This window comes from Vicugna pacos, chromosome 3, assembly GCF_048564905.1.
Source record: "Vicugna pacos chromosome 3, VicPac4, whole genome shotgun sequence".
Lineage (NCBI taxonomy): Eukaryota > Metazoa > Chordata > Mammalia > Artiodactyla > Camelidae > Vicugna > Vicugna pacos.
The window spans coordinates 86,247,879-86,392,057 of record NC_132989.1 but is presented as its reverse complement, the minus strand read 5'-3'; the positions used below and the strand labels follow the sequence as shown (position 1 = coordinate 86,392,057).

At 35.3% G+C, this 144,179-nt stretch overlaps 2 protein-coding genes across 5 annotated transcripts in view; both read left to right on the top strand.

Moving 5' to 3' along the window:
- Window positions 1–1,781, top strand: part of FST (follistatin) — a 5,603-nt gene extending 3,822 nt beyond the window's left edge. Inside the window, exons 5-6 of one of the 3 annotated variants that reach the window (XM_015240723.3) lie at window positions 623–850; window positions 1,599–1,781. In XM_015240723.3, coding sequence (XP_015096209.1) covers window positions 623–850; window positions 1,599–1,681 — 311 coding nt within the window. In that variant the 3' untranslated portion in view covers window positions 1,682–1,781. Of the gene's footprint in view, window positions 1–619; window positions 851–1,317 lie in introns of all 3 variants that reach the window. The other 2 variants (XM_006205985.4, XM_006205984.3) reach the window with 2 other exon arrangements.
- A 42,875-nt stretch (window positions 1,782–44,656) lies between these two features.
- Window positions 44,657–142,973, top strand: NDUFS4 (NADH:ubiquinone oxidoreductase subunit S4). Of its 2 annotated transcripts, XM_031676117.2 has the most exons (6): window positions 44,657–44,804; window positions 85,119–85,197; window positions 113,149–113,321; window positions 125,019–125,092; window positions 128,174–128,204; window positions 142,755–142,973. In XM_031676117.2, exons 1-5 carry the CDS (start codon window positions 44,707–44,709, stop codon window positions 128,200–128,202), a joined length of 453 nt encoding a protein of 150 aa, XP_031531977.1. In that variant the 5' UTR covers window positions 44,657–44,706; the 3' UTR covers window positions 128,203–128,204; window positions 142,755–142,973. The 2 variants fall into 2 exon arrangements, with proteins under 2 accessions (XP_031531977.1, XP_006206048.1); XM_006205986.4 differs by lacking the exon at window positions 128,174–128,204.
- The last annotated feature ends 1,206 nt before the right edge of the window (window positions 142,974–144,179 follow it).

Genomic DNA, 144,179 nt, shown 5'->3' with positions numbered 1-144,179 from the left:
AAATGCTACTTCTAGTGTTAAAACTGTGAGGTTAACCTATAAATAGGCCCAAAGCCTCCCTAAACACATAGCTTCACCAAAGGGAGAAATACTCTCCAGTTTGGGTAAACTGTCATGACCACAGCATTCCTGAAGAAAACCATTGTCTTCCGGAAGCATTGGCATATATATTCAAATACCAGCAAGAAATGGGAAACAATTTCCCTTCTTAGAAAACTTAGAACTCAATTTTACACATTTTTTAAGTGCTAGACTTGCTGGAAGCAAGAAATAATTACTTAACAGTTCCTAAAATGTGTTATCAGATTCTGATAACTGATGGAATTCTTTTTTTTTTTTAAAGAACCCCCTTGTGGGAAATCAAATACACATTTAAGTCAAGAATACGGTGAAATCCTGTTCCAAAAAAAATACTACAGTATTTTCATACACTAATATAATAGGTAGGAAATGGGGGTTGGGGGGTTGGTTTCAGTTTTATTGTAAAGCATTTTTTGCACAGTATCTCCATTAGTGAGAGATAAGCTGTATGTTATATGTTGACATGCATTGACAGGAGACTAGAGAAAGGGGGCAAGGAGGAAATGGATTTACTCATCACAGGTATATTATATCCTAGAAGCAAAGTCCTGTGAAGATATCCAGTGCACTGGTGGAAAAAAGTGTTTATGGGATTTCAAAGTTGGCAGAGGCCGGTGTTCCCTCTGCGATGAGCTGTGCCCTGAGAGCAAGTCTGAGGAGCCTGTCTGTGCCAGTGACAATGCCACCTACGCCAGCGAGTGTGCCATGAAGGAGGCGGCCTGCTCCTCAGGTGTGCTGCTGGAAGTTAAGCACTCTGGATCTTGTAACTGTAAGTGCGATTTCTAACCTTGCCACAATTTAAGGCTTTCCTAGGCAAGCCCTAGGGAATGGAGACGTAAGAAGCACTAAAAACTCCCCATATAAGCCCATTTCTGTTTCAGTTAGGTAGCTGATAAGTTTTACCAGCAATTCAGCAATTCAGCAATTCACGGAGAAAGTCCCTGGAATGTCTCCGGGCTTTTAGGACTTGCTTAATGATCATCAATGGGGTTGCATCTAAAAACCTGTTTCCAGTCATTTGCCCATAATTTCTTTTGCTTTAGTAGTGTGCTTTGCTGTTTGCTTTATTAACACTTGAATCTAAACTAACTGCTTCAAAGTATGTTTTTTTTTTCTTTTCCAAAGACAGCTTTGTCACACGTGGGCTGCTGCTTTTTGCAGTTGCCTCTACTAACTGAATTAAGGACCCAAAGCAGTTATACCTAGAACACAAGAGCGCTTTTTATCTAATTTCAGGAATCTGCCTGTAAAACCTGAGCCATTGATTCTTCAGAACTTTCTGCAGTTTTTGACTTCATAGATAATGTTTTTTTTAAAAAAAAAATTTAAACTTATTGCATAACAGCAGATGCCAAAAACAAACCAAAAAAAAAAAAAAACCATCTTACTGCAAGTCACATAAAAATGCAACGCTGTAATATGGCTGTTTCAGAGGGCTTTGAAAACATACACTGAGCTGCTTCTGCGCTGTTGTTGTCCATATTTAAACAGCAGCTCCCCTGTATTCCCCCATCTAGCCATTTCGGAAGACACCGAGGAAGAGGAGGAAGATGAAGACCAGGACTACAGCTTTCCTATATCTTCCATTCTAGAGTGGTAAACCCTCCACCAATGTTAAGTGTTGACATAGCCTTTGGGCAAAAAAAAAAAAAAAAAAAAAAAAAAGAAGGAAAGAAAAGAAAAAAAAAGAAAAAGAAAAATATATTGTCCATACTGTAAATAAGTGTATGCTTATTTATTTGGGGGGGAAAACTATACATAAAGGACCTTTGTCCTAATGCTCTCTCCCAGGCCACCTTGTTACTCATTGGACCCGGAGAGGCGGTCATTGTGAGGTCTACTGGATGAGGCCCGTAGTTGAGACTTGTAGACATTTATTTATACTGTGTCATGTTTTATAATTTATACATAAAATGTCTGGTTGACTGTACACCTTGTTTTTGAAGAAATTTATTCGTGAAAGGAAGAGCAGTTATTTATTGTGAGGTCTCTTGCTTGTAAAGTAAAAGCTTTTTTTTTCCTTGTAAACCATTTAAGTCCATTCCTTACTATCCACTCACTCATCCATCTCCCTTCATTTCACTGTTGTTAGGCTCCTTTCCACTTTAGCAAACTGGCATGTCAGTTTCTGTCATGTTTATTTATTGGATTCTCTGCTGCCTGTTGTGTACATACATGATCCCTCGGGTTTTGTTTACAAGGAATCTTGACTGACCAAAAGGCATTATAACTCTGACTCAGAGAGAAGGTACAGAGGATACATCTTTGAGGAAACTCCTACTTCAGTTCTCTTGTTTTGATGAAGACATTTGTGAGAGAGAGGGGGTGATAGGATCGTTAGGTTTCTAATTACTGTACTTTTAAGACTTTACAGATCCAAAGAAATTGAGTGATATGGGTGTCAAGAGCCTGAAGGGGAATCCTACACATTCAGCCTTTTCTTAGGTGTTTCCTTTAAGCTAGTCTGCTGTACCTTTTAAGTTAGTTCTCTTCACCCAATGTGTCATGAAAAGTTATATCAAAGCTTTATCAGTTCAAGTTTCTTGCTTTTCATAATACTTTTTTCTGATGCAATTTTATATTTTCAAACATGGCAAGTTAAATATAAATTCATTTAAATATATAGTTTTGTACTTTTCTACCATGTAAATGTGCAATGTATATAAAAGTTATAATGTGTATTTGTAAATAAATGATGAGTGAAAAAATAAAAAAATTTTAAAAAGCCAATGGTCTCAATTGCTGCTGCAAAGAAGTTATTTGGGCTTTTGAGTAAAAATGTATATGATACATTTGCTGAGAAATAGAGTTGTCACTGAAATTAAATGGCCAGGGCAGCCAGAGCTCCAAAGCAAGGTAAATTACAGGTCATCTCAGTGGAGCTCAAAAGATAAAGGGACCTAAGGTCCAGTAACTCCTTTGTAGGAGTGATGGCAGACCTACCACTAAGCAAGGGAGAGGGGGGCTACAGATGTTCCTCCTGCAGTGTACCAAGCCTAAAGTTTCCTCTTTAAAAACACTGTCCTCTTAGCTAGCCTTGTTCCAAACTCATCTCCATAGCCAGAGGCACCCTTTATCTTTCCTGATCTAAATAAAGTGGATCTTAGATCTTTAAAAGACAAAGCACATTACAAGGAACAGTGAAAATAGACTAATCTATGACAACATATTCTAGAAATCAGAATATCAGCTACAGAAATAAAGGCCGTATAGTGTTGGAATTCTAGGGGGGCTTGGTGAGCAAAGGATGGGGCAGGGGTGGGTTTCCACAAAGAAGTCCACATCACATGGAGATCAATGACACCCTCAAGGTAAGACGTGGCAATATATCGCGGTTTCCACTAGACAGCCAGGTCACTCACACTATTAGAGCCTCAGATTGGCATTTGCCACATCAGTTGTCCCTGTAATACACTAATATGCAGTGACACATAACTAGATAATCTCAAGTTTCCAACTCACTGTGTGCTAATTCATTGGCTAAGTATTAAAAATACCACGTGCAAGTTGTGAAGTGAGGATTAGGATTGTGGGAGCGAATAAGCAAAGAATAATCAATATTGCCAACATTTGCTAAACAAATATGTTCTTTCAAAGACTGTGGCCCAAGTTCTTTTAAAATGTTTATCCCTTTTGTGAAAACCTAATATAAATAATTATTTTAAATGATTATAGGAGAATGTTGGCTGTCAAATGTGGTCACCAAATGAGAAATTTGGTGGAGGCAGAGGGGCCTCTTGGGTGGGCAGAGTTTGTATAATGATTAGGAGCCTGTAGGGTTTTGTTAGCCCTCAGCCCCGGGTTCCCAGAGAAAGGGGAAAGGGAGGTGCAGAAGACAAACAGGCTGCCGTTAACCACGGGAAGACAAGGATTATAACCTCTATGGTGCCCAGGAGCTGCTGGCTTGCCACTAAGGATGGGCTCTGGGAAGAGGAAAGAATGGGCAGATAAGGTTTCATATCCCATCCTGGAATTGATATGTTACCTTTTTCTTGGATGCTACAGATGCTTTAAAATTACCATTGATGATCAGAGTAAAAACGCCAAATTTAACAGGCACTAATATGTATCCTGGCAAAGGAGTGTGACAAAATAAACAGCTTGCCTTTTAAACAATATCTGGATTATTTATTTAAAAATTCTATTTTATGTTTGTCAGCATCAATCATTCCTCTCAAACACTAGAAAGTATCTCATTTTTCTTCTTGGAGTTTCCAACTTTTCCAGTAATCCTTCATTAGGCTAATTAGTACCAAAAAATAGAAATCTCTTTTAAAATTAAAATTAGATTAATACCATTAGGCTACTGTTAGAATTTTAGCTATGACTCAAAAGATTCTAATTCACTTAGGCGTATAATGTAATTAATAGAAACAGTTGCTAGTAACTAGTTTTAATTAGTATGATTACATTCTAATCATCATTAGGAATTGCAAAATATCAAGTAATAAAGAGAAACCTATCAGATGTCTAATTTTCATCAGATATCCACTTCAATTAAGATTTTTATATGTTCCATAGGTATGGTTCTTAGTATATAGCAAAAACAAAATCTGCCATAATTGGAATCATTCTCAAACAATGTAGCTCAGTACGGTACCAGACCTTAAACTGTACCCAAGGAGGAAAGTGCTATATATAACATTATTAAGCCAATTGACAAAACTGTACTACTGTTCATAGATTAAAGTATCAATGTCAAATTTACTGAAATTAATTAATGTACTATACATTCAAGAGACTATTCCTATACTTAGGAAAGACACACTGAAGTATTTAGGGGAAAGGACCAAAATGTACGTAATTTACCCTTAAATGATTTAGCAAGAAAAAATATGAATTCAGAGAGCATACAAATGATAAAAGAAGCAGAGTAAAATGTTTATTAACAGTAAGTAAATTTGAGTAAAAGTATATGGGTATCTTTAATACTAACTTTATTTTTGCAACTTTTCTGTGTTTGAAATTATAGCCAAATAAAAAGTTTAAAAGTTGAAAAAGTCATTCTCAAGGATATGTGCACAGTGGACTGCTTCTCCCAATCTCTAGGAAAGCAACTGAAATAGAGTCATTTACCAAATCATTTTGTTGGAGGGAGGGTATAGCTCAGTGGCAGAGTGTGCTCAACATGCAGGAGGTCCTGGTTCAATCCCCAGTACCTCCATTAAAATAAATTAATTAATTAAAACCTAATTACTCCCCCCATAAAAAGTGATTTATAAAAAAAATTTTTAAATCATTTTGAATGACCGAAAGACTGGAAAGTAATTCCAGTGATTTTACGAAGGCTAAAAATCAAAATTTGCAACGAGAGAATTTCTGACATCTAAACCTTACCTAAACTGAGAAAAATAGATTTTTTCTTTTCTATAATCATCCTAAAATTGAGAATGATTAATAGCTTTGTGAAAACACTTCAAACACCCGAAACCCCAGTTCTCCCCACTACTTGCTATGTATTATTTGGACAAGGAATTTAACCCCTTTGTGCCTTAATTTCCCCATGTTTGTAATCAGGATAATGAAACTGTCTCCCTGAAAATGATGTTCTGGGGATTAAAAGAAATAAGATGTATAAAGTGCTTGGATCAGTGCTTGGGGTATAAAGAAACAGTCAGTAAATAAGTATCCTCTAGGATTATAATAATTGCTATTAATTAAAGGAAATAAACCTGGAATTGTGATTCATTAACCAAATTCTACCTTGAAGATTTAATGAATGAGGAATGGCACCAATCAAGACCAGAAGCACAAGTGTAAACATTTGTTTTAAATGGAAGGTATATATAATTTTAAAGTATCTAGCCATGTTAATATTTAACAAAACATCAAAAAGTTCTAGGTGCTATAGCAAAAGTTCACAGTCCAAATACCAGGTTTAGCTACATTATTTTCCATGGAAATTTAGAAAAAATTTCATCACCCGCCCACCTTTCCAAAGCCACAATATATGCCTTTTGTCTTTTTATTCACACAGTCAACACAGTCCCTGGTAGTAAACTAAATTAAACCCATCTTCTTTAATTTTGATATAATTTCCTACAAGAGGACTATAGATTCCTAAAGATAGTAATAAACTATTTCCAAACTATCAAAAATCCCAATGTAAATTGTACAATTACCAGATTTAAAAAGATAATATATGATTTAATCAACAAACTCATATATTAAAAAACATTTTTCAAAACCTGAGTCCTAAGACAGACACATTTCTGTTCTTCCCATTCCACTTTCCATTCAGATCAGCAATCACTCTTCAGCCAAAAGTTGTCATGTAAATAGACTCCAGGCATGCCTGCCCTGAGTATTCAGCAGACCTGCCCAGACATGTCCAAATCCCAGCTTCTGCTTAGCTGGACTCTCCCCATGAGTACTGATGGTCCCTGGGTTTTGCCATCCTTGGACCTCAGACATCTTGGCTGGTACCATCAAGATTCCTGTGGCTGAGTCCTTAGACAACTTGAAAACATATTCTCTGGATTACACCAAATGTAGTCCTGGCAGAGCTGTAATTTGTCATTTTTCTATTTTAAGAATATGGCCCAGGAACCAACTGGTACGGTTGGGAGCCAGATATATTCCCACCAAAAGTCTTTTGTATTAATTCCCTAACAACTCAGATCTCTCTTTTCTCAAGAATTTGAGGCAAGCAAGAAATTAGAGACAAAGTTACAATTCTGGTGAGACAGAGAGGGCTGTGTATCTATTCTAGTTCCAAGAGATCTTGATAGATCTCTATCTTTTCTAGCATCAAAAAAAAAAGTGTTGGGGTGATTTCACGGTCATGATGCTTCCCATAAACAGTGGTTGCAGTGAAAGACCAAGGCAAAGGTCAGTCTCTATAGTTTCCTGAGATTGCTGTGGGCTTACTGGCTAATGATAGCAGAGGAACTGGATTACTCAAAAGGCTAACAATACCTGAAACTCCTAAGGTAGAGACTTCTGTAGGATCAGTGCCCCAGGGAAAGTTATCAAAATAGATCTAGAGCAATTTATTTATTAAGTATGTGGAACCAGGACCCAGACAATAAAATTCCCAAATTGAAACAGTGCTGCTTAAAGCGCTGGTGCCTGGACCAGCAGCATCAGCATTACCTGGGAGCTTGCTGGAAATACAATGTTAGAATGTTACCAGGAAAAGGAAAATAAGAATTACTTCGGTTCTTAGTTCCCTGAAAAAAGATTTTTGATGAGAGACAGAAAGTGTGATATAAGCAAGATTTTCATTAGTGAAGTAAAAAAATAGTGAAAGATAGTACACTCCTGAGAATTGGGAGTGGGCCAATCCAAGAGAGGAAAAATGGTGCCGTTCCTTTGTTTTTCCTATTTTTATATCCTGGTTTCATGATTGATTGATTGATTGACACTCAGGTTCCCTGCTCTCTGGTTGATTGACAGCTCAGGTTTCTTGTGCTCTGGTTAATTGACAGCTCAGGTTCCTTGTGTTCTGGATTGTTCCTTTCCCTTTCTGCTCCCCCTGCCCAGTGCTCATTTCTATCTAAAGTATCTAACAAGAATACTACCCCAGAATCACTGAACAAAATTCACTTGGGGTCAAGATCTATGGCTTAACAAGCTTTCCAGGTGATTCTTATGCATGCTAAAATTTGAGAACTGCTGCCTAGAACCATTTCAAGTTCTGAGTGAGCCCTGGCTACCTGATGTTCCAAAAGTAGCCAGAATACCCATGCATGGGTCTCTGATAAGGCTACAGAGAAGCCATGTTCACCCTGTTCCCCTAGCCTGACATGGCCAGGATTCCTACACATAACTAGCCTTATTTGTAGGAGTGCACCTGCTGGTGGTAAAAGCACTTGGCCATAAACATCACAGGGCACATACTTTCTAAGAATTTTCTCAGCCTTCACCATCTTAAAGGAGATCTTCTTCCCAATGAGACTTAAGTTGGGCTGGCTAGGAGTTGTAGACTTGCCTCTACCATTCCTTCCAGCCATAGGCGGTGGTTTTATCAAGTGGTAAGTTTGTCAAGAAGAGACATGAATTTTGAATGGAGTTGCAACATTCTAACTGTGGTCCTCCCTTAAGTTCACATTTGGTCCACTTCCCTTCCTTGGCACTTGCCTACTTCTCCCAGGAGTTTTACATCATCTTAGAGTAGCATTTTAGCTTCATTCATGGGTCAGGAAGCCAAAACTGCTTCTCATCTGATCCACATCTTCTAAGAACATGGAGGTCTAAGCAACCAGATGGAATAGACATATTCTAAACAATAACAAGTGACATCCTCCTAAGGTTGCATCCAGAAGCAACAACATCCCAAGGTGCATGGCCTGAACCAAGGGTAGACAGGCCTCTCTCTCAATTTTTTAACATTCTAGCCCTCCAGACCTCATGTCATTTCCTACCTCAATCTCCTCAATGATTCTCTCACCAGATCCTTGGTTCAGTTTATTTCCACACAACCTCTGACCAAAATCCTAACCATCGATGAAATCCACCTTCTCCACACATATACCCATGCTGCTGAGCAAGGATGAAATCCTCAAAAAGTTCCACTGAGTGACCTTACACAAGTATGGTATCTAATCTCAACCGGGTTCTTTAAGAGCACATCTCTCTTTTCCCATCTCTCCCTCTCTGGCACTTTCAAACCCTCACCACCTTCCTCAAGCAGCATATCCACTTCCACTCCCCTCCCTCTCAGTGAACTTTCTCTCGTCTACTTAGCTAGAAAATTCTGCTACCAGGAAAGAATTCTGTCAGCTTCCTCCACTGCCAGCATTACCATGAGTTTGCCCAAGTCCATACCATTTCTAATAACCTTCCCTCCACTCTCTGAGAATCTCATTTTCCAGTTGTGTTTTCATAGCTATGGTACCCCCTCCCATCTCTTCTAGAAATTCACTCTATTAGCAGAGCTTTCCCTCCATCATTTTAAATTTCTCCCTCTAAGGTGGTTTTTATTAATCTGAGCCTGTAAATATGCTTTATAAAAAGTTGTATAAATAAGGATAGAATAATTGCAATAATATAATTAGTAAAGTTTGCCTCATTCAAGATACCCACACACAAATGCTTCAGCCTTGGCTAGCTCTTTAAAAAAAAAAGAAAAGAAAAGTCTTCTTATGTCTCCCTCTAGATACAACCTGTGGAATAATCTGTACTCAGCCTCCACTATCTCACCTCCCATTCATTCCTCAACCCTCTATAACGTGGACTTTTCTCTTATTATTCATCCAAAGAGATTTGACACAGATTAGCAATGATGTTCAAGCTCTCAATACAATAGACACAGTGGACATTACTCTGTTCTTATCTAATGAATCACTCTTTAACTTGTACACTGTCAATCAGATTCTGTTCTTTTCAATTCTCCTGGCTTTTGTATTCCCACTGCCTGTTATCTCACCATTTTTATGGGACTTCTTTATGTGCTGTGTACTACTTCTCACCAGTTAAAGTAGGAATTAAAAGCTGGCAATCGATGGACTGTATCCAGTTTATATTTTACTTGATCACATAAACCTATAAAATTATTTCGAATTAGTTAAAAATATTCTCAAATTAGGAAATTTCACCCCAAATCTGAATTTCTACTTTCTCTTGACAAATCTGAAAAACAGATATGACAAGGCCCAAATCCCATAAAGGCACAATCATCAGGAGCCACTCTCTCCTTTATATGGGGTATTCACTCCCTAGCTTACTGCATCAGGAGTATTTTCTCAGAAGCACTCAAGAACCGGGAAGTGGTTCACAATCTACTACCAGTCAAACGCTCCACCCAATAAAATGGCAGCCTCCAAACACTCTATGCTGTTCCAATGCAATTCAGAGGAACATGGGGAGGGCAGGGAAACAGAACAGAGAGCAACAAAATCAGGCAAACAGAGATAAGCAATTTCTTAAATCATGAACAGCAGTCAGCATTTGGCAGAATGTTTTGCAAATGAAAGCCTTTTGACCTCCAGCCTCTAGTGGACCAGTGCAGGAACTCGTCCTTACAAATATATGACTGAGGAGCCTGAACTCAACCTCCAGCAAAGACTGGTAGAAAACTAGGAATTCTCTGAAATTAGCAAAAATCTTATATAGGAAAGCCAGCTCGGTGCTGATGGCATGGGACAGAGATCTAGGTGACAAAAGAAAAAAGATCAGATCGAGATAAACATTTCCCTTCACTGATATTCCAGGGCCAAGGGAATGAATACAGACTAAAGTAACATTTTGAAAGTTGTTTGATTTATTGATTTTTTTATCTGTTTAAAATTCTCCTAAAGTGTTTTACATTTTATGGGCCAAGATTTCACCTCAACAGAAATCCAAGGGTGTCATTTATTCATACTTTATGACAGCAGTTTAAGGATCAACTATACTTTTTTTAAAAATCTTAAATGTGACCTCAGTATTAAATTCATACAAAATTTCAATAGTCAATTAATTAGAAAGAAAACAAATCTGTATAACAAATCAATGTAAAATTCAGAATTTGTCTGAGAAATATTGTACCTTTAAAAATTTGCCAAGATGCCCAGAATAGACAAATCTATAGAGACAGAAAGATTATTGGTTGTCCAGGGCTAGGGGGATGGGAGAGAAATGGGGGGCTGACTGCTAATGGGTATGGGAATTTTCTTTGAAGGGATGAATACATTCTCAAAATGATTGTGAAGATGATTCACAACTCTGTGAATATAAACACTATTGAACTGCACATTTTAAATAAATGAATTTTATGGTATATGAATTTTATCTCAGGGAAGCTGGTTTTTTAACAGAATTTCCAAGATAATTTAAGTAGAAGAATTTCATAGTTTTACTTACTTTTAAAATTGTTTTAGTTTAACAAAAATCAATTTATAAAAGACACACATTATTAGATTTTAACACATTCTACTGTGTACTCATATTTACCCTAGATTTCTATGCCCTAAAATATCAGTTTTGATGGTGGTAAATGTAAACCAAGGATTGAAATTATAGCTCTAGAAAATTTAGTCATTTTAGCTTCAATAGGAATCTTTTCATGAATTAAAAATACACCATACTTTCATCCCAGTTTCATTACCACGGAGACGGTAAAATAAGGAGTCAGAATTCTTTGGAATAAAAGGCTTAATCTACTAATATAAATTTCTTTTAACATTACTAAAATAATTCTCAGAGTAGGTAAATGATAAAAATCCCAGTCATCTCAAATCCTAATTTTCACTGAAAACGTTTATCATAAAATTAAAAGAACAGCAATAACCAAATTTATATAAAAACTTTACCCAAAGAGAGAATAATTTTTGGTCCCACCTGGCTATTAACATAGTCAATCTTAAGGCAATTAATTATGTCAGCACATGTTTTTATTGGTGTGCTGCCAATTTCTATTAGCACAGAAGTTAATTTTTTTTCCCTTTTGGGTGTAAAGTGATGCTGGAAAAGAGAATTATTAATGTAGTACAGTTTAATCTGTAGTAATATTTTTGTTTTGCTTGTTATGCTTCATCTTGGAAATGAAAAGTTTGTAACTTTTTTGGGCAAATATATTTAAACACACTCATTCTTTCTAATTAGAGCAAATGATTCCTTCTTTAAGAAAAATTTTTAGTCCTCAAATAAATATACTTTGTTTTCCACTTCAAAACTCGGTAAAAAATTAGACCCTACCATCTGAATGCTAATTTTCTTTAATTAAATTACATTTTCACACATTACAGTTTTAAAATTGCAGCTTTCCCTTTCAAAATGCAGAAGGAAAGAGTTAACTATATCTTTTCTCCTTAACATGATCTTTTGTAAAACCCTCCAATTTTACTCAGATTATTATTCTTTAGTTAAAGTTGAATATGCACTTTTTCTTTTTTTAGATTTTAATCTGATCATTCAATTCCTCTAGGTGGGAAACTTGAGAATTTATGCAAGCACTTTGTTGTTTATCTAGAATATTAACTACATATCTCAAAATATGATAAGCAACATACTATGGCAATGATGCATATGTCATGAACAGATATCCAGAGAGAATCTTTCCTTAAAACTCTGCTTCCACAGGGCTCCCATAATCACCCAGAGCTAGTTGCGATTTGGAAAAACCAAGGTTACTAATAGCTTACCGGTCAGAGACACACGTACACATTTTGCTCCATCTTGGAATTTACCCAGGGGATTTTAATGCAGGAAAAGCTGAGTGTGCTGATTATTCTGTTTGCATTTCCACTCCCATTCATGCTCCATCCTTCTCTCTCCTGCTCTTTCCCTTCCAAGGCTGAGCGCTGCAGAATGTGTTTCTCATGCCCCCATGGGGGCTGGTCTCCCTCTAGGTTTGGCCAGGGCACTGAGAAGAGAGCAGAGGCCAGGGGCAGAGAGATGTGGGGTACTGCTACCCTGCTCCCTCCCTGTTTCAACACCAGCTCTCTGCCAATAGCTGCTTCCCCATACGATTGTCCAGGAGAAGCAGGGCAGCCCTATCTACACATTTCCACTTCTCTTTGACTCCAGAAACTTTATTTCCTGCCCTTGTCCCTTCTTCTCTGGGGAAAGCAAGGTCTTCCTATTGTTGCTTGTCTAGGAGCCATTGCTTGCTTACTCCCTACACCTGCCCACACCACTGTGAGGAGTCCTGTCGTGAATGAAGATTTAGACACACCCTGGAAGATCAGTTCTCTCTTCTTGCCTGAACTTTTGACTGACACACGAGTCATCTACACTTCCTATTCAGATCTGATTTTTGGTTGATCAATCCTTATTTCATATAGGAAAAGGGAGGAAGAAAAAACTCAGGGAGAGAATAGTTCCTCTACCAGTCCCAGATATGATGCTTCTTAATTTGATCTACCTCATTTTCTAAAATTAAAAACCCCTGTTTTTGCTAACACTGCTTCTAAACTTTGGATCCTTACTGAAAACACCTGCATGTGTGCTTTTTTCTTTTTTATATCTAATTTAGTGAATACAGCAGTTTCACACTCTCAAATTGGGAACAGGCAGCAAAGACAGGCAGCTTTCACTGAAAACCAAAACAGAGGTTTCCTGAGTTATGTTTGCATACTGCAGTTTTAGGGCAACCTGTTCCACCACCCTTTGTTCAGATTTGTCTCCAGGACCGTGGCACCAATCTGCTTGAAAGCACAAGTTTTTCAACTGTGTTTTTGATAATGAGTCTGCTATAAGCACTGCTTTATTTTCTTGCACAACTGAGGAGAAAAGTCTAGACTCAGAATCTGCTACATTTTTGAATTAACAAGAGAGCTTATCGTATTTATATAGAGAATAAATATAATAAGACCAGTAAGATCACAGTCAGTGTGTTAATTATCACAAGTAGGCAAATAAATTCAAATTTCTAAGACAAACATATTTATTATTTTAAGTGAATAAATGTAACTTTGTATAACACATATTCTAACAGATCCAGTTTCTAAAACATGCTTTGAGATTAACATAACTTTAAGTTTATAGGTTATAATTGTTAACTAAAAATCCTTCATATTTAGAAGCTGCATATCATAGAGGACTTCCTCATAAATGTTAATGGACATAAGAAAACATAATGGTGTTTAAAAGAGACAAAATTTATACAAATTTAAAGTGGAAGAGCTTTGCTCCTCCTCCCACCCTAGGCTGAGAGTTATTTGTATATCATGTTCTTAAAATCACTTACACACTTTTTTTTTAAAGGCATGTTTTATTTGAATAAGAAATGCATATACATGTTATGAAATCAAAAGGGAACAAAAGGATGGTTAGGGAAAAGAATATTTCCCTCCTACCTCAATACCCTCATCACCAAATTCCCCTCTTCTGAAGCAATAATGGTACCAGATTCCTGTATATTTTTTGGAAATATTCAGTGCATAAATAAACATGTACCTGTACTTTTGTTTTGCATAAATGTTACCATAATAGAAATTTTATTGTGTTTGCTTTGTCTGCTTTTTATACCTTATAACTTATAAATTGTTTCATATTGGTTTAGAGCAGGCTCATTAAAAAAAAAAAAAAGGGAAAGTGTTAAACTGCATTGGTGTACCACAACTTAGTTTATTTTTTAAGATCTTTCTTGCTTTGGGTGCCCTGTACTAGCTCCTCATCAATCCTTTACTTCTCCCTCATCTTTTATTTTCAGTTCTTTTTTTTTTTTTGGTTTATTTGTTTGTTTTCACTTATATAACAGGAAAGATAAAAACAATGTGATAATAACATAAGGATATATGAGGGTGAAGAGATAACTTGCTTCCACTGAGGATTTTTCAGTGGTGTGCTGGTAAGTGTGGTTTAACAATCAGTGTTGCAGAGATAAAAAGCCCTGAGTTTGTGGCATTTGCTGATTATCCTATCAGAGTCAATTTCAAGCTGCCAGTATGATGCCACTGAACCCAGAGTTGGGAAGAGATACACACCATTCTGTAATATGTGTACTGTATAGATATGAGATACTTTTAACCTCATCATCATGGACAATCATTAGGAAGTGATGAGTTTTAAAATACGGATTATTTTTGCTTTGGTATAATTTAATTAGTACACCTTATATACTTACATGGCTTAATTTTGAATAACAGCTTGTTAATTTTTAACAATTGGCTAACAAAATTCCTGAAAATGGTGTAATCAGCTGTCATGAGCTGGTATGAGCCAGCTCTAGCATACCTCTAATTGCGTTTCTCCTCATTGAACAGATACCCACATTAGCATATACCTAAAGATACCTTTTCTTGATTCAATAAGGTAACTCAGACTTAATATGTCCAAAACCAAATTCCTGATTACCACCCCATCCTCAAACCCTCTCCTCCAAGAGTCTTCTGTATTCGAGCGAACAGTGACTCTGTTCTGATTGCTCCAGTCAGAAGCCTTGAAGGCATCCTTGACACTTTTCTTTCATAAATGACATCTAATCTGTCCATAAATTCTATGGGCTCTACTTTCACAATATATCCAGGATCCAACCACTTCTCCACTGATACTAGCCTGGTCCCTCTTACATGTTAGCACAAGGTGTTGCCTAGCACATACTAGATACTAAACAAATGAAGATGTGACTGCAAGGAAGAATATTTTGAAAAAACATTAATCTCATTTTTATGTAGTTGAACTTTCCTTTGTCATTGTCCAATCCAAAATCTTCAATGGGTCCTTATTTTCCAGAAAACTATTTGCAATTTGTAAGCCACTGAGTTTGCACGGAGTCCACAAATCCATGTACACACCAAATATAATATGTCTGGTAAGATACAAACATCCATTCTTTTCTTATGTCTATAGATGCTTTGGTGATAAACAGAACACAAGTTTATTTTAAAATACCATGAAGGGGGAGGATATAGCTCAAGTGGTAGAGTGCATACTTAGCATGCAAAAGGAGCTGGGTTCAATCCCCAGTACCTCCTCTAAAAATAAATAAATAAATAAGCCTAGCTACCCCCCAATAAATAAATAATAATAATAAAATCTTTTAAATGCCATGAAATTTATAGTAAATTTTTTGTCATTATAGTTTTTCAGGAAAATCCAGAAAGTATGATTACAAAGGAATCTTTGTACTGGAAAAAAAAAAGAAAGAAAAAGCTGGCCTAGAGGAACAAATTCAGAATCAATTACATTTAATTTTAAAACTCACTAATTAAAATTGTGCTGGGTGATACCTATAGATCAAAGGAGTGTGCCTGGCTTTGTGAGTGATAACAACATGAAAAGGACATATCCTCGGTCCTGTGGAATTCTAATCTACTTGGGAGAGAGACAAAATTCAAAAGAATCCTACCAAGAGTTCCACTATGGAAAGTACACAAAGTGCTATGAGGCTATCTGGAAGAGAGAGTAACCCTCCCTGAAGGAAACAGACTTGCTATCAGAAGAGGCAGGGACATGCTGAGCCGAGCCTTCAAGTCTGGCTAGCTGCAAGGCAGAAGCGGGTCCCAGGCAAAAAGAAAGGCCTGAATTAAAGAACGGGTGTGAAAGTGAAGAGTGCACACAGAACCACTGTACAATGGTTTTTACGGCTAAAGGTATGTAGCTGAAACACATGGAGTAGCAGGATACACTAGAAAGATAAATCGCTGTCAAATTTCTGTGGGTTAGACTGATGACTTTGGTCTTTCTCCTGCAAGTGAAAAGCAGCCATCAAAGTTTTTCAGCTGTGTACAACAAACATCTATGAGTCCCTACCATGTAACTGGCAGTGCACTATATCTAGTACCAAATAATACAGATGCAACGGTCACCAAGTGAGATGAGACGGTGCCTACCTTCAGTCTTAGAGCAGGAGAATGATGTCACCTGATCTGTATTTTTGGAAGACAAATCTGTAGAAATGATTGACTGACTTCTTTGTTTTTCAATCATTTGTAAGAGGAAATTATTTTGGACAGATAAAATGTATTCACTATTAACAATTCCCTTCACCTGTATTTCCCTCCAACCCCTTTTGTAGGGAAGATAGAGTCAAATAAAGAGACTTCTCTTACGCACAGGGAGGAAGAGCAGGAGGATTGTTACAAGTTGAATTGTGTCCTCTGAAAATTAACATGTTGGCGTCCTATTCTCAGTACCTCAGACTGTGAGTTTATTTGGAAATAGGAACCCTGCAAATGTAATTAGATAAGACAAGGTCATTTAGGGTGGACCCTAATCCAGTATGACTGGTGCCCTTATAAAAAGGGAAATTTGGATGTAGATGTACACAGGGAGAATGACACGTGCAGGTAACAGCTGAGATCAGGGTAATGCTTCTACAAGCCAAGGAGTGCCAAAGATCTGGAGGCAAACTGCCAGAAGTCCTGTGAAGGAACCAGTCCTGCCCATACCTTCATCTTGGAGTGCTAGCTTCTAGAATTGTGAGACAATAAGTTTGTCCTTTAAACCACCCGGTTTGTGGTAATTTGCTATGGCTGTTCTAGCAAACTCACAAAAGGCTGCAAGCTAAAACTGTTCATTAGGAAACAAATAGAGAAAGATCCTTGTTGGCATGGTGAAATCAGAGTAGTGAAGCCAAGAGTCCATGAAACTGGACAGGCTTCTTAGGAAATGAAGGAAAAGACAACACACTAAAAAGGAACTTCGAAGGGAAGAATAAAAACGTCCCTTAGGAATTGTCAGAAATTGTAGAAAATTAAGCTAGACAGGTGAGCCCGGGTCAGATTATGTAGAAATTGTAGGATTTTAAATTTTACCTGAAGAGTAACTGGAAGCCATTGAAGGATTCAAGCAGGGCAAGGATATCATCAGAGTTTAACTTACAGAATTCTACCATCTACAGGACTGGGGAAGAGGGATTGGGGACGAGGGAAGAGGAAGAGGGGACAGGAGGGACATGAATAGATGGGAGGAGGCCAGTTCAAAGACCCTTGCTATGATCCCATTAAAGATGACTTAGCCTCAGGGAGGTAAATTCTGGGATCTGGCTTCAATACATGTCAAACCACTGTGGGCTGTGCTTTTGGTTATTTGAGGAAACCTTGTGTTTCTGCCTACATGGGAATTGCTGCTTCCCTGCAAGTCATGCTCTAAGATGCTAAAGAGACTTCTCAGTTGTTCCCTTTGGAGAAAGTAGAAACAAGGTAAATATATTAAAGAGTGAGATCGTCCTTGTAAATTCTCCTTATTCTCACTTGTGTTTTCTTTCCACATCTAAGTTGTGACTTACACCATTTTATTTTCATTGACTAGAGAGCACTGCTTTTAGACTCAGATCCCCTTGCCTTTGGCAAAGACCATCAATGTTCACTTATTGTTTATTATATGCTTACTGATATTCATTCTATTTGGCTTCTTTATCTTTTCAAGATTTGATTCTACATAAAACATTACTTAAAAAAAAACTTCAAAGCAATGACTGCTTTTTTACAAACAGAAGAATTTTTACTTAAAAAACTCTTAATGTTTACATTTATTCGAGTTTCTCTTCTCTGTGCTGATTCAAATGAAGGTCATAGTCACAGTTTTATCTAGACTATAAAAAAGGTTATAAAACAGCAACACTTTTAAGAGATACTTGTTATCTATTTGCCATATGGACATAACACGCTCCCTCAACCTCATATTTGACCCTACTCAATGTTTTAGTTGTCTGAGGGTATCAAAGAATCAATATTTTTTAAAAAAATCTCCTATTTTCTCAATACTTAAAAATGTATCTAATATTTCTAGGAACATGTGAAGAATGAGATACGGAAAAAAAGAGTATGCACTTTCCCCAAGACTAATTTTGGCAGCTTAAAAAAAAGAAGCATTTATTACAAAATATTATTTAGACTGAAAAGAAATCCAAACAAACCTTCAAGCCACCAGTCTGTACTTTAAACACCAAAACCAGCCAAGGACTTGAGATTTTACGCTTCCTTTGGTGTGAAGCTAAATATTATGAGATGTAATATTATGGGATGTATTGTACCTGACTCAAACCTTGAGTTCCACTTACATGGAATTTGAAAGAAGAAACTAAATTTGGTGTTTTATTTGCCATCACTCTAGGGGAAATTGCACCTACCAGCAAACCTCCCGTCACCTAAGAGAAGAGTAAGAAGTCTATTTCTCCATTCCATTATCGATATATTAGTATCTGCTAGATTCTCAACTCCCAAGTTTAGGAACAATGTCTGTCTTACTCATCACAGCTCACCTACCATTTAAGATAGTGTCTGGCACCTAATAACCTTTCATAGATATTTGTGAAACGAATATCTGCACTAAATTTTAACATAATCCGTCAGTATACAGATTTTTTGTACATAATTCTTTAATCCAAAAAAGTGCCATATTCCTGCCTAATCTTTTAACCCATATCATTCCCCATCACTGAACCCACATGAAGAAATTACTCACCTTTTAAATCACTCCTTGAAGCCTCTAAGTTCTAAATGTGTGGATCTATAGATAATCACAATTACTAAAGTGTCTATTTCTTGGACCACAGTCCTTTGAACTGAATTCTCCAGCTAAAATATTCAAGCCTTTCTGGTCAAAGAATTATTATTTCAGCACACACACAAAAACGAACAGTGTAAAGGTGATTTAAATGACAGGATACCAATAACAAAATTCTCAAGATAAGGTGACAATAAAAATACCATGTGCTTGATAAATTTTAAAGGGTGATGATTAAAAACAAATGATAAACTCAAGGTTTCATAAAGTCATCCAAAATCAGAACTGAGGCTATAAACTTACTTAGATATCTTTATTATCCTACAGTGTGCCAGAAGGACTCAAACGACTCCCCAGAGTACTAGAAGCATACTTCTTTGAGCACTGCTTTTAATAGCACTGATGTATTATAGTGCTGTTGTCTCTGAAGTATTTCATATTAAAACTTTGTGTGTGTGCATGCATGTGTGTGTGTATGTGTAAAAAACACATGGAATATTGCTTTAGTAGGTATTTTTCTCCTGATGGGTCAATTGTAATCAATCATCATATGCCCTACTTATTTTGCCTCCATTTGCGTGGGCATGCCAGTCTCTTTCTTTATTTGAGCATGATAAAAGTGAAGGCAAAAATGTTGGAGTGAGCCTTGATTTCATGTTTTGGTTAATAGCCTCAGCCCATGGTCATAGATAAAAGATGTGTACATTGTAAAACTGGAAGTGATCCAGTTGACTCATAATAAGAAAAATACCTACAGAGCCCTACTCATTTGGATGTTAAAATTCTTGAGGAAGAAGAGCACCTTTTAGGAACTAGTAGAAGAAATAAATGGCAAATAGCAGAGCCATTTACAGATGGTGATCATTTTTTTGTCCTCATTGTAACTAATAAGAAATGACCAACAGTTTTATGAACAGTGGTTGGAAGAATATAGTCCAAGAATATTTCTTGACTCTGGATATTTAAAGAGGGTAGAATCAAAATTGTCTCTGCAATGCCCAAAATGTAATTCTTTATCATTATCTGTTTGTAGTTAGCACTCCTTTTTCTGTAAATGCATCCCCGTGCTAACAGAGTATGAGTACATTAAAATGACTACATTTAGCTACTTTAATTTTCAAATTGAATCATCACAGACTATTAAGTTGATTCAATTTAAGCAATAAATATTAAGGATTAATCTCAAGCCCAGCACTTTGCTGAATGTATCAGGTATATAAAAGAAAGAAAAGTTTCTTCCTTTATTAAAGCATGAATTCACTGATAAGATGAGAAATTCACAAAGAAAACAACTAGAAAATAAACACAAAAGAGTATATAATTAGGAGTTAAGCCATTTAATATGAATCACATGATAAATTCTATTTAAATTGAACAAGTTCTGGCATGATTCACGGTGAGGATAGGACTTACACTGGTTGATGAACTGTGAATTGAATTAGGTATCAAAACTGAGAATGGAGGTGTTTTCGATAGAGAATACCAAAAGTGAAGGCAGAGAAGTGAGAGCCAGCCCGATGGGTACAACACAGCAGTGAAAACAGCTTAGAGAAGAGCTTTTCTAAATCTCTGCATTAGGGTTGTTTGAAATCAAGTTAGTGATGGAACTCCTGCCCCCAAGGAACCCCAGCCTCAATTATCATGACTTGCTTGTTATGACCACTGTCATGTAGTCTTGGCTTTAGGTTATAAGCACCTGGATGATTCAAGCAAAAATGCCTAAATACAATGAGATGAATAGTGACTTACTTTATCAATATGCTTAATGATGACTCAATTCCCACACAGTAAAAACAATTCTCCAAACTTTATAATATGGATTGAAATACACCCAGTATTACTTAGATGTGCAAAAATTTATACATTTCCTTATTTTAATCTCATCTTGTCCTTGAATCCCCATTGCCATTGATAATTGAAGAAAAATTTAGGGCTTAGTTAAAATTAACTGTTCCTTCCAGCTAAAATTCTCTTAATCAACCCATAATTTTAACTCCCTATCAAAGACATTTCTTAGTGCTAGAAAAGTCTCCTCTCCCTCCTCTTCCTTGCCAAGATTGTTTCCAAGTATTTATGTTGGTGGGAAGAAGGACCTTCAGTCGGCCTGCTATTGTCTTGATCTGTGCTGTCCAGTACAGTAGGCACCAGCCAGGTGTGGCAATTGAGCACTTGAAATGTGGCTGGGCCAAATTAAGATGTGCTGTAAATGTAAAATACACACTGGCTTCCAAAGCTTAGCACAAATATACATCTCTATATTTAACATCTCGTTAATATTTTTCTATTGATTACAAGTTGAAATGAAAATATTTTGGATGTATTGGGTTAAATAAATATGTTAACTATTAAAATTAGTTTCACCCTTTTTTAAAACCTTTTCAGTGTGGCTACTAGAAAATTTTAAATTACATATATAGCTTGCGTTGTACTTCTATTGAGCTGCACCACTCTGGGTCTTCTATCTCCAGTGCAGTGCAGCTAGTCTGTGTTTCCTCAGCAGTCGGCACTGACTGGCATCTGCTGAAGAGTGTCTGGTCCTGCATAACAATTACTATTGATGGCTACCATCCCCATCATGGGGACCATATTCCAGGTGTAAGTTCTTCGCCAACCCCAACTTTCTTTTCCCAGCCCAAGCCACTTTGATCTTTCAGTCTGTGATATTGTGATTTATAGAAAGAAATGTATATTTGGTCTTGGTCCTACTTTCAGCACAGAGCTCCTAAAACCCTTCAAATTGCATATAATGAGAGCAGATACAAGTGTCTCTTGTTATGTTAATGAGATGACTCTAGGAAAGCACCTAAGGGTGGGGCCGGTTCCCCAGAGAATCCACCAACTCCACCCTGTGATTAGAGGGTTGGAATTTCCAGTCCCACCCCCCTGATCTTCCGAGAGAGGATAGGGGCTGGAGGTTGAACCAATCAGCAATGACTGATGATTTGATCAACCATGCCTTTGTAATAAAGCCTCCATAAAAGCCCAAAAAGACAGGGTTTAAAAACTTCCTGAGTTGATGAAGATTTGGGAAGAGTGTTGGGCTCAGAGAGGGTATGGAAACTCCGAGCCATTTCCCCTTACCTTTCCCTATGCATCTCTTCCATCCAGTTGTTCCTGAGTTGTATCCTTTTATAATGAATGGGTAATCTAGTAAGTAAAATGCTTCTCTGAGTTCTGTGTGCTGCTCTAATAAATTAATTGAACCCAAGGAGGGAGTCATGGGAACCTCTGATTTACAGCCATTTGGTCAGAAGCACAGATGACAACTTAGACTTGGAATTGGCATCTGAAGTTAGGCAGAGGATGGGGGTGAGGGACAGTCTTGTAGAAAAGAACCCTTAACCTGTGGAATCTGACTGTATTTCAAGTAGATAGTGTCAGAATTGAGCTGAATTGTAGGATATCCAGCTGGGGTCTGGGAATTGCTTGCTCAATGGTGTGGGAAATTCCTTCAAACACACTTCACTGGAACTACGTGTAGGATGTGTACAGTCCTTGCAGCATCTCTGCTTCCTACCACTGAGTAGCATACGAAGGTCATGGGCTTTGAATAATACTGTATCCCAGACCCACAGCTCTGGAATACTCCCACTGCCCTTGCTGATTTACCATTCCAGAGCTCTGACAGAGATATGAGGCAGACTACAAGCCTGGATGTTCTCAGATTCCTGCTCAAGCTATCTGGGGTTACTGTTCTCTCCCCACTCCCTCCTTTGCCCAAGGTCCAGAATGATGGCTTGCCAAATTCCTATTCCGGGATTCAGTTATGCTTATCTTCTCTCCACTTGCAACCCTCCTAATCTGCCTTCTTTTCTCTTATCATATAAACTTTTCTCTTTCCTCTTCCTGTCTGAAAGCTCATTCCCATCTGTTCTGCATACTCTTTACATTATGGGTTACAGTAAAATTCTGTAATCTGAGTTCATAAGATTGGCTCTTGGTATTCAAAGGAGAGCATTTAGGAGACAGATTATAGAGCCAGTAGCTCTACTGGAACATACCACATCATCCCTAACATCGGGGACATAAATACATGATTTCCTGTTTTACCTGGGCTGTCAATAATTTGCTGAAATCCTGCAATTCCTATATAACAATTGCTTCTAGTCTTCACATAAACTATTTCATTTCTTCCTTTATTGTATGTTAAAAAGAGGCTGTATTTATAAATATTTTGTAAAATTACATGTATCACTTTAAAAATTCAAAAATAAAATTAAAAAATTCAAACAGCACAGAAAAATCCAAATAAGAAAAAAAAAGCAGCCAAAATACCAACAGCTAATGCTAACGGCTGCAAACAATTTTGTGACTCTCTTTTTAGATCCTGTAATTCCAGACTGTTGCCAAAAGATCGGTCCCCATCCCTGACGAGCCAAATTGCAACTCAGAGACAGGGTCTGAGAGCTTAGAAGAAAAGAGACAACTTTATTACTTTGCTGGGCAAAGGGGCTCACAGCAGGCTAGCGCCTTCAAAACCGTGAACCCACCTTGAGGATGGGGTAGGGTGGTTATATAGCCAGAGCTCAAACAATAAACAATCACCAGAATCATTTTCTTGTAAGACCTGGAGTGGTGTCATGATGCCTCCAGGCAGCTAACTCTATAGAGGCTAGCGGGTGTGCTTTTCCGATCTCTTTATCTCGTAAGCGCCCAAGGCGTGGTCTTCTTTGTATTTAGCCTGTTTTGTAAGGTTACAGTTTGCGATCTTTCTGGGGAACAACTCAGAAACCAAGTATGGCTATTACTTTTGGTTACTGGAATAAAGCAGAAACAGTAAAATTAATAGCTTTATTTTAACAACAGGCCTGGAGCTGTGAGTAGCAACCGGTCAGTCAGATCAGTTGACTGTTTCAAGAGTAAGCATAAAAATAAACAATCTGTTAGCCTAAATGTGGCCATTTTATTAGTTCTCCTTCAAGATTTCTATGCTTAGTAGTCATTTTTAAATAAATGAGATTGTTCTTTACGTGCTGTCTTTTTCACTGGTAGGATCTTGTGGGTATATTTTCACATGAATTTAGAAACATATGCTAATTTTAATGACCACAGAGTATTCCACCATAGGATCGTATCTTAATTTTTTTGTCCAGTATCATATTAGTGAATTGGGAGGGGGCAAAAATAAACAAAGCCAGAATGGACATCCTAACAGATACAACATTTTGCTTTTGTGCAATTACTCCTTGAAACTGTCGACTGAAATAAAGGCACAGCTTAAAAGTTGAGAGTTACATTTTATGTGGCGGGAGGACTCGAGCTGGGATGACAGCCTTTCAGATCGCTCTGAGGGACTGCTCCGAAGAGGTAGGGGAGGAGCTAGGATATACAGGAGCTTTACAAGAAAGACCAGGTAGTTGGAACAATAAAAGATGACTTGTTATCTAAAGAAAACCAGGCATCTCAAGTTAAAAAATTTAGTGCTATTCTATGTATGGGAGGAAGCAAACATTTGGGCTCATTGAATTCATTCCTTTGACAAGCACTTAGCTATCTAGGGCCAGTGTCTTGTCCTTTGTTATACTGTCCCCTCAGAGTGCACCATTGTGAGTGGCTGCAGAGGCTGGGCTGCAGGCTTGTCTTCACTGGGGAGTGGCAGCAGCCGCTGATGACTTGATGGTTTCAGCATTCTTTGTTTTCTAAAATGGTTTGCAGTATTTTTCGTTCACAGGATAAATTCTAAAACTGAGGCTGGTGGTCAAAAGCTATATACATTTTATATTTTGATACATTGTGTCAAAGTGCCTTATAGGGAAGTTGTATTTACTTATATGCCCACAGTAAATAAGAGGGTCTGGTTTCCTTCACTTCCTACAACAATGAGTCTTTTCAATATTTTACAACTTTATAGGTGTGGAAATTATATTTCTCAGTTGTTTTAGCTACGTGTCTGATTATTAATATAGATGAAAATATTTTTATATTTATTTACCAATGTGTTTCTTCATGTATCATTGGCCTGTTAAAACCTATCACTGATTTTTTTTCTACTGAATTATTATTTTTATAGATTTATTCATTTGTATGACTGTCAATTTTTTGACATGTGTTATGATTTTTTCCTAATTTTTTAGGCATCTTTCAGCTTGTTTATGTTATTCTTTGCCATAAAGATATTTTAAATTTTAATGTGGTTTCCAGTTTTTGTGATAATTTCCAAATAACAAAATATAAATATATACACTTATGTTTTCTTAAAGTTCTTTTACATTTAAATCATTGATCTATCTTTAAGTTTATAGGGATCTAAAAGTAAGGATTTAACTTATCTTCTCTAAATCATTAGCCAACTGTTAAAATATATTAGATAAATAATCCATCTTTTGTTCCACTGGTTTGAATATACCTTTACCATGTAATAAATGCCATGTATTAACTTGGTTCTATTTCTAGACTCACCAGCTTTTTCTATAAACCTATTGCTGAGCCAATAATACTGTTTTTCTTTTTTGGTAGCTTTATACTATATTTGAATATGTGATAAGTATATAATCCTCCAAGTTCACGCTTCTGCACTATGCTCTATGACCAAGAGGCTACTCTGTTAGGAACTACAACACAGATTCATTTGCTCTCTGGCTTCTAGTTGGGTTTAGCCAACTAAGTAAAGGAAAGGATAAGGAACAGTGAGGTCTAAGTATTCTCCCAGCTCCCCACTTGTGGGTCCATTTGAATGGCTGTGTCTCTCATTCTATCAAGAGTCCCTGCTTCTGAAAGCCAGCCTCTCCACTCAGCTTTCCAAGTCTCTGAGTTCCAGTAACTGTTCCCTCTTTTTCCCCACTTCCATTCTGGGAGTGGTAATAGTGCCTTGGGTCACCATTCCTGGGCTGTTGCCCTAAATCTTCCAATGCCCCTTATATGCTGCCCAAACCTTTTTCAACAGCCCCTCTGTTACCCTTTTCTTTCAATGTCTGTAACTGAGTGCGTCATCTATCCCTTGCTGATACAAATGGTAATAGTGAATACTTCTATCTAGTCCCGGCTTAGGTTGGAATGCTTCTAGTGTTTCCCCATTAATCCTTCTACACTCCAGCTACATCAAACATCTCTCTCTCCTGTCCACAGACACTCACTCTATCACCTCTTCTCTCCCTCTCAGCAGATGGTCTCACCTGCTACTACATCTGCCAACCCACAAGCACATCCTTTCTTCCTTCTCTCCTCTCACAATGGAAGAGTGATTTCTCCTTTTGCTCCTTTTGTCTCACCTTGATTCCTTTGGCCTTTAAGCTCAGGATTCCATCTTCTCCCTTTTCTGACAGGTCTAGGACTATCACCCTTTCTACTCACTCCAAGTTACCAGATTGAAACATTTCACGCTCATCCGTTCTTCAATTGAAGTCTCCGTTGGCTCCAGCTTCTAGTCTTGCTCTTCCTCTTCACCATTAAGAGTCTTGAACTTTACTGGGTATTTACTCCCAACTTCCTCTAATTTATAGAATTCCACGGAATATTCCCGTGCAAGGTCATAATGAAAGAAGTGGATAGAGTGAACAGTGCAAGAGGTTTATTTGGGAACAGCACCTGAGAAATACAAAAGGGGGAGAGAGCACAATTTGGGCATGGAAGGCCTTCAGATGATGATGCAAATCTGAAAAATTCTTGGTTAATCCAATAAGAAGTCCTGGGGCAAAAACTGGTCCTTAAAGGAGCCCTGTGCTGAATAGAAATGTCCTTAATTTACTCAGTGCCCTTGGCATGCTCCATCGTTGGCTGTGAGCTGTTCAGGAAGAGCTTGGCCTCAGTCTGAAAACTGAGGCAGATTTGGGAGGTGCTAAAAGCTGGAATCTGTCAGCTCAATGCAATTGATCACTCTGTCCTTAAAAATCAGTCTTCAGATTCCTCAAAAAACTAAAATATAGATTTACTATATGATCCAGCAATCCCACAGTTGAGCATATATCCAAAGGAAAATATAATTCAAAAAGACACATATACCTCAGTGTTCATGGCAGCACTATTTACAATAGTCAAGACATGGAAACAACCCAAATGTCCATTGACAGATGACTGGATAAAGATGATGTGGTGTATACACAAACACACATACACACACACACACACACACACAAATAGAATACTACTCAGCCATAAAAATGAATAAAATAATGCCATTTACAGCAATATGGATGAACCTGGAGATTGTCATTCTAAGTGAAGTAAGTCAGAAAGAGAAAGAAAAAACTATATGATATCGCTTATATGTAGAATCTAAAAAAAAAAAAAGACATCAATGAATTTATTTACAAAATAGAAACAGACTCGCAGACATAGAGAAGAAACTTACAGTTACCAGTGGGTAAAACTAGTGGGAAAGAATAAATTGGGAGTTCTAAATTTGTACCTCTTGGGGATTAATGGAAATGTTAGCTATCTTGATTGTGGTGGTGGTTTCATTGGTGTCTATGTCTATCAAAATTCATCAAATTGTACATTTGAAATATGTGTAGTTTACAGTACAGGAATCATACCATAATAAAGGTGTTTTAAAAAAAAAACAGTCTTTTCTGATTCTTCCCTGTTACTCTCTCAAATTCTTTTCAATCATATTTGAAGGATTCTCTTTCTCTGGCCATCCACTTATGTTGTTCCTCAGGGTTTGAGCCCAGGCCTTGTTTGTCTTGTATCCTGAACACTCCATCTAGAAAAGTCTCACACATGTCGATAGCTTCAAAATGCTGGTGACTTACAAATGCACGGTTGGCTGAGATCTCTGTCACTTGCATGTCTTGCAGGCACCTTAAGTCACCCTAACTGAATTCTTTACCTTTCCTCCAAACTTGCTTCTTCCCCTCCAGCATTTTCTATCTCAGTAAAGGGCACAGTCATCCACCCACCCCATTGTCCATTATCCTCATCTCCTTCTCCACAACCTTATGCAATCACTAAGCCTCGTCTTTTTAAACTTTAACCATCTCTTCAATCTGTTCTCTCCATCCTCACTCCACTATCTTATCTCAGGCTGGGGCATTTTTCTCTTCTAAATATCACAGCAGACTCCAAACTGGTTTCTCTCCTATCATCCAAACTTATTATTAAATAAATAAATAAAAATTGAAGTAGCCACATGTCTGGTGAGAGAAACGCAGGTTAAAGCAACATTGAAATAAAATGTTGGCCTGTTGTATTCGTTTCCTGCAGCTTCTATAACAAATCCCCACAACTTGGTGACTTAAAACAGTAGCAATTTATTCTCTCACAGTCCTGGAGGCCAGAAGTCTGAAATCAAGGTGTTAGCAGGGCCACATTCCCTCTGGAGACTTCAGGGAAAATCTGTCCCTTACCTCTTCCCTCTTGTGAGGACCGCTGGTGTGGCATCCTTGGGCTTGTGTCCACGCCACTCCCAACTCTGCCTCTGTCTTCACATGGTCTTCTTTTCTATGTGTCTGCATCAAAACTTCCTCTGCCACGCTCATAAAAATACACGTGATTACATTTAGCGCCCACCTAGATAACCCAGGATAAAATCTCTCAAAAGCTTTAACTTAATCACATCTTTTACTCACAGACTCTGAATATTAGGATGTAAATGTATCTGTTGGTGAGGCCACCATTCAGCCCCCTACACCCATCAAATTAGCAAGTCTTTAAATAGAATGAACACTTAATGCAAACAAGAGACAAAAAATAAGATGCATACATCTCCACAGATGGTGGGGCTATAAATTGGTACAACTCTGAAACAATGTGACAGTGTGAATTAAGACCATTAAAATATTCATAATCTTATCTAGTAATCTCACATCTAGGAAACTGTCTTAGACAAATATGTTTAAATATGGACAAACAGAAGATTAAAATTTATGTATGTATAAACCTTTATTATACATATGGAGAAAAGACTAGAAAAAAATGCATCAAATGCCTGTCATAGTTCTCTCTGGATGGTAACATGAGCATTCTTATTTAAACTTGTCTATGATTTTTAAATGTTTTGTGATGAGTGTATTACTTTAATAATCATTTAAGTCCATTTTCAAGTTTAATCATATGAAATTTGAATTACAGTTTAATTCACAAGGAAGGAATAAATGACTAGCCATAGAAGATTTGCGAATTACTTTCCAAAATATTTAAAAGCCTATTTGGCTATACCTCAGGAGTCAAAGCAAGAAAATAAAAAATGGATTCTGGAAATCAGACTTCTGAGATTTGGGATTATACACTCAAATGCGGCAGGGTTCATTTCTCTCTGGAAAAAATTAAAAGTAAGAGAGAGATGATGAAGCTGGTATGGCTGCTAGGACCACCTTGTTACGAGACTAAAGGGGACCCGAGAAGTCACTTTGCTCATTTTATCACCTAAAGGCAAGTAGCTGCTCTAGGGAAATCTAAAGGTCTCTCTTTTTCAAAAAGTGTTCTAGAAAGAGAAATCCAGTGTCTCCATTGGGCTTCCATGTTCTTAAATATATCAATTATATTTGACAAAGTTCTGCAAGTTAAGTAACTAGAAGAGAGAAGTGAGTCTAAGAATTTTCTTTTGGGAACAATTAAAGAAACAAAGGAGAGACTGTTCCTTTGATTCCTTGTTAAATCTAGCTACATACAACACAAAATTATTATATGATTTCTTAGTAAGAGTCTCCTGTATGAACTCTGGCTTAAGATCAAGGTACTGGTAACAAAATAATTATTAAGCAAAAGGCTATCTATATGCAAAATATCATGAAAAAAAATCCCCCCTCCAATAAAAAGATTTTTAATGTGCCAAATCCAGCTAGAAGTAATGAAACTACATGCATCATCAACTGAAGAAATCACTTAGTTCAACAAGGCAAGTGCCTTTTTTTTTTGTGAAATGTTATCACATACCGGTAAATGCAACCTGAAGGCACCAAGTAACCTTAAAATATAGTTAAAGAGACTTTCTTTAGCATGTGCTTTAGTAATTATTAACTTCATCTATTCAACACATTACTCAATAAAATCACCGAGAAGCAAGTGTCTTGCAGATCCCCTCTCAGGAAGCCTTAGAAGAAATGATGGCTTCCCCATTCAGGACACACAAAACATCTTAAGGATTAAGACAATTGTAGTCAAAGGACTCTCCTCTTCCATTATGTACAAAGATCCTTAAAGCCTTTAACCTCCTCAAGAGATTATGCAGAAAATGTGCATACAGTTTCCCCAGAGGAAATTCGGTTTGGGTGACTAACTCCATGAGAAGATGAAGCACAAAGAAAAGGACAAGAATAACCAAGAAAGACTTGCTGAAGTTGTGCAGTTATCCCGAGAATTAAGATCCAGTTAGGTGTATTCATTCTCAGGACAGTGGTTACAGTTCTGAAAGACATCTTTCAAAGGGAATGACTCTGTTATAAACAGGGAACTTATTTACAGAGGCTTGCTTTGCAAATAACCTGTTATTTGATGGAGTTGGTAAAGACAGGTTTTCAACTCATAAATACGTACAAGGCTGCCTTTTGCTTTCTTCGGTCAAAAAATTGTTAAATGACAGAAATAATCATTTTTATAGTAAACTTGAGAAAGTTTTGGTCTTAAGAGATTGGTGCAGAGATAAGAAATGAAGAATGGCCATAAGAATAATAGTTATGTTACTAGTCAAGCACTGCATGGAGAAATACTAGACAACTCTGAGAAATGATAATCTAGACATATTTATTGTCTGTGATATTTTTATTATTAAAAAGCAAGTAATAAAATGGCATATATGATATGTCCCTATTCATGTGGAATTGTGTATGTATATATGTAAGCATGTGTATATTTGTGTGTACATATAGAAAGATGTCTCTGTCATACAGTGAGCATTGAATACACATTTTGTTAAATCAGCAGGGTTAATCTCAGAATGGTAAGACCCAAGGTGAATTTTAGTTCTTTCTTTTTCTATATTGTTTTTTCCCCCAAACAAATATATTTAGAAGTAGACAAATACTTTCACTTTTTTTCAAAGGAAAAGAAAAAAAGAAAAGATAAACATTGTCAATTCCCTACATGTGACTCAGTGATGCAATATTATGGAAATACCATTCATCACTCAATTTGGATCACAACAGAGTTCATTCTTCTGTTCCATGTCTTCTCTAGTCCAAAGCCTTGGCTTTAGAACCCTGGGTTTTTCAGCGATAGAAGAATTTAATGAGGAAAACACATTGAAGATAATGGTGAATATGTGCATTACCATAAAGTTAGGGGGAGAAAAAAGATTGCATATTTTTGTGTGTTAATTCAGTGTTTTTCACCCTTTTCTACTTGAACACCCTAACTGTGGTAAGAAGAATTTGGAAGGCCTTCATAATCTAGAAATTTAATTAAAGTCATACATTTGATCTAAAAACTTATGAGAAGTTTGCATTGTATCCATAATACAGCTGTAATTTTAATACAAAATGAGGCTTTAAAAATGTATTGATCCTAGAGTAAAAATGATGCTTCAAGAAAAAGCTGGTCACATTTTTTCCAGTGGTTTTACCTGAGTGCCTGGTGGGCTGAGGGGTTGGGGCAGTAGAAAAGAAAGTCAGTCTAGAAAGTGCAAAGGGTGTAAAATCAGTATCACTGACAGACCAGTTTCTCTTGTGAAATAAGGCTCTGATTTTGCCCAAGGTGTCTCAGCACTCAATAGAAATCACAGAACTGGGAAAGAAAACAAGTGATGAGAATGTCAGAGAATGTATTGGATCAGACTGTTACTTTAAAAAATATTGTTCATTTAACCAATTCTCCTTAACATTCAAGTCCTAAAGACTAAAATAGTATTTTAAAAAGTAAAATATGGACTAGTAAGGTAAAGTGAGACATATTTACTAAGTACTCATTTCAGCACATCAAAAAATAAGGAGTAAAGCTGAAATAAAGTTTTTGCTTAAAAAGGTTTTATGTGTGTAATAATCTTATTAATATTCTATTGTTTCTTTGCTGCCTATGTTTTGTAAAACTTAAAATGTTTACAGATGCTTATTAGAAAATGAATAAGCCCCAGGTGTTCATAAATCACAATATCAAATTTAATTTTAAAATAAAGTGCTTTTTTCCTCCTCTTCCAGGACCACAAAGCAAAATTTATAATATGTACTTCTCCTCTGGATAATAATGTTATCCTTTAAAATGTGCAATTTTTCTCTCTTAAGAAAACTGTTCTGACAATCCTTGAAATTAAGAAAAGAAAAAGTTTTAATAAGTATTTAATAATTCCAAATTTATTTATCATTCTTCTTGTTTACAAAGGAAAAATATAATTACCCAGTGTATCTTAGTAAGAGAGAGGCATGAAGTAATAAAGATACCAACTGATGAAATGAAACTAAAACCATGTGAAAACTTGGCAAGAGGATCAGGATAACCAAATTACAATTTAACAATAAATCTTTTTCGAATTTTTGGTGACTGAGCAATCAAGAAAAATGAATTCTATATTGTTGTAAAGCAGTTACTGTTCAAAATTCTAAAATAATGTCTTTTTACAAGAGAATGTTGCTGGAGCTGACAAGGTCTGGGGAAGCTTTCCAGTGTTAAATGAAACTTTAAAAGGCTTCTTTTTCTTTTGCAATTATTCATTTCTTGAGTTCAGTGAAACGTGCTGGATCACAAAGAATGATCTTATTTTATTTTTCTTTCCTCCCTTAAACATAGTGTTGTAAAATGAAAATTATAGCAAAATGCTTACTTCTAACAAAAAGAGGCATTTTAAAAAGAATTACATTTAGTTTTTTACATTAAAAAGCAACTCAATGTAGTAAATTACTGTATCTGAATATCTTATTTTTGCACCACATTTAAAATATTGGATCCAGAAAAAGTAAATGCCGGTGCTTGATTCAAAGAGATATTTATCACATTCTCTAAACTGATGGGAAGAATACACAGACACAATAGGGATTACAAGTCTCTTTGATGAAGTCTCCCTGATTTGAACCTGTTTTTTCCTCTTTCACAGAACAAGAGATAATCTCCCTGAAATAAATATTTCCCCCTTTGAAAAATCATTCAAACAAACAATAATTGGGCAAAATAAGGTACGGAACACATAGTTAAGGTGGGAAATAATGCATAAATATAAACAGATAAAACACTAAGATTATATCTCTTCACCGTATTTTCAAAAGAAAAAAGGTAATGAGCAGACAACCACTTGTAATTTACGAGCTGAAGTCTTCCTTTGACAGACCACGGATCAATTAAATCCTCTTCAAATTAGTTTTGATGTGTTAATGTGTGAGTTCCCCACCTCCCCGAGTCTCCATGGACCATTACTGGGGTTTTATGCTGGCTTTCCACTGAATTGTTTCTAGTGTTTTGTTGCATGTCAATACGAGGTCATCTAAAGCTATGTAAATACAGAGAAAAATAACTCTAAAGCAGATTATTCCCTACTTTGCTTTATTTTCTCACACTATCTTCTGTCTTCTAGCTAAGAAAAGGTAGAAATATTTGCGTCTTGGCTAGTTTTTCTCTTTGATAGCTGTATTTGTAATCTTTAGTAATACTTAGACTATCAAAATACAGCAGGTGGCCGGATCCCAATCTCCGCAACCTGTTCAAAAACACTTAGATTCTCAAAGTTGTTAACCTTAACCTGTCACAGATACTTAACTCTAATATGGAGTGACTAACAGGTAAAGAAAGAATTTTTTATATTATGACTGGGTAATTCTTTTCACATATGATGGAATCCAAAACAATACCTCAGTTTTATCTGACAGGGAATTACTGTCACGTTTGCCTCCCCAATGCTTCCTGTTGGGGGTGAGTGGTCTATTCTTCAGCATGACAAAGTCTGATTTCTGAATGGCTGGTAGTGTCAAAGGGCCATTAGTATGCTAAGCCTTTTAGTGGCATGGGATAGCTCCATCCTGCGTTCCTCAATTGTTGCCATTGGGCCACGTGACTAACTGATGATTTCAAGGCAAGCTTTGGAATCTTGATGTCTTCCAGAAATTAATATTCCTTCTGGTAATATAATCTATTGACTCTTGTCCAATTCTTTAATGCCTGAATGGAGGAACAGTCTTAGTGAAACTCCCAAGCAATGAGAAAAAAGAGAAGACTCAGCAAACAAAATTGCTAGATTTCTCCCATGATTCGATTTTAAGAGTTTAAAAAGACAAGTGTAGTCTATAAACTGTCCACAGTTTTTATCATCTCTATTTTTAAGAATTCTACAAATAATGGTGGCAGAATTAGAAAGCAAGTTTTCGAAACTGAATTAACTATAAAAATGTTTACAGATCTGATTTTATTTTCTATGGTCAAATCTTTATTACCTGCACTGATATTTCTTTTGCATTTCTTAAAAAATTTGTTTCATGCTTACTGACTACCAGCACCCACAGATAATATAGTAGAATAAGCACAAAACAGTCATTTGAAAATTCAGGGAGTGGACTAGATGATTTCTGATTCTATACTGACTAGTTATTTATTTTATTATGTCATTCTTATTCTACAGTTAGCCTGCAAACCAATAAGGAAACTTAGTGAAATAGCACATTCAGCTCCAAAAAGATATGAAAGATGATACACTTTAGTATGTCAGTAGTTCCAAAGGAAGAGCTGAGCAGGGGAGACTAGATAACAAAACTGATCAGTTTCTCAGCCTTGCAGGAATGAAATCTACATAGTGCATGTTGTATGGTTAGAGGGTATTCCAAGAATATGAGCCACATACATATTCAAACAGAGAGAAAATACACCCCAAAGTCCAATGCACAGTGTTTTTCAGACTATTGATCTATACATTATCCATAAATTTGTCTTTATTCCTAAAGGATAAAAAACTGAAAACTGTGAATATCTTGCCACTTTGTAATCTGGTATAGCAGAAACTGCCTGGCTTTTCAAAAGCCTGTTTCTTTTTTTTTTCCTTATTCCCCCTTGGGGCAAACAGCTAGACGACACATCCTTGCCATCCTTGCAGTTAGGTGTAATTATTTGACTGTGCTTCAGCTGTAGGATGAATTTAGCTAATAGGATGTGATTCACTCCCAGGCATGGCCCATAAAATGATCTTTTATGCCATTTCTCTACTGCCAGCCTGACTCAGAACATGATGACTTTGACAACTTATGATGAAGAAGACAGACCCACAAGATAGAATCAGCCTCCATTCCAGAAACACTGCTTAGAGGAAAACTCCCCACCAGTCAAGAATACTTTCATTGGACTTTATGTGAGTGAGAAATAAATTTTTATTATTTTTTAAGCCATCGCACATTTCATATTGGAAGTAGAGTATGGCTGAAAATAACAACCTCACATTTGTGACATTGGTTAAGTGGTTGAGCATCAAGCAAGGAAGAAACTGATATTGGGGGCTGGAAAGACAGAGAATCATGATACCTAGAAGCAAAACACATGGTAAAACTGTCTCCAATGATAGCTTAAAGGAAGACCATGTAACCTCGGGGCCTCTAGAGCTAGTAGAAGTGACTGGGAAAAGTAAGGATAATTGCTTTCAGCAAGCTATCATAGAAACTGATGTCCTCAGAAAAGGATCACAATTTCCAAACAGAGAGGAAGGGATAAATTTAGTTCCTCGAAGGACTGGAAAAGTAGACTGCTTCTAAACCCTATGGAATAGGAAAAAAGACTGAAAAAAGAGATTTTGAGCAAAAAAGGGCTATAAAGCAACTATATATTCTAATTTGTTCACAATAGTCATACTTTATGCCTCTTAATTCTGCCTAAATATTAATAGTACTAATATGACCCATTCTGAGGCAAAAATCAGATAGCAGATGTGGTCTTTCAAGGCAAAGTCCAGGTGCCCTGAAGGTAGTTGGCTAGTCAGGAGAAAAAAAAAATGCATTGCATTGCAAGTTATCTATTGCTGTGTAACAATCCCAAACTTAGTAGATTAAAACATAATCATTTATCTACTCATGTTGCACAGTTGCAGAATAGGTCAGAGGGATATCTTATCTGTGCTCCACAAGGAATCAGCTTGGGTCACTCAGTAGCTGCATTTAACTGGAACACTGTTTATCATAAGAGGCAAGGAGACAAAAAAAAAAAAAAAAGCTTAAGAGTTAAGACAAAGAAAGACCTTTAGGTGTAGTTACTGACACATGGACCTGAGTAAAAAACACATCAGCCAGAAATCTACCATGATTTTGAAGGGATTGAGCTATCTAACACAATTAAAAGCACAAACTTGCATGTTGGAAGCAAGCAGTAAAAACGGGCAGTTCCCAAGAAGGGCACACTTTGGTTGTATCTGTGGACAGTATTAGACAAGGAAGTACCTCCCAGAGGGCAGGGTCTAGGAACCACAGAGAGCAATGGACAAGGGGCTTCCTATCAGGGAGAAGACTCAGGGTCTAATCAAGGTAAGGACCTTCACACTGCCTGCTCAATAGAATTTCAAAGCCGAGAAGAGTACTGATGGCTGTGTGTCTCTAATTCTTTCCCTTCCTGAGTAGGAGGGCTTATTGCAGTTATCTATCTTATTCTATCACTGTAATTCGAGCAGATACATTGATGGCAGTGGGGGACGTAAAACTAACCTTTTTAGTTCACATTGGTAGGCTACCCATTGGGACATCAATGTAAACTTCATCTGGTTGTGGTGTCTCATAGCTTTGATTTGTCTTCCTTGGGAAGGGAATGAGTGTTTTCTAAATGTAAGGAGAAAAGAGAAAAGATACCTGATGATCAGATGTGCAGACTGTGTTAGAGACCTTTCTGTGCTAACCAAAGCACACAGATATGCTCCTTATTTCCAGAATTCCCCTTGCAGTTAAGTGTGACTATGTGACTGAATTATGGCCAACGGAATGTGGATAGAAGTGATGTATGCCACTTCCAAGTCTAATCCATTAAAAACTTTCCACATCATCTGTGTTGTACCTTTTCTCATCTCCTTATTGAAGGCAAAGTTCTCCAAGGACCTTGGGAAGGGTAGAGCCTGGGTCCCTGGTCTGACTGGGAACACCTTATTTTACTGATATGTGAGAAATAAACTTTTACCATGATGATTTGCCACTGCAAATTTAGGGTTTATTTGTTACAGCAGGTAGGATTATTTTAACTATTATAAGAAAATTAAAAGTACCAGAGATAGGTGTTGCCTGATTTATAAATTACTATACAGTCAGTCTTATTTATGATCAATAAACCCAAATGTATTCATTGTCAACAAATATTTTTAAGTTTTTATGGTCTTTTATGAGTTCAGGAGAAAAATAAAGCCTATATCTCTTAGGAAAGGTTGAGATGTCTACCTGGGTCTTCAAAGGCATGGGGGTAGGCAGACATATCAGCCCATGAAGCACCACCACCCAGTCGAGCTGATTGGCAGGGGTGGAGATCCAACCAAGATGGACCAATCTGATTCTTTTCATAGGAAATTGGAATTGGGAAACTACTAAGTAGGAATTGAGCATAACTAAATCATTTTAATAATGGGATCCAAGGGCAAACTCCATAAACTTCTGTTGGTTAATGAATGAAAAAAATATATGATGTGATGTCCAAGATTTGTTTTAAAATACTCAAGGAAAAAAACGTTGAGTACTGCATATGTGTGTATGGGTTTTAATTTTTTTTTTTTAGTATGAGAATAGTATAATAACCCACATGTACTCATTAGCCAGCATCAACAATTATCAACATTTTTGCCACTCTTGGTTCTATGCACATGCGTGCGCGCACACGCACACGCACACACATACGTTTTTAAAGCATTATGTCTGTTGTATGCTTACAAATTTAGATTCTGGGATGATAGACTAGGCTTCATATCTTATTGCTGATTAAAGATTAAATGAAATACCTAAAGCACTTAGCATGTTATCCAGCACACAGTAGATAGGTAATATTTGCTTTTTAATTTTTAATAGTGCCATGGTAGAAATGTGTACAACATTTGGTGGTGGCACAAAGGAAAGACTGACAGATACCCTTTGTGGCATGGGGTAGGGGCCATATCAAATGAAAAAAGAAACTGTTAAGCTGGGTCTTGAAGGTCACATTAGACTTGTCTAAAAGTATAAGTTAGTGTAAAGAATATCCAAGTGAGGAAAGTCACAGTATTTTGGATACATACAAAGATACAGTGTGTATTTGTAATTTTTTGGTTGTCCAGCATGTAAGTCTCCTTTGTATGTTTGGGAAAATACCACTTTCTGAATATTGATGAGAGGTGGAGACTGCCTCTCACCAAAAAACCTGAAAATAACATACACCTTTTCTCAGCATCCTGTGCAGCTAGGATACGAACACATGACCCCGACCCAGGCATTCAGACACATTTGCCCTGGACTCTGGATAGGGAGTCATTAATACCAAGGGCCTAGGGTTGTGGAGAATCCATTATGGAGACAGGTGGCAGTAGTGATGGCAGTGCCATCCAATATTCACAGACAGCAGTGGCCATGGTCCCAGCAGTGGGATCTAGACTCCAGTGATACACAAGGCAGCTGTGCATCTGTATATTATGCAGCCAAACCAGAGTCCTCATTGGGCTAGCTTCTGTGGCATGCTTTGGCTTTGGTCCTCTTTCTGCCTTACTTCCTGTGCTATTGCCACTTATTAATTGAGCTTAGTTCTTCAGACCTCCTATGATTCTATTTGCTAGCCAAGACATTTTAAACAATTTCTTTTTCTAAAGTCACAGTAGGTTTCTGTTGCCTACGACTAGGAATCCTGATAAACAAGTAAGCAGAGCAGGGTAAGAGGAACTGGCAGTATGTGGAATATGTGGGGCTTGGGATCTTGCAGTTTTTGATGGGTGGTATGCTGAAATTTCGCCAGTGTCTCTTGGATTCCTTCCTTGACTTCCCATTTCATAAGGAGCAACATCTCTCAGGTTCTCGAGACTTTGAGCTTCTAGGTATGTTCAGCTAATGGGAGGCACTAACAGACTGGAGAGCAAGTTGGGTACTTACCTGCATCTCCTGTCCAGCTTGTCAGGGTGGTGATCTCTGGTACTTTTTCCATCATTCCATTTCAGTTCCTGTTGCATTATCTCTCCCTCTCTGGTCCTAGCTCCTGCTCAGCCTCCCCGGCTGTGGTTTCAGAGCCCACGGATCATCCCAGCTTTGGGGTTCTGGCAACGCTACTTACTACTCCCTGTGGTGCTTAGCCCTGGGGGTGACAGCAGCTCCGGCTGATTCTGATATGTGAGTTGCCTCATGATCTCCCTTATTTGGCCCCTCAGCAATTCCATCACCTGTGTAAACAATTCCCTGAATTAAATTTCCTCTGTTTGAAATAGTGGTTTCTGTTTTCCTGGCAGGACATTGACTGATATGTATGTCAAGGAAAGCCTCATTGAAAGGTGACATTTGATCAAAGACTTAACAGAGAGGGAGTTAGCCATGTTGATATGTGGGGGGAAGTGTACTCCAGGCAGAAGCAGCAATCAATGCAAAGGCCATACGGTGAGAAAACGCCTGGCATGTTGAAGAAAACAGCAGAGTGAGGAAGGAGAGAATAATAGCAGGTGAGATAAGAGAGATAGTAGCACCCGATCACCTTTGATGGAGGGTTTTGATCAACAGGGTGACATGAATTGCCTTTTATTTTGAAAGGACCACTGTGGGAACTGTGTAAATAATGTACTGTAGTGGGTAAGGACAAACAAAGGAAGTCATGCTCAAAGACTCTAGCAGCATTCTAGGCAAGAGATGATGGTAGCATGGACCTGTGAGCTAGCAATAGAGGAGTGAGAAGTGGTCATATATTATAGTTATACTTTGGAGGTAGAATCAGAGGAATTTATTGGGGTCAGAGAGAAAGAGAGGAGTGAAGGAGGACTCTAATGATGTTGTGAATGTCTAACTAGAGCTATACAAAGTGGCCAAAAGTCTTTAGGCATGGTGGAGAGAAGTTACCTGCATGTGCTTCTCTAATAGCTGCACAATTTTTTTTAATGCTTTTCTGGACCTCTTCTAATGTTAATGGTTGAAAGTCATTAAATCAGTTTTTGGAGACTGGTTTTAGGTCTTTGACTGTTGTTGAATCTCATGTATAGGGACTTTGTGGTCACTCTTGTAGTATGGAATCATTTTTTAAAGATATTCCAAGATGTTTCAGAACTAGTGTTTCAAAGAGAGAGAAGGGAGTTAAGGATAACTCCAAAGATTTTAGCTTGAACAACTGAAAGGATAAACTGGCTGTTAGTTAGATGGGGAAGGCTGTAATTGGAGAGATTTAGGGGAGATCAGGAATTCAGTTTTGGACATTTTAAGTTGGTGATTTCTATTAAATATCCAAGTAAGAAAATCAAGTAAACAAGTAGAAATACAAATCTTTAATTCATGATAAAAGACTAAGCTGGAGATAACGGTTTGGGAGCTACTGGTAAATAGATGACATTTAAAAGCCTTTGGACTGAATGAGGCTGTCAGAGGAGAAGAAAAGATGACCAAGGATTGAGTTCTAGAACACTCTGACATTAATGAGTTTGGTACAGAAGGAGGAACTGGGAACTGGAGCCTGAGAAGAAGCATATAAATGAAGTGGGAGGAAAACCAGGAGAGTATGGTGTCCTGGAAACCAAGTGAAGCAAATATATTGAGGACTGAGTAATCAACTGTGTCAAATGACATAAAGCCTGAGAATTGATTATTGGCTTTAGTAACATGGAGGATACTGGGTTTTTTTATTCACTGAAATTTCTCAGAGAAGTAGGAAAATTACCAGAAGTGAGGATAAGAGAAGAGGTAACGGGTTTGAGGAGAGAGAACAAAGTGTGAAAGAGTGAATGGATAAGAGTATATGAATACAGAATACAGGAAAGTTTAATATGATTGGCAAGTAGCATTAAGCGCTAACTTGAGGTTTGTGTTAAATTGAGACAAATCAGTATAATTTGGTCCTTTTCCCAGTTGTGTTCGGCTGCATATGTGCAGGTGCAAGATAGAAAGACAGCTGGATTTAACTTATGTGGCAGTTTTGCTGAGTACAAGAAAGTGAGAGGGGGCAAGAAAATGATCAAAATCATTGGCCATGGTATTTCATCTGTATAAGCAGGGAGAGCTGTCATCAAGGGAGTGAAGAACAGGGAGATGGTGGTAGGATAAATGGATCCACAGTTCTCATGGAATCAGAGGATGGTTGGAGTATCCAGGCTCCTTCCACCTCATTATTTGCTCATCACAGGGCTCTTGTCTTCATGGTCTGAGTCTTCACATTGGCTTCTAGGTTGCATGATGATAGAAGAGATAAAGAAAAATGTGGGGAGCAGGGCAAGGAGGTACAACTGCTATCTATGTTTAAAGGAGGTTTCCCAGATGTTGTCACATGGTATTTTTTTTACATTTCATTGGTCAGAACTTATTACATGGTTATTCCTAGCATTAGAGAGTCTGAAAAATAAAGTCTTTATTCTAGAGATCAATAAATAATGGCTTCTATTACTAAGGACAAAGAGGAGAAAGTACATTGGGTTAGGCAATTACTATATTTTTTTGCTTTCTATTTTACAGAAAATAATGATGTGTTTTATAGTTGATGACATCTTATACTGGAATAGAGATGTCAGTATTTCTGCCAAGACAGAGAATACTAAATAGGAGGGAAAGATTTGCTTTGGGTAAGAGAAAAGGAAGACTATAATAAGTTTGGTTTTCTACATGTTAAATTTGAAAATGACCTATAAGCAGTTGAAGTTTTAGGATTGGAATCCCAGACTGTGATGGGGCATGCAATCAAATTTATGTGGGAAAATTCCTTCAGTTTTTAGGAATTTTGATTGTACCCTTTGTTTTCCAAAAATAATTTCAAGTGGTATTTCTTCACTATAGGTAGAAACTACTTCATTTGTTGCCAAAGACTCAGCAACCCTGCCAGATGTCATAATAATTTTATAAGATGATAAGGTATTAATTCAAGGTTTTCAACTAAATCAGCAGTGAAAAATAAGATATGATTTAAAATATTTGTTTGTAGCCAATAAGTGATACTGGAATTTTTTTCATGTGTATAGCAATTGCATGTGAAACTTCTGATAGAAATGTCTGGTTTTAATTTATCTTCTGGATGCTTTATTGAAGACCCATGTGCAAGGGGAAAAAATTAAAACCAGACAACTTCAGATCCACTGTAAATTTCACATGCCATCAGAAAGACTAAACTAAATGTTTCTTTTGGCCACCATGCTTGAAATGCAAGCAAAAAGTAAAATCAATTCACATTTTAATACTCCTATTTGAAATAATAAAATGCTATTTGGACCTAGACATCTATTAAGCCTTATGGTAGAAACTATAGTTGGGGTACAATTATAAAAAGAATAAATGTACACAGCAAATTATTTGTGTTCCACTTTTAGGCCTATATGATGTATTTGAAATGTGAGAAACAAGGAAATGAAAGGGCTTATTAAAAATTTTTTTTGAATGTAAGCCTAGTAAAAGGTAGATTTATGGTTTCAGGCCTCTTGCCAGAAATACTGGGCCCCTACCCCCAACTTCCCACCAAGGTCTTCAGGAAATGGCATTTGATCAAAGATGAAATATTAGAAGCCAATAAGATCTGTATACCTGAGATAAAGAGCACATTAAAAGTAATTTGTACAAGCTTTTTGAAAGCAAAAATAACAAGAGGAAAAGGCCCTTCCTGCCCCTTTATTTTTGACATTTTAAAAGTTCTTATTAGCTTCATTCATTCATTCCTTCATGTGTTCAACACATTTTTTGGGGTCCTACTATGTGTTAGGAACCAGGCTAGTGGTTCTGGTGAAATGATCAACAAAAACAGATATGATCCCTCTCCTCAGAGAACTTAACTTTACTGCAGTATGGGAGGTGCTCTGGAAGAGAAAGATATGGTGCTAGGTGGGGCTATAAAAAGAGGAGTTGACATGTCAGGGAAGTTAGAGAAGTAATCCTGTGTAAGAGCATCAGTAAAAATGTTTTTGGCTGCAGGATATCTAACAAATGGCAGTGTAAACAATCAAGCCACTTGTTATTTCATATAACAAGAAGTCTGGAGGTATTTTGATCAGAGTTGACTCAGAAGCTCAACAATGTCATTAAAGCCGTAGGCTCTTTCCCTCTCTGCTCTTCCATCCTTTCTTGTTGACTAGGTTCTTGTTTGTCTCTGCATGCTGAGGAGATGCCATAGCTCTAGGCTTAATGTCCTCGTGCAACTGCATCCAAAGTCAGAGAGAGAGACATTTCCCCTTGAGTGTCTCTTTTTTCAAAAGCCTTTTTTCCCAGAAGGGATGTCAGATCCCTTTGGCCTCGGGCATGTCCATGTAGTAGCTGCAAGCTGATGGGAAAGTGAATATGAATATACAACATTTTTTTAGTCTCTGTAGGAGGAGTCAGATTCTGTGCTCAAAGAAGGCAATGGTGGGAAATGCCTGTGAGACATCTACAGTTTCTATCACAGGGAGTGACTCTTGGGCTGTGATGTGAAGGGCAAAGAGAATGACTAGAGAAGAGGCAGGAAGAGCACCCTAGTAGGTGACTGAGAAAGGCTCCGTGGCAGGACAGAAAGTCAGTCGGTGGGCCAGAGAGGAAGGAAGGTGACAGACTACCTGGAGCCTGTCAGATCAGGTTAAGGAATTTTTGTCTTCGTCCTGAGGACAATGGTAAGCCCACTGGAGGGATTTATAAGGTGACATGACCATGTGCTCGTTTCCAGAGTGGATATAAACTGAATACCAGAATGATTGTGTTAACCCAATAGGGGCCATTGCCGATCTCCAGGTACAAGGGAGAGTAAAATTATAGTTTACTAATTATTGTAAGTTAAGTAAAAATATCTTCATTTGATCAGTTGCAGAGTTAGAATAATTGTTCCTGGAAGCATTACTGTGAAGGTAAGAAAATTCTCTCTGAGACATCTCTTCCTTTTCTGTGCATTTCTTCTTTCCCTGGATGTGGCTTTCTATTTGGTGCTAGATGCTAGGTGCTACGGTGCTGAAGCCCTTTCTTTTCCCTTTTCCTTGAGTGTCAAGTTTTCTTTTAATTGGCCATAATGCAGAACAAGTCATTCCCCATCCTCCTGTTAATCCTATTCTTTTAATAAAGGTTATTGTTTTCACTTGCTTGATTTTAAAAGCAGTAATGTTCTAAGCATTTTTAAAAAGCCTCTTAAAAAACAAACCCCAGAAACTAACTTGCTTTTTATTTTATGATCCACAGTTAATCATCATTGGAAACGTCAGTAACCCACAATGCAAACATATTTCCAACACTTGCCTCAGAAGATAATTTTTGTTTTATATGTATGGTGTCTATGGATTATGATCACACACTCAGGATTTACTGGGAAAAGAGTGATATAAAATAATATGTTTCATTAGTTTTTCATATAAATACACACGTCAAAAAAAAATAATCCTTCGCCAGGCCATGTGTCCAGACTTTTCATTTGGAAAATATGATGATTACAACTATCAACTACAGAACATCAAACTGAACACAGCCATTTCCTGAGGGCTTACAAACTCAATCTGGCAACACTTTGGAAAAGTACTACTTCAGGTTCTCATGAACCCAACGAGCCCTCTGGCTCTTCCAGTGGGCTCAACTCTAAATATTCTGAGTCCTTTGAAAAAATTATGAGTTGCAGGTGTTTAAATTTTCAAGCATTTTTGTTTGGTCTCTTTATTAACCAGTAAATAACCAGTCCTAACAATAAACAAGGATTATACTTTGTGAGGGCGATTTTTACACTTAATGAATGTCTGCATTTTTCTTCCACCCATTTTCCTTTTTATCTCTTTCAACCAAACCTTTCTTCTCTTTTCTAAACTCCAGAATTTAACAAAACACCAAACAAGAATAAATTAACCCCCAAATCCTCAGTCCGTTGTATCGCGGTGCCACAGGCTTGAAAACGAAGGAAGTTTGTCCCTTGCGGAGATCCGTCCTGGAGTTTGCCTGCAGCAAGATGGCGGCGGTCTCAATGTCAGCGGCGCTGAGGCAAGCGTTGTTGGGGAGAAGGGCAGCAGCTGCAGCTGCCATTTCCGTTTCCAAGGTTCCGACCAGGTAAAAGGATTGTGAGGCTTCTTCCTCACGCTCTCGGGTCTGTCCACTTTTGCAGAGGTCTCTGCTGGCTCGGTCCCGGAGAAGGCCTCAGGGAAAACGTCCTCTGCTGACCCTTTCCTCGGGAGAGGGCGGGCGGATTTGGGACGAGCTTCGATCAAGGGGCGCTCGGCCAGGCGAGTTGGGGCGTGAATGCGGGGAGGGGGTAGGAGGACCTTTGGTGTCTTGGAAACTTTCGGACCGCTGCTGTGGGAGAGGGTCTGTGGGAGCGGATTGTCTCCGGAGCTGCGAGCCGAGTCCTGGCCCCCAGAGAATGGGCGGAGTTTCACTCGTTTTTCTCCCCACTTTCCGCACCTCTCCATTTTCCACCTGTTTGCCCATCACCCCAGTCCTTACTAAAGGGTAAACTCACTCTCTGCCTTCCACGGCTTTAAGTGGTATTGCTTGGGTTTCCGAACAGAAAGATTGTTTTATCAGGCTGCTTGGTAGGAAAACTTGGTTGGAATTCAATGTTAATAGAGGTATCCTGCTTGTAATATTGGCAGGTAATGTTTAAAAGGCTGATGATGGTCATGCTGCGAGGTTTCCCATCAAGAATTTCATTAATGCCTCACAGTAATTCAAAGATTGTTGTTCATTGTTTTTCCTTGAAGCATTTTCGTGATGGTGATTTCTTTTTCGACTGCATTACTTAATTATCCATTTCCTTATTTTTCCGAATTTTCCTGACTTTCAAAAATTGTACTAACACAAAAGCATGAGCGCTCGCGCGCACCCCCCCACGATTTTTATCTGCGAAGAATTATTTTGTTTCATTGTTATTTTCACAACTTGTTAGTATAAATATAAATCTGAGTTTATGTTGAGTGTCTTATGCATGAGTGCTTAGAATAGTAATGGAAAGACTGAGTAGATGTGAAGGAGGTAGGAAGAATGGGAGTCGTTAAAAGTTGAAAAGAGAATCTAGTGAAATGGTAACTAACTTAGTGTTATATTAAATATAAATGGAATACAGACAGTTAGAAAGAGTGTTAATTAGAAAGGATTTTGGGAGGTGTTTTATTAAAGTTTTGAATAGTGGATGATGGGTGGGAAAGACATCCTGAGTAGGGTCAGTGGCTTATGAAAAGTCTTGAAGGCAATAGTAGATATCTCTATCTCTATCATTATCTCTATATCTATATCTATCTGTCTATATATATATATGTAAGAGAGTCGTTGAAAAATAAGAATGCTAAGATTGGGGAAAGGTAAAGAAGAAGTTTGTTGTTAACTCTTCTACATATGGGTAACTTAAAGAATGGAAAGTACTTCTCAAAGATAAGATACTCCACTGGTTTATTTAGGTCTCAAATAGAGGTGACCCAGGTTAGTTTTTGTTCTAGACCCGATGGAGATTAATTTTGCATTGTCAAGTAATAATGTACTCGCAGTAGCTATAGAACTGAAAACAAATTTGAAGGGTCCACTGGTGCACGGCTAATCAAAACGTGGCTGTATAAGTCACAGCCATTTTGTTAGCAGCTTATAGCAGTTGATGTTAAGATAGTTAGGTTTTGGAAACTTTGATGGTAATTAGTACTTATCGAGATTTAAAGAGTTTCTGCTTGCAAATGTGTTGGAAGAGATTTGAAAATAAAATAAAATTTTAAATCATGTAAGATGACCTTTTCATATTTTAAAAAACTTAAAAGCCAAGGAAAAGTCAAATGACACATTTACTTGCTTTCTATACCATTTTTTTTACCCAAAGAGCTTACGTGGTTTATCTCACCTTGAGGGAAATTTATGGCACTGGTCTCTTACATGTAATTTACTTTTCATCCTTAAGCACTCTCTTTACATTATGATTTGAGAATAATGAGGATCTGAAAAGGTAGAGTGTGGAAAGAGAACCAATTATTGGGAAAATCTACATCAAAAATTCATTTTATTGTATTGCTTAGAGAATAATTTGCAAATGATGTGAGATTTCAGATCACCTGAGTGAAATGAGGGGGGAATGGAGAATCAGTAAGGCCCTTGGTAAGAAAGGGAGTAGCAAGCAAATATAAACACTGAAGAAAAGAAACTCTCAGCAGAAGGAAAGAAGCAGTTAACTGCTACATTAACTTATATGAACTTAACTGCAGTGTATCAGTAAAAAACAAAAGAGTAAGCCAAAGAACCCAACAACATGTACACACAAGAAAGAGAGAAAAAGTAATTTAAACAATATAGTTGATTCAGCTGATCTCGTTTCTGAGCTCCTGCTTTAAAGTCTGTTTCCATGTGCTGCTTATTTCCCTGGGCTGAAGGAGAGCTGGGAAAACCCTGGATCTATGGCCTACATTTATCCCTTACTTTCCCAAGGGATTGTCCAGAGTAAGTTTAACTATTTAGGACATTAATCTACAAGCCAGATAAAATGGCACTCTGTTTCAAAGTAGCAATGCTTAGGACTCAGGAATTTTTTTTTTTTCCTTTAACCTATTCATGTATATTTATCTCACCTGGACCTGTTTCATCACTTCTCAGTTGGAGTGAGTCTTGTGTTTACCACAAACATAGCTCCTTACGGGTGTTAATTAACGACTGTTGGGGACTAAGTGTATGGGACCTTTTTGTGAGGCCTATTTTGTGCTCCAGTCTCTGGCTGTAGTCTGTTGATCTATTTCCTTTTTCAGCATCACGGTAAGCCAGTAGGAAATTATGAGTTGGCAGGGGCCTTCAGTGAAAGAGAGGTCCTAAGTTTGAGGGAGTTCTGTGTATATTACACCTTGCTGAGAAACTGTCTCAGCCCAAATTTGAGAAGCATTTAGGACATTTAGAACCAGTAGGTTGGCTTCTACTTCAGATAAGCTGTATAAACAAATTCCTGTCTGAAGGGCGCTACTTTTTGCACTCTTTGGAACATATTAAAGCCAGGTTTTGTGACCTTGCAGTGTTTCTACTGTGTCGTCTAATAGGTTTCATTGTTTTGCTTATTTTCCTCGTTAAAAAATACTTAAAATTAGTTGGTCTGTTTTCATCAGTAGTAGACATCTTTGTTTAATTCCTCTTAGGAGATTTAAATATTTTAATACTAGTAAATATTAGAATAGTGTCCAGCACATAGTAAACCTTACTACGTATTAAACTAAATAACATGCTAGTTTTATTATTGGTTTGAATAGACCTGAATATTTTCCTTTTCTTTAATCTTGTTGATGGATGTTGTGGTAGATGGTATTATTATTTACAATATTCATTTCCATTCCCTGTGACACGATTATACTTCATTGCCCCATTGGCCAAGTGACTTTTTTTGACCAATGAAATGTTAACCAGAAACGCTATGCCATGTCAGGCAGAAGCTTCAACAGCTGTCTCATGTTTGGCCATGTCATTTTTCCCTCTGCTGTCCTGGGTAGGGTCTTTTCTTTCAGCCGAGATCCTGAAATGAAGATAACATGGAGCAAAGCAGAAGCTGATTCTCGTAGGTCATATAAAACATAAAATGACTGAAATAAACTTTGTTATAAGCCATAGAGAGATGTTTGGATTGTTGGCTGCCTTGACATACTGACTCTTTTACACACACACACACACACACACACGCGCGCGCGCGCGCGCAAATGAGCAGGTTTTGGCGCATGCCCTGATGTATCTATCATTAAGGAGGTCACAGGCTTTTGTAGGGCTGGAAAAAATTTTAATTTACTTTGGTATACTTCATAGAACCTAGTGTAATGGCTCACACATAACTGGTAAGTGCTTATCACTTAGATGAATAAATACATAGAGATTTGTGATTGTGAGGAAAAGCAGGAAGCCATAGACAGTATTTCTGTTAATAGCTTCATCAATGAAAACCAAGTGGGCACTAACCTACATAAATGTGAATATGAAATATATAGCACACACTCTAATTATTTGCAGTGATCCAAGGTTAGGATATTCACCTAAAACTCTGTTAACTTCTGTATTGAAATTGTCTTATAGATTTTTTTTTTTGGTACTCATGCATTTCTTTGACAAGCGTCCTGATACCTCTTTTGTATTCAAATTTAAAAAAACTAGTGGAAATGAATTTATTTGAGAAAGGATATTTGTGGAACATGAGAACTCTTTTGGAATAACAGTAGCTAACTGTGATTATTAGAGTTGCTGACTGCAAACTACTTTACATGAAGTTTTTACAAGTTAATAATACATGGAGGGGGAAGGGTGTAGCTGAGTGGTAGAGTGCATCCTTAGCATGCCTAATGTCTTGGGTTCAGTCCCCAGTACCTCCATCAAAATAAGTAAATAAACCTAATTACCCCCCCCCACAAATTAAATTTAAAAAAGTAATAATACATGGAACTTCTTGAAGACAGATGGGGCAACTTGGTTCCTGAATTACACGTTAGAGATCTCTGAGTGTGAGGTGAACACAGAATAACACCATTTCAAATGGGTAAGCTTCTAAAATATATCCTTTGATGGAATCAGTTGTTTTTGGTGTTTATTCTGAGCACAAATTAAAATAGCAGCTAACATTTATTTCTCACTTACTGTGTATTAGCCACTGTGCCAAGGACTTTACCTTCCTTTCCCCAGTTCTCACAATACTATGAACTCAGCTGTTTTTTATTCTTATTTTTCAGATGCGGCAACATTTTTAAGTTTACTAGGAAATAGTCTGATTTAGCAGTTTAAAGCAATACGTTGACTTTTGCAGAAAGAAATAATTTGCCTAATAATAGTAAATTAAAAGCTCAGTGTCTTCTGTTTTCCTTTTAGCAATGTATGTTTCTTCATTGAAAGACTATTTGATGCTCTCTACTTTCACTCCACTGTTCCTTTTATACAGTGAGAGTGTCCAACTGAGAACTTAGGTTTTTTGTTTGTTTGTTTGTGGCAAGGATTTTTTTTCACTAAATTTTGTAATTATTTTTGATGAGAGACTTTCTTTGGGTGACTTACTATACTTTCTTACCCTTTTAAACAAAATACCTGTATGAAACAAATTATACTGAATGTATTTTTCTTTTTCCTTACTGCAGTGATCATTAGGAAAAAGTCACTGCATTCTACTGCCTTAAAAAACTGTCAAGTGTCTGTTTATGCTTTCTGAGTTCTTGTGTCACTTTTTAATAGTGTTTCTGTATCCTACCTTGACTGGTCTGCTTCCCTTTAGCAGTTCCACTACTCCTTTTCATTTGTTATAGATTTGAATACCAAGTGAGTAAACCTGTTAGAATTTTGTGTAAAATAAAGTAGGCTTAATGAAGCTCTGCTGATGGCTGAAATTTACTTTGCTGTAATTAAAGTCTTAAACATACATGAGCTCTTATTATAACTTTTCTTTAGTTTGCAGTGTTCAAAGACCCTGATGGAACCTTTGCAGTGGCTGCATTCTTCACAACAGTTCCACCTAAATATTTGGATATTTTAGCAAACTATTTTAAGTCTTTTGTTCTTTAAGTTATGGTAGGAGGAATCAGAATTACTGTTTCAAATTCTCTTTCTGTTTGTTGCCGAGTATTTTAATAGGTGAATACAATCTTAGTTTCTTTAGAACTAATTAGTTTCTCAAATGTGACCTTTTATTCTTGCCTTTACTCACTAGGCTTTATTTTTCCTTTGTAGGATCATGCTCCAGTTCAATGCTTTTAAACCCTTGCTATGGATCAAAATCACCTGTTGTGTGCATAAATAAATCAGATGCCTTGCTTGGCCCCAATATATGTTGGTTCAGCGAGTTTAGGTTGAGACCTAGAGCTATGGTGATTCTGAAGGGAAGTTAGGGCTGAAAACTATTGTTTTTGTTTTTTAAAATAGTTTCCATACTATGTCTTGAAGGACTTGAAAATGCATTTTCCTCAGGTGGAGGAGATTTCTAGAAACAAGCAAAAATGATTCGATTTTCCTAATCTAAGTTGAGTTTTATGTTTTCCATCCACGTGCTGTATAGAGGCTTTTTCTTGAAGAAACTTTCCTTTGAGGCAAAGCAGGCATTTTGATAATTTTGGAGAAAGCAGGCCATGTTACTCGCTCTCCAGAGACTCTTGTTCTTCCTTTTGGAAGGGCTCAGGTTTAATACAGCGCAGCTGTTGAACTCTGCCCTTCAAAGTTTTAAGAAGAAAGTGTTTTATCCTTTAAAATGGAAATGCCTTGTTTTAGGGAGGTGGTCTTTGGCTGGATATAGTTCTCTAAGAAAGCTTTTCTAGAGTTCTTTTGTTCCAGTGATTTCTTAGAATTGTTTCAGATGTTGAGAGTGTTGTCTCTGAGACTAAAGACCTGGCTGCTTTTGTAACAATGTTTTGCTTTATCCTTAACAAAGCTAGATGAAGAGTTCATTTCTTTGTGTTTTCTAGGACTCAAAAATACGTTCTTTTCTTTATTCAGCCACTCTATATGTAAGTAAATGGTCCTTGAATAGGGTTTACTAGACAAAAGATCCTGTTCTAGATGACTGTTCAGCAACCCATATGCTTCTCCTAAAAATGTCAGTCTGCCTTGATGAGCTTTTAAGTGAATACAGATGTTTTGGCTCTTTTGAGGACTACCATCCTTTGTGTGGAAAGAGTACTTCTTTTTCATGAAATTTCTTCAACGTACTACAGAAGTTTGTATGAAATTTGTATTCATAAACTTTTGCCTTTTAAGTCTAATGAAATTAGATTTAATTTGACATTAGTAATTTGAATTTAATTTTAATATCCTTGGTATAAATGAGATTTGGAGAAATAGGGCTTAATACGGCTTTTGTTAAGATTTTATATGTATTTAGTCTTTTTAAAATTTGGAACCTAGAGTGTTTTTTAATATTTCTTTTGTGCAATGAAAGGTGGTACTTTGGCAGGAAGGGCCACCTTTTTAGATATTCAGTGTCTTCTGCTTTGGTAGTTTAACTCTAGAAGTTATAGTTCATAGATTCATATAATATTTGAGGTAGAAGAAACTCTTGAATCTTCCTGTCCCACCCTTTGTTTAATGCAAGAATCTCCAGAACTTCTTTCTTGATTATCTAGCAGTTGAGGAATATATCATGAATTTTTGGTAGCCTAGAAAACCCTCTACACTTTCAGACTCAATGGTAAATCAAGTTTCACTTTAATACTATATGAAAAAATTCTAACCCCCATGCACATGTCAGCCTTTGGAAAATTAAAGACATTTGTCATCAGTCATTCTCTCTCTGAGTCTGTGTTCGAGGCTTAACATGTCTAGTTTGTTTACCCTTAATTAATGACCAGATCTTTCTAATGTTTTACTCTTGGTACTCCTTAGGACGTATTTCATTTTGCCAGTATCTTTCTTTGAACAATATAGTGTACTTTTAACTAAATAAGATGATTAGAAGTGATAGTTTAGTGAATTGAAATTGAATTAAAGGGTTGAGTCTAGTTGGATTTGACATTTTTAATTTTTAAAATTAGAAAGAAAAATCCACTATTTTACTTTTGGTGAACAGTGTTTAGAATTTTAACATATGTACAGATTTATATAACCACCACAATAATCAGGGTACAGAATACCAAAAGACTCCCTCTGTACTGCTATTATCTCTGGCAACAAGTTATCTTTTCTTCATCTCCATAGTTTTGTAATTTTAAGATTGTAATATAAATGGAACTACCTTGTAAAGATTGGTTTCTTTAACTCAGCTTAATGCCTCTGAGATTCTTCCAAGTTGTGTCAATAGTTCATTGTTTTTATTGCTAAGTATTATTCCATTGTGTGAATGTACATAGTTTATTTATCCATTTACCCCTTGAAGGCCATTTGAATTATTTCTAGTTTTTGATAATTACAGAGCCACTGTAAACGTTTGTGTACAGGATTTTGCGTGAACGTGATTTCATTTCTTCAGAGTAGATACCTGGGAGGAAGATTCCTGGGCCATAGGTATTGTATGTTTAACTTTATAAGATCCTACAAAACTGTTTTCCAGAGTAGTTATACCAGTTTGCTTTTCCACCATCAATGTATGGAAATTTAGTTGTTCTGCATCCTCATTAACATTGATATTATCAGTATTTTAAAATTTAGCCATTTTAATTGGTGTATAATGATAATTCATTGTGTTTTTTAATAACAACTTTATTGAGATAAAATTACCATATAAATCACTCATGTAAAATGTACAATTTGATGGTTTTTAGTATATTCACAGAGTTGAGCAGCCATCCACAGTCAATTTTAAGATATTTTCATTACTCCAAAAAGAAATCCTGTGCCCATTATCTGTCACTTCTGTTTCTCCCTTCCCCCTGCCCTCAACAACCATGAATCTACTTTCTGTTCATTAGATTTGCCTATTCTGGACCTTTCATACAAAGAGAAACATATGTGATCTTTTGTGACTGTCTTAATGTTTTGAAAGTTTATGCAGGTTGTAGCATATATCAGTACTTTGTTCCTTTTTAATTGATAAGTAATATTCTATTGAATGGCCATGTCACACTTTATTTATCCATAAGCTGGTGGACATTGGGGCTATTTCCACCTTTTGGCTATGATGAATAATGTTCTATGAACATTTGTGTATAAGTTTCTGTGTGACACAGGTTTTCACTCTTTTGGGTGTATGCCGAGGAGTTGAATTGCTGGATTAATGTGTATAGCCATTTGAGTAACTGCCAGACTCTTTTTCCAAAGTGGCTATACCATTTTACATTCCCACCAGCAGTGAATGAGGGCTCCAGTGTCCTCATAACCTTGTCAACACTTGTTTTTGTTTTTAATTAATTAATTAATTTTTATGGAAGTATAGTTGATTTATAATGTATCAGTTTCAGGCATATAGGAAAGTGATTCAGTTATATATATATATATATATATATTCTTTTTAAAATTATTTTCCATTATAGGTTATTACAAGATATTAAGTATAGTTCCTGTGCTATACAGTAGGTCCTTGTTTATTACCAGTTTTATATATAGTAGTGTGTATATGTTAATCCCAAACTTGCAATTTATCCCTCCTCCCTTTTCCCTGTTGGTAACATAAGTCTGTTTTCTACGTCTGTGAGTCTGTTTCTGTTTTGTAAGTTGTATCATTTTTTTTAGATTCCACGTGTAAGCAATATCACATATTTGTGTTTCTCTGTCTGACAGTATGATAATTTCTCAGTCCATCCATTTGCTGCAAATGGCATTATTTCATTCTTTTTTGTATTCCATTACACACACACACACATCATCATCATCTTTATCCATTCATCTCTCAGTGGACATTTACGTTGTTTCCATGTCTTGGCTATTGTAAATAGTTCTACTTTGAACATTGGTGTGCATGTATCTTTTCATATTAAAGTTTTCTCTTGATATACGCCCCAGGTGGGATTGCTGGATCATATGGTAACCTTGCTTTTAGTTTTTAAAGGAATCTCCATACTGTTCTTCATAGTGACTGCACCAATTTAACATTCCCACCAACAGTGTAGGAGGGTTGCTTTTTCTCTACACCTTTCCCAACATTTATTATTTGTAGACTTTTTGATAATGCCAACAGTTATTACCATCTTATTATAACCTAGTGAATATGAAGTGGTATCTGGATGGTTTTGATTTGTATTTCCATCATTGGAAATTGCATTTCCACTCGTGGTTTTAATGTGTGTGTCTCTAATGGCTGATGATACTGAATTTTGGTGAAGTATCTGTTATGTCTTTTGCCCGTTTTTAAATTGGGTTGTTTATTTTCTTATTGTTGAGCTTTGAGAATTCTTAAAATATTCTGTGTACAAGTCCTTTGTCAGATATGTGGTTTGCAAATATTTTCTCTTCATCTGTAGCTTTTCATTCGTTTAACAGTATCTTTCAGAGAGTAAAAGTTCTTTATGTTGATGAAATCCAGCTTACTAGTTTTTTCTCTTATGGGTTGTCTTTTTTTTTTTTGGTCATATCTAAGAACTCTTCGCCTAACTCCAGGGCATAAAGAATTTTTTCTTATATTTTCTTCTTGAAGTTTTGAAATATTTTAAATTCAGATCTATGATCCATTTTGAGTGAATTTTTATATAAAGTGTGAGATTTAAGTTGAGGGTTTTTTTTGCATATGAATGTACATTTGTTCCAACACCATTTATTGTAAACATTATCCTTTTATCATTGAATTGCTCTTGCACCTTTGTCAGTAATCAGTTGGCTGTATTTGTCTGAGTCTGTTTCTTTGATCTAAAGCCCTTTGCCAATACCACACAGTCTTGATTACTGTAGCTTTATAGCTAGTGTTGTAATCGAGTAGATGTGATTTTTCCAATTTTGTTCTTTTTTTCCAAATTATTTTAGCTATTCTAGTTTCTTTGCTTTTCCATCTAAATTTTAGAATCAGTTTATCTATATCTCTGAAAAATCCAGCTAGGATTTTGATTGGTATTGCTTTAAAATCTGTAGATTAATTTGAGGAGAGTTGTCACTTTTACCATGTTGAGCCTTCCAATCTGAAAACATGGTATGTCTCTTCATTTACCTATTGATTTCTTTCATCAGTGTTTCAGAGTTTTGAATGTACAGATCCCATATATGTTTTGTTAGATTTATGCCTATGTATCTCAATTTTGGGGAGCTATGGTAAATAGAATTGTTTTTAAAATTTCTGTTTCTAATTGTACATTACTGTATATGGAAATAGGATTGATTTTTGTGTGCTGACTTTGTATTCTGCAACTTTGCTTAATTCACTTGTTAGTTCTATCTGTATTTTGCAGATTCTTGAGGATTTTTTAAGTAGGTAATTATGTAGTCTATGTGAATAGAGACAATTTATACCTTCTGTCCAGTCTCTACACCTTTTGTTTCTTTTTGATTTCCAGGAGGATGTTAAATAAGGGTGGTAACAGTAGACAGTCTTGCCATTTACCAATCCTAAGGGAAAGCTTTCAGTTTTTCACCATTAAATATAATGTTAGCTAAAGGTTTTTTTTTTTTTTTTTTAATAGAAATGACTTTTATCAGATTGAGGAAGTTTTCTTTTACTTTTGGATTGCTTATATTTTATCATGAATGGATATTATATTTTGTCTAATGCCTTTTCTGCATCAATTGATTCATTACGATTTTTCTTCTTTAGACTGTCAATATGGTGAATTATATTGATTTTTTTTCAAATACTGAACCAGCTTTGTGTTCTCAGCATAAACTCCACTTGGTTGTGTTCTTTAATTCTTTTTATATATTGCAGATGTTTTCGTTCACTAATATTTTGTTGAGGATTTTTGCTTCTATGTTTATGAAAGATATTGGTGTAGTTTTCTTTTTTGTTCTGTTTTTTTTGTTTGTTTGTTTAGATTTGGTTTCGGTATAATCCTGGACTCATAAAATGAGCTGGGAAGCATTTTTTTGTCTTCTGTTTTCTTTTGAATTGCTTAGTTCCATCTCACAAATTTTGGTATGTTGTATTTTATTTTCATTTGGTTCAAAATATTTTATTTCCATCAAGACTTCCTTTTTGATGCATGGATTATTTAGAGATGTTTTAATTTCCAAGAATTTAGAGATTTTGCTCTCATTTTTCTGTTTCTGATTTCTAGTTTAATTACTTTTGTGTTCTAAAATTCTAGTTTCCTGGTTTTCCCTTTTCAGTTTCCATCCAGAAACTTGTAGCTCTTGTTACCTGCTTTGTAGTGCAGTTCTACAATTGCACTTGCATCAGGGGCTAAGGGACAGGAGGACAGAGAGAGGAAAAAACTAAATCAGTAGGTGTTGGTCTTACCTTCTTAGAATCACAGCTTCAGTGAAAGAGAAGGGTTCTTTCCCTCAGAGTTTTTGGCTCTTCCCTCAGAGCTTCCACATGGAAACCGTAGGATTGCCTACAGCTTGTTGAATGGTATATGAGAAGACAAAGGAAAGAAAAAAATGAGTGATTTACACACTTGACCATTTTTGTTAGTTCCCTTTCTAGCTTCTTGGGACAGAATGCTTCTCCTTGAGAAGTGTTCACTTCTAGGTTTCTAGCTGTGAGGTGTATATATTTCAGGCAGGGTATACTGGAGGGGGAAAATATGGTGAACTTGTCTCTGGTGGGGTGATACTTTGAATTCTGGTGATCTTCCCTGATCTGCTTGCTATTTACTTTTCAGTCTTCAAATAGCTTTTCCATGCATGTTGTCAAGTTTATGGTTGCATTCAGTGGGAGAGACAAGGGTAGAGTGTGCTTACTACATTTTACCAGGACCAGCCATCTTAGGATGAATTATTTTAAAAGCTCAATTCTAGTATTCCTCATATTTTAGTACATCTGAATAGATTTAAAAGATCTAAAAATGAACCAAAAAAGTTCTTTATACAATTAGATTCTAAACCATTGATTCTCAACTGTGGTGGGAGGAAGGGAGTTATTAATATACCAGAATCTTAGAAATGGGCTAAAGAAAGAGTTTCAAAGAAACTACATGTACCCTTAGGTGAAAATGATGGCATTTAATAAAAGATGGAAGTTTGTTCTCTGTGTATGTGGGCAGGAAAATACATTGAGTAACTGGTTTAGACCACCAAACAATAAACCTTAATTTCTTTGCTAGGGTGTAGGAGTCAGAGATTTATTTGAGTAACTGATGGAAATTTTTGTGACTTCTGTGTAGAGATATGTACACTCATATATGTAAAATCAGAGTTACATTTCTAGGGGATTCATGGATCCCAGGCTTTGTAGCCCTTCCATAGAGAGTATTGGGTGTTATACAATGTTTTGCTTTTATTAGCTCTTGTGTTAGACCTTTCTCAGTTACCAGTGACCGAAACCTAAAAACTCAAATGGTTAGCTTAGGCAAGAGGGGGGAATTGTTTTGTACTACCAAGCAATGGAAAGGGCAGGGGTTCTACTAACTGGTCTCAGGGATCAGAGCTAGAAAGTTACCAGACTCTCTCTCTAATTTGTCTCTGTCATTCTCTCAGTGACAGCTACTACTTCAGATTGTTTTTTTCCGATGTGATAGATGTCATAGCTGATGGAAGTTTTTTCAGGCTTATATTCTACAGTTTTCTCGTGAGGGAGGGACTGAAAGTCCCTTTCTTTGGTACCAAGTTTTAAAAATCTTGGGGGAATACTCAGGTAAGTCAGATTAAATAGACTAAGGGTTTACTATAATATAGTCATTGTTGTAATTTTACTTATCCTGCTGTATCATATGCCTATAGGTCATAGGAACCCTGAAAGTCAGGTTGTAATGGAAACTGGGCCCCTTGAACAAAAATGAAGGACCAGGAATAGTTTGACATTGATACTGAAATATCTTTAGGAAATAAATAATGTTTGTATGTACTGTATAGGCTGACCTCTTACCTTTTTCTTAATAAACTCTGGGACTTTGCTTGCTAAAGTTTGTTCACTTATTCAGTAAATATTTGTAATTTTTTTCTAGTCTCAAAGACTGCATTTCCACACTTTAGTAGGATGTATGTCCTTGAAACATCTGCTTTGAGGATGACTAGGTAGAAATATTCAAACAAAGACTAGATGATCATTTCTCAGGTCTTGTGGTAAAGTAGAATCTGAGACAAAGATGTGGGTATAGGTAGTTTATCTGAGAGTTTACCTAGGAACTAGAAGTGAGGAGCTATGGAGTGAGACAGGTAAGAAAGACCAAAAGTGTGATAATGAGATTGCTGTAGTGAACAGTAAGAGGCTCAGTTCCACCCGAACCTCCTGAGAAGCATACAGAATGCATTTCAGTATTATCCATTTGAAAGTTGGAACGCTTGAACATTTATCCATTGGTTCTCACTTCTCGTTGGTTGAAGGCGTTAGCTCTTCTGTACTTTGAGCTATACTTGGCATAATGGGTTCACTTTAGGTGTGATACTGGAGGATGACCCAAGTCTGAACTCCTGTAGCTGTGGCCGAAATGACAAATGGGTCGGGGGAGTGCAACGTGAGTACCAAAGGTAGTGGTTATAGCCTCCTTAAACTCAAGAGTCTCTAGCGGGGAGGTGTGGCTCAGTGTAGAGTGTGTGCTTAGCTTGCACGAGGTCCTGGGTTCAATTCCCAGCACCTCCATTAAAAAATAAGTAAAATGAAAATAAATCTAATTACCTCCTCTCACCAAAAATAAAAGTCTCTATAACCTGTTTCTTTTTTGGGGGGGTGCTAATAATAAGAATTCTAATAGTTTTAATTTGTTAACACTTAGGCACTGAGATGATTGCTTTATAAATGTCATTTCATTTTGTGAAATTGAATGACTTCATTTTAGATGGTCTGTTGATACAGTTTAATCTATTCCTAGGTTTGTAAGTAAGTCATTAGAATTTGCTTTCTTCACCTGCATTCTGAAGGACATGACAAAGAATCAGGAAACTGAGGTCTTACAACTCACTTAACTGCAAATAATAGAAGTTCTCTAGGGAAGAGGTGGTTTCTTCTATACAGTTCCATGTTTAAAGAAGTCTTGACAGCATAATATTCCCATACTGTGTACCAGGTAGTTGACCAGTGACTGTGTATAACATCCCAGCAAACAAAGATCAACCTACAGCGTTTTCTTTGATTTTGAGAATGTAGCAGATAAGGTAAGTGGCCAGTAACCTAGGTGATCTCATTCTCTGGGTAGGCATATATTTTCCCTTCACTGATGCTACCTAAATGATTCAGTGATAGTTATGAGAATTTTTTTCTACCCCTACCGTTTAGGCGCTTGCTCCTGTCCCACTGTCATCTCTGACTGATTACCATGGTGGTGGTCTTGCCATGCATCTTATTAATGTGTCTTAGCATTACCATTTTAGTGCATAGTTAGCATTGGGATGGATACAGTGTGCATGTGGGGTTATTTCACAAATTTCAGTTTCCTTTTCCTTTAGTTGAGACTTAAAACATTGATATTGTGCTGATGAACTTAATGGTTTAAGTGTATCTTAGTTACTGCTTGTAAGTGGCTCCTCTTTAGGGCTTTAGTTTTTATTTTGGTCCCAAATTTAACTTTTTGGCTTTGAGTTCAAACTGTTGGTGTGGCCAACTCCCTTAATAATCTCTTTACTAAGTGTCCTTGACTCTAGCTTTGAGGAAAATTGCTTTCCAGAGATTTTTCTATTAACTCCTGATATTAGTCATGCTGCCAGGCTATATTCTTAATCTTTTTCATATTTGAACTGCTCTACTGGATCCATTACCTGAGTCTAATACAGTACTTAGGAGCACATGTTTTAGAGTTAGCTCCACCTACATTTGAGCCTCAGCTCTGACACTTCTTAGCTTTGTGCCTGTTTTCTGTCCTGTAAAATGGACATCATAATCTGTTTCATAAAGTATATAAAATGCTTAGGGCAGTGCCTGGCATATGCTAAGGCCTAATAAGTTGTAATAACAAAATTATCATCCTTAACATCATCCTTATTCTTTCTTTTATGTCTTCTTTCTTTTCCTTTTTATTCCTTTCTCTCTTCTCTATCTTTTTTTTTCTTCTTTCATAAATCTTACCTAGATTCTAGTTCTTCTTCTTGGATTATCAGAACATCTTGGCAACATTTTGTCTATTTATTTACAGTATTTTATTCATGAGTATATAAAAGATTTATCTCCAGCTGGCTTTTTCCAGATTGTGACCTCCCATGCACTCCTCAGCTCAGTGCAGTCTATTTTTGGTATCCACCATTCCACTGAAATAGCTTTCATCAAGGTCAACAGTGAACCTGTTGTTAAATGAATAGACTCTTCTCAGTCCATATCTTACATGACCTTTGGAGTCCAAAAGGATGATTTTTTTTCGTTCTTGAAAGATTCTTACTTTTGCTTCTATTTTGGCTTTCTTCCTTAGTTCCCTTTGAATGCCCATCGTCTTTTACCTGTTCCTGGAACTGCCAGTGTTTCTCAGAGTAAAGAGTTTTATATAGCTCTTTACTCTTTTGAAAGTGTTTTACATTATGTAATATTTTATATATACATGAATATATGTAACATATATGTTAAGAAGCATAGTGGCAAAATGAATTCATGTGGACCCACCATGAAATTTAAGAACTAGAAAATTACCAGTACCTTTATTCTTTGCACATACTCTGTGGTAGGCTGAATAATATCCATTTGCCCTAAAATGTCCATGTCCTAATCCCTAGAACATGTGAATGTTACCTTAGATGACAGAAGTGACTTTATAGATACAATTAAATTGAGGATCTTGAGGTGGGAAATTATCCTGTTGGGCCTGATGTAATCACAGTGGTTCCCACAAGGACACAGGAGGTGTCAGAGAAGGAAATATCATCATGGAAGCAGAGACTAGAGTGATGTGACCATATATTAAGGAATACCAGCAGCCTATAAAAGCCAGAAAAGACTAAGAACAGATTCTCCCTTGGTGCTTCCAGAAGGAACCAGTCTTGCTGACACACTGGTCTTAGCCCTGTGAGACTCATTTTGGACTTCTGACCTCCAGAACTGTAATTTTTGTTGTTTTAATCCACCAACTTTATGGTAATTTGTTACAGCAGCAATAAGAAACTAATATACTCTTCCTGTATCTCATTGTTTACTGTGACTTCAGTTACCATCTATTTACACAAAAGCTTAAGTGTATATAGTTCATTTGCATCATACACACTTTCCACGCAAGAAAGTTGACCCATATACGTGGCAAATAAAAAAGAATAGAAAATGTGTTAAAAATAGTTAAAAATTCAGATTGAATCTCTCATTATTCTACTTAGTGATCATTTTGTACTCAACCAGAGAAACAGCAGTTTGTTCCAGTGCGAGAAAACTGGCTTGCTAAGAGATGGTATGTGGGTCTCTACTGTGCAGTGAAAGGGCTTCCTAAAGGATTTTGAAAGATAATTTTTACTACTTGCAGTTTTTACCTAACATACTGACTTTAGGACCTACTCTCCATGTAAGATATGACTCTGCATATTTTTCTTGAATTCTAGACCCTTAGAACTAACTACTTGGATTTTCCACAGGCATCTTAATCACAGCATATCTGAGATGATTTGATAACGATCATCTCCATCAGTCCACTTGTTCTCCCTCTTAGTTACTGTCACTGACACCCAGCCAGCTATCTAAGCCAGAAACTTATGTGTCATTCTTGTCTCCTGCCTCTCTTAGGCCTCTTATCAATATCATTCAGTCCTAGTATTCATTTTCCTAACTCTCATTCAATTTCCATCCTTATTGCAACTGTAGTTACTATCATCCTGTCTCCTAACTGGTCTCCATGTCATTGGTCTTAATTTGTTCTCCATGTTTCCTATAGGACAAAGTCCAAACTTCTCAACATGCAATAGAGTCCTTCATATTCCCTGCTCACATCTTCTGTTCATTCCTTCATGTTCATCCTCTTGTCAGTCCCCTTCTGGTCCAGTCTCCAACCACACACAAACTATATTTTAGTGATTCTGAACCACTTGCAATCCCTGACTGCTGGCACTCAGTGCGCTCTCAATCTCTCCTATACGATTAAATGTTCTGTCTCCCTAGATTGTTTTCTGCTTTCCCTTGTGTCCTTCCTGTCCCTACCCAACCTCAACACCTTTTGCTTTATTTAAGTCGTGTTCATCCTTCAGGTGGCACATTAACCATCACTTTCTCTAAGGAGCATTATTTGAATTCACAAGCTTGGGTTAAATACTTATCCTGTGTGGTCTCAGAGCCCTCTGTTCTTAACTCTTTCTAGTACTAATTATGCTTCATTGTGATTGCCTATTTCCTTGTGTGTGTTTCTCAGTGGGCATCAGTTCTTTGACGGCAAGAACTGTTTTCTTCACCTTTTTGCTTTCACAGCATAACACAGTACTTGGCATATAGTAGATACTCAGTAAATATCTGTGGACTCATTTGATTATGGAGCAGTATAGAAAATTTAAAATATTTCATAGCAGCATTTCCTTAAGCAGTATAGCATTTTAGATTTTTTTTTTGTTTTCCTTATTAAATAACTATTTGGGTTTTAAACGTAAGCATCATGAACAGTGATGTTACAGATTACTGGAAAATGATGACTTTTTTTCCCCATTTTATGATATGTCCTTTTTCCTTATATTGAATAATAGTATTGCATATTGCAGACTATAAGGCACTGTTTACTAAAATGTATAAGTGGGATTCTATCAGAAAGACAGATGTTTGTGTGAATTGGGTTTTCACTACGACTCCAAAGTTTTGCATCAAAGACAGAATGGAAAAGATGGAAATGTATTGCAAATTTAAATAATTGCCAATAGTAATTTCTTTCTATAATAACTAGCTGTGTAGTTATTATACTGTAGATTTTGAAATGGCTGAGTGCTCGATATACAGAAGGAACCCTGACTTTTTGAGACTGAGAATTACATTCTGCTGTTATATAGTCCATATTAACAAACCACATGATTTTACTTAGTTAAATTTGTTCAGTTCAATTTACTTTAGAAATAAAAGCAAATAAAAAACTGACATCTATTAGGATTTAAAGGATTTTGGAATATTGTAGATATTGTTAAATTTTAACATTTCATTTAATTTACTGGAAGGGAGTTGGGAGGAGGCAAAAAAATAAGCATTAGTGGGAAAGTAAGCATTTTTGGGAAAATAAAGAATTGATGATATTTCAACCAAAATTTAAACTACAGATTTTGTGGTACTATACCTAATTTAAAAATAAAGTGTGAACATGTTTGCCAAGACTGTAACACGCATAATAGGCACTAAATATGTGACTGAATCAAAGTAATACATTAAAACTTTTAAAAGTTTTCTTTTCAGTCCTCTGGCTCAATGAAAGCAAAAGTATCTGGACAGCACAGGCAACATTGTTAAGGAAGTTTTTCCTGACAATTCTGCCATATCCCACCACACCTCCACTCCCCTATATAGTTTTTCCTCCATACGTGGAAAAGCACCTCGATATACGTTTATAATAGAAAATACCACTAGCATTCAAAGCAGTGACACTGTCTTCCCCCCAATAAATCTTTAAATCCAGCTACTGGGTCTAGTATTGTGCATAAGACATAGTAGGTATTTGAACAGATGTTTGAGAATTGAGAATAGAAACTAGAATCTTGGTATACATTCTTGAGTATATACTGTCAACAGAGTTCAACTGGGCTTTCTGAGCATAGGTACACTATTTTGTAGTTGATGAGTATTAAGTCTTGCATGATTTTTCAAACTTCTCTTCAGAATATTTTATTATCTGGATATTTGTCAGCATAACCAAAACTACTTTAAAGTTAAAATCTCTTCATTATGTATAGCATAGTGATTATACCTAATATAAAACTATTGCACATTTGAAAGTTGCTAAGAGATGAAACTTAAAAGTTCTCATCATAAGAAAAAGAATTTAATTATTATGATGGATGTTAACTAGACTTATTTCTACTGATCATTTCACAGCATATGTAAATATCGAATCATATTGTACACCTGAAACTAATACAGTTTACTTCAATTAAAACATTGTTTAGGTGAATATTTTTAAAAGATGGAATGTTATTATGAAAAGTCAATGGAAAAAGTACTGGTTTCATGTCTCATATTCTTTATTGATTAATTTTGTGATTAAAATCAAATTGTGTGTACAATTCTGAAAATACTTATTTAAAAATCATAGACTTAGGCATTTAGTTAAGTAATTTAGGGAAGTCATTGAGAGTTCTAATTACTCTGCTCACGTCTAATAGTTTGCAGTTTTACTGCATTTGGATAAATTAATTTTCTTTCTTTATTAAAGTATAATTGACTTACAGTATTAGTTTCAGGTATACATAGTGATTCAGTTTTTTATACATTATAAAATGATTAGCATGATAAGTCTACTTACCTGTCATCATACAAAGTTATTACAATATTACTGACTGTACTCCCTAAACTGTATATTACATCCCTATGACATTTATTTTATAATTGGAAGTTTATACCTCTTAAATCTCCCTTACTTATTTTACTCATCCTCCCCACCCTCTCCCCACTGGAAACTGCCAGTTTGTTCCCTGTATCTGTGAATCTATTTCTATTTTGTTATGTTTGTTCTGTTTTTTAGATTCCATGTATAAGTGAAATCATGCAGTATTTGTCTTTCTCTGTCTGACTTATTTCACTAAGCATAATACCCTCTAGGTTCATCTGTATTGCCACAAAGGCAAACTTTCATTCTTATGGCTGAGTATTATTCCATTGTATATATATATGCCATGTATTCTTTATCCATTCATTTATGGATGGACACTTATTTTGCTTCCATATCTTGGCTATTGTAAATAATACTGCTGTGGCAAAGGGGTGTGTACATCTTTTTGAATTAGTGTTTCCATTTTCTTCAGAAAAAATACACAGGAGTAGAATTGCTGGATCATATGGTAGTTCAGTTTTTAATTTGGGCAGGGAGGGACCTCCATACTATTTTTCATAGTGACTGTACCAATTTACATTCCTACTAACAGTGCACAAAGGTTCTCTTTTCTCAACATCCTTCCCAATGCTTGTTATGTGTTATCTTTTGGATAATAGTTATTCTGACATTCTTTGAGGTGATATCTCATTGTGGTTTTGATGTACCTTTCCCTGATGATTAGTCACGTTGAGCATCTTTTCATGTGTCTTTTGGTCATCTGTGTATCTTTGGAAAAATGTCTATTCAGGTCATCTGCCTATTTTTCAGTTAGCTTGTTTGTTTGATGTTGAGTTGTATGAGTTCTTTGTATATTTTGGATATTAATCCCTTAACAGATATATTGTTAGCAAATATCTTCTCTCATTCAATGGGCTACGTTTTCATTTTGTTAATAGTATTGTTTGCTGTGCAAAACCTTTTTAGTTTGATATAATCCTATTTGTTTATTTTTGCTTTTGTTTCCCTTGCCCGAGAAGACATATCTGAAAAAATATGCTAAGACAGATGTCAAACAGCATACTGCCTGTGTTTTCTTCTAGGATTTTTTATGGTGTCTGGTCTTACATTTAAGTCTTTAATCCATTTTGAGTTTATGTTTGCACATGATGTGGGAAAGTTATCCATTTTGATTCTTTTGCATGTGGCTGTCCAGTTTACCCAACATGATTATTGAAAAAGCTATCTTTCCCCCAATGTATATGTTCTTGCCTCCTTTTTTTGGTAGAATAATTAACAACAAAAATCTGGGTTTATTTCTAGGCTGCCTTTCCTGTTCCACTGATCTATTTTAGTGCCAGTACCATAGTGTTTTGACTACTGTAGCATTACTATATAGTTTGAAATCAGGAATTATGATACCTCCAGATTTGTTCTTTCTCAAGATTGTTTTGGCCTTTTGGGGTCTTTTGTGTTTCTAGATGAATTTTAGAATTACTTGTTCTAGTTCTGTGAAAAATGCCATTGGTATTTTGATAGAGATTACATTGAGTTTGTAGATTGCCTTGGAAAGTATGGTCATTTTAACTATTAATTCTCCTAATCCATGAGCACTGTATATCTTTTCATTCATTTGTGTCATCTTCGGTTTCTTTCATCAGTGTCTTACAATTTTCCGAGTATAGGTCTTTTATCTCCTTGGTTAGATTTAATCCAAGGTATTTTATTCTTTTTGCCATGATTGTGAATGGGATTGTTTTAATTTTCTCTTTCTGATAGTTTGTTTTTAGTGTATAGAAACACAACATCACTATATATCAATTTTGTATCCTGCAACTTTACTGATTCATTTATTAGTTCTAAGACCTTTTTGGTGGCATTTTTAGGATTTTCTATTTATAGTGTCATGTTACCTGCAAAACAGTGTCAGTTTTACTTTTCCTTTCCAATTTTGATTCCTTTTATTTCTTTTCTTGCCTGATTGATGTGGCTAGGACTTTGAAACTATGTTGAATAAAAGTGGTGAGGCTGGGTATCCTTGTCTTGTTTCTGATCTTAGAGGAAATGCTTTCAAGTTTTCACTGTTTAGTGTGATATTGTCTGTAGGTTTGTCATATATGGCCTTTATTACTGTTGAGGTATGTTCCCTCTATAACCATTTTGTTGAGTTTTATCATAAATGGATGTTGAATTTTGTCAAATGCTTTGTCTGAAATTTTTCTTCTTCAGTTTATACCACACTGATTGATTTGCAGATACTGAGCCATTAGTATCTTCAGGATAAATCCCATTTTATTGTGGTGTATGATTCTTTTAATGTATCATTGAATTCTGTTTGCTAATATTTTGTTGAGGATTTTTTTCATCTGTTTCATCAGTGATTTTGGCCTGTAGTTTCCTTTTATCTTTTTAAGTTTTATTATCAAGGTGATGCTGGCCTCATAGAATGAGTTCAGGTGTATTCCTTCCTCTTCAATTTTTGGAATAGTTTGAGAAGGATAGGTGTTAACTTTAATTGTCTGATAGGATTCACCTGTGAAGCTGTCTACTCATGGAGTTTTGCTTGTTGGGAGTTTTTTGTTTTTTTTTTTTTTAGTTACTAATTCCATTACTGTTATTCAGCCTGTCCATATTTTCTTTCTTTCTCATTCAGTTTTAGGAGGTTGTATGTTTGTAGGAAGTTACCCATTTCTTCTAGTTTATTCATTTTATTGGAATATAATTGATTGTAGTAATCTCTTACCTTTTTTATGTCTGTGGTGTTAGTTATAACTTCTCTTTCATTTTTGATTTGGCTCTGTCTCGTACGCGCTTTTTTTTTTAATGAGTCTGACTAAAGATTTATCTGTTTTGCTTATTTTTTTGAAGAACCAGTTCTTAATTTCATTGAGAAATTTTCTCTTTTTTGTTTTTTCTTTTTGTCTCTTTTTTCATTTATTTCTGCTCTGATCTTTACTCTTTCCTTCTACTAACTAGTTTTTGTTTGTTTTTTTTTTTCTAGTTCCTTCAGTTATAAAGTTAGATTGTTTGAGATTTTTCTTGTTTCCTGAGTTAGGCTTGTATTGCTAGAAACTTTACTCTTAGAACTGCTTTTTGCTGTGTCCCATAGATTTTGGATCATTGTTTCCCTTTTTCATTTGTCTTTTTTGATTTCCTCTTTGATTTCTTCCATGACATTTTGGTTGATTAGTAGCATATTATTTAGCATCCATGTGTTTCTGTTTTTTGCACTTTTTTTCCTTACAGTTGATTTCTAATCTCATAGCATTGTGGTTGGCAAAGGTGCTTGATATGATATGTCTTAAATTTATTGAGACTCAGTATATGATCTATCCTGGTGAATGTTCCATGTGCAGTTGAAAAGAATATGTATTTTGCTGCTTTTGGATGGAGTACTCTATATCTATTATGTCCATCTGGTCTCATGAGTTATTTAAGGCCAGTATTTATTGATTTTATGTTTGGATGATCTTGTCCACTGATGTAAGTAGGGTATTAAAGTGCTATAATATTATTGTGTTACTGTCAGTTTCTTTATGTTTCTTAATATTTGCTTTATGTATTTAAGTGTGGCTGTGTTAGGTGCCTGTATGTTTACAATTGTTTTATCTTCTTGTTTGGTTGGTTCCTTGCTCAATAAATATACAGTGTCTTTTGTCTCTTGTTACAATCTTTGTTTTAAAGTCTATTTTGTCTGATACAAGTATTACTACCCCAGCTTTCTTTTTGTTTTCATTTGCATGGAATACCTTATTTTCATCCCTTTTTCTGTCCTCTAACATTTCTTTTGAAGCCAGTTTGGTGGTACTGAATCTTTTAGCTTTTCCTTATCTGTAAAACTCTGTCTCTCTTTCACGTCTGAATGATAGCCTTGCCAGGTAGAGTATTCTTGGTTGTAGGTTTTTTCCTTTCATCACTTTGAATATATCCTGCCACTCCCCTCTAGCGTATAGAGTTTCTGCTGAAAAGTCAGCTCATAGTCTTGTCAGAATTCTGTTGTATGTAACCAGTTGCTTTTCTCTTGCTGCTTTTAATATTCTCTCTTTGTTTTCAGGTTTTCCCATTTAATTATAATACGTCTTGGTATGGGTCTTTTTTGGGTTTATCTTGTTTGGGACTTTTTGTGCTTCTTGGACCTGCATGTCTGTTTTCCTTCCCAGGTAGGGAAAGTTTTTAGCTTTTATTTGTTCAAATAAATTCTCTGCCCCTTTCTTTCTCTCTCTTCTCACTCTGGGACTTCTGTAATGTGAATATTAGTATACTTGATATTGTTCCTGAGGTCTCAAACTGTCTTCATTTAAAAAAATTTTTTCTAATCAGCTTGGGTTAATTCTGCTACTCTTTGAGTTCCATGTTCCATTCTTCTGTATCATCAGTTGATTCCTCTTAGTGTATTTTAAATTTTAGTTATAGTATTCTTCTGCTCTGTTTGATTCTTTATATTTTCTAACTCTGTGTTAAACTTCTCAGTGTGTGTTCATTCTTCTACCAAGTTTGTTGAGCATCTTTATGATCATTACCTTGAATTCTTATTTGGGTAGATTGCTTATTTCTACTTCACTTAGTTCTTCTGGGGTTTTGTTCTTTTCCCTTTGTTTGGAACATATTCCTCCATCTCTTCATTTTGCCTAAATCTCTGTTTATTTCTTTGTATTAGATAAGTTGGTTACATTTCCTGATCTTAGAGTAACTAGCCTTATAGGATACATTCCATAGGGCCCAGCAGCATACTCCACTGTGGTCAGCAGACCTTTAAGCTCTAGGGCTGCTCCCACTGTGGACTGCTGTTGTAGTGGGACCAACTACTGTAGGTGCACTGGTTGGCAGGGCTAGCCCCCAGCCTGGTTGGCTGCCAGGCCCTGCCTTGTATGGTAGCTGCTGGCTTGCTGGTGGACTGGGCTGCGCTGGATCTCTGTGCAGCTAGCTGTATGACGGGGTTTCCAGGACTGGTGTTGGCCTGCTGGTGGACAGGGCTGGGGCCTAGAGTGGCTAGCTGTGGGACCCAGAGAGACTTCAAGCTGTTGCTGCCCCACTTGTGGGCCAGTAAGCCCTCAGGACTAATAGGCTAGAGGGAAAACTCCAAATGTTACTTGACAACAATAGTGTTCTCATAGTAGAATGAGCCTCCAAAATGGCTGCTACCAGCATATGTGTCCCTGGGGTTGGGGAGAGGGAGCCCCAGTTACCTCTTGCCTCTCTGGGAGGCTCTCCAAGATCAGTAAGTGGGTCTGACCCAGGCTTCTTTCAAATTACTGTCTCTGCACTGGAACTCAGAATGTGTGAGATTTTGTGTGCACCACTTAAGAGTGAATTCTGTTTCCTAAAGCCCTCTGGCTCTCCTGTACGCAAGCCTCACTGGTCTTTCCCAGCAGGCTGTTCTGGGGGCTTCTCTTCCTGGTGTAGGACCTCTGGGCTGGGTTGTCCAATGTGGGGATTGGACCCCTTGCTGCTTGGGGAGAACCTTTGCAACTGTGATTGTCCTTTCGTTTGTAGGTCACCCATCCACGAGTGTAGGTCAGGCCCTATTACCCATCTTTAGCTGTGGACTGTCTTTCGGGTTGTTGTCATAGATGGTTGGTGTGCCCATGGGTGGAGGTGACTTCAGGGTCATACTACTCCACCATCTTGGCCATACCAAGATTTATACCAGGTTTCTTGTACAAATTTTATAGTAAATATTGATTTTTCTCAAATGGTATGAATATCTGTGAAAATATTAACATAATAACAGGCTATTTTCATTAAACTAACAACTGTAGTAGTTTAGTGTGTGTGTGTCTTTTTATGTAGCCTTTTGTGCTCTTGTGCGTATATATTTTGTGTTATGTTTATGAGGTGATAAAGTCTAGATTTTATTTTATGCTACTTTAAAAATTCTGTTTGATTTCTTTAAACAAATTAATAGATCTGTCAAATTTACAGACATTATTTTTAAAATATACTATATATAAAACTAGTACTGCTTTGCTAACTAGTATAAGATATTTTCAGTTTTTCCTTTATTAATAACTCACCTCTTGTTAAAATAATTTATTACTAAATTTTTCCTAGATTTGTGCCTGATTCCAAAAAATGATCTACTGTAGCAGTTTAAGGAAATGAATTGTTGTTTAGTTGTTTTAAAATCTGGGCTTCTTTTTTTTTTTGTGGTTGAATCTATATCTTAGAATTAGGTTCAATTTCAGGGTTAAGCTAATAAAAGCTTAAAACTTCTAAATGGAATTTAATTATTAATTTTAAAACTTTAGTTCAAAAATAACAGTATTGATTGTGAATAACTTTTCTCAAAATATATCAGAAGCAGTGCTATTTATTATTTGTATCTCATTTAATCTCAGTATCTCTATGATGTTATACCTTGGTTGACTAAAGGTAGACAATAACAAATTCTTATGATGGGAATGGTCTGCTGTGCAGTCAGCTTAGGTAGTAGGTCCTCCATGAAGAGATGATTCACAGGCCTCATGATGAGAATCTTGGTTCACTACTGATAACCAATAGCAGTAGTCTGATGGCAGAACTGGCCAAGTCAGGCAACAGTGTCTTCCACAGAGTGGGAGATCCTAGGTCCGAATGGAGGTCTAGACCTTGAATGTTGTTCTAAAAAGTCTAGGCTGCTGAGCTTGCTAAATTGTTAAACCTTGTTCAGTGGTCCCATGCAGTTTTCTAGACAGTCATGTGTTTCAAGTACCACTCATTTCACCAAGGGAAAAAAAATTGCAATCTTGATTTATGCCAATCAAAAAATTCCTTTGTTAAAAATTTTGATAATGGATTTTGAAATTCATGTAACTGCCTACTTCTGGAGAGTGTAAATATCCCTTTGGTATAAATTAAAATTAACTTCTACACATTAGATGGTTTTATCAATACTGAAGTTTTGTTTCTTACTTCAGCAGCTAGACTAGCTAACATTTATTGATCCTTGACCAAGTGCCAAGCACTAAGGCTTTATACCTGTTGTCTCATTTAATCCTCACAGTAATCATATGCATTAAATAAAAAATGATCATTACTTTTCAATGTAATATTTTGAATTGATATGCTATCATAGAGTTCTATGTATATAAAGTAAATTGTATGTTAAGAGTTTTCCTCTCATCTCTGTCTCCCATCTGCTCATTTACCATGTTCTCCCTACCCCCACAAGAAATCATTGTTAATTAGATTCTTATGCTTGGAAGTTTGTCTATGCATGTTGAAGCAAATACATTCTTATTCTTTTCCATTTTTCCACAAATGAAGCATACTAATTGTAATATTTTTCATTTTGTTTTCAATTTTACAACTTTTTATTAAAATCTTCATACGTGCAAGAGAGCATATAAAGAATTCATAAACCCACCACTTAAATTTAATAATGTACATGTTTTGGTTTTTTTGCTAATTTTACATTTATGTATTAAATGTATATTGATAAGCAGAATACATATATGATTGCATATGCATATATATGTATATGAGAAAAATGCACATATGAAGAATACGTTCTTTATTATTTAAGCTACTTGAAAGTAGAGTATAAATGTCATGGTACTCCATCCCTAAATACTTCCATTTCTAAAAATAAAGTGTTGCCAATCAGTGAAGGATTTTAAGCAAAGCAGTGACATGATAGGATGTAATTGACTGATGTGGAAGATGCCTTTAAGGAAAATAAAACTAGAGGCAGGGAGGCCAATTAAATGATTGTTGTATTAGTCCAGGTGAGAGGGAAGAAGGACAGAAGTAGAGCAATGGATTTGGTAGTATTTTTGATTAATTTGACAGAAAAAGAGGTTAGCTGTTTACATTTCTTAGAGAAAATCTGAAAAAGATGTGTTCGTTAATCCTTTGTAGGATTCCATTTCCTCTCTTGCCATTAGATGAACTGGTCTCATGTGTTACTGGGAAAAGAAAAGAACATTTAGTTCTCTGTACACCAGATACTGCATGTCAGTTATTTAACATCTTATTTAATTCTGACAGTCATTCTGTAAGGTATTATTTATCCTTATTTTTTCAGATGAGGAAATTAAAGTGCAAAGTTGTGAAGTAATTTGTTCAAGATCATATTCCTCTTAAGTGGCAGATCTGAAATTTTAACATGGCTTTAACTAACTGCAGTGACTACATTTCTTTTTCATTGTTTCTTTGTTCATTCTCATTGTTACATGAAGTTAAAACATTGCATCAATATAAATATGAATGTTAGTGATTTTTTCTTCTGAGTATTTGTAATTATTCTTAACCATATAATCATCTGCCTTTGAGCAATAGTATGTCCAAGAGGGCCAGATTTCCTGATGGACAGGCTCATCTTTGAATTGAAGCGTAAGCAACGCCTACCAACTGACTTTCTCTTTCATGTAACATTGCTAGATGGTGAATGCTAGTCTGTTCAACTATCATGTCTTATAATTCAAGCGTATTTTCTGTGATCAAACTTATTTTAAATATATTTATGATTCAAATATAGTCCCAGTGGATTTATGACAGTTAGAAGTTTTAAAGTAAAACATTCTTAAATTGATGCAAATAAGCAACAAGTTAGAATACTTCAAAGTGAAGATAAATGAAGATACAATACATAGCCTTTTTTAAAAAAAATTAACTGAGCTGTCCATGATGAAATAGTAGCATTAAAGCTGGTGTGAAGCCAATCATATAATGGCTTTTTGACCCCTCCTAAGCTTTGGAGGCATAAGAAGATAAATTATGTTGCCCTTAAAGACCAAAAATGTAGTTTTTTTTTAAAGTGACATCTAGATCCACTTGAAAATAATGAACTCTCCATCTGTAACATTTCTAACCTCAAACAGGAAATGTAAAACAGACATTATATAACTTAAGTTCTTACATGGCATTCCTTAGAAAAGTAAATGAATAGAGAATTTCTTATCAAGCTGTATTAGTCAGGATAAGGATACTAAACCCCAAAATTTCTGTGGCTTAAAATAGCAAGGATTCATTTCTTGTTCATGCTGCTTGTCCCTTGTGGGACAGCTGAGAGCTCTACTCCATTTGTCCTCCCTTGGGGACCCAGCCTAACGTCAGTTCCACTCATGTTCCATTGGCTAAAGTAAGTCACATGCCCACACCAACTTCACAGATGGTGGTGAAGCATACTCTCACCATATGCCTGGAAGGAGAACTGGAATATTGATGCACTGCTGTAATGAGTGACATACAAGTCTTATGAAAAATTTAGAGAATTATGCATGGCTGATTAGTAAATTTTTTTTTCCCAGAGGATGCTAAGTACCTCTGAAGTAATACTATTGTGATTGAATTAAGGATCTTGATGCTAAAAGGTGAACCAGGTAAATAACTGAAAGTGTTCAGTACTTATCTTACTAGAGGAGTTAACTAGTTCATCTGGACTTGCTTTTCCTTGTATTTTGTCCATTTAATTTTCATAAATACAGTTTAAAATATTTGCTGTTATGTATTTGTATCATAAATCTATTATGAAATGATTCAAAATTATCAACTATTTTTATGCAAAACATGTTGAAAATAATGGTGTCAGTGCAATGGTATGAAAAATCACAAAGGTGGTATTTGGTATTAAGTATGGAACAGAGTATTACTTATTTTGTATTCCATAGACAAGCACTCGAAGTTTTTTAAAGTGTATAAGTTTGGAAAAACTGCGTGAGACAGTACAAATGAATAATCTTATTGAAGTTCAGTGACTTCAATTTTGCCTTCTAAAAATTTGTGAAGACATGAGTGATTAATATAAAGAGAGTATTGTGCATGCATACATGAAGAGGCTTTCCCTAGGCAAAGCTATATATCTTCAACTTTTGACAAATTTTTGTGCTTATGTGTCTCTTTATTGGTGGTGTAAAGTAGGGTTCAGCAGTTTCTTCACAAGGCATATTTTTTAAAAAATATAGAATACATATAACACAAAATTTACCATTTGAACTCTTTGAAAGTGTGGTTCAGTGACATTAAGTACATTCATGTTGTTGTGAAACCATCACTACCATATAGCGCCAGAACTTTTTTCATCTTCCAAAACAGAAACTGTACTTGTTAAACAATAACTCTTCATTATTCTTACTCTCTAGCCGTTGGCAGCCACTATTCTATTTTCTGTCTGTAAATTTGACTACTCTGGGTACTTCATATGATGGGAATCATGCACTGTTTGGTCTTCTCTGACTGGTTTATTTTCATTTAGCATTTCTTCAGGGTTCATTCCTGTTGGAGCATGTGAGCATGTGTCAGAATTTTCTTTCTTTTTGCTTTCTAAGGCTGAGTTAAATTTCTTTGTTCATATATACCACATTACTCTTAATCCATTCATCCTCCAGTGGACACTTGATTTTCTTCTGCCTTTTGGCTACTATGAATAATGCTGCTATAAACATTGGTGAAAAAATACCTAGGTGAGTCTCTGCTTTCAGTCATTTTGGATGCATAGCCAGAAATAGAATTGCTGGATTGTATGGTAATTCTGCTTTTAATTTTTTTGAGGAATTGTCACACTGTTTTGCATAATACCTATACCATTTTACGTTCTAACTAGTGGTTTCAATTTCTCCACATCCTCGCCAACACTTTCTCCTTCTTCCCTTCTTTCCTTCTTCCCTTCCTCCCTTTGCCATCCTAATGAGTTTGATATGAATCTGTTGGTTTTGTTTTGCTTTTCTCTGATAATTAGTGATGTTGAAGATCTTTTCATGTGCTTGTCAACCATTTGTATATCTCCTACGGAGACATGTCTATTCAAGTCCTTTGTTCATTCTTTAATTAAGTAGTTCTCTATATATTGTATGTATTAATACCTTTTCAATAAGTGATTTGCAAATATTTTCTCCAGCCCATTTCTTTTTTTCCACTAAATTACATTCCATTGTATGGCTCTACCACAGTTTATCAGTTTTCCTATTGAAGGACATCTTGGTTGCTTCCATTTTTTGGCAATTATGAATAAAGCTGTGATAAACATTCTTATGCAGATGTTTGTATGGACATATGATTTTAGTTCAGTTGGGTAAATCCTAGTAGCATAGTTGCTGGATTGTATGTTGAGACTTTGTTTAGCTTTGTACAAATCTGCCATACTGTCTTCTAAAGTGGCTGTACCATTTTGCATTCCAACCTGCATGAATGAGACTACTTCTTGCTCCACATGCTTGTCAGTATTTGGTGTTGTCAGTTTTTTGGGTATTAGCCATTCTAATAGATATGTAGTAGGATCTCATTGTTGTTTTAATTTTCAATTCCCTAATGACATAAGATGTTGAGGCACCTTTTTGTTTGCTTATTTGCCATCTGTATACTTTCTTTGGTGAGTTGTCTGTACAGATCTTCTGTCCACTGTTTAGTTGGATGGTTTTCTTATTGTTGGAATTTTAAGAATTCCTTGTATATTGTAGATAAAAGTTCTTTATCAGATATGTATTTTGCAAATCTTTTCTCCCATTCTGTTCTTGTCTTTTCATTCTCTTAAAATGTCTTTCATAGAGCAGAAGCTTTTAATTTTAATGAAGTACAACTTAGCAATTTTTTTCTTTCACAGATTGTGCTTTTGGTGTATTTGAAAACTCAGCACCAAACAAAGATCACCTAGGCTTTTCTCTTCATATTCTTCTTGTAGATGTTTTGTTGGACTTATCCCTAAGTCTTCTTTATTTTTTGGTGCTAATGTAAATGATAGTGTTTTTAATATCAAATTCTAAGGGTTTTTTTTTTGCTGGTTATGTAGAAAGCAATTGACTTTTGTATATTAATATTATATCCTGCAAATTGTTGTTTTTTAATTACATATTGGTTCCAGGAGGTATTTTTCCATTCTTTGGGATTTTTCTATATAGCCAACGATGTCATCTGCAATTTTTATATCTTCCTTCCCAATATGCTTACTTTTCATTTCATTTTCTTGTCCTGTTGAATTAGCAGAGATAGCAAGAGGAGATACCGTTGCTTTTTTCCCAGTCTTAGGAGAATTGTCTAGTTACTCATCATTATGTTAGTTGTAGATTTTATGTATATATATTTTTATCCAGTTGTGGAAGTTACTCTCTATTCTTAGTTTGATGAGAGTTTTTACCCATTCATGAAATGTATTTTCCATTAGTTCAAAATATTTCAGAATTTCTCTTGAGAATTCCTCTTTTACCCATAAATTATTTAGAAGTATGTTGTTTAATTACCAAATCCAAATACAATTGACCCTTGAACAACATGGGGGTTAGGGGGCTGACACCCCATGGGTTTGAAAACTCACATATAACTTTGACTCTCTTCAAACTTAATTACAAATAGTCTACTGTTAACCAGAAGCCTTGCTGATAATATAAACGTTCAATTAACAGATATTTTGTATGTTGCATATATTGTAGACTGTATTCTTACAATAAAGTAAGCTAGAGAAAAGAAAATGTTATTAAGGAAATCATAAGGGAGAGAAAATACATTAATAGTACATATATGTATTCATTGAAAAAAATCCACGTATATGTAGACCTGCATAGTTCAAACCCATATTGTTCAAGAGTCAACTGTAATTATGGGTTTCCCAATTTTTTGTTACTGATTTCTAGCTTAATTTCATTGTTGACTGAGAGCATACATAGTATGATTTTTTGAAACATTTTTCAAGGTATGTTTTATGGCCCGGAATGTGGTCTTGGTCTGTCTTGGTAAATGTTCCACGTGAACCTAAGAATGTATATTCTGCTATTGTTGGATGAAGCATTCTGTAGATGTCAGTTAAATCCAGTTGATTGATGGGGCTGTTCAATTCAGCTGTATCCTTACTAATATTCTGCCTAGTGGCTTTGTCAATTACTAAGAGAGTATTGAAGTCTACAACTATACTAATGGATTTCTTTGTTTCTTCTTGCAGTTCTTTCAGTTTTTGCCTCACATATTTTGACATGCTCTTGTCAAGAATCCACCTTCAGGATTCTTAATGTCTTCCTGGAGAATTGACCCCTTTATGATGAAATAATACTCTTTATTCCTGATAATTTTCCTTGTTCTGAAATTTGCTTTAAGATTAATATAGCTACTGCAGTAAGATTTGATTGCTGTTAGCCTGGTATATCTTTCTCCATCTCTTTACTTTTAATCTGTCTGTGTCTTTATATTTAAAATCGGTTTTCTTTCAGGAAGCATATAGTTGGGTCCTGGTTTTTTTCATTCACTTTGACAAATTTTCTCTTCCAATTACTGTATTTAGACCATTCTTATTTAAAGTAATTATCAACATAGTTGATATTAATGTCTACTATGTTCGTATCCTATGCTTTACTCTTCCCTTTTTTTGGGTGGTTTTTGTCTTGGTTTCTAAGAATCCTTTATATATACTAGATAATTAGTCTTCTATCTACCATGTGTGTTATGCTTATTATCTCTGATATGTCCTTTATTTTAATTTAGTTTGTAGTGCCTTCTGTTGTTCAGAAGTTATTTTTCTTTCAGTTTGTGGGTATAGTATCTTGATTAAAAAAAACTCTTTTATGTTTTATCCCAGTAACTTACACATACAACACAGTATATGTGTGTGTGTGTGTTATTAATGCATCTGGAATATCTTGGTATATGATGTAACTATTTTATAAGAGAATTTAAACATTTTTCTTCCATGAAAGGGTAGCCAGTTGTCTCAGTATCATTTATCGAATATTCTAGTTTTGCACCACTGATTTAAAATTGCACTTTTATTATATAATACGTTTATAGATCTACATAATTTGTTTTTGTACTCTGATCTGAGCTATTTATTTGATCTATATGCTTGTGCTCATGCTTATACCATGATATTTTAATTACTGTACCATATTAATTGACAAGACAAATCCTGCCTTATGCAAGCATGCCTCATTTTATTGTGCTTCACTTTATTTCACTTTGCAGATACTGCACTTTTTATAAATTGAAGCTTTGTGGCAGCCTTGTGTTGAGCATGTCTGTAAGCACCGTTTTTCCAACAGCATTTGCTCACTGTGTCTCTGTCGCATTTTGGTGATTTTTCCAATATTTCAAACTCTTTCATTATCATTACATTTATTACTGTGATCCCTAATGCTACTATTGCAAAAAGAATATGACTTGCTGAAGGCTCAAATGATGGTTAACATTTTTTAGCAATAAAGTATATTAAAATTAAGGTATATCCTTTTTATTTTTTAGATATAGTGCTATTGCATACTTAATAAGCTACAGAATTGTGTACATAGAACTGTTATATGCCCCAGGAAACCAAAAAGTTGTGACTTGCTTTATTGCTTTATTTGCTTAATTGTAATAGTCTGAAACTGAGCCTGCAATATCTCCAAGGTATCCCTGTAATTGTTTTTCAAAATTTTCTTGGTTATTTCTTGTGAATTCTTTTCTTCCTGATAAGAATTATCTAATTTTATAAAAATTCTGTTAGAATTTTCATTATTATTATATTTAATTTGTAGATTAATAATTGGCATCTTTATGGTAAATTTGCTTCCAGTTATTTACAAAACATGCCAAAGTATAGCAACTCAATTCCTTCCTTTAAGGCATTCTAAACCAATAGAGTTATTCTTTAGTGTCCAGTATAGCTTAATGATTTGACTTCCCTAAATATGAACTTTTCATATCTTTGATGTGTTTTGTAATATAATTACTATCATCATCATGACATATATATTTCTTATTCTCTTTATTTTAGCCTTATGTATGTTTATTTTGATTTCCTGTTGGTATAAACTTGGGTGTATTTCTTTCTCCTTTATAGTTTCCATCATGCCCTCCAATTTTTTTTGTTACCACCCTTTGAAACCTTGCCCACATTCTCCTCCTTATTACTCTTCAATTCCATTCCAAAGTCTGGTATGTGAGCATAATTACCCTTGTCCCTCTTGCACAAATCTTTCCTTAGTCTGTTGGATGACTCTCAAAGGATTAGTTTAAGGTTTTGGCTTGAGTTGTGTCCAGAGGCACAACTGCTCTTAGTTCCTGCAACAAATTCTACCTGGTTCAGAAGAATGGGAAAAATACCTGTGAGCAGAATATTATGATTTTTACTGACTTGATTGGGTGAACATTTTAAGATAGTTTTAAGTACTGTAGGTAAAGATTAGATATTATTGCACTAAATCTGAATTAAAATTAAATAACTTGTTTTATGAATAGATTGTAAAGTATCTCCACTGTTATTTCCACTGAATTTAACCAAAGCATTTGTAGGACCTTTGTCTTCTCTTTTACCCCATATATCTTCCCAGAATACTAAAATGGTCTCTTGACCTCTATTTTTCCCATTAACAATTAGTTCTTTCTTGTTTCTGTCCAACGAGTACCGTATGATGAAGAGAGTTTAAATTTTCTCTATTGAGAAAATTCAAGATCTTGAAAAGCTTCAAGATCATCAGCTTGAAGGTGATTGACCCAAATATCAACATACTTTAAGTGTGAGATAATTATTGTGGCATAAAGTATATGGATATATTATTATGTTATTATTTCAGTTAGAACTCATAGTAATATTTCCTTAAATATTTTAGTTTGGAATGAAACACTTTTTGATTTAATGTGAATTTGGGTTAATTCAATTTTGTAGTAAATTGACAATAAACATAATTGGCTTTAATCAAAAGGTTGAGGATTAATTGATTTTTTAATGATGTCTATAAGATTAGGGATTTTACTTTGTCTAGAAGTCCAGTAGATTATTTCTGGTCCCTGTAAGTTATTGGTTCAATTTTAATGTTTGTAAAACCATATTCAGTTATTTTTAGGGATGTTTTTGTTATCTATAGTTGAGCACAAACTACCCCAATACTCAATTGCTTAAAACAACAGCAGTCATTTGTTTTACTCATAAATCTGCAGTGTGGTCAGGTTTTGGCAGGGAAGCTTATCTCTCCTTTATGTGATGTCTGCTGGGATGGCTCAACTTGAGCTAGAGGATCCATGTCTAATATATCACTCACATGGCTAGCAAAGTGGTATTTGCTATTGATTCCTTGTTGCATGGGTCTTTATGGGGCAGATTGGACTTCCTCACAATATGGCCACTGGGTTCCAAGAGTGAATATCCCAAGAAACAATGTTCTAAGAGACACAAAATGGAAACTGGCAGTTTGTAAAGCCTGAGCTTTGAAACACACATAGCCTCATTTCTGTATTATATTGATCAAGGAGTAATAAGGCTTAGATTCTAGCAATAAGGAACATAGACCTCCAGCTTTGATGGGAGGGAGGAGTGTCAAAGAAATTTGGAGCCATGTTTTCAAACTGCTGCAATGACATTCTTAGTTGATAAAGTTAATTTGCTTCAAAGGGAGAATAGTGTTAGTACTTGGAGTCAGTAATATGCTTTTTATTCAGATACTATTTTCCAGTGCACATAGTTTATTTTTATCTTTTAACCATTAAGGCTTTTTGAAGAGTGTGTTTTGAAGTATCAGAAACAATACTTGCAAGATGTATGTGAGGAAAACTACAAAACTCTGGTGAAGGAAATCAAAGATGATCCTAATAAATATACATAGATAGCATAGTCCCACTCAAAACCTCAGCAAGCTACTTTGTGGATATCCAGAAACTGATTCTATATCAAAAGGCAAAAGACCTAAAATATTCAATATAATAGTTAAGAAGAGTAACAAATTCAGAGGACTGACACTGACTTCAAGATTTGGTACACAGATACATTAATCAAGACAGTATGGAACTGGCAAAAGAATAGACAAATAGATCAGTGGATAGGATTGATAGCTCAGAAATAAGACTCCTGAAATATAGGTGACTGATATTTGAGGAAGGAGCAAAGACAATCAAATAGAAAAAAGATAATCTTTTTAATAAGTGGAACAGGAACATAAGCACATGCCGAAAAAAAAAAAAAAAGAATCTACACACTACCTTACACTTTTTACAAAAATTAACTCCTCAACGTAGATCAAAGATTTAAATGTAAAGAGCAAAACTATGTAACTTCTAGAACATAAGAGAAAATTTAGGTACCTTGGTTTGGTGCTGAGTTTTTAGATACAACATAAAAAGCATCATCCATTATAGGGAAAGTACTTCATTAAAGTTAAAAGCTTCTGCTCTGTGAAAGACATTTTAAGAAAATGAGAAGACAAGCACAGAGTGGGAGAAAAGATTTGCAGAACACGTATACGATAAAGGACTTTTATCTATAATATACAAAGAAGTCTTAAAATTTCAACAGTAAGAAAACAAAATTCAATTTAAAAAATAGGCAAGAGACACCTCACCAGAGAAGATATGTAGGGGTAAATAAGCATATAAAAAGGTACCTCAACATCATATGTTATTAGGGAACTGAAAATTAAAACAACAATGAGATGCCACTACACACCTATCAAAATAGGTAAAAATCTAAGAAACTGACCACACCGAACATTGCTGAGAATGAAGAGAACCGGAAGACTCATTTATTGCCGGTAGGAATGCAAAATGGTACAGCCACTTTGGAAGACAGTTTGATGGTTTCTTAAAAAGTTAGGCATAGTCTTAACATACAGTCCATCAATTGTGTTCCTAAGTATTTACCCAGAGAGTTACAAACTTATCTCCCCACTAAAACCTCCACATGTATGTTCTTAGCAGAAACAGCCCAAATGGTTATCATTAGATGAATGGATAAACAAATGTGGCCGATATGCTTTTGAAAGTTCTAATTCCTTAAACTTAACGAAAAACATGTTATGAGCTGAGTAGTTACTACGTAGTGTTTTCATAGGGGATGATTAAATTTGAACTATAATCAGCTCCACCTATTAGAGTCACATAGATTCATCACTAGAAAAAACTAGAGCAACAAGCCCTCATTTTACAAATTTACAAAAGTGAAATTGAGATGTGGAGAGATTAGGTGATTTGCTCATAGACACACAATAAACTAGTAAAACGAGAATTAGAAATCAGATCTCTTTTTATCTATTTCCAGGATATCTTATTTTCTTACAGGAACCTTATACAGAAAAACTAAATAGATTATACACTCTAATAATGATAATTGATAATAACAGTCACAGCCTTCATAGTTTGTCCTTTGGGCTCAGAATTAAGGTTGGCACTTAAGAAACCTGGAAATGTGAACAGGCCAGTTAACAAAACAAATGGGTGGACAGAAAGCAAGCTCAGGAGGCCAATAACATTTTTAAGTTTCTCAAAAATGGGTACTAAATAGCAAAATAAAATTACCATTTATTTACTAATCATTATATAGTAATCATTCCTACACGTACACTTAACTTCCTAGCATTATGATACATGGTCTAATAAAATAAGATTGTTAGTATTTTGACAATTTTTGCTTTTTCTGTTGCTGCTGTGAACGTTGACGTACAAGTATCTATTTGAGGCCCTGCTTTTCAATTATTTTGGCTATATACCCATAAGCAGAATTGCTGGTCATATGTTAATTCTGTTTTTAATTTTTTTAGGAACTGCCATACTGTTTTCCACAGCAACCACATGATTTTACATTCCCACCAGCAATGCACAAGTGCTCCAATTTCTCCATATTGCACCAACACTTATTTTTTCATAATCATCCTAGTGGTTATGAAGTGGTATCTCATTGTGGTTTTGATTTGCATTTCCCTAATAACTAGTGATGTTGAGCATCTCCTCATGTGCTTATTGGTTATTTGTAGATCTTTGGATCAATGTCGATTCAAATCCTTTTTCCATGTGTAGTTAGGTTGTTTGGTTTTTTGTTGTTTGATTCCCTCTTTGGAAACTCATTATTCTTACATAGTGATTAGTAGGAGCTTTCATACCTATTTTGGGTATTGATCCTTTCCTGTTTTGTGTTGTAAATATTTCTTATTATCTGTCTTATTCTTCATTTATAATATATTTGGTTTAGAAGTTTTAATGTAATAGCTTCTGTCATTTTTCCTTTATGCGTTCTAGGTTTTATATATTGCTTAGTAATTTTTTTTTTTTGGTAAAGTGAAAACAAGTTTATTTAGAGAGATAAACACTTAACAGAGAGTGGGGTCTGTCTCAATCAGAAGGGATAACGGCTTAGAAGATACACACTCCATAGGCAGAATGTAGGCCATCTCAGAAAGGTGAGAGGAAGAGAAGCTGAGAGGTGTGGGGTGTTTAGTTTAAAGTAAAAGTAGATACACACTCTATAGACAGTGCAGGCCATCTCAGAAGGCAAGAGAGAGAACAGCTATGAGGTGCGGCGTTGTTAGGTTTTATGGGCTCGGTAATCTTATATGCTAATGAGTAGGAGGGTTATTCCAACTACTTTGGGCAGAGGATTTCCAAGAAACACCCCTCCCCTACTTCTTGACCTTTTATGGTTAGCCTAGGAACTGTCATGGAACCTGTGGGTGTGCCATGAGGCTCAAGATCTACTGGAATGCGAATCGTCCACCATCTTGATTCTAACCAGTTTGTCCTGTCCTCAGTTGCTGTGTCATTCCTTCAGTGGCTGTGCCCTGCTCCCTTTCATCCCACTTCATTCCCCATCAGAGATTTTACTCCCATAATCTTATGTGGGTGCAGAGGGGCGACAGTCAGTCTTCTGTAGCTACTTCAGGGCTGAGTAGGGGCGTAGACCCTGCCTGTCAGGGAGTGAAAAATCTCTGGATGCCTTATTTAGGGGTTCCAGGGGCAGGACAGCTTCTTGTTTCGAATGAGATGGCAAGTATGGGCTGGAATCCTCAGATAGCTGTCATCTTGATGTGGAACCATTGTAACTGCTTCCATAGCTTTCTTATGAATCTTCTTGAAGATGAAACATTTTTGCAACAGCACCAGAATACAATAATAACTGTCTATAAATGACAAAAGACTTAAAAAGGCACAGTTAACAACTGATTTCAATGTAATCGATGAAGAAACTTGGTCGCAATCACCAGAATTACGACTGATTACACTTAACATAACAAATAACCGTAGTTAATTTAATATTTCTCTGAGATGCCTCTGGGTTCCTCCACAAACCTTCCACAACTTTCTGTATCCATATTATTTTGCATACTATTTTGTCCCTTATTTTCTTTTTCATTCAGAAGCAAACAGCTTTAGGAAAAAATCTCCTTTCTTCTCCCTTAACAAAATGCAATTCAGACTTTCTTCAATTCTGTGAATGGGATACAGAACTAAATCAATAACATTAGTTAAAATGATCATACTATTCATTCCTGTGTAAATACTTTTGTTTTGAAATTAGAGAGGAGAAACTTTTTGTTAGCCTTATACAATTGAATTCTGCCACTTTTGCTTTAGTCCCTTAAGAAAATGAGATTTTTCTTTTCCTTTCTGATGCCATCATTTAAGAATCAGCATTCCAGAAGAGTTGATATAGCTTTGTATTTTTCTTCCTTGTAGTGACAAACTAGCCACTGTACGCTCATAGAGAGCAGTACAGTTCTTGTAACTGGCAGCCTTTCTATGACAGAGAGCCTATAGACTGACATAAAGTACAGCCTGTTGTGAGCTGTCAAGTGAGAGTCTGCCAAAAACTCAGCAGACAGAACTAATTGGGGGAGAAAAAGGATTTTTGTGTCCTCTTCTCTTTCTATTCTTTTCATTTTGTAAGACAGATATTGTTAAAGTAGCTGGCTTATGTAAGATTTGTCTGCTTCTCTTTTCTCATTGCATGGATCATTTTTTAACTTAAAGTCTTGCACTGCAGGTTGGTGAGCACTTCCATGTGGAGGCTGGCACAGGACCAAACTCGAGACACGCAACTCATAACAGTTGATGAAAAATTGGTAAGAATTTTCGACTGTACACTGCTAGGAGTCAGCCTTTGGGGTTATTTTTGTACAATAGATTTTTCGGTATAGTGTTCTGGGTTCTCAGAAAGTGATTGGAATTTGATTATTTTAGATTGTATATAAATTGTAAGAAGAAGTGTTCATCACTGAAATACAAAGATAATTTATATTAAGCATTATACAGAAATATTAAGTCAAATACAAATATTAAGAAGTTGAAAGTACAGAAGTCTTCCATTTTTGTGGCATGTGTAAGAAATCAGAACATTCTTATTTTTGTAGTGAATATATTGTTCTTTATTTTCTCAGTTGCACTCATGTTTAAGTTGTAAGACACCAGTACTATCTAAAATTAAAATTAAGGGTGTTGGGTTTTTCTGGAACTGATAATTGTTACTGTGTGCATATGTGTGTGTACATACACACACACATATGTACACATCCCATTTCTGCCTTATACGTGAGAGATTACAACTAGCAACAAATGAATGATGTTCTATTAATCAGCAGCAGATAGAATTTTGGTAGTGGTCATGTAAAATTTTTCAATGTGTGATGTTACTTTAGATGCAACTTGTTATTTATGCTTATATTATTCAAATTTTGTAAAGTTTCTAAGACTTCTAGTAAAAACATGTCATAATATAGACACGCTTTTCATTTTGTATCTGGTTAACAATGATCATATATATGGGTGTGTTAACTTCTCCCTTTCTGATTGTTGTACAGTCTTTGGTCACTTAATTTTGAGCCTATAACCATAATTTAAATAATAGATCACACTTAAGTTTCTATTTGCATCATTAAATATAAAAACATAAATAAACAGGTAAGTAAACAGATAACTTGGAAGGCTGGCTATTCTTAGGGCTGGTTGGTTTTATCTTTAAATTGTCTCTTAGATCTGTCTACTGACCTTGCCATCCTCCTAGTCTAGGCTACCATCATCTTTCACCTAGTTTGCCACAGTAGTTTCTCAGTTGATCTCCACAGATATTTTAATCTTCCTCTAATTCATTTTCCACAGGATAACCAGAATAGTCTTATTAAATGCTGGTTGTGTCATCTTCTTGTGTAAAATCCTTTGCTGTTTCTTACTGACCTAAGAGTAAACATTAAAATCCTATCATGGCCTTTGAGGATTTAACTCCTGTCTTTCTAAGCTTATCTTGTACCTCTGTCTTTTATACTGTGTGCTCCAGCCACACCAGGCCTGAAACTTGCTGCTCTTTCCTGCTTCAGGGCATTCAGAGTCTGTTAATTATGCCTAGCCGCTTTTTACCAATTCCCTAGCTCTTGATCCAGGTACCATCTACTTGTTCTTCAAATGTAATCCAACATCATTTGCTTAGTCAAGTGTAGAAGAAATGAGACAAGTATGTGTGTGAGAGGAGGAGGATTTACACATGTCATGTGTTCCTTAATTAATGAAAGTATTATTATTTTACTTTTTCCAATGACCATCTCTTTTAAGCCCCAAAAGATTACTTTCTTGTTCCAGTAATATGAGGTTTACTTTATATAATAAAGTTTCAAATTTTAGAAAGTTTGTCAGTAGTGCTTCTAAATTCTCTTCTTTCTAGTTTGCAAAATGAATATGTCAGACAGCAATCCATTGCTCTAAACAAGGTGCTATGAAGCATACCAGAGAGGTACACAAACTGCTTTGAATTTTGTGTTTTTAGTAATATCTCCTAAAATCAGTTGCACACTTTCAATGAATTTTGTTGCCCTTCATATATTTTCCCTAGCTTTGTTTTGTCTTTTTTGAAGTATGTTAGTCAAAATGCCAATCTAATATTTCAGAAGAAGTCTTATGTATAATTAATTATTCAAAGTTTTTGAAGTGATACTTAGTATGGAAGCCTTTAGGTAATTTTCAAACCTAAGTTTTAGCCATCTGTTTAGTTTTACATTAAAATGAAAATATTAAATAAATAGGTGACATAATACCATGTTCCTATACATTGTTGGACAGAGTATTAAATAATCAAATAGGTAACATAATACCATGTTCCTATACATTGTTGGACAGAGAGTTTAATAAGTAGCATAATGATAAGTCCAGGGGCTGAAGGCCACTTCCATAAATATTGGCAATTGGAGTTGATTATTTTTGCATTTTGAACAAAAATGATTCTAAAAAATACATATCAACATTAAGTGATGAAAATATTTCAAAATGTGAAATAGATGAGTATTTTTAAATGAGATGTGGAAAAATTTTAATGTCACTATTATGTAAGATAAAACCATGTACTGACTTATAATAACATTTTTATTAATTACTCAACACTAGACTACTGTTACATTTGTAAAATTGGTTAGAAATGAGAATCTTAATTGGAAGGTAAAGAAACTAGCCATTATCATGATTTCTATTGAATATTTTTATATAATATATTTTTAAAATTAATGTAGATGATGCCTATTAAGGCCCAGTGATTAAGCATATGGACCAAACTTAGGGATCAATTTCAATGGTTAGTCTAGTTTCAGAAAATGGATCTTAGGAATTCAAAATCAGAGGATAACTTTAGATATTACCAAGTTATATTACTGCATCAGGTTATTTTTCATTTAAAAAATTGTTTAACCTTTTCTTTAACAGAAATTTTATGTGGGAATTCAAAAAGTAATAAACTAGATAAAAGCTGAACTGCTGTAGGGTGAGGATTGAGAGCATGAGGGAAGAAGTCCTCCCTAAGAAAGTTCCCTCTGGGGACTTCATAGAGTGAGATTTGGAAAGAAAATTTAATGTTCTGCCCTTTTCTAATTGGACTGAACAACTGGTTCTTGAATGTCTGTTTTAAAAATTCCCAGCTGATTCTCATTTCTTTTGAGGCTGTTCTTTATGTTACTGATCAGCCATGATTATTAGAAGGCTGTTTCTTATGGAAAAAAAAATAAGTCTTTAAAACAAATGAAGATTGAATAATTGTATATTCAAATGCAAAAAAACCCTTCATTCATACCTTGCACCATACTTGAAAATTAACTCAGAGCCCTAGATACAAACTCTGAAATTAAAACTAAAAATTATAAAACTAGAAGAAAATGTAGGAGAAAATCTTTGTAATTTTGGATTAGACAAATTTTTTTTAGCTATAATACCAAAGCATAATCCATTTTTTAAAAAGTTGCAAATTTGGACTTCCTCACAAATAAAAATTTCTTTGAAAGACATTAAGAGAGGGAAAAGACAAGCCATAGATTGGGAGAACATATTTACAAATCACATATCTGATAAAGGAATTGTGTCCAGAAAATAGATACTACTTATAACTAAATAAGAAGATATTAAGCCAAATAAAAATGATTGATTTTTTTAATTATTACATTTAAAAATTATTGAGTTTTAAAAATCTCAATTCTGCTTACACATCTTTAACCTGGAAGATACTCAGGTGAGAAATAAACACATGAAAAGATGCTTAGCATCATTAGTGATTATGAAATTGCATATTAAAACTACAATGAGATCATTACACACTTATTTGAATTACTTAAAAAAACTGACCATATCAAATGCTAGGAAGGATGCAGAGCTACTAGAACTCTCATAGGAATGCAAAATGGTGTAGTTATTTTGGAAAGCAGTATGGTAGTTTCTTACAAAGTTAGACATACGTTTACCATACATAATCCAGTAGTCTCACTTCTAAATATTTACCCAAGTGAAATGAAATCTTACATTTACTGCATGCAAATGTCTTTAATAGATTTATTCATAATTCCAGTAACTGGAAACAACCTGACTGTCCTTCAGTACATCTATACAGTAGATTTCAGCTCACTGATTAGGAACAAATGTGGATGAATATTATGTGCATTATGCTAAGAAGCCAGACTAAAAGGGTACATACATACTGTGTGATTCCACATATTTGACATTCTACAATAGGCAAAACTCCAGGGACAAAAAACTGATCAGTGGTTTTTGGGATTGGATATGGGAGAAGGAATTAACTATAAAGGGCATTAGGAAATCTTGGTAGGGGGTGATATAACTGTTCTGTATCTTGATTTTGGTGTTGATATTTTTAGGTCAAAATTAATTTTTTGGTATTCATTTGTTAGAAAACAACTGTACACTATAAAGGATTCATTTTACCGTTTATAAATTATAGCTCAGTTTTTTAAAAGGGAAAATGTTGTTTCTCAATTTGGTGCTAATCCGCTTCTTTATAAATAACATCCATTGGTTCAGGATCTGCCCTAGCAATAAGTAGGCCATTTTCTACATGAAAGCCTGCTTCCCCACCCCACTACATCCGATTGGCTTTATTTTTTGCTTTTTTTTTTTCCTCTTAATTGAAGTATAGTTGATTTACAATATTGTGTTAGTTTCTGGTGTATAGTACAGTAATTCTGTTATACATATATGTATCTTTTTCATATTCCTTTTCATTATAAGTTATTACAAGCTATTGAATATAGTTCCCTGTGCTATACAGTAGGACCTTACTGTTTATCAGTAGCCTTCTGTATATTTGAAAACAGCTCTTTGGTCCTAAATCTGTGGTTCTCAAAGAGTCTTGGTAGGAGAGGTGAGGGGGTGAGATCTTTGTAGGAGGTCCACAAAGTCAAACTATTTTCATAATTATACAGAGACTTTATTTACCCTTTTCACTGTGTTAATATTGATACTAATGTTACAAAAGCAACTGTGCCAAAACTTTAGCATAAATCAAGGCAGTGGCTTTAACTATGCTACCTGTCATTGTATCCTTCACATCATTGCATTTGAGGGTTTTTTTTTTAAGCCAGTTTCACTTAACATCCTTGATGAAGCAGTGAAAATTATTGATTTTTAGAAATCTCAATTCTGCATACACATCTTTCTGTGTTCCATGTAGCAAACTGAAGTATGCATAAAACTCCTGCATACTGAAAAGCACTTGCATGGTTGAGTTGCTGTTGCAAACTGAAGTTAGTTCTTTTTTTCATGGAACACTGTTTAGGTGAAAAAGCAATAACAGATGACAGACTGATTATGGTTATTTGGTCTTTGTTACATGGCAGACATTTTTCAAAAATAAACTAGTCACTTCTAGAAAGTGTTGCCCATCATGAACTTCAAGCTTTCAGGTGAAAATTAGAATTTCTGTAAAACTTGATTCTACCGCTGATCAGAGTGAGCTTGACAACTTCCCAGTACTTAAAGACTGTTCTAATGGGATATTAATGAATATGACTTTTTAAATATTGTGTAATGAAATTTGTTAACATTTGGAAGATCTGCATACTTCAGTGAACCAGTATTTTCCATGTGACTGACGTATGATGTTATAAAATCACGCGTGGGTAAAATTTCAATTAAAGTTGGGAGAGCAAACAATGGATTTAATGTGAGAATGGAAATATTAAGGCTACTAAAGTATTGCTCCCTTTTCAAATTACATATCTGTGTGAGAATGAATTTCCTTCATATATTGCAACCAAGACGACTTAGCCAAAAGCTTGACTTTAAGAAAAGATGTTAGAATTCAACTGTCTTCTATTAAGCTAGACATTAGAGACTTTCAGAAGTGCTACTCTTCTCACTTAATTTTTTAGTTTTTAAAAATATTTTTATATTTATGTTAATATATAATCAGCTTATTAATAAAATATGTATTTAAATTTTTTCCATTTTAATTTCTTACATGATAATTATCTATAGGCATATCTCATATAAACAAACTTTCATTGGGGTCCCAGTAGTAGTTAAGAGTGTAAAGGAGTCCTGAGACCAAAATTTTTGAGGATCATTCTCTTAAGTCTTCTCTTTTCTGGCTTAAACATCCTCAGGGCTTTGATTCATTTCAGATGAGATTCAGTTAATTCATCATCTTGAGTACCTTCCAATTTGATGAATTCCTTTTAAAATGTTGTTGCCAGTATTTCTTATGGTACTCCAGATGTATGGTGCACGATATGGTGGGAATTATTACCTCTTTTCCTTTTAATCTCAGCAGTCTAGTTAGGGAACTAAAAATTAGGTTCTCATACTTCTTCCTTATGGGAATTTCATGAAGAGGTATAACCTCAGACCCTTTTTTATTTGTACTTTTATCAAGTCATGTTTCATTTCTTCCATCTTAAGTGTATGCTCCTTATTATTTTTAACTATCACCAGATTAGCTCAAAGGGCATGTTACCAAGTGAAACTTGATTTTCATGGCTTTTTTTTTTTTAACATATCTGACAGGCAGAATTTAATATACAAAACATAACGATAAAAGGAATTTTTGTAGTGTTCGTGGATGTCAGTACTATACAAAGAAAAAGATGTTTTATTCTGGCCATCAGTTGTAGATTGACAACTTGTATCCTATCTTTTTTAGGCATAGAATTTAGAGGGGGAATTTCTAGTGTAAAGAATTGGCATTTCTAGTGTAAAGAATTCTATTCTGTTATTTTAGAACTATGTACAGTGTTGACATTGTTAGAGAACAGATCTTCAGAGAACAAAATTATAGTAATTCCTAGATTACTGCTAATAATGAATTTTATATCAGAATACAAAGTAAATTTTTTGATTAGTCAGTCTTAATATCTTCTCTCTTGTTTGTTTTGTATAAGCTGCTGTCCTTTTACTCCTGCAACTAATAAAACGTTAAATATCAAAAGAGTAGATGACAGCATCTTAAAATAATCTTGTCGATTTATGTAGAAGCACAATGTTTAGAACTTTTGTGGGTTGCACCGTTATTATTTCCAAATATGTGATGCTTCCTACAGATAACAAGGAAAGCTTACAAATGGTTGTTTGCCAGGCTCTTGTTTTTTGTTGCAGGAGTTGCTTTGCCATGGAAGTTGGGTGAAGAATGTCTTTGCCTTTGTGCTTTATTAAGAGAGTAACTTTTTTCTTTATGCTACCCCACCCCAATCTCCTTTCAGTACATTTGATGAATACCCAATGAACACATTGTCTTTTTATATTCACTTTATTATGCAAAAGAGAGAAGTTATATTTTCAATACTCTGTAAAGATTTGGGGTAGGTACTCCCCCACAAAACATCCAAAGCTTAAATTTAACCTACATAGGTATACTTTTTATTTGCTTTTTAATTATTTTTATTAACTATTTTAAAATACTAATTCTATTTATCATAATTACCTGATATTAACTATAACTGACATAGTTAATATTTTAATACAAAAAGGAGAAAAATGTCCTGATAAAATATAAGAATTATTGGTTTATTAATGAAAATAATGTGACATAAGCCTTAATAGTTTGACATTAGTATATTACTTCTGTAAAATTATGTTAGCTGTCATCTTTCCTTCATTCTTCACTTATTCAATAAATATTTATTGAGCATTTAAGTGTGCCAGGCACTATGCTTCAGTATTTATATTGATATTTTCAGTGCTTTGTTTTCATTTAGGTACTTAGTTATTTTACTTAAAAACTATTAAGCACCACTTGTTTTAAATCTTATGGAAGTGTTATGGTTAGTTATACATGTATGTTCAACACAAATGCATATAAGAAAGGAAACTTTCTATTTAGCAATCTGTAAATCTCAAATCTGTGTGTTGGGAATGATTTCTGAGCTTTTTTTTTGAAAAATTACTTTATAGTACATACTATTAATATGAAATCCTAACAGTTTGAACATTTTAAGTAGTCCATATTAATATCTTTATTTAAAAATTAGGTGTGCATGTAAAATAAAGTCAGTGTTTTGAATGTTGCCAATTTGTTGTGTTTTACTGTCTGGCAGTTTCTTCCGAATAGTAGTAACACAGTAGTTAAAGCTTTATTACTACTGATACCTGTAGTAAATAACTGCTGTTTGATTAAGCACACGTTATTAACACACTCAGCCAACAGGGTGATAATATTGCTGTTTTAAAATGTTTGCAAACAGCAAGTTATTTTAGAAATTTTATCACTTTAATAGGTTTTAAATTTTTTCCTTGCTTTAACTTGCTCTAAGAAATTTGTGAAAATGAATGATTTTTGTCTTTAAAAATAAAACTATTCGCTACACAAACATTTGCTTTATATTATTTTTGCCTCCTACAATACTAAAAGTTTATAGATGAAAACTTTATAAGTCTACAAACTTGAATTAAAAAATTGGTCATTAAGAGGTAACCTGCACAGAAAGATAAACCTAAGTTACAGGCTTACATTTGCTTTGACTGCTTGCTTTTTCTTTGTTTCTTTCTTTTTTTTTTTTTTTGAGGGGTCAGTTTTTCTTTTGGTGAGATTACTTTCTTTTGGTGTACGGCAGTGCTATCTCTGCTAGATTATTGGAAGGAGTAGTGCCTGCAATTGGGGTTATACAGCCTTCTAACAGCCTTCTAGCATCTCAAGTGTCTGTTTTGTCTGGACTTTCCTCATGCAGCATTCTTGTGCAAAAATGTCAAGGCTTTAGTCTGGAGCACTGGGTCAAAGGATATGTCTCTTTGAAGGGAAGACAGGAGTTTTTTATGTTTTATTCACTAAGTAGTATTTCATTTTACATCAAAGAATAGCAGCCTTTGAGAACCTTCCCTGGTGGCAGTTTAGCATGAGGGTTTATTTCTTTAAGACTTTCTATAAATATGGAATAATGTTTTTTAATGTTTTTTAGTCTGTAGATGCTTATTTATATTCTTGTATTTAGATGAGACTATTAAAAATGGAAAAAGTATTCACTAAATATAAATGTTGGTTTGCAATATAGTTTTTAGGTTTTAAAACAGCAGTAGTTTTTTTAGAATGTACTTCTCTGTTGGTTTTACACTACCCACAAGCTACTGAAAAATAATTGGTGAATAGCCTTTAAGATTTTAGAAATACATTGCTTAAAATTCTATGGAAGAAGTAGTGACTAAAGATTTTGGAAGTGTAAATTTTATAGTGAAATGGTGGTCATTCTTTAATTGGCCTTTTTTTCCAGTATTGGGGTGTGTGGTGGGGGATGGGGTGGGGAGGGAAGGAGATTTTGAAAATATAAAAAAATTCAAGTAATGAAAAATGTTATAACTTAGTATAGTTAGAAGTAAACATCTACATGTTTGGGATAGTAAATATATTATGTACCAATAGTGTTAATCACATAGTAAGTGATTTTTTATATGTTCAGAAAATTTCTAAATTGCATTTAATATTCCTATTATATAACATATATACCTAAGCATATGAACTAATATTAAAATAGCTTGTTTTATGTTTATGGATAAAACTTCTCTTACATTACTGAATTCTATTTAATTAATAGAATTAATTCATCCTTTAAAATTGAAATATTTCTTCTCTTATTAATGACATATTAGTTTTAAAACAGGTAACTCCTGCATTTAACATTAATTAAAACAAGTCAGATCATTTATTATATACACTTATTTTAAATAAAATTATATTGATAAATATAGAACTTTGTGTTCTAAAATATATTCCCAATTATAGTGTTATTTTCACATACTATCAAGCTGTATAAAATTTGTACTTATTAATACAGAAGAAATGAATGTTATAACAGTTCTAATACGCAGCCAGGAACCATTTACATTTAAAATAGAAAATGATCTTTCTATATATTAAAATTGTTTGGGGAACAAAAACATCTTTCCTCTGCAGTGTTCAGCCGTCTCTATTATCTCTGATTCTTCAGCAATTAAAGCAGATTTATTTTCCTCTTTGTTCCTGCTTGGAATACTTGAACAATGCTGGAGAATTGAACTGACTGGAATGTTTTATCTTTCAAAAGCTTTAAAGCTCTATGTACCAATTAGCAAAATACAGTAAAGGTTTAAACTGTTAATAGCCACAACATCTTTAATGCATAGTTCTGTAGTATGCTAGCGCTGTATAACAGTTCTCCATTGTATGTCTCTTTTAAGGAGAGTAACTGTGTCAGTTCTTTTCTTGCTTTACTACCTGCTGTGTATGGAAATTGTGTATAGTACTTGACACTTGCTTTCACAAATTTAAAATTCTTGCATGTTATTATGTAGGAGTTTTTGGTCTCAAAAAATAGAATTGATACTTTGTTTAGAATTTATATTAAGATTTCTTGGTCATATTTTAGGGATTATACAATTTATATGTGAAAATATATTTTCTATTTTTTAATGAATTCAAAATATATAAGCTGTATATTACCTCCTTGGAAATTGGTTGTCTAATTTTATTTATTTAACTCAATATAATTATAAACTGATCATCAAGGTTTATATCAAAGTATGTAGATAGTTGATGTTTTATTTTTTTACTCTATTTGAATGTAGATAGGATTTTGTTATCGTTGTTGTTTGTTTCTTTGGTGGAAAGAAGATACTGTTTTTAGAATTATAGCTTTTTTAATTGACTGGCTTGTCAGATAATTTCAAGAATTAATCCAGATAACCCACATTAAACTTGTTAAAAGCCTCATGTCCATCATCATATAATTAAGTTCTTAGTGAAGGCAGGAATAAGAGGAAATGAAGAAAAGAGCAACATCTTTTGGCGACAGTTTTTTTTTCCCCCCTATTTATGTCATGTATCTCTGGGAATAGAATGTGGAGGAAAGGAAAGGAAAAGGCAGACCTTGGAATTTGAGACTAGTGAACTTGAAATCTGTTTCTGTGTTTAGGCTTTCTAATCTTATATGACAGTCTGTGCTCTGATTTTACTCTTCAGGATGTCTCTTGCAAGCCTGCACATATCGTTCCTGTTTTACAAGATGAGAAAGCTTAAAACATAGGGTAGTGAGTGATATGGAAGCTTTACCGTGTGCAACATACTATGCATCCACAAAATTCTCTTTATAAGGCATACTTTTCAAGAAATGTGTGAGTAGACTTTCCTTGTTCAGTTCCTGTTTCATGTTTAATACTTTACTTGTTTCAACTTTGAGTTTTTTGCATGTTAGTTAATGAGGGTCTTTTTAAAAAAATTTAATGCTTTCCATAAAATAGGTATAGAAAATGATTTTAGCTTTTTCTAAGCAACATATAGGACACAAATATACCAAAATGATGGCTGAGAATGCTATTTTAAGTTCAACAACTGAGGATCTGATTAGTTAGTATACTGATTTGCATCTATTACAATGACTAATGAGTATGTATTGTTATAATTAAAATCTATCAATTAAAAAAACTTTTAAGCCTAATTCAGTAGCTAGAGACTTGACATCTAAAATATTAAAACAAAGTTTCTGGTTTAGTGAGCTTTATAATGTATTAAACATTCAAACGTGGCTGCTGTGGTCCATGCGGAGAGTGTTTGGAGACTAAAACACCTCTAGGGCTAGGAGTTTTCACCTACTATAATCTGTAGCTCTTTGTGAAGATCCTGCAAGGAGGGTTGGTTTTTTTTTTTTTTTTTTTTTGCTCATCCCATATTTATAATATAAAATGCTACTTTTTCATTTATTCATTCAATTACTTGAGTACCTGCTATGTGCCATATTGTAGGCCCTGAGGATATAGCAGTAAATAAGGAACAGCATTGTTGCCCTTAGAGCTTATATTTTCATGTGTAAGCATATGCTAACTTTATTTCTAAATTATTAAGATACTCTCAGATTAATGTTATAGGAAAAAATCAAGCAGGTGATGGATAGAGAGTAGTTCGGGGCTTAGGTAGAATAGAGGTTATTTATAGGACAATCAAGGAAAGACACTTTGAGAAGGTATGAACTATGAACTAATGATGAGAAGGAGCTAGCTACGTGAGAATCCGAGGTAATAGCATACCAGGTAGATGAAAAAGCTAATGTCCCAAAGTGTCAACTAGCTGGTGGTGGTAGTCAGAGAAGAGAAGGAAAACTTTGAGACTGAGAAGAGGGGAGAGTGATATACTTAGAGAGGTAGGCAGGAGCTGGATCCTTAGGCCCATGGTAACAAGTTTGAATTTTATCTTAATTTTAATGAGAAGCCATCATAGGGTTTTAAGTGGAAAAGTGATTTGATTTGATTTACTGATCAAAAAACACTTGAGAATTACTTAGCTATTATGGTTGAAGGTCACTTCAAAGAAGCTCAAGAAAGTTATCTGTTTGCTTTTTTGTTTACTTACATGCCTTTTTTTGACATTCATAAAATTTTTGCAGTTTTCTGTAAGTGATTGAATTTTTAACAACTTTTTTTTAAAAAGGATCCCAGTTTTTTTGCATTTTAGATTTTACATATGGTATAACAGTTCATTGATTCCTCTAAAGAATCTTCTGAATTTGAAATCACTTTTTGGAGGGGCATGAGGGGAGGCTTACTTGTTTATTTTTTTATTTTTGGAGGAGGTACTGGGGATTAAATGCAGGACCTTGTGTATGCTAAGCATGCAGTCTATCACTTGAGCTATACCCTCTCCCCTGAAAATTGCCTTTTGATAAAGGTTATTTTGGGACTTGAAATAATAAATTCATCTTCTTCCTCTTAATTCCCCACTCTCCATGGCTCTCCTACACCGCCACCCCCAACTCCACACCCTCCCCCTACCAAAAAAGGGGGGAAATTGTGGAGATTTGTAATTAGGGTAAAGGAAGATAAGGAATTGTCTGAGCTGCTGTCCACCAGGTAGGTGCTGACAAAGTCCTGAATACATTTAAGCTTCTGGAGCTTGCTTCGGCTGGTGGCTTGGGCTGATGTTGGTGGTTATCTGTCTTCATCCTAACTTTGATTCTACTTCTCTCTCTGCCTCTCCTTTCTCCCCCTTTCTCTCTGCCTCTCCTTTCTCCCCCTTTCTCTCTGCTTCTTAGAATTTGTCTCTCTTCCCACTGTTTTTATGGCTTTTTTCCCTCTCTCTTTGTCACTCTGTTGCCCTTTTGCTATGTAGCTGACAGTTCTCTCTTTCCCTTTCTGGCTGCTTGTGTTTCCTACCACCCCCATCAATGCCCCGTTCAGTGGCTAGCTATTTTTTTCTCTTCCTCTGCACCTTCCTCCTCTGTCTCTGTCTGGTTTTGGTTCTCTGGCCAATTCTTTGGCTATCATCATTCTTTTCTTTTTTTCACTCCTCTATGTCTCTTCTCCTCCCTTTTTTGTTCTTCCTCTCTTTTCTCTTCTTTCTTCCATACTTCTGTTCCTTTTACCCTTTTTCTTTCATTGCTTCTTTCTTCCTCTACTTCTTCCAAAATGATGGGGGAGCTACATCAGATCTAGAGAGGAGAGACAGAGATGGTCCTACTCTATAATTGCTTTCTTCTCTCATTGTCTTATTTCCACCTTTGGGAATATACAGGACTTTTTAAGACATTTACTAACCGTAAGAAGAAATATCATGACTTGTACATTATATTACCTGAGAATTTCAACCTAATGAGAAACTTGGGATAATGGGAAGACCGTGGGTTTATTTATAGATATAGCATTAGGTCTTTAAATCCCTTCTTTTAGCTGTGTAACCCTAAGCATATTATTTAATCTCTGAGTGTCCTCCTCTTATAAAATTAAAACATTTTTTAAAGTTGCTTTGAAAGTTAATTGAGAATACCTACATTAAACAATAGGAGAATACAGTATCTTGCTTATTTCATCCTTCAATAAAAGTTCTTTTCCTCCCCATCTCCCACCTTTTTTTTTTCCTGTTTGGACCTGTTAGCCTGAAAAGGAAAGCAAACTGGAATTATGATTGTTACACTTAATTGAATCTGAATGAATTGAGAAGACTGCTGTTCTAAGTCAATTTGTTGTTCAGATATTGAGTTCTAGGGGATATGAGGGCAAAATATTGGTCTCAATTTCAATGGTCTTATATAGTAAAGTGTGTTCATTTGTGTATGTCAGTATATGTAAAATTGGTCATGTAACTTGCCTTTTCTAATAGCCTATGGCATGTTACTAAATCATCTGTGATGTTACCGTCTTTCCTTCCATACTTTATGACAATCATTTGTGTAGATGTATTGCTATATAATTATCATTCCAATGAAAAATTTCTTTAGTCATAATCTATTTTTTAAATTTAAATTTATTTTTATTTATTTATTTTTATTGAAGTATAACTTATTTTGGCCTTACTCGTATTATTAAACAGTATAGTTGATCATTAAAAACAATCTTTTTTTATTGATTTTAATAGTAACATGTACATTATAGAGACATTAACTTGAAAATTTTAACATCTAAAAAAATTAAAATCACCTTTAATTTCATAGTCTTGGTGAATTTACTTCTTTTTTTTATATGAATATTTAAACACACCAACATCCAACATACCTATATATAACACAAATTATGCTTTATAGTTTGATGTCCTGCTTTTTTCACTTCATTTGCATTAGATTGTATCTTTGTTTTTAAAATTATTCAAAAGAATGATTGTCAGTGAATATATCAAATCCCATTGTATGACGAGACCATAATATATCTTATACTGCAAGTTGTTTACAATTTTTGTGGTTAGACACAACGCTAGAATCAACATCTTTATTCTTAAGTCTAATCTTTGATATTATCTTTATTTTAGAATTGATTCTTTGAAGTGGGATTACTAAATCAAAGGGTTTATTTAGTATTAATATTTTAAATTGTTTTGACACCTAAAGATAATTAACCTTCTTGAGAGGGGTTTTTTTTTAAACTAGTTCACTCTATGTAATTTTAGAGATATGGCTCTACCTAGCCTGTATTTTTTTTTTTTAATATACATTATCCAGTTCTGTAGATGCCTTTCAAACTCTGACACATGGGGTGTGACAGGTTCTATCTAATAGATAAATAAAGTACATCTAAGAATTAGAAAATAATAAAAACACATAAAACTTAAATGGTGTAGCATTGAATTAGAAAGCTTAGTACATCCTGAGGATCAACATGAACTTAGCTGTCATTATACTATCAGTTTGTGGGTATGCAGGTTGATATATTTCTGTGATACATACATGTAAAATATTAGGCCACTGCATAGCAATTAGTGCTCCGACTGCTATTACTGTTTTTTATAATGCACTGTAACAGTTGTTATATAAAGAATGTATCTGAGAAATACTCTCCCTGTCTTGTGTGTCAGCCTATATTTTTATTAAAAAGCCTTTCCAGAACAGTGCAAGGTGATCATCTGCTAAAATATGTATGGTAGTTATCTTCATTATTTATTTGATGAACTATATTATTTTTTATTTCTAATTTAATTGTATTATGGTCAGTGATACTAATGATTTTAATTTTGAAATTTCTTTAGACTTTTTATTTTTATGGCTCAGAATATAGTCTATTTTGGTTAATGTTTCTCATATATATTTGGAAAGAATGTGCATTTTTTAGTTTTGGGGTTGGGTGGTCTATAAATTTCAGTTAAGTTTTACACTGGTTAATAGTGTTACTCAAGTTTTCTTTATCTTTACTGATATTTTTGTCTATGTCTTCTGTCAGTTACTGAGAGAGAAGTGTTAACATCTTAAATTATAGTTTCTTCTGTTAGTTGATCACTTTTTTGCTGCAGTTATTTTGAAGCTCCACTATTAGATACATAAACATTGAAGACTGTTATGTGTTCTTGATGAATTGATGTTTTTATTCTTATGTAACACCCCTCTTTATCCTGGTGCTAATCCTTGTTCTGAAGTCTACTTTGATGGCATTTATATAGCTGTTACCATTTTCTTATTCTTAGTTTTGCATGGTGCATCTTATTCCACCCGTTTACTTTTAACCAGTTTATGAGCTTATATTTAAAGTTTGTCCGTTGCCCGTGTATTTGGCTCTTGCTTTTATTTTCTGTAGTTTGACAGTCTCTGCCTTTTAATTCACATTTGATTTCTTTTCTCCTCTCTTCCTCCCTACGTTTCTCATCCTCTTTTTTAGATTAAATACATTTTTGGAAACCTGTTTTATCTTCCCTATTGATGTTTTAGCTGTACCTCTTTTTTAAGTGGTTGCTTTAGGGGTTACCATATGCATTCTTAACTTTGTACATTCTATTATGAACTAATAATATGTCACTTTACGTGTAACATAAGAACCTTAAAACAGTGCTTCCATCTGTCACTCTAGTCTTGTGTTAATGTTGACATAGATTTCCACATAATTTATAAACCTCATGGTAAATTATTAATATTGCCTTAAACAATCACTTATCTTTTAAAGAAATAAACAAAAAAAATTCTATATTTACTCAAAAATTTACCATTTCTGGTGTTCTTCATTCCTCCCTATAGATGCAGATTTCCATCTGGTATTTCCTTCAGCCTAAAGGACTTCATTTAACATTGCTTGTAGTGCATCTACTGGGACAAAAGCTCTTAGCTTTTGTTTGTATCTGGAAATGCCTTGAATTTGCCTCTGTTTTTGAAAGACGTTGTCTTAGTTCAGGCTACCGTAGCAAAATATGATAGACTGAATGGATTAAACAACAGATATCTATTTTCTCATAGTTCTGGAGGCTGGAAGTTCAAGATCCAGGTTCCTCTGTGTTTGGTTTCTGGTTAGGATTGTCTCTGTGGCTAGTACATGCTGCCTTCTCACTGCATCCTCATATGGCAGGCAAGGGAGAGAGATTAAGAGAGGGACAGAGACAGAGACAGCAAGCACCTTGGTGTCTCTCCTTATGAAGACACTAATCCCATCATAAGGACCCTGTATCATGACCCATCTAATCCTGCTTACCAAAGGTCTTGTCTCCAAATACAATCATATTTGGGCTTAAGTATTCACAAATGAATTTGGGGAGCAGGGGGATGCTGAATGATACTGACATTCAGTCCATAGCAACCTTTCATTGGATATAGAATTCTAGATTGAAGGTTTTTGTTTTAGTACTTAAAGGATGTCACTCCATTTCCTTTTTTTTTTATATTGTAGTAAATATACATAATACAAAATTTATCATTTTAACCACTGCAAATGTGCGATTCAGTGATATTAAGCACATTCAAGATGGTGTGCAACCATCACCACTATCCATTTCCAGGACATTTTCATGACCTCAAACAGAAACTCTGAACCCATTAAACAATAATTCCTCATTACTCCCTTTCCCTACTACCTGGTAACCTTTATCATACCTTTTGTCTCTGTGAATTTGCTAAATATTGTATGACATAAGCAGAAACATAAAATATTTGTCATTTTGTGACTGGCTTATTTCATTTATCATGATGTTTTCAAGGTTCATCCATTTTGTAGCATGTGTCAGAATTTCTTTCCTTTTAAGGTTATGTTGTGTGTATATGCCACGTTTTGTTTATCCATTAATCCTTTGATAGACATTTGGGTTGTTTCCACCTTTGCCTGTTGTGAATAACGCTTCTATATACATGGATGTACAAACAGCTGTTGTAGTCCCTGCTTTTAATTCTTTTGGGTATATACCTGGAAGTGGAATTGTGGATTATATGGTGATTCTATGTTTAACATTTTGAAGAACTACAATACTGTTTTTCACAGTGGCTGTACCATTTTCACATTCCCACCAGTAACACAAGTGTTGCATCCTCACCAGCACTTACTTTCTGTGTTTTAGAGAACAGCCATCCTAATGGAACCAAGCAGAACACTGAAGGCTACCTCTGTCTCCCAAATACAAAGCCAAGCAGTTAATGATTGGGACAATATAGTCACAGACTCAGTGTTTAATGCACATTCCTGAGTTGTTTTACAGATACTATAATGGCCACCAGAGGAAAGAAAAAAAACCTAACTCGTATGATGACCAAACTGTAGACATGGCATAAGCTGCTTCATCTTGAGCAGTAATGAATCTATGGTTAGCACAGTTCCAAGAACTGGCCTCAAGAGAATGGGATTAACATTATTGCTCATAATAATCTGTATCTTTGTGGGCATCAAAATATTTGTATCTTGCTCTGCCTGTATATATAAGCAGGCAGCTAAAATTGTCAGCAAAGAGATCCTGCAGACCCATGTTGACGTCTTCCATTCTGAGAATATGGCATCCTGTTAGCATGAAGAAGTTACAGAAGGTGGACCTTCACCCCTAATCCGAAAGAAATGGATTGATGTTTGACAGTGGGGAATTGAAAGCAGCTCTTTTGCCCCTTTCCTTCTTGCCCATTTCTGTCCCACTCTAACCTTAAAAGAACCTAATTATAGGAATGAGATCACTAAGCAATTGAAACTAACTCCTGACTTATGTTCTCCTGAATGTACACCATGCCTTGCCTAACCTGTTAATTCTTTTCCTAGATAAAAAGAAGTAAGAATGAGAACTAAACAGTTAAAGAATGATTAAATCTGTACCCCTAAGAGCCCCCTTAGTAATCCTGCAGGCAGATCACTCAAGCAAGGTAACATCTGAAGAGAGAGTCAGCCAGTTTGCACACAGTGGAGAATGATGCAGACCCAACCTCCTTCCTTGATGATTCACTAACACCCCCACCTTTTTTTCCTTTAAAAACTGTCGTGGCTGGGCACAATTTTAGGAGTTGGTCTTGGGACGTGAGTCCACCTTCTCCCCTAGATTGCCAGAACCTTTCCTTTCTATTGACACTTGTTTCCTGATTATTGGCTTTTAAGAAGTCGACGAGCAGCCGAATCTGAATTTGGTGACACTAGTGGGTGTGAAATGTATCTCATTGTGGTTTTGATTTACATTTTCTTAATAACTAGTCATATTGAGCATTTTTTTCATGTGCTCATTAGCCTTTTGTGTATCTTCTTTGGAGAAATGTCTATTCAAGTACTTGCCCATTTCTTATTTGGGTTTTTTACTGAGTTGAAGGAGTTCTTTGTATATTCTGGGTATTAATCCTTTATCAGTTATATGTCCTTTGGTGCATAAAACATAGGCATTTTATAGTTTTAAGCTTTTACATTTATGTCTTTGGTCCATTTTGAGCTTACTTTTATATGTGGTATAAGGTAAAGAATCCAAATCCAACTTTATTCTTTGGCATTTGGAAATGCAGTTTTCCCAGCACCATTTGTTAGTGGTCTTGGCACTTTTTTCCATTTTTTTTTAAACCACAATAAATCTGTCTACTCTCTGTTACCAAACAGTTTTAACAATATTATTGTCTATATTCTGTTTGATATACATTACATCCCATGACTTAGTTTATATCTGAAAATTTGTACCTTTTATTCCCTTTCACCTATTTCACCCACCTCCATTTCTCCCTCTGATAACCACCAGTTTCTTATATCTATGAGTCTGTTTCTGCTTTGTTTTTTAGATTCTATATATAAGTGAAATCATATAATATATGTCTTTCTCTGTCTGGCTTATTTCACTTAGCATAATACCTTCTGGGTCCATCCATGTTGTTGCAAATGGCAAGATTTCGTTATTTTTTATGGCTAAGTATTATTCCTTTGTTTTTACATACACCACATCTTTATCTTTTTATCAGTTAACATGGGTTGTTTCTGTATCTTAGCTATTGGAAATAATTCTGCAGTGAGCAGAGGGGTACATATAACTTTTCAGTTGTAATTATTTTCTTGTCTTTTCATATCATTCATTGTTAGTTTGTAGAAACACAACTGATTTTGTTGTGTGATTTTTTAAAATATCCTGCCACTTTGCTGAACTTATTCAATTAGCTCCAACAGGTTTTGTGATTGTGTGTGGAATCCTAAATCTGTGAACAGAATTTTACTTCTTTCGGATTTGGATGCCTTTGATTTCTTTTCCTTGCCTAATTGCTCCTCTTCAGTGTTCTGCCTCACAAATGTTAGTTACTTCAGCAACCCTGAACTCTAATCCCTACATTCTCCGCTTAGTGAGATTGCTGTGTTCTGCTTGGGCTCCATCGTAGTCTAGAATGTGTCTCAAGGGATAAAGCTGGGACAACTGTAGGACTACATCATGAGTTTTCCTTCTTTCAGGGATAACAGGATGATGCTGCCTGTTATCCAGTTGTCTAATACTTGAAAAGGTTTCCTTAAAATAGCTTTCCCAATTTTATAGTTTTATATGGTAACAGTGGTAGTCTGATACCTGTTACTCCATCTTGGATCCCAATGAAAATCCATATGCTACATGTAACGATCTTTTACACTTAGGGGATTAATGAATCTTTACTTTTTAAAACCAGTCTTTAACAATTTACACAGTTACTGATGTTCTCATTTCTTTCTATGAAACATCTTTACCAACACCCTGAGACGCAGCATACTATGCCTTAATTTAGATTTCATTTTAGTATACTACCAGCCTTCAGCTGTCAGTAATGAGTAATATGTTTACCAAGATTCAGCTGTGCTTGTTTCCACACCTTTCTATGCCAGTTTTACTTGCCATTGTAATTATATAATTTAATTGGATACTGTGGTCTGAATGCTGCTATATGGGGAACAAAGAGTTCTTTCTATGTCAGTTCTCTTGAATACTTTGAAAAGATAATAAAGGTGAATTTCTAGCACAATTTTTGTCAAATTAGGTGCCGGTGAAACAATTATAAAACATTGTGATGTAAAGGGAGATCTAGACAGATTTTGGACTCATGTTGTTTCAAAAATGTCTTTCTGTTCTCACTTCACATTTAAAAAACCAAAACTATAAATTGTTAATTATGCATTTTCTTGGTAGTTTATGAAAGAAACAACACTTGGAATTCTAATCACTGGCCCTATATCAGAAGATTATTTTAAAAATACAGGTACACTTTTTGAGTTATAATACAATGTTTAAACTGTGGCTGTGTCAGTGTTTAAAGTGTGCCTGTGTATATGTGCACGTGCATATTTGCTTACTTAATGGTCCTCTGTTTTCACTAATGTTTTCAGTTAACTGAACAACTATCAGCTCCTAAGTCAGAAGGGAAACTTCTATTGCATAGCTTAACTTTTATTCTGATGCTAAATTAATGAGGGATTGTCTTATATTTTTTTGTCTCCTTGTAATCTAGCTTGATTTTCACATAATGCCTCTTGAATATTGTTTTATTAAAGCAGAAGCATTCAGCTTTAGAGCCATTATTTTTTATTATTTCCAGCTTTCTCTCCAGATTTAACTAATTCATTTATTGCTTAAACCATCACTTGATTTTAGGATGTTTATTTACCTTCTGTTCCTTTGCCCTGATGTTTATTCAGCAGTTATTTCATATTTAGTTCTCCACTGCTGTGGCTTTTGTTCTCATAATTCTTAATTTATGTTGTGTGTATGTCAGCCTTTTAATTTATTACCAGGGTATGAGGAGGAATATTTGATTAAGAAATAACAGATTGGATCTTTTCAAAATTTAGTATGCTATGTAAGTTTCAAGTGCTTTGTGGCCTAATTTTTTCCCCCTTTATTTCAGCTTCTGGAAAAGTTGCTATGTGATATAATACAGCTGCATGACTTAGTGATTTAAAAATCCAAAAATTTCTGGAGCAGTGCATTAAAAACAACAAAAAAGGGGGGTATTCTAGATATTAAAAATTGATCATTCTCAATACATTATATCTTCTAAGTTAAACAAATTATTAACATAATAACTTTGAAAATGCTTCAGTGAAGCATACTTTCACTGAGGCAGTATAGACTATTCATTTATTTATTAAGCTTTTTTTTTTTTAAGTGACTTTTTGTTGTTTCAAAGCTGGTAGGAAACAAAGATTATTTCAAGTGATTGAAGTTGTCCAGTGAATTTTCTTGATTTGGGGAAAAGAAAGTTTATTTCTGTATCATTTTTATTTAAAGAATTATAGATTGTGTCTTAAAGTAGCTGTTTAATAGACTTGACTTAGCTATGCCATATGTTAAATCATGTACTATAAAATATGACTATGTACAGAAAGAATCTGAAAACATTCACCATCCTTAACACCATTACAAAGAAGTTATACATCTGTATGATGTTCCAGAGTTATATTTTGAACAGTTAATTAGATTTTAGGTGAGTGTTACCTTTTTGTGCCTGTTTCTTCTGGTAGCAGCCCCTATAAAGTAACATCATTCGGGTCAATTTTGAGGAAATTTTGTTAATCTTTAAAATGCGTTTAGAAATCAAAAGTCAAACTCATTTTCTTCTTTATAGTTTTGTATGGAAGAATACACAATAAATAAATTCAATCCAATTAACATATACCTGTTTCTCTGCCTTGAGAGCATAAATGGAAATTGGCTTACATAGTGGGTGGCAATATAAGATTTCGCCTCCCTTTTGGGAAGCAATTTGATAGCATGTCAGGAATCATGGAAGTTATTAAAACCACTGAGCCAATTAATATTACCCTCAGTGACTAACCTTAAAGAATTAGGCTACTGAAATTTTCATTGCATTAATCTATGCTTTAAAAGAAATAATAAAACAATTTGATTTTTCATTAATGAGGAATTGGCTAAGAAATTGTGGCATATCAATTTAATAGGTTATTAAGGAGGCCATTAAAACAAGAAATATGAATACTGGGTAACTACATGGAAAAAAATAAGTGATCTGATACTTGAAAATAATCAAGGCAAAATAACAGAAGTATATAAAGTAGATATGTATATAGATAATTATTGGTAGGTAATATACATAAAAGCAGTTGCTAAGGTTTTAAACATATGGATGTATTTTTTAAAATTTCTCTTTAATATTGTTAAATGTTTTAACAGTATCTTTTTAAAATCATAAATATCCTGAAAGAATCATCTTCTGTCTCCATCTTCAGTCAGAAAAAGTATTTTCTGATACTTTTGCACCTTTCAAACCAAGTGCAGTCTCTTTTGTTTGACTCCCATGGCATTTTTAACATTTTACTTCGTAACCTGACTTAGTCCTTCCAGCCAGTGCTATGAGGTAGGTTTTGTTGAGCATTTTTTAAAGGAGGAAACTGACAAGAGTTTAAGCAACTTGTCAGTACTGCACAGGTAGCAAATGGTAGAGCTTGGGTTCCTCCAGATTTATCTGAATAATGATTACTTGCTCTTAACCAACATTGTATTTTACAGTAATGATTATTTAGTTATCCTCCCTCCTATGGATGCACAGATTATAGACCTCCTAAATTCAGGAATAAAGTCTTATTTTTATATTCTCCTTAGTCCCTGGTGTAGATAACTTGGCATAGTCAGATCTTTCAATTTGAACTGAAATGAATAAAGGTAAATTGTACCTTATTCCTTTACTTTCATGAATGTCATAGGCTTTTCAGGGTGTAGTTGCATACTTAAATTTACTTAATGTATATCGTGCTCATTGTTTTTGACAAAAGTTCTAAGTGGGGATTCTAACCAGTTTTGATTAAGCCCTTTGCTTTTAACCATTGCTCTACCCTGTCCTGCTCAGAAGGTTCTAGGAGTAATGAAAATAGTCTGAGATTGAGACACATTTCTAATTCTTAGTTTTTTACTTGTTCTATGATTACCACATCATTTGCCTGATCTCTTTCTGTCTTAACAACATTCCACTTAAAACTAAACTTGTTTTCATGATAGCTTTGCCCGATATGCAAGATATAATAGATGTCATATTTCAACACTTGTTTCACTATCTGATTGGACTCCCAGATCAATGTGTTGCTTTAACAAACAAACAAAAATTAGTTCCACCGGCACACTTCTAATTTTTAGTTTTGATTGTAGCTTTAATCACTATGGCCACTAACTTTTTAGAAGTGTTTAAAGTTCTTCTGTGCTAAGTAAATACATATGGTTATGCTATCTGCCAACTCTTTATTATTTTTCAAACTGTAAATTTTATTTTGTAAAATGTCCTTCATTATTTATGAGATCATTTAATGAATTTCTTGTGTTAAGTATCTGAGGGTACTTGAAAGGAAGTTTTATTACAGATCTAATGTTATTTTCCTTTTAACATCTTTCATGGTTGAAGTACAATATAAACACAATCATCAAATTTAGATCATTTTAGCCCTAAAATAGATTTTAACACATAATTAATTGGTAACTAATAGTCTGCAATAGAACATGTTTCTGTGAGCAGTATTTGTTAATGTTCCAGTATGTACTCTATTAAAACTTTTCAACATTGATCCATAACAACATGCAATTTAGTGAACTTACTACCAAAAAGCCTGGTGAGAGTTTTGGCTCTTCTGGGTATACTGAAAGACCTATCAAAAATTCATCTTAAAGTGGTGAAAACCTTTTTCATTTATTTCTCTTTATGACAAGTATAAACTATTAAGGTTAAGTGGGTGGGGCAACCGGAAGTAATTACTAAGGCCAGTGGCATTTTTGTGGTTTAATAAAGGCAGAAGCTAATTATTCAGTTTTTATTTAAGTGAAATGGTGCCAAAAAGGAGGTTCCTGCAGAGCAGCTGCACTCCTTCAGTGTTACCCTAATTTACCAAAGACACAACTGTCACAAACAAAACTTTTAAACTTGATATATAGCCACAAAAGTAAGGAGGCTTTTGTTTGGAGTGCATGCAGAAGAACTCCTTTATACAAATCAACCGGCAGATGACGGACAATGATGAAAATTTGATTCTTTGAAGTCATAATAGTCATTGAAATGTGTGAAATTCTGGTATTGAAAAGAGAGCGGCCAGCAAGACTCTAAATCCTGGGTGGTTGCAAGTAGCTTGCTGGGAGGTTTTTCTGCATTTTGACACCAACTTCCCATTGCTTGTTCCCTGCTTCCTTTGTTTAAAAAAGAAAAAAGTTGAATTCACACAAGATAAATGGGGACAGTTGATAACCGAATCATACAGTTTTTGTATGGAAAACTAATATTTTATAATGGAAGTTGGTATTTGAAAAATAGAGTTCATTTACATATACTGGCACATACTTTCTTAATGATTTTTTAAACTCCTCTTCCATTTAAGAAGACTTCTAAAATGGAAGGTCAGCTATCAGCTCTTCTAGAGTTTAAAATTGTGGAAGAGATAGTACCGAAAGAGTAGAACATTGAAATTATGATACGCTTCTTTTCAGTAGCAAATTTTTATTTGAATGCTCTTTAATCTATGAATCATGATTAGCTAATTAGTTGCGGTTTCCTAAAATAGTATATTGTATATAAGATTGTATTTCTGAAATTTTATTAAGATAGTGACATTGTTTAATAGAAATATAGGTTTCATGCTTGACCCTACTGTTTAAAAATTAGAAGTTTTAAAATTCAGTAAGTCTGTGTATATTATCTATAGGATAACTTGTTTTATTAGAATTTATAGATAATGATTAACTGGTGAGTCTTGAGGTTCTACAGGTGCCAACTTGAAGGCTTCTCATATCTTATGTGATTTAACTATTTTGTAATTATAGAACATTTATGACTTAATATTTATAAATTACCAATTTTACCAATCTGATGAGAAGTCTGTAAAAGACAGTATTGACATCTTCAGAGCATTTCTTTTATAAATGGGTTTTAAAAAAAAATTACACATGATCCATACTGCAATAGAGAAGTAGAAATCTAGAGAGACTATCATTAGTTTAATAAAGTTTAAGTAGTTTGCAGATGTTTATTTATTTATTTTCAAAAATTGAGTCGCAGGTAGATCAGTGAGAACTTTGAGGGAAAGCAAAGATTAAAGACACAAGATTTCCACATAGTGCCTTGTAGTTCTTTTCAAGTAATACATTGTTTTAATGGAATCTTGGAATGGGAGCTTTAGCCCATTGAAATGTCGCTTAAAGGACAGGTTCTTCTGTCACCAGCTGAAGCTGTGTGGGTGAAATGATAACAATAGAGTGTTGTGATGCATTTTAAAAGTGTGAGAAATCAGTTTGTCTAGACTGGGAGTGTGCCTACAGGGACTAGGAATGTTAGAGCTTCTGTGCCCTTTAGGTGTCAAGTATGTGAGAGATGCCAAGCCTTTTTATTCTGTCTTTGGCAGCAGTTCAACTCAGCTGCAGTACCTTACATGTCTTCTGCAGGCAAAGACAGGGATTCTATGTCAGAATAACTTGGGCTTCAAAATTCAGAAACTCATTTGTTCTAATGCCAGCTTTACTGGGGGAAGAGATCAATAAATAATTGCTATAATTTGAGGAAGCATGGAAGGAAGTACTGGTAGCTAGGAGCCTTGCAACATTTTGTAGCTACTTATGTTAAAGAGGTGTTCTATCCTAAAAAAATCATTCTGTCCCTTTCTACTTTGATAATACAAATCAAGAAATACTCTTCATTTTATTAAGGCTTTATTGGTTTTTTAATTACTTTGGTGTATATACATATACAATATAGACATTTATTAAGAAAAACTAAGTGTTTCCTATTATCTCAGCTTTCTGAGGTAACTGGTATTAAGAGTTTAATCTGTTTCCTTTTCTATAAGTCTTAATTTAAAGAAGAGCTAAGTTATAGCTCCAGTTTTTATGATCTCAGCTAGAATAGAGAGGGGTTGCTACAGAACTTGGAAAGGATGCCTTGCCCCATAATTTTGTAACACATGTATATTGTTTGTTTATACCTTGCTTCAACTATAGCTGAAGAAATATGACATATCAATGTGAAGATACATGATATTAAATAATAAGTTAATATGACAGATTACAGATACTGTAGTGAATTCAAAGTGGGGGAGGGATAAGCATTAAGGACTTCCCAGATCAAGCTTTTGAGTAGAAGACTATGCTTTAGAAAGTCATTAAATGTAATAATACCTGAAATTACTTTTCTTTGAAGTTGAACTTGACAATTAGAAATTAGTAATTAAAACTTACATTCATGCCTTTAAAAATTATATATCAATTGTATTCATTTTTATTTTATCCTATATGCAAAGAAATGTTTTTTAATGTAGACATGTACTAGAAGTACATGTAAACATTTATATGGATCATTTTAATAGCTTCTCCAAATAGACAAGCTGTGACAAAGTAACCACACCTAATTCTTCATACAGGTAGAGAGGTATTGTGTTAAGAAGGGGATTGGTTGTCAGCTAAAATAACTTTAAAGAATTGTTTTTTTTAATCTGTGGGTTGAAGGACTAGTCGAGTCAGAAGTATACTTAGTTTTTTTCCAGTACATATTGCAGCACTAAGTGCTTATACTTACTCTTTGGTCCACAGCATTGATTAGATTCTACAAATAAACATTAGCCTTCATTAGAGGACATAACACAATGAAATTAAAATTGACAAAATGGGCTAAGTTTTCTTGTTTTCATAATTTCATTTAATCAGTTCCATGTTAAACCTGCTGTTTTTAACCAGTTATTTAAAATTTACCTTAGTAAGTGAACTGTGATTTTAAAATGCTTCATTTATAAGAATGGTATAGTTGACCCTTATATGATCTGACTTAAAGTATTTTACCATTGCTAAGTGGAGACTTAAACTCTGAATTACATTACTATTGTTTACCCTGACTGCCACTATAATTTGATAAATATATCTTATATGGGGCATCAAATTGTACGCATTCATCAGTTGAGCATTTGTTACTGAACAGAATTATAGAAAGAGTGTCAAGAAAGTTACCATTGTTTTCATCTCACATTTCTGCAAAAATTGTGCAGATTTTTTGGTTTACCTTTGCAGATTAGATTTGATGTATCGTTTTCTCTTCAGTATATTTCACCAAAGGGAGCTAAATAAAAATGCTAATTAAAGTTGTTAATTGATTCTAATTGTTTACAAAAGGGTTCAGGCCTTCTTCTGAAGGGAATGCTTTGTTGTAAGAGTTTGACACGGAAACTGCTGGTAATAGATTTTTTTTCTATTTAAAAGTTAGTCACTTGTTATATTCCTTTACTTTTAATATCACTTTATATTCTTTCTCTGCTGACCAATTACACCTGCTCATGAAATAAGAGTCTACTGCATACATGTGTTTTACTGACAGAATCTTTAGAAATTACCAATGCTTTGTTGGACAAAAGAGGCATAAATTTTTTATCAACTGTTTCCCACTGTACCCTAACACTCCCCTAATACAGCTTTCCAAATATCAAAATAGCAGTTTATATGGTAAAATAACAAAGTAGTAAAATAAGCCAGAAAGCATAAAAAAATTTATAAATAATCCAAATCAAATTGCAAGATATAGAAAGCAATAAAAGTACATTAAAGTGTATGTGGGCTTTTAGAAACACATTTGTTTTGAATTTTTGTATGTTCATGTATAACTGAAAAATTGTGCTCTACACTGGAATTTTACACAACATTGTAAAATGACTATAACTCAATAAAAAAATTAAAAAAAAAAACACATTTGCTTGTTTTTCCGTAGGATATTACTACTTTAACGGGCGTTCCAGAAGAGCATATCAAAACTAGAAAAGTAAGGATCTTTGTTCCTGCTCGCAATAACATGCAGTCTGGAGTAAACAACACGAAGAAATGGAAGATGGAGTTTGATACCAGAGAGAGATGGGAAAATCCTTTGATGGGTTGGGCATCAACGTGAGTACATTGGTTTAATTTGAGTAGTATTTTCAACTCTCTTTTTCTATGTAGCTTTTCCTTTTAAATATGCTGATTTTCAAACTCTTTTATATACAGTACGCTTTATGACAATACTTTTTGAGACCATTTGTGTAGATACCACTATGTTCAATGATATAGACCTCCATAGTATATTATTTATATATAATCGTGGCCCAGAACAGTAAACTGTAAGAACAGGCTCTTTCAGAGTACTATTTATTAGATAAAAATGGCTGACACTGTGATCACTCTTAGCATGGTCCCCAAGCTATATATTATTAGTTTAAGATACATCTTATGAATAGTGTTAATAATTTAGTGACACTTTTACTTGTTTCTTTAACTTTTTTTATTGAGTAATAGTCATTTTACAATGTGTCAAATTCCAGTGTAGAGCACAATTTTTGAGTTATACATGAACATACATATATATATATATTTTTTTTTTGCTGTGAGCTACCACAAGATCTTGTATATATTTCCCTGTGCTATACAGTATAATCTTGTTTATCTGTTCTACGTTTTAAAATCCCAGTCTGTCCCTTCCTACCCCCACCCCCTTGGCAACCACAAGTTTGTATTCTATGTCTTTGAGTCTATTTCTGTTTTGTATTTATGTTTTTTTCTTAGATTCCATATATGAATGATCTCATATGGTATTTTTCTTTCTCTTTCTGGCTTACTTCACTTAGAATGACATTCTCCAGGAGCATCCATGTTGCTGCAAATGGCGTTATGTTGTCATTTTTTATGGCTGAGTAGTATTCCATTGTATAAATATACCACCTATTCTTTATCCAGTCAGCTGTTGATGGATATTTAGGCTGTTTCCATGTCTTGGCTATTGTAAATAGTGCTGCTATGAACATTGGGGTGCAGATGTCATTTCTGAAGTAGGGTTCCTTCTGGATATATGCCCAGGAGCGGGATTCCTGGGTCCTGTGGTAAGTCTATTCCTAGTCTTTTCAGGACTCTCCATACTGTTTTCCACAGTGGCTTTCCTTGCTTCCCTCTCCCACTCTTAATGATTTAGATGTCGTCTTTTACAATTTTGTGTTTATTCTATTTGGAATTCATGGTAGTTATCACCTTTCCAGTTACGAGTTTCTCATTTTTGTAGCATCCTGCTTTTCTATTTAGAGTAGACCTTTCAATATTTCTTTTAGCATGGGTTTAGTGTTGCTAAACTCTTTTAGTTTTTGCTTGTCTGTGAAGTTCCTTATCTCTTCTTCTAAAGGATAGCCTTGCTGGATAGAGTATTCTAGGCTGCATCTTTTTTTTCATTCAGGACTTTGAATATATCTTGCCACTCCCTTCTGGCCTGTAGTGTTTGTTTAGAGAAATCAGCTGAGAGCCTTATGGGGGTTCCCTTGTAACTCACTCTTTGTTTTTCTCTTGCTGCCTTTAGCATCATTTCTTTATCCTTGACTTCTGGCCGTCTTGATTCTTGATTATGATATGTCTTGGTGTGGGTCTGTTTGGGTTCTTCCTGTTTGGGACTCTCTGATCCTCCTGTACTTGGATCTTTGATTCCTTCTTTAGGTTTGGGAAGTTTTCAGTCATGATTTCTGCAAATACCTTTTCAATCCCCTTTGTTCTTTCTTCCCCTTCTGGAAACCCTATTATGTGTAGATTGGCATGCTTTATTTTATCCCATAGGTCCCTTATATTGTTTTCATTGTTTCTTATTTGTTTTTCTCTCAGCTGTTCTGATTGGGTACTTTCTGTTGTCCTGTCTTCTGGGTCACTTATTCATTCCTCTGCATTATCTAGCCTTCTTTGTACAGCCTTTAGGTCAGCTCTCATCTCAGCAAATGAGTTTACTAATTCTACTTGGTTCTTTATAGCTTCTATTTCATTTTTGACATATTTTATATCTCTAAACACTGTTTCCTTTAGTTCCTTCAGTACTTTGATCAGTCCTTTTTTGAAATCTTGATCTAGCAGGCCATCAGTCTATTTCCTTGATCGTGCTTTCAGGGGATTTCTCTTGATCTTTTAATTGGGAGTGGTTCCTCTGCTTCTTCATATTGCTCATATCTCTCTGGCACTGTGGCTTCAGGAGTATCAGTTATCTATTGTGGTCCTTAAGGAGTTTATTTATTGATCTATCTAAAGCCTATACAGGAATAAAACTGGTGGGCGGGTGGGTCACTCCCCCTCCCAATGCCGCAGTCAGATGCTGTGCTCGGGCAAGGCAGGTAGGTGGATTGCTACCCCTCCCAGCACCATGGTCTGGTGCTGCGTTCCTGCCAGGAAGGCGGGTTTCCGCCCACCCTCTCCCAGCGCCAGTAGCTCTGCTGCTCTGTGCAGCTGCCTGCTCCACCTTGGGTCAGCGCTCCATAGGCAGGCTTGGGGTAGACCGTGGAACGGCCCCACCCCTGCTCTGTGCCAAATCTCAGCACCTTGTTTGTCTTGGTGGCACGAGTTCTCTGAGGGGCTAGGGCAGAAAGATGCTATCTGCCTCGGGCTGTAAACAAGTCTCAGTCCTGCCCAGGAGGTTGCGGAGCCCCTGGGTGCAGATTCAGGTCTCAGCCCCGCCCCCTCCTGGGCACTGTGCACAGGAGGATATGGCGGCTGTGGCTGCGCCCCGCCTCTCTTGCAAGAAGCGCCAATAATGGCCGCAAGGGTCTGAGGAGACAAAGGCTACCACCCTCCTCCCCCCAGGGCACACCAGCCGTGTTGCTTTGCTTTTTTCGCAATTTATGGGGAACTGAGGTTGTTCTGCTCCGTATCCCCTCCCAGCCACCACACGCAGCACCCTGCAGTCCCCTAGGGCTGCCTCAGTGCAGCTGCCCCAGTCCTCCACCCAGCTCAGGCAACCTGTCCTGGCCCCAGCTGCTGGCTCGTGTCTTGGGCTGGGTGTCGCAGGGACCCTCTGTGCCTGTTTAACTTAGTTTTGTCGGTCAAGGGGTGCTCGGGGCAGATCTGAGCCTTGGAGGCTCCCCCTCTGTCCCGCTGGCCTCTTCATTGGAGAGGGGAGACCCAGTGAAGGAGTGCTATCCCTCCTTTGCCACTCCCTCCCTGTGGGATCAGTCCCGCACTGTTTTGCTTTTTCTTCTTTCTTTTTTCCTTTTTTCCTACCAGATTTTTGGCATCTTTGTCTTTCGAAGAGGGTGATGTTCTGTAGGAGTTCAGCAGGTGCTCTGGTTGGCTTAGTAGGTCCATAGATGTGAGTTTTGGTGTATTTGTGAGAGAGGGTTAGCTACAAGCGTCCTTCTACTCCGCCATCTTGCTTCTCAAGCTTTACTTATTTTTAAAATAAAGTTTCTTTATAAAGTAAATTTTTATTTATAAGAGGAGGAGATGAGTTTAGAAATTGGCTATTTTGAGGTAAACTTGTAAGTTCCTGACATCTAGTGATTAATCAATTTACAGGTATTGGAATAAAGTAGTCATAAACTCTGTGGCGCTAATGAAGTTACTGGCCTAATCCTTATGGTGGAATAGGCCAAAATGTTAAAAAGCAGGGCTGCCACCTCTTTGAATGAAAAGAGCCACTACTTGAGAAAATCGCCAGATTTCGAGAAAATTGTCTTTCTTACTGAGACTCCTGGGACATTATATGTGTTCAGTCTCCAGTTGAAAGTAGTAACCTATTTAAATTATGTCTCATTTTAGAGAAGTATGAAACTTAATGTCTTTTTTTTTGGTAGTGTACCTGGGAGAATTTGTGTTAAAAATATCTCCCATGTTGCATTTTAAATAGAATTCTATTTTGTTTGGCAAAATGATTTATAGACATAGTTTTTTAGGTGTTGGTATCTTTCAGTTTTATGTTTCATGTAATATATGGAGTGTTATAAGTCACATACTTAGGTTAAAGAAATTCATAAGGAGTAACTGTCTATAGAGTGGATAATAAAATAGGAGCCTACCATGTGTGCTGCCTACAGGAGACCCACTTTAGGGTGAAGGACTCACATAGATTGAAAGTGAGAGGATGGAAAAGGTATTTCATGAATGAAGGTATTTCGTGAATGAAAATGACAAGAAAGCAGGGGTAGCAATATTCATGTCAGACAAAATAGACTTTAAAACAAAGGCCATAAAGAAAGATAAAGAAGGATACTATATAGTGATTAAAGAAGCAATACAAGGTGAGGATATTACATATGTTGACATATATGCACCGAATAAAGGAGCACCTAAATATGTAAAACAAATACTAACAGACATAAAGGGAGAAATTGATGGGAGCACAATAAAAGTAGGAGACTTTAACACCCCACTAACATCACTGGACAGATCTTCCAGATAAAATCAGTAAGGCAACAGAGATACTAAATGACACAATAGAACAGTTGGACTTAGTTTGTATTTTTAGGACTTCACATTCCCAAAAAAACCCCAAAAACAAAACAAAATAGAATAAACATTCTTTTCAAGTGCACATGGAACATTGTCTAGGATAGACCTCATACTCAGACACAAAAGAAGCCTCAGCAATTTAAGAGGACAGAAATTATTTCAAGCATCTTTTCTGACCACAATGGCATGAAACTAGAAATCAACCACAGGAAAAAAAAAATGAGGAAGAAAAACAAACAAACAAACAAAAAACGACTGCATGGAGACTAAACAAAATGCAACTAAAAAACCAATGGGTCTGATGAAATCAAAGAATAAATTTAAAAATACCTTGAGACAAATCACAGTGAAAGCACAAGCACACAAAATCTATGGGATGCAGTAAAAATAGCCCTAAGAGGGAAGTCTGTAGTGATGCAGGTGTTTCTCAAAAAATAAGAACAATCTCAAATAAACAACCTATCCAGCCACCTGAAAGAATTAGAAAAAGAACAAACAAAACCTAAACTCACCAGAAGGAAAGAAATAGTAAAGATCAGGGAGGAAATAAAACAGAGATTTAAAAAACAATAGAGAAAATCAGTCAAACCAAGAGCTGGTTTTTTGAAAGAGTAAACAATATCGACAAACCTCTGGCCAGGCTCAACAAGAAAAAAGAAAGGACACAAATAAAATAAGAAAAGAAAATGGAGAAATTACAACCAGCACCACAGAAATACAAAAAACTGTTAGAGAATATACTATGAACAACTATATGACATCAAACTGGACAACCTAGAAGAAATGGACAAGTTGCTAGAAATAGACAGTCCACCAAAACTGAATCAAGAAGAAATAGATCACTTGAACAGATGGATCACTAGAAATGAAATAGAATCAGCAAAACAAACAAACAAAAAACCCTCCCTTCAAACAAATGTCCAGGACCATCTGGGCTTCAGTGGGGAATTCTACCAAACATACAAAGAAAAAATCATACCGATCCTTCTCAAATTTCCAAAAGATTGAAGAGGAGCGAATACTTCCAAACTCACATAAAGCCACCACCACCCTGATATTAAAACTAGAAAAATACGCTACCAAAAAAGAAAACTATAACCCAGTATCATTGATGAACATAGATGCTAAACTCCTCAGCAAAATATTAGCAAACAGAACCAACAACACATAAAAAAGAACATACTCTATGACCAAGTTAGATTCATCCCAGCACACCAGGATGGTTCTACGTACATAAACCAATCAATGTGATACACCACATCAACCCAAGAAAAGGACAAAAATCACACGGTCATTTCAATAGATGCAGAAAAAGCATTTGATAAAATTCAACATCCATTTATGATAAACACTCTTACCAAAGTGGGTGTAGAGGGAACATCTCAACTTAATAAAAGCTATTTATGACAAACCTGCAGCCAACATAATTTTCAATGGTGAAAAGTTGAAAGCCTTCCCACTAAAATCTGGAACAAGACAAGGCTGCCCACTCTTAACCACTTCTATTCAACATAGTCTTGAAAGTCCTAGACATAGCAATCAGACAAGAAAAAGAAATAAAAGGGATCCATATTGGAAGAGGAGAAGTAAAATTGTCACTATATGTGGATGACGTGATTTTATGTATAGATACTATATATAGAAAACCCTAAGAACTACCAGAGTTGATAAAAGAATTAGGCAAGGTGGCAGGATACAACATTAATGCACAAAAATCAGTTGCATTTCTTTACATTAACAATGAAATATCAGAAAAGGAAAGTAAAGAAACAATCCCTTTTAAAATCACATCCAAAACAATAAAATACTTAGGAATAAATCTGACGAAGGAAGTGAAAGATCTATATATAGAGAACTACAAAACATTGGTTAAAGAAATAAAAGATGATTTAAAGAAATGGAAAGACATCCCATGCTCTTGAATTGAAAGAATTAATATTGTTAAAATGGCCATACAACCCAAAGCAGTCTACGGATTTAATGTGATCCCTATCAAATTACCTAGGACATTTTTCACAGAACTAGAGCAAATAATCTTAAAATTTATATGGAACCACAAAAGAGCCAGAATTTCCAAAGCAATCCTGAGGAAAAAGAACAGAGCTGGATGTACATTTATACAGTGGAATACTACTCCACCGTAAAAAAGAATAAAATAATGCCATTTGCAGCAACGTTGATGGACCTCAAGATCATCATTCTAGGTGAAGTAAGCCTGATGGAGAAAGAAAAATACCATATGATATAACTCATATGTGGAATCTTAAAAAAGAAAAGACACAAATGAACTTATTTACAAAACAGAAGCAGACTCACAGAGATAGAAAACAAACTCATGGTTACAGGGGAGGGGAGTAAGGGGGTGAGGAGGGATAAATTGGGAGATCAAGATTTGCAGATACTAACTACTATATATAAAATAGATAAACAAGTTTCTACTGTATAGTACAGGGAGCAATATTTAATATCTTGTAGTAACCTATAATGAAAGAGTATGAAAAGCAGTATATGTATATGTATGACTGAAATGCTGTACACCAGAAATATGCTGACCCAGCATTTTAAACTGACTATACCTCTATTTTTAAAAATAAAACAAAATTTAATTTAAAGAAAGGAATAACTGTCTATACCTAATGGTTGAAATGTTATGATTACTCTTTTTTAAGTCACATGAGATTTTAATATGTTTATCTATATACAAGATTCATCCTATGCACTATTTATTAACTGCATTTGGGTAGTTTTCAGTTGGAGTTATTATGCATAATTCTAAAATGAAAATTCTTACACATATCTTTTGGTGAATGTATGACTTCTTACTAATATGCTGATTTGCCCCTGAAACATTAGTTATCAGTTAATGATCAAACCAATTTGTATTTAGAAGTATCAATAATCTATTAACTCCCTATCTCTTATGCTTATCTAGTTAATCCCAGTGGTATTGTGACGAATTTTGTTCTAGCAGACAGTTAAATTACTGATAGAAAACCTTGAATTTATGGAGGATATATTTTATGCTTTATTGGAGTAGGTCTGTTGCAGTTTTACTCCTCCTAGTCCTGAAACATAATGTTGAAAAATAAAAAGCATGACCTTCCTGAGGTTTGGATGGAAAGCTCAAGGTGTTTACTAAGTCCTTCTAACTCTGTGGAACTCCAAACTCAGTCTCCTGTGTAGCAAGCAGGTGGAATCTCTGCTCGGTTCTCTTAGCCTTCTCAGCTATTGTTTTAGAGCCTTGTCCATTCTTGTGCAGTTCAGAATTTCTCTGCTCTGTGAATTCCTCCTTTTCACATTTTTTGCCCCTAAATTTCCAGCTTCTCTGGGAATCCTAACGTCCTTCTTCAGACTTCTTTTGCTGATAAGACTACTGCTTTCTGCTTGAGTTCTTGATGCTCCTAGCTGTCTAAACTGGAGAGTCCCTTTAGAGGAAAAGCTGTGTAAACTTGGATCTAATCCACCATGGTTCCCTTTCTTTCAAAGATTTTGAGGTGGACACTGAGTTTGGAAGTTGAACTTTAGGAAGATTAATCTGGCATATCGGGATCTTATGGGCGTCCCAGAATAGTAACCATTTTGTATGACCAGAACTTCAGCAGCAACAATTTGTGGATCTTCACTTCAGTGAGAGCTGTTTCCCAAGTATTCTCTTCTGGGTATGTGTCTTATTTTACACTATCCAAATTACTTCCTGAGCCTTTTTTCCTATATTTTTTACTTCCACATCTCTAACGATGCTTCACAGAATGCTATACTTACCTTAGATATTCATAGTAAACATTTGTAGCAAACAGTGTTCTACCTTTTTAAAAACATATTAATAAAAGTGACATTTCTGAACTTATGGTTATTTTGTAGAGTCTATGTAGATTTGTAAATATTACCACTATCCTAGTTTGAAGAACTCAGTTGTCAGATCTTAGAGCTTCATTTTTTAAGTGGCCAAATGCTGAAAAGAGTATTGTCAACATGATATATTCTGAAGAGTATTCTCCATAATGATGAAGGTTCATTAAGAAGAGTGAGTGTTGTCGCCATCTATTTGGGGTGGGGGGCAGTAATGATAGTAGTAATAATTGCACTCTCATCAGCAATTTTCTTGATATTGAATTTTTTAAATTGAGGTATAGTACAGTATTAGTTTCAGGTGTACAACATAGTTATTCAAAAATTGTATACATTATACTCCATTTATAGTTATTATAAAATATTGGCTAAATTCCCTCAACTATACAATATATCCTTATAGCTTATTTATTTTGTACATAGTAGTTTGTACCTCTTAATCCTCTACCCGTATCTTGTACTCTCCCCCTTTCTCTCCCTCCACTGGTAGCCACTAGTTTGTTCTCTATGTGTCTGTTTTGTTATATTTATTTATTTGTTTTATTTTTTAGATTCCACATATAAGTGATAACATACAGTATTTGTCTTCCTCTATCTAATTTATTTCATTAAGCATAATACCCTTTGGATCCATCCAAGTTGTTGCAAATGGCAACATTTCATTCTTTTTTTTTACAGCTGAGTAGTATTCCATTGTATATTTATACCACATCTTTATCCATTCGTTTATTGATGGACACTTAGGTTGGTTCCATATCTTGGTTATTGTAGATAGTGCTTCTGTGAACACTGAGGTACATGTATCTTTTCACATTAGTGTTTTCATTTTTTTCTGGATATATGCCTAGGAGTGGACTTGCTAGGTCATATTGCTAATTCTGTTTTTAGGTTTTTTTGAGGAAACTTCATACTGTTTTCCATAGTGGCTGCACTAGTTTACAGTCCCACCATCAGTGCACAAAGGTTTGTTCCTTTTTCTCCACATCCCCACTAACATTTATTTGTGGTCTTTTTGATGATAGCCATTCTCATAGGTGTGAGGTGATAGCTCAACACCATTCACTGTGGTTCTGATTTGCGTCTCTCTAATGATTAGGGATGTTGAACATAGGGATGTTGTCCCAGAGGTCTCTTTAATTGTCTTCATTCCTTTTTGTTCTTTTTTCTTTTAGCTTCAATAATTTTCACTACTCTTTCTTCCAGCTCACTGATCCATACCTCTGCATCATCTATAATCTCCTGTGATTCCTTCTAGTGTATTTTTTATTTCAGTTATTGTATCCTTCAGCTTTGTTTGGTTCTCCTTTATATCCTCTAACTCTTTGTTAAATGTCTCACTGTGTTCATTCTTCCGATTTCTTTGATCATCTTTACAGTCATTACTTTGAACTCTATCAGATAGACTGCATATCTTCACTTAGTTCTTCTGGGGTTTTATCTTGTTCCTTCATTTGGAATGTCATCCTCTCGCCTCATTTGCCTAATTTTCTGTTTTTATTTCTATATAAATAGAAGGTAGGTTATTTATGTTCCCCAGCCTTGGAGAAATGGCCTTTTATAGGAAATGTTCTCTGCATCCCAGCACCATGCTCCTCTCTCGTCACTAAAGCTATATGATCTAAGGGTGCCTGCCCCTTACGTGGGGTGCGTGGGTCCTTCTGTTGTGGCAGGCTGACTACTGTGGGCAATTTGGTAGGCGTGGGTGGCCCCTGGTCCAGTTTTTCACCAGGCCTTATCTTGTGCAGAGGCGGCTGGCTGTGGAACCCCAGGAGGGCATGGGGCTAGTCCTGGCTTACTGGTTGGCAGAGCTGGGTTCCAGGGTCTAGTGTCAGCCTATTGGTGGGTGGGTTTGTTTCCTGACATGGCTGGCTGTGGGTACTGTGGTGTCCCAACACTAGTGCTGGCACCCTGGTGCAGGGAGCTGGACCCCGGATCAGCTGACTTAGTAGTCCAAGGTGTTTCAGTGCTGATGTCGGCCTGCTGGTATGTTTGCTTGGTCCTGATAAGGCAGATTGTGGAGCTGCAGTGGTCCTGGGGTTGGTGACCACTTGCTGGTGGGCAGACTCTGGGCCCAGGATCTGGGGGCTAATGTCCTCCCACTGGTGCATGAAGCCGAGTCCTGTGGTTTCTTGCTGGCTCACTGGTAGGTGGAGCTGGGTCCCAGGACCTCTCGCTGCAGGACCCTGGGGGTCCTTGAGCTGGTTTTGGCTCACCAGTAGGTGGTACCAGACACTAGGTAGGACAGCTGACTGAGGGGCCCGTGGCATCCTAGGGCTGGTGCTAGCCTGTTGGTGGGTGGGCTGGGTTTTGTATGACAAGCTTAGGGTCGGCAGTGGTCCTGGGGCCTCTGACTACAGGGCCCTCTGGTGGACAGGGCCATGTCCCGGGTAGCTATGGGCTCAGGGGGTCTTAAGGTAGCCTGCTTCCTGGTGTGTGGGGCTGTTCCCACCTTGCTAACTGCCTGGCCTGAGGCACCGCAATATTGGTGCCTACAGGTTGGTGGGCTGGGCCAGGTTCTAGTACTAATAAGCTAGACAGGATTCCAAAAATGGCACTTGTCAGTAACACTGTCCTTGTAGTAGAATGAGCTCCCCCAAACGGCTGCTGCCAAAAGTCTTCTAAGTCCCCAGGGTGAGCTGCAGTTACCTCCTGCCTCTCCAGGAGACTCTGGAAGATCAGCAAAAGGATCTGACCCAGGCTCCCTTGAAATTACCGCTCTTCCCTGGATCCCAGAGTGTGTGAGATTTTGTGTGAACCTTTTAAGAGGTAGTCTCTATTTCCCACAGCCCTATGGGTCTCCTGAAAGTAAGCCCTGTTGGCCTTCAAAGCCAAATGTTCTGGGGGCTCGTCTTCCCAGTGCAGAACCCCCAGGCTTGAGAGCCTCATGTGGGGCTCAGACCCCTTGCTCCTTGGGGAGAAACTCTGCATTGTAATTATCCTCCTGTTTGTGAGTCTCCCCCTCCTACTAGTCTCACTTTGGTTCCTTCTTTATATCTTTAGTTAGAGATGATCTTTTCTGCTAGATTCTGGGTTTTCTCAATAGTTGCTCTGTAAATAGTTGTAATTTTGGTGTGTCTATGAGAGGAGGTGAGCTCAGGGTCTTCCTAGTTCACTATCTTGGCCCAGCTCCTTCTAATTTTGGTACTGAATTTATAAGGTTAGTTTGAAATTCCTCTTGGGTTTTTTTTTTTTCCTACTCTAATTTTTCTTTCTTTTTTCTCTTAAGTTGAATAAATGGTTCTAGAGACTAAACATTGCTGAATGTTTTTGCAATTACAGACTTTTAATTTGACAATACGTTAAAAAAAACTCCCAGATTTAACACAGAAAAACATATTCAGACAGTTAAGTTTTAAAGGAATTATTTAAAATAAGTAATTTCATCAGTAGTGTACTTATTTGATAGTATAGTGATGGTTTGTTTTCTAAACATTTTACTTTATTTTAAATATTGATTTGTGTTTTCAGCAAAAGCTTAATGTTAAATTCTGAAAAAAAAATTATTTCTTACAGGGCTGATCCCTTGTCCAACATGGTTCTAACTTTCAGTACTAAAGAAGATGCAGTTGCCTTTGCAGAAAAAAATGGTAAGTTTGGTCTGTTTTTATTTTCCTTTGACAATGATAAAATCAAGATATGATTTTATGTTCTTAACCTTAATCACATTCTGTCTCCCTGACTGTCATTAAATTGAACGAAGTCTTTCAGTGTATCTAATCTAGTGGTTTTTAGATTTTATTTTTTTACAGCATCAGAACATACCCTCTCCCCCCTAAAAAAATCTAAGAGGACATGCACATGTAACATGTAAAAGTCAAACTGCTCTAAATTTGAAGTAGAGGCAGGGAATAAAACTACTTGTCTAACTCCTACCTTGTTTACGACTCCCTCTGCAGAATCACTAACATTTGGTTTTTAAACTGTAATTAAACATTTCATAAGGCAACCTATTCCAGTTTTGACATCTCTGTTTATTATTTTCTTACTTTCAGCCAAAATCTCATGTCTGTTACTCTACCTAATAGCTTTTCAGTTATTTGAAAATAGTTATTATGATCATATTCCCTCTAAAATTTCATGTGAGCCCTAAGTCTACATTTGCCACCTTTATAGACATGATGCATCTAGTACCAAGCATAATCTCACCTCTACAATGATATTAATACAGCTTAAGAGTATATTAGCTTTTGAGGTAGCCACCTAAAACTATTGGCCTGTATTGGTCTTGCTATCAACAAAAGTGCAAAATGTCTTTTTTTGCTCATTTTCTGCTGTTCAGTAGTGAATGGAGGCAGACCAGTGTGAATTCTAATTCTTACTATGCCACTCGAAGCTACGTTATTCTGGATTAATTTCATCGTGGATTTAATGTTTCTTCATTGTTGAAATAATGGTCCTTATCTCAAGGTGTACTTAGTCCAGTACCTGATACATAATAGATACTTGGTAACTATTAGTTCTGACCCTTACCTCCCTCTACCTATTATTTCTGCTGTTTCTCTCTTGGATTTAAATGCACTCCTGTGCATTTATTTGTACCTGCTGCATTTTGTTGTTCTCTTTGGTCAAATTATTTGAATAAGATAATGCCCATTTAAGTACATTATTACTATAAGGCAGTAATAAATGAGTGTTAAAGATTATTAGTGTTATCTAACATATTTGACACATAAATGTGAAAGCACTATAAATAGTCTGAAATATTTTCATCCCAAATTACTATTATATAGCTTGTGATTAAGGCTGAAGCCAAACTGCCTGGGTCTGAATCCATAGCAGATCTCTATTTGTATGACTTTGTACAGGAAGGAATGGAAGGATTGAGTTAATAAAAGTAAAGTGCTTAGAATATAGTTAAGTATATAATAGTATATCATCAGTTTATTTTATTAGTAGTAGACTTTTATTTTGGGGTTTTTTTTTCCCCTTTTCAAATGGATGTACTAGGAATTGAACCAGGTACCTCGTGCATGCTCAGCATGTACTCTACCAACTGAGCTATACTCTGAGCCCCAGTGGTAGACTTCTAAAATTAAAGAAAAAGAAAAAGATTTTATAAGTGCGTTTCCTTGTGGACACTTTTTTGGCAGTTTCCAAATTTTTGAATTACATAATTGTTCTCAAAGTAGTCATAGTCTTTAAAATATTATTTTAATTTCACATTTACATTGCTCTTTTACAAATTATAATATAGCTTATCAACAATAGTTCTGTTAATGTTTTTCATTTTTGCTGCCTGCCATATTTCATGTCTGACACCTTGAAAATGTCTGTAACGTGAGTTTAATAACAGGAAGTCTAATTAAACTGTTAAATAGCTGGCTAGTCTCTGAGTGGGCACAAGGACTGTGTGATTATAGTTGCCATGTGAATTGCAGGTGTGAACTAATCACTGCCACTGTTGAAATCAAGTGTTTTTCCAGTCTGATTTCTGTCTCCCGAGGAAGTGAGAATTGAGGCACATTATCAAAGTCAATAGACTGTGTAACTTGAAAAAGATTAGTGGATGGTACCTTATAAAACTGTAGACTAACAGTGGATCAGGAATCTTAACCTACAAGGTAACAGAAATTATATTGACCTTAGTCACTGCTTTGTTTCTAGCACTTAGCATAAAACCTATATAATGGACACTTGCTATCTGGTGAAATTATGGATTTTCTAAAATATTCTCCTCTACTCAAGAATTTGAAGCCACTCTTATTCCCCGAGAAAATCCTCAATGATTATTCCACCCTTGAATTCGAGGATGTCTCATTTATTTAACATTTTGCAATATATGTCTTTAAATAGGTAAGTCCTATTTCCATAGCTATTGTGGTGGCAAGTCTAAATGAACAACATTAAAGTGGTACAGAATCATGGGGTGGAGGGTCTTTTCCAAATTGCCCAGCATCCCCTCCATTCTTTCCTCTTGGGTAAGTACATAGTGGTGGGGGGGCATACAAATGGATGCCCCTCTCCCCTCCAAACCAAACATTTTGTTCTGAGCTAGTGCTGTTTAAGGTTGTGTGAACCAATGTTCTGGTAAGTTAAGGCATTAAAAAGAAATGATTCAGAAGCACTAATATGTAAAGACTGTTGGATTAAGAGGCTAGTAACTAGGATTCTTATTCTATAATTGTCTACCCAACAGGAGAGCTTGAGCAAGTTGTATTTGTATTTCACTATACCTTTGACTTTGATAAATATTATTTCTTCATCTTTGAAAGGAGAAGTTGGATTGGGTAACGCTCAAAAACTATAGATTTAGGGATGTCAAGCCCATGGAGCAGCTCATCTATATCTTTATTTCTGTACTATCTAGCCCAGTGCCTTATGCAGCATATGCGTTAGATGGAAAAATGTTTTGATAATTCTGTGTTGAGAGTAAAATCTGGCAATTCATTTATAAGCATTAAATGTTCACCTTGCAGTAGTATGTTGAAATAGGAGGTTAGGGTACAACTACCACACAAAAAGATAATTTGTGCACTTGGACTACTCTGAAAATGAATAACCTACCTTTCATCTCCTTAGTTTTCTCATTTCCTTTACTTTTAAATGGTTTAAAAGAAAAAGTTATGACCATCATCTCCCTTGACATGTATCATTACAATGAAGAACAAGATTTCCAGAACCAGTTGCTTTGTAGAAAACACTTTTAATGCTTTATAATTCTCTTTCAGACTCAGGTAATGGATATCATCATTGCTAAAGGTAACATTCATAAACAGTTAAATCATGAGCTAGTCACTATGCTAAGTGCTTTTCATTCTTAAAAATTCTCACTACAGCTCTATGAAGCAGGGACAGTTATTCCCATTTTATAGTCCAAGGAAACTGATGTTTAAGAGACATTAAGTAGCATTATCAAGGCCATATACCTGTGAGTGAGTGAGCAAGTTTCAAGTTATATTCATTCATATATTGTCTATGACCACTTTTCAGCTCTAACAGTAGAATTAAATAGTTGTAATAGAGACCATGTGACCCCTAGAGTCTAAAAATATTTTGTTTGGCTGTTTACAGGAAATATTTACTGACCCCTGGTCTAAACAGTTATATGTATTACCTGAATACTGAGACCCTTTCTTCTCTGACATTTTTATAAACCCAAAATACTCTATTCAAACACCTTGAAAGGCCTAAGTTTAATAGATATGCTCCTTAACTGATAGGTTAGTACTTTAGTGATAATTCAAGTTCATCACAATATAAGCACTAACTTCACTATGCCTCAACTGTCCTTTCTGCCCTTATACCCAAACCTGCTATCTACTTTCTTCCATCTACAACCTTCCTCATGCTGTTCCCTTTCTCATCTTTATCCCTGCCTGTGAACTTCAACCTAGTCTTCAAAATACATTTTAAATGTTAATCTTCTTCCTGATTCCTTTTTCCCACCCCCAAATGAATGTGCTCTCTCTTCCCTTTAACTTCCAGACTGGTTGATTTGTTCCTTTCTTACAACTACATTCATTCATACACTGTTGAGCACCCTGCGATATGCCAGCACAGGTGGCTAGGTTCTGGGGATCATTAGTTAAATAAGGCATAGTCTTCTTACTCAAACTGTAATATTTTACCCTGCCTACTGAATTATAAGCACCTACCAGGGAAAACACCCTGAGTATCATTTATCTTCCTTTTTTAATGTGCTCAATAAATATCGGTGAATTTGAACAGTACATTTAGTGATGTTAGAAATTATTCTCCAGATCATGTTTTAAGCTTTTCCCTAAATCAGTTTAATTTGGCTACTTGTTCTATCTTTTAGAATAAGTGAAATCTGGAAAAAAAATTATAGTAGAATGATTAGCACAATTAGCAATTTCTTGTATTTGAGTATTTACAAAATACAACCAATAAATTTTGTCAAGTTAATATAGTTTAGCTTATCCTGAGTTTATTAATACTTAGAAACTTGAAGTATATTCCAGTGTACTTAAGATGATCATTTTATAATTTGAGTTATGTGCAAGCTATATGTTATTTGTTCTAAACTTTTTCTTTTTAAAAGGATACTGAGACCTAGAGAAGTTAATAAAACAAGACTAATATCAATCAGATACGGCCCAAGTTTCTAGTTTCCAAGTTCAGTGTTTTCTCCATATGATGCTGCTGGTAGATCTTAAAGATTAATATAGAGAAGCATGTGGCCATAGCACTTGAAGTGTGTCTAGTTTGAACTGAAGTGTGCTGTTAAGTATAGAATATACATTGGATTTCAAAGACTTAGTATAAAAAAGCATTAAATATCTCTAATAATTTTATATTGATTACATATTAAAATGAAAATATTTCATATATTTGTTGGGCTAGGAAAATAATGATTAGTCATTTTTAAAAATGTCTTAGATAATTTAAAATTCTATGTATGATTCACATTGTTTCTATTGGACGGAACTGATCTAGAGTACTTCAGGCTATATAAGATAATATATGTATTCTAAATATTTCATTTATATTCTATGGTGAACATAAGAAATAAGAAGGCCGTTATCTTTGAAAAGTTCACATTTTATTACTTAAGAAATGCTGTTCTGTTCTCCAGTGTGAATCAAGGATAAGTGTAAAGTCTTATATTACATATAACAATGAAATGAAATAGCTAAAAGATACCTATATCATATCATAAAACCCTTGTTAATCACCTATTTTCAGTTTCCTGATCAAATAAGGTATTGTGTCGGTCCATCTTTTTACATAAGAATGCCCTCATTTCTGAGACTAAAAAGAGTTTTTTTCTGCTATTGCTGATTGCTCCAACTACCCTTCTGCTTCTGTCTTTTCTGCCTGGGTCTTCCTTCTCACCTTACTTCACTTCCTGTGGAAGCTGGTTCTGTGAACTGGGGAGTGGGATAGAAGACGAGACTGAATGCTCTCCCATGGCTTCTTCCCCACCCCCCACCACACTCCCCACCTCTTCTCCCTCCCCCAGCAGACACAAAGTAAAGAAAATATAAATACCCCTGTGTCTTTTGGTTTTAACCCCAGAGCCTCATCCTAAAGGTTTGCCTTTGAGCTCCTCAGTGTATATTCCAGAGGAAGTCTTCAAAGATCCTCTTTCTTTTACAAAGAAAGGTTATCTGAGGTTTCCTCTGAAATGTAGATGAACCTTATTTTAGTTGTTTGTGTATGAAGAGACCCACCTTTCTCACCATGTGGCTTTTGTCTTTCCTTGTTTCATGTTGGGGTGGCAGAGTAGGGGAGGAGAAAGAAGCTGCATGCTCAAGGGGAGGTAGAAGCTGTGGAAAATTTCCCTAAGAAGGTTAGGGTCTACCTCTATTTGCATGCTAATGAAACCAGAAATGGCTCCCCCCACCATTTGATCTGAATTGAAACTTTGTGACTTTCCTCAGGTATGTCATTTTACCCCCTGTGTTTTTCTCATTGTTGTTAGCTGTAAAAACTCTTTGAAATTCTTAAAATAGAGGAGAGTTTCCTTCAGGAATAGGACTACAGAGCTATGAAACTGCAATAGTGGGTATATTGGGGAGGAAAACCCACCACTGAAGTAATAGAAGGGAGAAGCAGGGAAGGAAGCAGACAGTTTGGGCCCTGAATTCAGGAAAATAAAGAGATAATTAGAGTTGCAGCCCAAAATTTAGAATTCTCCCAGAAGTGGACACCATCAGCAAGGTCTGGATTTCCACCTAACTTAAACCTTCTAATCGGGGTCTTAACCTCACATCTTTATATGTATTAAAAGACAACTTTCAAAACAAAGGTAAGAATCGTAACCCTCATATAGATTTAAAATGCTGGTTAAAGTATTTATTTTACTCTGTAGGGGAGCAGAATTTGCCACCCCAAAATATATTTCTTTGGCATATTGATTATTTTAAGCTGATTATTTTCCAAGAAACAGCAGATATGGGAAAACTGAAAACTAAGCAGAAGCCTACCCATTTGTAAGAAACATTTACATTTGTAAGGAAAATCTCCATTTGTAATGCTGTTTCCCTGGTTGTACCCAGAAGAGGGGGATGGCCTTATCTCCAGAAACTCTTATCAATGGAGAAGGCAATGACTTAAATCTGCATAACAACCTTACCTTTGTTTACTATTCTTTTCCTGGTAACCTCACAGAACAGGCTCTCCAGCCCTCAACATCCCCTTTTGTCTTTAGCTGAGGATGGTTTGTAAGGTGAGGGCTTCAGCAATTTTGGTGAATTACTCAGTTCTCCTGGGTCGGTCTCATGCATATTTGTTATTTAACTTTTGTTTGATTTTCTGCTGTTCATTTCTCTCATGTCAGTTTCTTAGTCCTTCAATACTGTCTCCTGTTAAAGACAAGAGATATTGTGGGCAGGAAGTTATGGAAGGTTATCAGGCAAAGTATCATAAACAAAGGTATGGTTGTAACGTAGATTTAAGTTCATTGATTAGTTTCTAGAGTTTTAGTCATCCCTCCTCTTCTGCTACAGGGAGGGAGACACCCTTACAAATGGAAATTTCCTTTATAAAATGTAAATGTCCCTCACAAAAGGGCAACTTCTGTTTTCAGAGATTTTTCCTTTGTTTACTGTTTCTTAAAAAATAGCCAGCTCAAGATAATCTTTATTGCCAAAGAGGCACATGTTGAGGTGGCATATTCTGCGGCTCTTTACCACATAAACCTTCGTAAGTTTGCTTTGCTGAAAATTTCATAAGGAATCTCAAATTGGATTTTTCAAAGTCTCTGGGAAGTCAACCCAGTAACTTGCCACCAGATTTCTCCTGTGGTACCTCTTAAATCGGGCAAATTATTTCCTTCTCAAAGACCCAAAATATTGTAAGGTTCCTTACTATGTTAGAGAACTTTGTAAGCCCTCGTGCCAGACTACTTTCCCTGGAAGAACTTTGGAAGCATTGGCTCCATAAAGTGAACTTTAATTCCTTAGAAATGTTTGGTCATACCTGATTAAATGAGCATCATACTCAGCATGCCATTCCAGATAAGGTTTTGGTTACATAACCATTGTTTCCAATTATGCTCTAATAAAAAGGAAGACATAGTGTTATTGAACATATACATGTTGATTGAACATAACATGTACATATAACTGTATTGCCATGAAAATCAGAATATTCAACCAGAGTTCTTGAATCCTGTAGAGATCATGTAGGGAGAATAAGATATCAAACTCTATTAAATTGTAATGAGTTACAGCTACCTCAGGAGGAAAGGGAAAGAACTTCCTTACACGTCCAGGAAATAGAACGTTAAAAACAGTATCAAAAATATTCCAAACAAAAGCTAGAATTACCTCATCAACTTATTCAGTCCTATATAACTAATTTTTATTTCACTGGATCATAAATGTATCTGCTTCTTAAGTAGAGTCCTAGAAATTCTGTCTTCAGTCCACTGATACGGTTTTATAATTGTTTAAGTGATGCTATCAGAAGCCTGTACCCAAAAGTACCTAAAATAGTCCTTCTCCACAGGGCTCTGAGACGGTCTCTTTTTTGTTGAAGACAAAGCTCTCTGCCTGTAGCTGTTTGGAAGAATTCTTAGGGAAGTAGTAGAGTAAAATTAAAAACCTATCCATAAATGATAAAAGACTTAAAATGGATTTAGTTAGCATTTACTGATGAATTTCAAAAGTGGAATATATGATAGGAGATCATAACAAGGATAATACAACTTAAAGGCATTCCAAAAATGTTATAGACAAAACAACTGTACACAGTTAAGCCTGTTTTCAAAGAAAACAATGAATATTCATCTAGTTTATAAAAACAGATGAATATAATCTTTACAGAGAGAAAGATCTTCATGTGACAGAATAATCCTGAGCCATAATGTACTATGAATATACCAAACATATAAGAATATAACAAAAATATATCAAGTAAAAAGATTCCGTAAGTCTAGGGCAGGTCCTAAACATCTGTATATTAATAAAACGTCATAGATATGTGATATGGGTTCCCAGGTGACGTATAGAAGAGCCAAACTAAAGAAGTAAAGATGCAACTAAGTTAAGATTTTAAAAAGTAACTAACTGAAATTGTGACTGATAACTTAAACTGCTTTCTGTAACAGGCAAAGCAGCACCAGAACTCAGGTAACTAAAACCTATCAAGGACAGTGAGGGTATTGACACACCTCTATAGTTAGCATTATAGCAACAATTTGTGAAATACTTACACTAGTTACATTTTATCCATATATAGATTTAACCTCAGGATGGTTAAGCATCTCTTCTGACTTGACAACTCTTCCCCTGTAGCTCATCATTTGTAACATATCAAATAAAACTAATTATTTTTAGCACCTCTCTTTTTACAGAGTTGAAAGACTACATCTTTGAGGTTCCCCAGAGAGCCTGTGGAAAATCAAAGAGATGATTTTAGGTGCAAAGACATTCTGAATATTTTATTTTACATTTAGAATTTGATTTGGGGGAGGCAAAAACCAAAAATTTTCAATAGATTTGAACATTTAGGAAAGAATAGGGTCATGGATGCCTGAGAGACTTTTTGGCTGCTCATTTTAAAGTGACAGTAAAGCTCATAAACGCAGAAGTTAACATAACTGTATAGAACATGAGCTCTGACATAAGTCATCAAGTACTTAAAATTAGCATAAAGCAGATAAAGTTATTCTGCTAAGCCACAGAATCTTTGCAGTCTAGGCAGATTAGACAAAAAGAATTACCGTTTACATTGTAGGTGAAGGTGAAATAATGAAACAAGCCCATCAAAATTGAGCAAACCTTGCTAAGATTTTAACACACTTTGTAGATTTTCAGACTTATTTTTCAGATATACTGTATCTAAGGCAAATAAAATTTCCTTTTTGCAAATCTTACATAACTTTCTGTACCCATTCAGATTTTGTCCTTCACCATTCTTTCTCATTCTGAAACAGTTGTTTTACTTTAGGACCTAACTATTCTCTTTCCCCTTAGTAAACAAGAACACATCTCATTACCTTGCATACAGAGTTATACCTCTCTGCCACCATTGCTACCAGTAGAGTTTCATTTATATATACATTATTTCTTTGACCAAATTTACTTTGATTTCATAGAAGAAACAGAGATCAATTGAAAACTGTTACACGTAAGCATTTTACAGACTAGCAAAGCTCATAAATACACATAACACAACTTTCCACAACTGTGTGCATTCTTTATAGTCCAGCTTCTCCAAGTGGCAAAAATGAACATGTCCATTAACAAGCCCAAAGATAAAGCCTCACTACAGCATATAAAAATAAGAAGCAAAAGTATATAAATTTTTTTTAGTAATTAATGGCTCAGTATTTTATTGCAGAAATGATCTCGGTTTCTAATATTCATTAATATTTAAGGTTTTATGTTAACTCAGGTTCTTGGAAATCCATTTTCAAGGTGACATCCCACAAAACATTAATATAAAATTGTCAGAATAATGAATCATTGTGGATAAACAGATTTATATTTTGCAGAATTGTAAACGTTAAACAGAAATAATGTCAGCTTATTCAATTAGAAAACTTGTGTAAGTTTAGAAAGAACATACTCAAGTAGAGTAAAATTCTGTGCTTGTGTTACATTATATATAGCTGTTTCTATTAAACAAAAATTATTAGATTTGCCATTTGCCAAAAGTTTACTTATATTATCTGAACTTGAATTCTTAAGTGTTTTGTAGGTTCTATAAGAATACTTTTTAAATCTAGCACATTGAAAATATTAGAAGTTTAATTTCCTTATTTTAGGAATATTCCACTTACAAAAGCATGTGTATTCTTTGTAAGCCAATTAGAACAGAACCTCTTAAAGAGATTTTATATCTATTAATTTCATCTGGAGGTAGAAAAACTTTACCCAAACACATAATAAGAAAAGACCTTTCTGAATTAATAGACATATAGTCACACAAAGAATTTATAACTTCAATTCTAAAATTTCAGCCATGAGTTAATAGTAAACATAGAATTAAAATACTCAAGGTCCATACCAAAGAACTGTTCTTTTCTCAGTGATTACAACTTCTTCATTTTTTTTGAGATCAAATAGAAAAGATTAACAAACCAGATTTTGTGTCTTTTCTAACCCAACAGAGAATGGATTTCTAAAACCATTAGTCCATTTAAAGGAATCATTAAATGATCAGCCCATGAAATCAACTTCCCAAACAGTAGAGAACAAAATTAAAATTAGAAAAACAAGAGAATCAGCAAAATTCTCATATAAAGAAGACAAGAAAACACATGCCTGGGCTTAAAATAAGGTCTACCACTTCTGGTGAAGAAGGTTGCCTGGCTTTAGTGGTTGAACCTATTAGGCATCTCAGTAGGATCTACAAAATTAAAAAAAAAAAATATATATATATATATATCCTGAAAAAGATAAGATCATGACTTAATATGGATATAGGTGAACATGTGAAGAATTTATTTTACTCACAAAATAAGTGAGCCTGTCAAATGTTATAACCAGTTCAAAGGAAAAGTTAATACGGCACAAATGTATATAGAGTAAAAGAATGTTGAGATGAATTGGTTTTTCCAAAGCCAGGAGAGTCACCAGGTAGGGCAGAATTTATATCCATGCATTGTTGATTCTCATTATTCATGGTAGTTCTATAAAGTCACCACAAACATTAAGCTAGGGAATGCTGAAATAGTGCTCTAGGGAAAATACAGGGCTAGATTCCTGTGAGCTTCTGGTCACAATACTTTGTCAGATGATCAATACATCATCTTGTTATGTGTGTTTCTGTTTAAAGACACCTTACTTAATGTATTGAACTCAAGGCCAACAGCATTATACCTGAATGACACTTATCTAACACAGATTATCGAACACATCACAGCCTTCTTGCACTTGGGAACACTGGAAAGCACTAAACCACTACACTTGGGGATCATTTTAAACAGTGAAATTACCAATAAGAAGCACAAAAACGCAAAAAATGTAGCTGTAAATAGACCACAAAAAGGATACTTGTTTACAGTGTGAGAGCTGAAACAAAAGGCACAGCGTTACCTTGTTTGACCTCATGTGGAGCATGAGGTTGGGTGGCTCAAAGTTTTCACTGCTTTGTGCGTGTCACGAATGACCGTGGAAGCATCAGTATTGATTTTGGGATTACAAATGAATTTTAGTGAGTAGGTGAATTCACAAATACAGAATCTGAAAATAATGGAGATTATTTGTACATACAACTTTCAGAATTGCAAAATAGCTCAAAAACAATGGACTATGATTGGTATGCTATAAACACTGCATAGTCTACTGAAGCACAAAATTTTTCTTCTCTGTAACTCTTCCCAATCCCCAGTCCCAGGTACTGGCCATCTTGTGGCTAGGGAAACGTTGAACTTGACTGCTAAGGAGAGACAGACAGACAGACATGAATTCCTTAGATTCTCTGTTGAAATCTGAAATAAGAGTGTTATACAAGGTGGCTTAGTGAGGTTTTAGTATATTATGGGTTACATAGGACTCTGGAGATCCCACTGCACAGACCACACCCCAGACCAATTACATCAAAATCTGAGACTGATTTTTGGACATCTATCATTGTTGTGTAGTTTCTTTCTCTAGAAAAATGTGTTCTGAATTTCTAATACTGGATTTTCAAATGTACTTTTGGAACACAAACCAGTTTGTTTTACGGCAAATTCTGAATAATGTGGCTCCAAAACAATAATGTATAGCCACTATATTATTTGAACAAATAAAATTTAAGGGGCCGATAACTATTACATCAAATGTTCCTTTTTTTCCCCCTTTTCTTTTAGGTTTTGCAACTGTGGCAAGTGTAGGGTGTTACTAATCCAGTTTTTATAATTTTTGTGGAAAAATTTGCTTTGCCAATGTATCCAAAATACATTTCTTCATAATATTTTCTAAAGGGAGATCTAAGATAATTTTAAATTATTTTGAATCTCCTCTTCTCTTCCAAAATATTAGATACATGGGAATTTCAAATAGAGGGACTTTTAAAATGAAATTCCTGAAAAGCTGTATTTCTTCCTCTCCCCCATTTCAATTATATTTTAAGTTGATGCTTTGCTTTCATCCAGGCATCATATGGGTACATAGCCTGGTGAGGGATCTTGAAACTTTCCAAGTACCAACATACCTCACTTTGGCCTCCCAGTCTCTGCTATTCTGATCCCATGCTTTTGTTAGCAGTGACTGCCAGTTGTATCAGTTTATGCCAAATTATGTGATCATTCTTGCTTTGTACACAAATGGACAGTAGGAAAAATCATTAAACAGTTCACTTCCAAATAATGTCAGAGTTTGCAGTTAGGTTATAGGAGGAGAAAAACCTTTAACAGAACTTGAACCAGGGTTACTAGAGGTAACATATTTCACAGGCGATAAAAACAATGAGTGTTTCTCTTTATTTTTGCATTACTTAACTGTAAATAAAATAGTTCTGTTAATAAAAATGAATGGGATTTTCATTTGTCTCATACATGAAATTTATAAGTTAATTACCTGAATCTTGTTTTGTTCAGAGGCTTTTCTGTTTTTGTTTTTCGGTAACATTTGAAAAGATTATATCAAACCCTCATAGTAAAATATCTCAATCACAGTCTGGAGATCAACAAAATAAATGGACATATTTCTGAAAAGGAAATTGAGCATAGGATATTAACAGATCATGTTTTAAGTTTACTGGAGCATTTGCCAGAGGTATTTCTCTGATACTAGGGCTTAAAGTACAAAACATCTTTGTGAAAGCATTCCAGTGTGTGAAACAGCAAAGGGAATCAGCTTCTCATCATTTAGGTGCTGGTGGTTGGATTTGTGGTTAATCCATGCCATATGGCTGCTCTCCTCAGTAGGAAGTGACGGCAGCCCTGGGAGCTTTACCCCATCCCTGGGGCAGCTGCCTTGGACTCAGTTGCTTTGATCTTCTTCTGTTGCACAGCTGGGAGGAGCAAGGACTGGTTTTCAGTGTCCCAACAGAACAACAAATGAAACCATTGTCACAGACTACACCTTGATGTTATACAAGCATTCTTCAGAGTGCAAATGTTTTCACTTCCATAAACTCATTCAGAAACTCGAGTTTATTTAAAAAAAATAAACTTTAAGGTTGAAAAAGAAATTCTTAGGGAAATTTAAACATTTCACAAATACGATTCCATTCTTAAATGTCTTATTTCTTGCAACTTATATTATGTTCTAAGAACAAGTTTCAGATAGGAAGTGGAAGAATAAAATTCATGTAATGTACCCATTAAGTACAAATGTTCACTGTCAGTTAAGTGCTATTCTTATAGTTGTCTTTTTAGCTAAAGCTCACCACTTGCTCCAGTAGCCTTTATATAAAAATATATGTAAATGTATAAATAAAGAGAAACACTCATCATTGTTTTTACTGCCTGTTTTTTGGTATGAAGTTTTTAGTGAGACCAGTACATTTATTTGTCCAGGCGCTGTAAGGAAAACTCTGGAGGGGAATGCTTGGAAATGTCAGATTCTTAACAGTTCCAAAAAAGAGCAAATTTTCATTGTAATGTCAGTCCTACCTAGTAGAAAAGTTTGCTGAAAAATCCAAAGGGAGATTTATGTAGACTGTACCTTGAGTTTCAGCCTGTACTGTGAATTGTCATTAGACTTCCTCATACCCTTCTTTGCTTTTACTTACTCAGAGAAACACACTTGCTTGTGTCGCTTTGGGAACAGAGTTGTTTTCCACAGAAAAACATGAGTGAAAGAAACTCTTCCTCCTGTACATCCTTATGGGTGCCTGTGGTAGAGTGATAGTATAGAGATGGATACTGTTAGCAAATGCAGGTTTCTTCCATGTGTGTTTTTGTTTTCACAGGGTGCTTTGCCCATCCACATTCCAATCCCTATAATGATACTTCTATTTATTGTTGTTATCACCATCAACAGCAACTATGATCTGGCTCACAATTCCCAAGAGTCAGCTCACTGCTTAGTTACCAGGAGAAAACCCAAACCAGTTGTTCTTTTATGTGTACAAAACCCCAGTCTTCTCACATTGCAGTGACCCTGACAACGTTTTGAGACTCCATGGACAGAACAGATAATTCAGCTATGTCTGCATTCTGATGCAGTTTAAAAAAAAATTCTTTTTCTTCCTGGTGGTTGAAAGATTAACTGTGTATATAAGAGTGATTATCAGGTACGTGCTTGTGTATAATACCAATTCCTAAATATTTCCAAGTGCTTTCTCATTTCTTCTTTAGTGCCTCTTCTAATGTCTGTATTGGGCTGGAGAGTCTGTGTTGGGAGGCAGAGCAGGGGAGGAACATAAGTTCTCTCACCCATCATTTGGCACAAAAAGATCACGGAGGTCTTGGGTAACTTACCAACAATTACTATAACCAGACATAGAATCTACACTAGAAACCACTTCCCTTTGGATGAGAACACATATAGGAGACATACAGACTTACTTTCCAGGGGATTCTTAAAAGTCTTTTCAACTCATTACAAAATAAACAGAAAAAAAAAGTTAGAAAATCACACAGATTGAAAGAAGATGGGTGAAATAGATAAAAATTGTAATTACAGAACATCTTTAAAGAAATGCCATTTTATTATGAGGTGGTTAGGTGCACAGATTTAACCTGAGTTAAGATCCAGGCTTTGTCATGTGGCTTTAGGCTGCCTGTTTGTCATCCCTATGCTTTATTTTTTCCTCATAATTAAATATAAAATCAAGGTATGTATAATGCCTACCTGATAAGCCAAATAATCTATGAACTCAGTTTTAAAACGCAATAAAAATACATTTAAAGCACTTAGCTCAGGACCTGGAACATAGAATACCAGGCATGCTTTTGCCTTAAGTTCTTTGAACTTGTGTTCGTTTCCTGATATCCACATGGCTAACTGTGACCTCCTTTAGGTCTCCACTCAGATGTGATCAGAGAAGGTTTCCCTGTCTACCCTCTCTAAAATGTTTCTCTTCAGTACTCATTAGTTTGTATTTTTAATTGTAGGTCTTACAATATTAGCACCTAATATCCTATGCATTTAGTTACAACTTCTTCTCCCCTACTAACTTGAAGCAGCTTGAGAATTTTTTGCTCACATCTTTACCTCTGGTGCCTAAACAGTCCTTGACACGGAGTAGGCAATTGATAATATTTATTAAATGCATAACAAATGCTCAGTAAATATTATTATACCTGCTTTATTGAATTTAGTATTTTTAATAATTATCAGCATCATTTGCTGATTAATGTAGGAAGTGCTTAATGTTAAGATTATGCTCAGTTCACAATGTTAATTTGCTTACCAAAACCCTTCTCTATAGTTAATAACTAGGCCAAATTATACCTAACTATATTCAAAGTATGATAAATTCAAAATTAATGGGTTCCAATGTGATAGAAATTTTATTTACACTAATACTTCATATGGAAGATGAGTTGCTAGGAAGTTGCAAATCAAATTTAAAGGAGAAATGATAGCTTAACAATTATCGAGTGCTTGCCATAAACCACAAGTAACAGTACATGAAGGCACAGGCTCCAGAATGAGGCTATGTTCAGATCCAGATTCTTCCCCTTCCGACCGAGTGACCTTGTGCTAGTACCAGTCTGTGCCTCAGTTTCCTCAGTTATATAAAGGAAATAATATTAATTCATGTACAGGTTTTAGAAAAAGACCTTTCTCATAGAACGTAACAAATGCCAGATGTTGTCTAAGCACTTTATGTGAATTAGCTTGTTTAATCCTGACAACAGTCTATAAAGCAGGTACCATTCTTAGGCTCTTTAGTAAATTTTTTGAAATGCAAATAACCACTTGTTAGTGTACCTATTTTATAAGTAGTTTAGGTGCTATTAAAGTATGATGTAGCTTTGTGATTTTTTTTCCCTCTTTTTCAAGGATAGGAAAGTACTCAAAACATTTTCTCTCTTAGATTCTGATGTTTTATTTGTATTTTTAAACCATTTGTTTCATTTGCTTTCCTGCTTCTCCATTTCCTTATAGCAAATGGACTTTCTTTGAAGATGGAGTTCTAGCAGTGGAATTATTCATTATTTCCCCTTTTTTGGACACTGAAATCAGCATAGTACAGTATACTTTGAAGATCTGAGTTTCACAGTCTTCACTTTTATGGCAAAATTGAATTCTAATTAAGAGGCTTGTTGAAACATAAGCTTTGTGGTAGCAAATACTCACCAAGAGGCACGAAATTCATGTCAACTCACAAGATCAAGCAGCTTACTTAATTAGACTACATTATATTCAGTTTGGATATTTTATATATGACTGCATGATTCAGCCATGAATCAGGTATTTCAAGATGAGTTATTTGAGGAAAGTTATGGGAGAGAAGAATGATAAATTACAGGGATGGAAAATGGATCATATGAAGAAAGTGAGTTATATAGATAGGTTGCTTGGACTAGGGAGTAGAAGGATGACTTAATTATATTTTCAAGGAGTATGTTTACTTGGTTTTTCTCCATATCTTAGAAGAACTGAAGAATTGGACTTAAAGCAGGAGATATAGAGATAAATAAATTCAATTTTCAAAATTGTAAAACACCAAGAAGGGCTTTGGAGAGAAGGTAGAAAGTCTTAGAAGAGAACAGACAGTTTGGCTCAGTAGTGCTCAAATTTCTATGCACAGAAATCTCCTGGAATCAATTAAGTGAAGATCCCCCAGGTCCCCTCTAGAGATTCTGATCTGAGGAGCCTCTGGTCAAGCCTAAGAATTTGCATTGTTATCAGATTCTTCAGTGGGATTCTAACATAAATAGCCCTTGAAACAAATGTTGAAAAACTTTTTGAATTTTATCAGTAGCCTGTCAAAGTCCAGGTAGCTCGACCAAGTAAGCTCATGGTCTCCTCCAGCTCTGATTTATATAGAGAAGTGGATACACGTTTTTCTGTATCGCTTCAACTGAACTCCAAACTGTTATAAAGGCACCAGCTCTTAGAAGACAGTGGGATGTATTATATTGTTCAATTTTCCTCACTACTATTACTAAAGAAGTCACATTCTAAACTACAAAGAGGAATGGAAATTTTTACATAATACATAACTGTGGGTACTTGAACAATACTGAGCAAGGAGAAATCAGACCACCTCATAGGTTACACCTTTTAGATATGGTAAATCGTCTTCAGGCAATACTTTGGACCCTCTTGTCACACAGGATTAAAGGGGAACACATTACTAAGTAAGCATTTATATTTCAGATGTGTTGACATGCACTCTTGGTGATAAATGAACATTAAATTTATGAAAGTTAACCTCTGCTTGCTGTGTTTTTCAGGTATGCTCTTTAATTCTGTTCTTGTGGGTTTGTTTTTGTTTGTTTTCTAGGATGGAGCTATGACGTTGAGGAGAGAAAGGTTCCGAAACCCAAGTCCAAGTCTTATGGCGCAAACTTTTCTTGGAACAAAAGAACAAGAGTATCCACAAAATAGGTTGGCACTGACTGTATCTCTGTGCTTGACTGTGAATAAAGTCAGCTGTGCAGTATTTATAGTCCATGTATAATACATCTCTTAATCTCCTAATAAATTTGACCTTTAAACTACAGATACATTTTGTGGTGTCTATTTTAAATGTTTTTTGATGTCTCAAATTAAATATGCTATAATTTCCTGCATAGAGAAAGGTTTTCAGGTCATACCTCTAGGAAACTACATCACTTAAAAATCTGTTAAAAGGAATGCTTGAAATCAGCTGCAGCATTTAAGTTTTACACTTGCTTTTGTATGGCCATTCTTAAGTTAATAGGGTTTATATACTGCCAGCCATCATTATCAAAATACTGTCCTAAAAATTCTTTGATTTTATCATAGGTAAAGAAATTCATGCTTACATTGCAATCTGATATACCTGAACCCAAATCTCCTTATTATCGAAGTTCTCTTCTTTAATTAGAAATATTCTCTAAGCTTCTTTGAGCCTGAATGAATTCTGTTCCATACTAAACTCTGCCCACAAATCAACACTTCATGATTGTGAGGGTTCAGGTAAAGATTTTATATTCTTATGAATTAAAAGACTCAGAGAAAATAAAAACTGGTTCTTTGTTGGAGATGTTTAAGTGTTCACTCTTGTCTTTAGATAATGTAAGTAGCTCTGTGTTTTTGTTAGTATTAATCATTTAGGTCATACCGCATGAGTTACCCAAGCACTCACTCTTGTCTGGCACCGTAATAAACACTGTGTACTAATCTTCATAATAATTCATAATAATTCACTATCTTCCCCATTTTGCAAAGGCATAAATCAAGGCTTCAAGGGACTAGACAATATGCTCAAAATCACACAAGTCCTAAGTGCCAAAGCTGGCACTTAAACCCTCACCTGTCTGTCTTCAAAGCCCATACTCGTAATTACGTTAGTTACAAAGAAATAGGATTGATTAATGGCAGATGATTTCTTTGGGTTGCTACTACATTCTTTGATGTTTCAAAAGTTATATACTAAATATACATTTTCACAATCACATGTCATAAAAAACACTAATAGCACATTAACCTAGCCCAACAAAGAAAAGACATCGGAGTATAAATTTGAATATTTGTTTGAGAGAGCATATTGGCAGTCTTTTTTCAAAATGTTAATTGCCTATTCCACTTAATTCTAAAAATCCTCTTCTAGGCACATAGCCTATGGATGGACACAGAGGTGAATGTACAAAGACATTATAGAATTCTAATACCTAATAAACTGAAACTATCTAGATGTCTGTTAAAAGGGAAATGAAGTTAAATGGGGTGTTATACAGCTGTT

What these genes read in the sequence shown, in the direction of transcription:
- NDUFS4 (XM_006205986.4), top strand. Translation starts at nt 44,707, where the DNA reads ATGGCGGCGGTCTCAATGTCAGCGGCGCTGAGGCAAGCGTTGTTGGGG. An exon ending in TTGATGGGTTGGGCATCAAC is followed by an intron (nt 113,322 to 125,018) that starts GTGAGTACATTG and finishes TATTTCTTACAG; the next exon opens with GGCTGATCCCTTGTCCAACA. An exon ending in TGCCTTTGCAGAAAAAAATG is followed by an intron (nt 125,093 to 142,754) that starts GTAAGTTTGGTC and finishes TTTGTTTTCTAG; the next exon opens with GATGGAGCTATGACGTTGAG.